The 115,486-nt window shown below is 31.5% G+C and overlaps 2 protein-coding genes across 5 annotated transcripts; one reads left to right on the forward strand and one right to left on the reverse strand.

The window, feature by feature from the left end:
- The first annotated feature begins 404 nt into the window (after positions 1 to 404).
- On the forward strand, positions 405 to 69,204 carry LOC118196395 (carnitine O-acetyltransferase-like). 3 transcript variants are annotated; one of them, XM_035367844.2, is made up of 14 exons: positions 405 to 548; positions 12,825 to 13,031; positions 21,505 to 21,591; positions 23,248 to 23,366; positions 35,810 to 35,863; positions 43,145 to 43,310; positions 45,415 to 45,586; positions 49,118 to 49,299; positions 50,475 to 50,575; positions 50,700 to 50,822; positions 52,930 to 53,052; positions 59,307 to 59,505; positions 59,981 to 60,118; positions 68,842 to 69,204. In XM_035367844.2, exons 1-14 carry the CDS (start codon positions 522 to 524, stop codon positions 69,055 to 69,057), a joined length of 1,914 nt encoding a protein of 637 aa, XP_035223735.1. In that variant the 5' UTR covers positions 405 to 521; the 3' UTR covers positions 69,058 to 69,204. The 3 variants fall into 3 exon arrangements, with proteins under 3 accessions (XP_035223735.1, XP_035223734.1, XP_085662835.1); XM_035367843.2 differs by lacking the exon at positions 405 to 548 and adding an exon at positions 557 to 700; XM_085806709.1 differs by lacking the exons at positions 405 to 548; positions 52,930 to 53,052 and adding an exon at positions 557 to 700.
- Positions 69,205 to 73,135: 3,931 nt separating this feature from the next.
- On the reverse strand, positions 73,136 to 103,715 carry LOC118196396 (dolichyldiphosphatase 1-like). Of its 2 annotated transcripts, XM_035367845.2 has the most exons (8): positions 103,370 to 103,714; positions 95,576 to 95,676; positions 87,863 to 87,947; positions 87,516 to 87,612; positions 87,213 to 87,311; positions 85,502 to 85,630; positions 75,275 to 75,364; positions 73,136 to 73,813 (listed from the first exon to the last, which is right to left on the reverse strand). In XM_035367845.2, the coding sequence occupies exons 1-8, from the start codon at positions 103,473 to 103,475 to the stop codon at positions 73,774 to 73,776; spliced, it is 747 nt and encodes a 248-aa protein (XP_035223736.1). In that variant the 5' UTR covers positions 103,476 to 103,714; the 3' UTR covers positions 73,136 to 73,773. The 2 variants fall into 2 exon arrangements, with proteins under 2 accessions (XP_035223736.1, XP_035223737.1); XM_035367846.2 differs by lacking the exon at positions 85,502 to 85,630 and having other exon boundaries at positions 103,370 to 103,715.
- Positions 103,716 to 115,486: the final 11,771 nt, after the last annotated feature.

The raw sequence follows: 115,486 nt of genomic DNA on the forward strand, positions 1-115,486 counted from the left end.
CAATACTTACGCGTGAAAAGTAATCCCAGGAATCTTTTTCGAAAATCTGTTTATGCATCCATATACAACACAAGCTGACATGCTTCAAAAAGAAAAGAAAAGAAATATTGCAATTACAGACTTCCTTGCACAAGTCACAGCGATAGCAGAAACATGGCCGCCAAGCTTCACAGTTTGAGTTGAACCTTCCCTCCTTCTATTCTAACCTCCTTGAGTAATACCGCCCCTTTACGAGTCTATGTGTTTTGCAGAATGTCAACTACTCGTAGGATGCGCTCATGGCACATTATACTGAATGCTGATATTTGTATTATTCTTGCATATGATAACTTATTTCACTAGTTATTCATTGGTCTTTAAGAATTTCATAAAATATTTTTATTACTATTTGAGTTATTATTTACCCTTTTATTTGTGTTTTAAAAATGGCAACGATAAGGAAGATGGTGTGAACAAGATATACTTTTAAACTAAAAATTCAGATTTTGGAAATATTAGGCTTTTGATTATTTCGTAAAAGAATGGCTTTGCGATTTTATAGATCTCTGGTAAATGATAATTTCTTGAACATCTTGCAATGACCTCATTTTACAAGATAACACAAGCTCCATTATTTCCTTTTTTACGTAATCCATTTCTTTCCCCCTATATTGCCGATGGACTGAACAGCGTTCATTTTTCTCGTTCTTTATCTATCAAAGTTTGTATTTTTTTTCTGCAGATATTTAATGTAGTTCCAGCCATGTGATTTTACTTTTAAAATGTTTGTCTACTTAGAATTTTCATTTTATATTTTATCTCAAACGATGGATCTTTATTTATTAATGAAATAGAATATTCCCAATCGGATTATAAATGGGAATATTTGGTTTTTTAATTAGATTTCATAAATGCGTTTTTTTCAAGGTATTTTGAGCTGAAATTACTGTTTGATTCAGCTCAAAATACCTTGAGTTAGGTTATGTTCCGGCAGAAGATGGACTCCCTTACCTACACCATCAATCGCAAAAATAAGAAATGTAACAAAATGTAAGTAATCGCTAGGCGTTACTTACGTATTAACGCAACCAGGCCAAAATTTGCATAAATTGCCAAATTTGGCGACCCTACTTACAGCAACCCTATGTGTTTAGACAAAAGTTTATTTGTAAAAAGAAAAAATAACACTGGGCGTGTACTGCCACAGCAATGGGTTTTCGGCGGAATTTGCCGAGAAAAGAAAGAGACTTTTTTGGTTACTGTACCTAACAGAAGCGCCGTTATTCTCATGGAAAAAATTTGCGAAAATATCAAGGAAGGAAGCATCATTTATTCGGATTGCTGGAAAGGATACAATACAAGTGAGTTCAAAAATGCTGGATTTCTGCATGGAACTGTTAATCACAAATATAACTTTGTGGATCCCAACACGGGCGTTTGCACACAACATGTAGAGCTCATGTGGGGCTCAGCCAAATGGTGCAACAAAAAACAGAGAGGAACTGCCCATCATCATCTTGACTCATACCTTATCGAATTTATATGGCGCCAAGCTCAAGCTGGTAATGGCGAAGACGGTTTTCAATCAGTGCTAAAAGCAATAGCCAAAAGATTTCCGCCGAAGAAATAATTCTGCAACTTATTCAAATTCGAAACCGGAAGGGTTTAATTGCTATTTTATATTTTAAAACAAAATTATATAAAAAACTGTAATAAAAATTTATCTGTAATTAATAAATGTACATTTTCTGTCTATTCATACTTTTTTACTCAAACTTACAAATTGCGCCAACCTGGTTGCGATAATATGTAAGTACCCGCTAGGCTCTCGGGCAATGTCGATATCGTCTGAGGCCCCTCATATGTTTAGACGGACTGGTCATTTTTGGTTTTCATTGTTTTATGTATGAATTGAGAGCAGATTCGGTATTAACCTAGATAATATTTCAATTTATATTAAATTTATTTGTAGTGTTTGCGCATTTAAAACTTCAGTCCTCCGTAAAAATTGCTTGAGAAGTTGAAATAAAGTCATGGCCATTTCTGTGATTCACAGTGGGTCAGTGAACGTGCTGATCATACTACAGTGTAAATTCCGAGATTCGGAATCATGGAACTTCGGCGATTCTGGGAATTTTTCAATTATAGATCATAGAAAGATGACATGTGAAAACTGAAAATATAAAATGGTTGTGAAATAATGAAAATTTATGACTTTAAGAGAACCAAAGTTTATATGAAAAAGCTCAATGTTAGCATTTATATTTGTTTTAAAGCTGTTTAAGGAATTTCATCTAATATGCCTACATGGCTCTAAATTTTTAGAGACATAATTTCTTATTTAGGTTCAAAATCCCACTGTCCTCCTCAATTTAATCAGGTGACATAATTTCTTGTTTAGGTACAAAGTTATTGACTTGTCTTAAAAGTCCTACAATTTCTGTGTAGAGAATTTCCATTAATTTGTCAACTGAAATTTTTATTCTCAACAAGCTCTTTATCATGTTCTTCACAAATAATGCTGATATACCATAGGTTTTTCAGTATTCGTTAATTGATTGCTAATAAGGACATTGACGCTGCAATGAAGACTTTAATTATATCATCTTTATTTAGATTATTTCTTTTCATTTCTTCACATATTCCCATTAGTAAAAAAAATTCTCATTTCTTTTCTGTCAAAGCTGCTTGTAGTTTTTGTTTGTTTGTTTGTGTATTTCCTCAGTGCCAGGTATCACCAGTTTAGTTTGACTTCTTTCCTGACATGAACACTTTTTCCTCTTTTATCTATCCTACTTCTTCAAGAAAGAATTATGCTGCACAAACAGTACTATTTGAATAATAACCTCATAAAACTTAAATGTGCTGGAAACTTCAATAGCAGTATTTTCTGCAGATATCCTTTGGCTGATTGATAGATATATGTTTTTCGAGAAATGAGTAGAACAGAGATGTTATCTCTTATTAAAAGTTTAATTTTGGGGAAATAACAATAATAATATCATGCAGAACAAAATAATAGGCTGGATGAAATCAGAAAGTTAAGAAGAAAGAGTGCAATTCACAGCGGTAGCTGAACTTTCGTTGAGATCTAATTCTTTCTCTTTGCTATGTCAATAAATGAAAAATAATATGCATAATGTATACCATTTCAAACAACTACTGGTCTTCTAGTTCCACTAACCATGTATAGGACTAATGAAATAGCAAAATGGGAATGATATAACTACTTGAGGACTGGGTAAGTTAAAATGTAGTTCATTAGCTGGCAGGCAAAGCAAGATCAAGATCATTCAATACTGTCATACATAATGATGCTTTTCACCAAAAGAAATATCTCAACTAATTGTGCAAAAATCAACTTATGCTTCTTTTTTATTACAATATGCAAGGGAAATGAATGATTTTATGGAAGATCTGGATAATAGATCATTCTGGCTGTTGGATGTCAAGATTTTGGACTTGTACTGTATAGAAATGACTCAGTGAAATTTGATTTTTTTTTTTTTCTTTCAGCATGGGTGCATTTAAAGTCTTTTACTTTGAATATCTGATACTTTTCTATTATGCACCTGCCATGCTTTTTGACTCCAGCGAAAGAAAAGCCAAAAACATTGCGAGAGCTATCAGTAGCATTCTCTGTGGACTATGTGTGTGTGTGTTAACAAGAATAATTAAATAAATGCACATATTATTACAGTAGTCCCACCAAAGTGCATGGCAAGTGCATAGTGGAAACTTATCGAATATCTTTTCAAGAGGTTGGGAAAAAGGATATACAGTCGTTATATTAAAAGAAATTCTATTAAGATGATATTCATTAAAATTGGGACAGAGCTGGGTAGGCAGTCTTCATTTATTTTGTCATAAAGAAGGAATCAGCTCTAGTTCTCTAAAATTAAATATGTGTGTTGTATAATGTTTTTTGGTGAAAGATTTCTAGCTCTCTAAAGAAAGTAAATTAAAAAAAACTATTGACATTGTGATGATGATACAGTCAAAAGTCGTTAATCCGGACTCGTCGGGACTTTGGCGATTCCGGATTATAGATCATTAGTTTAAGTCTGGTAAGATGGCATGCAGAAATTATAAAATTAAAAATATGAAACCATAATTTATGAAATAAAGAACAATTATGATGTAAAGGGTATCAAAATTTACAAAAAAAAAAAAAAAAAGAAGAGCTTAACATTTATTTGTTTACTTTATTAAATATTTCTTTTAATGTAAGTTGTTTGCTTCGTTTTATGTGATAATACTTTCTCTTTAATTCTATTAAACAGACATAATTTCTTGTTCAGTTACAAACTTCCACTGTTCAAATCCTGTAATTGCTGCGTCCAGAATACCGACTAACTTGTCAATCGAAATTTTTTCGTTTTCAATAACCTCTCTGTCACTTTCTTCACTATCGGAAGCAAATTATAATGACGAGGAATTTGATTTAAATCATATCAAAGACGGAATACATCGAGATGAAATACTACATTTAGTAAGGAATTATAAGCCAAATAAAATGAAAACATCTGCCCTGAAGATAAGGATAGTGCTGACAGATCAACTTCCAATTTATTTCGTGCCGCGGCATTGAAAACATCTGCTCTCAAGATACGGATAGTGCTGACAGATCAACTTCCAATTCATTGCTCACCGTCGTCCCCCATCCCCCGCCGCAGAACAGTGTGAAATTGATAAACAGATTTCGGAATGGTTAGGTCATTTTTTGAGCAATTCTACTTTTGTTTAATGGACTCGAAACATACCTTCGCTTTGGTAGATCCTTTACATATTAGTAAATATATATTGGAAATTCTATTTGACATAATCGAAAGTTCAAGCTTACTTTTATAAAATTGCTCTAACAGTCTGCAAAAAATAATAAGCCAGATCCAATTCAAAGATTAAGGAACAATGCAATCTGCAACATTAACTGAATTAGATAATTTTAGCTTAGCTTATACCGTCCGTTATACATTAAACGTGCATGCGTAAACATATTTTGCGCACGCATATTCGCAGCCGTAAAGGTCTTACGCGCATGCGCAGAAAGTTTGTAGCTTTGAGGTCAGGATTATAGATCATTCCGGATCATGGGTGTCCGAATTAACGACTTTTAACTGTATATATCTCCGACTTCAGTTGTAATGCGTCTGAGTGAAGCAAAAGTTCAGTCAATAACTGTGTAATATAAGTATGGCCATTGTGCACTTCTAGAGTTGCATATGTATGAGAGAAATAGACATTTTTTAGTCTGTATGGAATAAATGCTATTAATATATTTTAATAAAAGTCACGTATTTAAGAGGTTGGTTTGTATATATCATTGTGATATACACCATTTTACCCAGCCATTAGTTTTGCAACTGTTGGCTGTAGACATATACTTCTAATTACAAAAATATTTTAAATGATGCAACGATTCATGTTTTTGGTATTTTTGCATTTAAAGGAACCAATTTTGCAAAAATTATAAGACCTAAATATTCCTTCGCTCCTTATGCTTATATTTAGGATAATTTTGAGCTTATTGTAAAGAATAAAATGCAAAAAGTTTTAACTCCTTTACAACAAAAACTGACTCAAATATTTAATTTTAAAATTTGCTATTTTTGACATCTAATTAGATTTGCATTGAAGTTTGAGTTAATAAATAAATTAGAATAAGGTTGATTTCTTCTTCTTAAATTCTATTCAATGATATTGTTTTGTCATTTATTAGTATCTTTAATTTGTAATTCTGTTACGTTTAGTGCAACAAAAGAACTGTCGTCTAATCTTTGGAATATTGTAACAGGTAGTTGGGCGACATTTTGGTAAGGCGATAAAGATTACTAGCTAGGACTATAGCAGTGTACATGGATAAAGTCAAGAGTGTGCGCAATGCCATTTTTGTGCAATTCTGGGATGTTTTTTAAGTTAAAATAGGTCGACGTGTACATGGATACCGTGTATGTGCAATTCTTAAAAACACGGCAAGCAGTGGGTGATTCTGCACTTTCTCCCAATTTCGCACCTAATCTTCGTCATGATTAAACACTTTTGTTCCATAAAAGTTCTAGCATAAGTGTAATTCAGCTAGCAGATTGCGGGAAAAAAAATGTTGAGTAAAAAAAAACATGCCTTTACTTTGTGAAAACAAAATGGCGTCCAAAAAAAAAACAAAAAAACTAGCAGTTTGCTGTAGCAGGGTTGGTCGCCAAATTTTCGCAAAAAAAAATCTCCAAGTTACCATAATCCGAAGATTAACCGAACTGTCATGTAAGTTCTTTGTAAGTTTCCAAAGACTTAAAATACAGTCAAAAGTCGTTAATTCGGGCACCCATAATCTGGAATGATCTATAATTCGGACCTCAAAGCTAAAATCTTTCTGCGCATGCGCCGCGTTGAAGCATGAGCAGAATACGTTTTCGCGTGTGCGTTTAATGTATAACGGACGGTATAAGCTAAAATTATCTAATTATCTATTTCAGTTAATGTTGATGATTGCATTGTTCCTTAATCTTCGAATTGGATCCGGCTTATTATTTTTTGCAGACTGTAAGAGCAATTTTATAAAAGTAAGCTTGAACTTTTGATTATGTCAAATAGAATTTCCGATGCTGGAGCTCCCAAAAGATCTACAAAACAAAAGTATGTTTCAATGTCCATCAAACAAAAAGTAGAATTGTTACAAAAAATGCTGCGCGGGGGGGGGGGGGCGTAGCGGTGCGCAATGAACTGGAAGTTGATCTGTCAACACTATCGTTATCTTCAGAGCAGATGTTTCTATTTTATTCGGCTTATAATTCCTTACTAAATGTAGTATTTTATCTCGATGTACTCCGTCTTTGATATTATTTAAATCAAATTCCTCATCATTATAAATATCACGAATACAAATCAAATAGTTTTCTGGTTGCAATTTTCTAATTTTGGCTATGCGTAATGTATGCTTTACGCATGCGCACGTTGAAAGAAATGTTTAATAAAGTAAACAAATAAATATTAAGCTTCTTTTTTTGTTAATTTTGATACCCTTTAGATCATAATTACTCATTATTTTATAAATTACGGTTTCATATTTTAAATTTTATAATTTCTGCATGCCATCTTACCAGATTTAAACTGATGATCTATAATCCGGAAAAATCGATAATCCGGAATCGCCGATGTCCCGACGAGTCCGGATTAAAGACTTTTGACTGTTTATTATTAATATTCTTATGAAAGTTTATTACTTTCGAATCATAATCTGGTGATCATATAAAGAATTCATGAAACTACAAATATATTTCATTTTTTAATTAATAAAAATAATAGTTGTTGTCTGTGTGCTAATACTGAACCTTACTAGTGTTTCTAGAACACAAATTCTGTAAAATAACATCTCCATTTTGGAAAAAAATATATTGATCGATAATTTTCACAAAAATGCTCTCAACATTAGAAACTTTTTTTTTTAAATTGATATTTTAATTTTAGTTGCATACAAATGCATAAATTTTGGTCTTTGGTTTGTGTATGGCCTCTAAAAATCCCCCCCCCCCCGATATTAACATCAAATACCTCGGTAAATTTTTATCATACAGGAGTCAAACGTTTTTCTTCTATATCTTATAATGAGTATAAAATTTTCTTAAATATGAGTATAGGAATGAAAAATTTTAAGATTTTGAAATTTTTACAAAACTGATTTCTTTAAATTAAAAAATACAAATACTTTCCTCATTTGAAACATTTTTTTAAACTATGCCTACAACCAGTAGTTATGAAAATAAAGTTCAGATAAAGATTTTTGTGGCTATGATGCATAAAATCGCTGTGATAGGGAACATAGGTTATTGTATGATGCACACTTCTGTGGGTCTGTCTGGTTTAAACAGCTGAATACTGATCAGCAATACTAGTATCGTAATGTCATGAAGAATAGTCATAAGAATAGTTTCATATCTGGTGAGTAATTATAAAAAACACAGAATTATTGCATGAGTAATGATAGTTGCTGGAATACTGGTCGTTTCTTAAATCCTGCTTGGGAATTGATAACTGCTTTCATGAATGATGACATTTACTTAGCACAAAAATGGATAAATGTCTGTATTATTGCAGCAGTATCTAGAAACATTTATATGATGTATATTATCATACTATAGTAGTAAATACGAAATTGGATGTCTGATCTAAGTTACTAATACTATTATGATTATGGTTACTGCGATGTCATAAAGATTCCCACTTTCTTCTGCAGTATTGTATAGTAACATATACTCTTAACATTTTTTCACTTAAATTTTAGTACTGCCCAGGTGGCTAATCTTTAAGCTTTAGATAAAAGTTCAGTTCACCCCCCTTAAATATTAAAAGTTTTCCAAATGTATTTTATTTCTAAATCAGCAGAAGTCTAAAATGTTGTAACATACACTGGAATTCAAAATTAAGATAATTTTCACACTGGGTTGATCATCTATAGAACTCATAAACAGATTTTAATAAAATTTTATGTGGGCTTTGGTTGATGTAATACAAAAAATATACCACTCTGTAGTCGTGGACATGCATGATATCACATATGATTGTGCATAATATTCATTGGCACAGAAAAATCTAAAACAATGATTGCAGGACAAAAAAAAAAAAAAAAAAAAAAAAGGAAAGGAAAGGAAAGGGGGAAAACCTAATAAGCATATGGCCCCCTCTAACAATTACACAGCTGTCAAAATCAGACTTCATACTGGAGATGTAGCAGTTTATGAGTCCCTGTAGTAGTCTGCCTCACTCCTGCAGCATTGAGGTCCTAGTGAGTTTTACGAGGTGGAGTGTGAATCTGTGATTTAGGCAAATTTTTAGACAAATGTGTTAATTAATCTTAGGAATGTGTTTTTTAGACAAATATTACGAATGTGAATCCCTGTGGTGTCTAAATTTTGTAAACAAGGTTTGTGTAGGAAGACAAACCTTGTTTACAAAATTTAGACACCATAGGGATTGAAATTCCGTATTTTTCATTCCACGAGTATATAATATCACTAAAAATGCTGGCAACTTATTATTGGACAAATATTAATTATTATTTTACCTGCCTCAGTTTCCATATATTTTTTCTTAAAGTGATCCAAGGTAGATATATCAGTGAAAAGAAGGTATAAATTTGCTACACATTTACCAATATTTGTCCTTGCAAAGTTTGTGGAACCATTGTTTTCATGTAAAATATTTCTAACAGAAAATTTATTCCAAAGGAAATTCATGTTGTACTATTTCCATTCTGTGCCATTTTGAGCCTAGGTTTCCAGTTTTTTCAGACTTCTTTTTTCTGCATCTTTTATAAGTTGTAATATTTTTCTTATGTAGCAGATCAAACCGCCAGTTTTGCAAATAATTATTTTTACAAATAATTGTAAATGCTGTAACTTTTGTAGCATATGTATCTGTAAGTGTATTTACAATGGAAGAGCTAAAATATATTAAGGTTACTCCCTTCGCCCTTCCCCTCAAAAAGATTGAAGGTGACATTTATCTTATTGTTTGTGTTAAAATGGATCAGTAGCTTTTAGGATTGGGTTTGGGATCAAAAGATTTTGGGTAAAACTGGTTGTTAAATATTTGCAAATTAAGCTTCAGGATAAAAATTTTAGTACTACTATTCCATTAGAGCGGTGTGAATTAAAATTGTGCCCCCCCTTTTTTTTTTTTGGACGCCAACTGTTGCCAAATATAAAATTGTGAAATAATAAAAGACTAAAAAAACTTACTTCTATAAAAAGTAATTTTTTTAAATAATTTCATAATTTTTAAAGAAAGTAAATTTTCTTTTTAAGTTTTTAATCTAGCATATTCTACACATAAATAAAAAAATAACAAAAGAAAACAAAATTTAATCTAAACAGATGGCATAAAGAATATTCTATGTGTAAATGAAAAATAATAAAACAAAAAGAAATTCAATCTAAACAGGTGGCATAAAATTACAAATATCATTCAATATTATAGAAAAAATTTCAGTTTTTTAATATAACTGATACTACATAAATTCTATCAAATATGACTTTAAATGGTGGCGAGTACTGCCACGCTGAAATTTGTTTCTTCGTTTAGTACTGCCCCACAGTTTGGGTATGGCACCCGGTTTTGAGGTTTACAGAATGATAACTGTGATTCATAGTGAAATGTTCAGAAGTTCTTAATTCCGCTTTCTTATATCCTTTCCAGCAATCTGAAAATATTGTGATGCCATCTGCAATGTTTTCCTGAATGGAAATCATCAGTATTGTAGCACAATGGTTGGGAACGGCGACGAGAAAACATTCTTTGCTTTTCTGGCATAAATCCCTGAAGACCCATTGTTCCAGAAGAATATATCCAATGGTGCTTTTTCTTTTTGTGAAAAGACTTTGATCTGTTTCTACGATTTTGTTGGCTTAACCGATTTTATTTCTTTTACAAGACATCAAATTATTTGCACGTACCTCCCTCAAGTATTTCCAATCTACTGTCCTATTATGGCTGATTTCTAACTGAAGTTGGCAAAATTCAATCGATGTCAATTCCTAACACCGCATATAGATAAAAAAATGAACAACACTGAGGAAAGAAAGAAGCAAGCCTTCAAACCATGGTTTGTTTTCAATCCTTTTTTTCACAGCAAGAACGTACAATGCCATGTAGGAGCTTTGTTTGAGTCAGAAGTTAACTTCATTGAATGATTTTGAAAACAAAGTCAATTGCTATGAATTATTCCTTTTTCCTGAAGGAATCTTATGACAGTCACTTCGTCATTAGTAATATCCAAATTGTGTAGTTCATCATGCTAAACAAAATGGTGAAATATGGCCAAAAAAATAACATGTGATGATATTTCAAATGAAAACTGGAAGTCTTGAGCCACAATATTTGGCGTGTTGTTGTAGCATTGTTTTCTTCTAATTTTTCTTCATTTTTAACTGACGCGGCTCTAACAGAATAGTACCAGAATTTTAGTCGTGTTTTCCATTAGTAAGTTGAGGAAAACTCAGAAAAAATTATTAAAATTCAATAAAAAAGTGTAATATAAATGAAGTGATAAGCATGTTTTGGTGTAGAAATAAGTAGACATTCTAGTGTTAAGACCACTGATCACAATGTTATTTTGGTATTCTTCTGTTATCAGGACCTGATTTAGAAATCTAGTGTATGTATGTATGGATTCATGTGTTTATGTATGCATATGTACATATATATGTATGTGTCTCTACACATGCATATATATGCACATACATACATACGTACATTTCTGAATACGATCCCGATAACAGAAGAGTACCGTTTTTTCTCTGATAACTAGCTAGTGATCTTTAATTCTTTCAAATATTGAAGATGATAGTTGTCATACTGTCTTTGAATATTACCATATTTGTCATTAATAATGTTGCAAGTGCTTATCTGTACACTCTTACTTTCTTTATATGGACAATTATCATTGCAGTTTTCGAAATGCCCTTTAAATCAGTCAAGCTGTTTCATTACAAAGCTATGTATAATTTTGTGACTTGTCTTCAACTGTATAGCCAGTGAAATTGCCTTATAATCAGTCATGGTTAGGGTTGAAAATGCTTCTCATTGATATGTAATTATAGACACAAGTGCTAGCAAAACAACTTTATGTTTAGCTTTATTGAAATTTTTACTGAAACCTCCTGATGGTATGATCCAAAAGACATTTTTCATTTTCATCTGTCTCCCATATTTTTAGAAAACTTTAAGCTAAGTGGATTATAAGTGTTTTCAGGCCATAAAGACAGTGTATGGTTACAAATATCCATCCATATTTTTCACAAGTTCATATCACCACCATGCCATCTGTTGGCTGTCAACATGTAAATCTAGTAACTGTAATTTAGCTAACTTAAAAATGTATGAATTTTTGAAAAAGATGACTAATTATGGATAGTTTTTTTGGGGGGGGGTAATTGCATCTTATCCTATCAATGGTGAAATTTTCTCCAAGCAGTGCAATTAAGCGGCAGTTATGATATAAGCACGATGTAACAATATGCTCATAACATCTGCACTTTTGTTAAATATAACCACAATTGATTCTTAAAATGTCATGTTTTGTTTTTATGAACAAAATATAAAATAAACTGTTATTGCTGTTTTTTTTTATATTAATATATTTTGGAAAAATGATTAAAAATTTGGACTTCTCTTCTGCAGAACAGCAAGCAGTAAGTTATTTTTAAAAGTTATGGTATCTTACCACCAAAAAAGTGTAAAAATGAACATGATATTGTCAGCTGAGTATTGCTAACAAAACAGTAATAAATTGGAGCAATTAACTACTGGCAGGAAATTTGTTGTCATCCAGTATAATTAAACAGAGCTTACAGTAAAATCGGAGGCCCTAACAAAATAGTAGAAACTGACAAAAGCCCTTTTTTTGAAGCATAAAAATGAAGCAGGTCAAATACTGATTGTTTATTAAATAAAAACTTGTCAGTTCCTTCAAAATTCTGCAGAAACGATTTGTAAAACTGGTGGTATTTCCACCAATTTTCGTGATTTTATGGGAGCCCACTTTCATGGTCAATGGGATAATACTTAAGTACTGTTTTGTTTAACTGAAAATAATTAGATGTTGGAAAGTTATTTGCGGAAATATTTTCACCTTTTAAAGAAATTTATAATGTGTTAAATAAAAAGCAAATAATCAATCCCTTTGAAATTTAAAAAAGAAAAAAAGTTTATTTATAATTATCACTGAAATTAATTTTTTGTAAATATCTTAAATTGATACATGTTCACTCATTGTGCAGTAGCTGTATCTGTAGTAAAATATATTCATGATTTTTTTTCCTTTCTTTTAAAATTATTTATTTTTTTTCCATTAGTTCAGGCAAGCTGAAAATTTTGCAAACAGATACTTGTTTACAACATCTGCTGTGTCAGTGGCTCCTTTCAGAATGGGTGAAAAACTGCAGGCTCATCAGCAGTCTTTGCCTCGTTTACCTGTTCCACCTCTTCATCCTTCATTAGAAAAATACTTGTTATCTGTTCGTCCACTTCTTACTGAAGAAGAATACCACAACACAGAAAAAGTGAGTTACTTGATCATATCATTTTTTTGAAAATGAATGTATATTTACTAAATTTAAATCCATGTATTTTATTTATATATAAATTTATATTCACATATGTTTATTTTGTCGCAGTACCCATTTTATATATTGGGATGCTAAATATAAAAATTACACAGATAAATAATATTTCAATGTAATCTTTTTCTTTTCTTCCCTCTCTTTTAGAAGTTCAGAAGCATTCAAACATCTGTTAATAGATACAGTACAAAGTCCGTAATCTGGACGTCCATTATCCGAAATGATCTATAATCCGTACCTCGAAGCCACAAACTTACGTATGCGCGTTTGGTACGCGCGTCCATTACACATGCGCATAAAGCCAGTAAAGCGTTTACCCATGTGCGCTTCTAATAGTGAAGAAAGTAACAGAGAACGTTATTGAAAACGAAAAAATTTTGATTGACAAGTTAGTCGGTATTCTCGACACAGCAATTACAGGAATTGAACAGTGGAAATTTGTAACTGAACAAGGAATTATGTCTGTTTATAGAATTAAAGAGAAAGTATTAGCACAAAAAATAAAGTAACTTAAACAACTTACATTGTAAGAAATGTTTACTAAGTAAACAAATAAATGTTAAGCTTTTTTTTGTAAATTTTGATACCCTTTAGATCATAATTGCTCTTTATTTCATAAATTACGGTTTCATATTTTTAATTGTATAATTTCTGCATGCCATCTTACTAGATTTAAATTATGATCTATAATCCGGAAAAAACCCTAATCCGGAATTGTCCAAGTCCTGATGAGTCCGGATTACGGACTTTGTACTGTATTGCACTTTTGTTGATAGTGTTTTGATCCTGAATGCATGAACTAAAAGATTAGTTTATTCCCATTTAAAAGACACTTTGTGATAATGGATAAAAGCCTTGTAAATGTCCATTAATGGAATTCCATTAACATACATTATGCGTTATTTCCTATATTTTTAATCATTTTATAAAGATCAAAATATTTAAAAATCTTTAAACCTGTATTTAATCCTTTGGACTACTGCTCCTGATAGTTCAATGGAATAAATAAGCTACATTTTGCATTGTTATATTTATTACATAGTGGTGTTTCAAAAAATAATTTTCATTTACTCAAACTTTCTTGTTCATCATCACACCTCTTAACATGTTTACTCCCAAAGCTGAATTGATGCATTTATTCACTCATGCCAAGATCCTATCTGCATTCTTATGCTTATTGTAGTGTCACTTCAGTTCCGTTAAATTTCTAATTAAATTTAGTTAAAGCGGAATGGCAACACCTTCTAGTCTCCGCGAAGAACGAAGTAAACAAACTTCGAGTTTCTGTCACGTGATTCTACGTGCATGTAAAATGTAAATAAATCTTATGAATAAGAATCCATAACTTTGTAAGGAATAAAATATTGGTTCCATTGGAGTCAGAGAAGTGTTATTTTTCTATATTTGCACACCAGACACTTCACTGGTGTATCCCGGCGTGATCGAATTCTACAATGGCTGACGAAGACGAAACCGAAATTAAAGCAACAACTGCATCTGTTGCCAAGGTAAGCGTTAAAGTTCCTCCTTTTTGGAAGCTAGATCCTTAAATATGATTTATTCAACTAGAAGCACAATTTAGAAATGCAAAAATTAGTGCAGATCAAACAAAATATGATTATGTTATAAGTTCCATTGAACCCGATATTTTGTCACAGGTATCTGATATTTTGCTAAGTCCACCACAAGATAATAAATATGAGGCAATTAAAAATAGACTAATTTCATTATATGCTTATTCAGAGACTCAAAAAACCCCAAGATTACTGAGTGAGTTAGAACTGGGTGACAAAAAGCCATCTCAATTGCTATGTGAGATGCGTAATTTGGCGGGCGATAAAGTAACAGATACTTTCCTAAAAACATTGTGGCTACAACGTTTACCCATTAATATGCGTAGCATTATATCTGTTAGTAGTGAAGATTTGTCAAAAGTGGCTACAATGGCCGATAAGATTTGGGAATTAAACCCTGTTACTCCCCAAATAGCTGCTGCATCATCCATAACGGTAAAAACGGAAGTGATTGAAAGTTTACAAAAACAGGTTAGTGAACTTAGCTTACAAGTTTCTGCTTTAAACAAGCAACGCCACAGTCGTCCCTATTGTCGTAACCGATCCAAATCACGAGATAGGAGTTTCAGTGGTAACAGATCTAGTGATATTTGTTACTATCATAAAAAATTCGGTTATAAGTCATTTAAGTGTAAACAACCCTGCAACTACTTATCAACATCACAGACAAATATTCCGGAAAACCAGCTCCCCGTCTCTCATTGACGACAGAGGGATAAGGGGTGCAGCTGAGTCGTCTTTTCATCAGCTACCCAACCTGAGAATTGGCTACCCAATTTTTAATAGATACTGGGGCAGAAATTTCTGTCATTCCTCCCTTGCCTGCAGATAAAAAAAAATCTCAAAATTAGAACTCTTTGCTGCAAATGGTACGAAAATTAAAACATATGGCCAAAAATTACTCAAGCTTGATCTTGGACTCAGACAATCATTCACATGGCCTTTTGTAATTGCGGAGGTAAACAAACTGATAATAGCCATGAATTTTCTTGCAAAATTTAACCTTTTGGTAGATTCTAAAAATCGCAAGTATATTGATGGTACTACATTCTTAACAACCAATGGAACTCCTTGTTTTCAAGATAACAATAATAATATTCCGATTTTAAATGCCGTAAATGATCCATATAAACAAATCATTAACGATTTTCCGGATTTGTTAAAACTGAATGTAGTTAATAATAAAGTTAAAAATCATAACATCAAACATTATATCGAAACCAGAGGTCCACCAGTTTTCGCTAAAGCCAGGAGACTATCAGCTGAGAAACTTAAAGCGGCTAAAAAGGAGTTTGAATTTATGCTCCAAATGAGTTTATGCAGGCCATCCAAAAGTAACTGGTCGAGCCCACTACATCTCGCTATGAAGAAATCAGGTGATTGGAGACCTTGTGGAGACTATCGAGCGTTAAACAACGTCACGATTCCTGATAGATACCCTCTCCCATTTTTAACAGATTGCAGTTCCATTTTGGCTGGAAAAAAAGTTTTCTCATCCATAGACCTCATTAGAGCATACCAACAAATTCCAGTTCGCGAAGAAGATATACCGAAAGCGACCATTCTCACTCCCATTGGCTTATTCGAGTTCCCATTCATGACGTTCGGCCTACGAAATGCGGCCCAAACGTTCCAACGTTTCATGAACACTGTGTTGAATGGACTAGAATTCGTGTTTTGCTATTTGGATGACATTCTAATAGCCCCTCCAGATGAAGAAACTCGTCGAAAACATCTATGAGCAGTCCTCGCGAGACTAAACGAATATAGCCTGTGTATTAATGCGGCAAAGTGTAAATTTGGTCAAGCAAAACTTCCATTCCTGGGATACGAAGTGTCAGCTGAAGGACTTAAACCTCTTTCAACGAAAGTTGATGCCATCAAAAATTTCCCAGAACCAAAGTCATTTACTAGTTTAAAACGATTTTTAGGTATGGTGAATTTTTATCACAGATTCATACCAAATTGTGCGAAATTGCAACAACCTTTAACAACATTGCTCAGTGGTATTAAAAAGAACTGCAGAAAAGAAATAACCTGGACAGCAGAAACAAGAAAAGCCTTCCAGATCTTAAAAGATGCACTTATTCATGCCACAAACTTAACTCACCCATCCGGAAAGGCTGAAATATCGCTAACAACTGATGCTTCCGATAATGCCATTGGAGCCGCTTTACATCAGATTGTGAATAATGAAAAACAACCCTTAAGTTTCTTTTCCTGAAATTTGACATCAGCACAACAAAAATATAGTGCCTACGACAGAGAACTCTTAGCCATCTATACAGTAGTAAAACATCTCAAATACATCTTAGAAGGCGAACTTTTGCAATATACACGGATCAGAAACCACTAACATTTGCCTTCCAACAAAATTTGAAAAAGGCTTCGCCAAAACAAGCTAGACAACTGTCATATATTGGCCAGTTCTCAGCCGATATCCGATTCATACAAGAGCATGAAAATACCGTCGCTGACGCTTTCTTTCGCATAGACACCATTTCTGTACCATCTGCAATAGACTTACAAACTATAGTAGACTGTCAAGAAGATGACGATTTGGAGATACTAAAAAACAACCCAAACTTAAAAATCCTACAGATCCCTATACCGGACAGCGACAAGAAAATTTACTGTGATACTTCTACAAATTATAATCGACCATACATCCCTGCAAAGTTTCGGCAGAAAATATTTTCTTCAATCCATAATTTATCTCATCCTGAAATAAGATCCACGATAAAATTGATAACACGACGTTTCATATGGCCCAATATGAATGAAGACTGCCAACTATGGACTAGAGCATGTTTATCATGCCAAAGATCTAAAGTTCATAGACATACACAGTCATCTTTGGGAGAATTCAAAGTACCTCCACACAGATTCCAGCATTTAAACATAGATCTGGTGGGTCCGCTACATCCTTGCAAAGGATTCAAATATCTTCTAACCATCATCGATTGTTATACACGATGGATCGAAGCGGTACCGTTAGAAGATCAATCAGCAGAATCTATTGCTAAAGCTTTGATTTATACTTGGTTTTCACGCTTTGGAATTCCGAATCGCATAACATCTGACCAAGGTCGGCAATTTGATAGCCAACGTTTTCAAGCTTTAGGTAAATATCTTGGTTTTCATACAAACACTACAACTGCGTACCATCCACAGGCAAATGGCCTGATTGAAAGACAACACCGAAATTTAAAAGCAAGTCTCAAATGTCATCTACTCGAATCAAAATTATGGCTGGAAGCATTGCCTTTCGTTTAGGCATAAGATCTGCCATCAAGGAACACTTAGGCTGCTCATCCGCAGAACTTGTATATGGAACCCCTTTAGCATTACCTGGTGAATTCTTTTCAACAGTACCTCATATGAAACAGTCTGAATTTTCTCAAAACCTTCAGAAAATAATAAGAGCTATAAGAGCTATGAAGCCAAGTTCAACCACCACCCATGGAAATAGAACAGTCTTTGTTTCTAAACATCTTTCCAACTGTTCTCACGTATTCCTATACAACAACATTAATAATTCGTCGCTACAGCCTGTCTATCATGGACCGTATCCTGTAAGAGCAAGAAAGGATAAGTACTTCGACATTGAAATCCAAGGAAAAGTTAAAAGAGTTTCAATAGACAGACTAAAGCCATGTTTCCTAGTGCAAGATTCTGATATTCCTTTCCAAAACTCCCATTCCAAGAAAGCGGAACTTGGGGAAACACCTGCACTCAAGAACACTGAAGAAAATTCAGAAACTCATCATGAAACCAAGACTACTAGAACCGGAAGACATGTGAAGTTCCCCAGTCACTTTAAAGATTATCTTCCATAATCACTGTCACTAGGAAGGGGGTGTAGTGTCGCTTCAGTTCCGTTAAGTTTCTAATTAGATTTAGTTAAAGCGGAATGGCAACACCTTCTAGTCTCCGCGAAGAACGAAGTAAACAAACTTCGTGTTTCTGTCACGCGATTCTATGTGCATGTAAAATGTAAATAAATCTTATGAATAAGAATCTATAACTTTGCAAGGAATAAAATATTGGTTCCATTGGAATCAGAGAAGTGTTATTTTTGTATATTTGCACACCAGACACTTCACTTATAAATTAGTTTCTGTTATTTTATTATTTAAATGTAGATATAAGAGATTAGTTTTAGCAATAAAAAAATTCACCCAAGTATCTTCATAGATGACATATGAAATAATATTTTTGATCCTTAAATAATATTTAATTTATTAAATAATATTTTTCATCAAAAAATATTCAGATCTAAATAAAGAATTCTCACTTTTTCTGTGCATTCAGGCAAAACTCTGCAATACTACATTATTTTCCATTAGTCTTATATGAGTCATTCAACAAGAATTCAAGCAGTATGTTTATAACCAGCATCATTTCCTATATGATCGAACCAAAAAAATAAGTAAATAAATGTTTTGCTTTCTAAACATTTGGTTATTGTATCTACATTTTGGGAAACAAATGATCCATTTCAGTGTGCAAGTGAATTATTTAGTCCCTTTCTGTGTGCTAAACACCTAAATATTGCATGTATTTTCTGTGGCAGTACTGATAATCAGGGATTTAGGTAAGTGATCAATATCTACTAGCTGGCAAGTAAACTCAGTTTGCCAACTGTTGTCTTATGATGACATTGAACATGTTTACCTTATGGTTTTCAACATGTTTTGATCAATACACATCTTTCACCATTGCTAGATCATCATTCCCCCTTTTCAAAACTCGAAAAATTAAACAACAAAAAGTATACAAAATGTTGATAAATAGCAAAACTTGAATAAAAGTACTTTTTTCCAATATTCATTAACTAAAACAAAATATTTAACAGTCAAATAAAAGACTGACTGCTTTCCCCTTTGAAACTATGAAATTTCCTTCCATGGAAGAATTCCTGTCTAGTTGAAAACCCTTGCCTTAACCTATACTTTTACTGTTACATATATGTAGTTTTAGAGTTATTACATGTTATTACATTTAGAGTTATTACAATAGAATTATTTCTGTGATTTTTAAAAGACACCTGTTTTTATTTATTAATGTCATCAATTGGTCTATTGAAATAAATACAAAATTACTCTTGTAACAAGTTAAAATTCTAATATTTAGCTATTACATATGTATGCAACAGGTGTGCCAATGAGTTTTTGAATGTATTATATATATCCACATTTATTCTCTGCCATGAGCAAAAAAGAAATTGAAATGAAAAAGAATTTCTAGACTGAACTCTTTGCTGCCAGTTCAGATAAAATAAAATCACTTACAGATGAATCAGGAAGTTACTCACTTTGGTGAAGGCGAAATGAATGCAACTGAGAGTGTAAATGTTCTACTTTATGCTCTAAATTTTTTATAAGTTTTTAAAATTCTGTATGCCTTGAATTAACTTTCTGACAGGAATATCAATTGTGACTTCTTATAGAAAATGTGCAGCTCTTATATGCATATAACAAAAATGAGATATGCAAAGCTAAAAATAACATGCTGAGGACTGCAGTCAGCAGAAGGTAGTAATGATTTTAAATTGCATATAATTTCATGCAGATTTAATTTTTCAGGAATATAAAAAATTCCGGAGTCCTTAAGCCTAAAAAAATTTTTAAGATTATTACCGAATTGTTGCCGGTTGTTAAAGCATTAGTCTGAAGAAACAGATTATTCTTTATAGTTAAATGATTTAAAATTGCTCTTTATTTAATGAGATAATCAGTAGATGCCAGTTACAGGTATAGCATATAAAATATTTATATAAATAGGAGCTAAAGCTTTAAGATTATGTGACAGATAAAGTCATTAAAATTAATGGCTATAATTCTGGTAGCCAGAAATCCCAAATGACATTAAAATAGCAAGAGAAAAGCTACTTCTTTGTGAACTAGGAACTACATAAATTCTCTTAAATACAAATCTAAGTGATGTTACCTAGTTGTGTTGTGTTTTTGATCATGACATTTTGCTGAACCTCAGAATCTCTCAGTATTTTGAGTATGCACAGCTGTGTAACTGGTCCTTTAATTTTGAAAATATTTCACTGGTTGTTTGTCTGTCAAAGACAGGTTGAAAATTTTAGAAATTGTTTTAATAATGCAAGGGGGAACAGAGAAACATCACTTAACTTATAGTCTGTTTCACAAAAACTAATCTAGCTTATTGAGTATCGAGGTTATGCGAAACTAAAGTGAAAGTCTTATGAATGTGATGTGATGTCATGCTTATCCATTATTGGTGCTAAATTGCGCTGTTTGGTGGCAATTGCCCGCCCCCAAATGATCAATTGGAAAATGTGTAAGTATTAATTATGGTTATGATTAGAAACACCTTTCATCCTGTAGTGTTTGTTATAATAAAATTTATCTATATTTCTAATATATTAAGTTTAGCAAGTTGGGCTGCAAAAATATTACCTAAGATAAAATTTGGATAATAAATATTTAATTTACATTGATCATAGGAATTCTTGAAAACATTTATATTTTTTCTATTAAATCACTAAATGGTTTCTTGTCTGCATCCTCTTTTCTGTATTTGAAATCAAATTAATTGAAACCATTTCTAGATCAACTTCTGTGAAACTAAAATTTTGGTTGTTTCCTTTTCCAGTAACAAAATGAGTTGATTGAGTGGATGTATTTAATGTTTTGACTAATCATGTTAGAAATTGATTAATTAAACAACAAAAAGTATACAAAATGTTGATAACTAGCAAAACTTGAATAAAAGTACTTTTTTCCAATATTCATTAACTAAAACAAAATATTTAACAGTCAAATAAAAGACTATAAATAAAATAAATAATAAAAAATTAATAGGTTGTAAAAGAATTTGGTGCTCCTGGTGGCTTGGGAGTCAAACTGCATACCATGTTGAAAGAAAGGGCAAAAGTTACTGAAAACTGGGTGAGTAATATTTTTAGTTTTAAATAAAATGCCATAAATTAAGTGTGATGGTTCTTAATGAAATGGTTATATGACTTTTATCTAATCTTTCCATAATAATATGCAAGAAGGTTAAAATAGAAAAAAATAGAAATTGAACCATTTTTTTCTAAAAATGAAACCACAGTAATGAATGCAAGCTATTACTTAAAATATTAAATAAAATGAAAAATATAAATTATAAAATTAGTATCAGTATTGTGATAACCATTATAAATTATATATATATAAAAAAAAATTAAAATCTGAAAGCTTTAAGATTTTACATTATACCCAAAGAGACTTTTTTTATTTTTTTATTTACACATTCATACATGTTTCAAGAGCATTTGCTAAAAAACAGTATATCTTTAGAATTTCTGATAGATGGCCTCGTGTGCTGGAGATAAAAGTATTTTGTTCTACACCGTGTGTTGCTACTTATCGCTTTAGATAATTGAGTTTCTGAATCAAAAATTCGTTAAAGTTTAAAAAATATGCAATCGATAATAAAACAAATTCGAAATTCAAGATTTGGGCTTCCCGTGATCGGTTGAAGTACTCCATTATTAAAAATTTGATGGCTGTAGGTATCGTTGATTTTACATAATGTGAGAAACATGCATACATTCATGCAGATACTCCATTATTTATTTTTTTTAATGTAATACAGGGTGATAATATTTGGTGGTAATGATTTTAAAAATGATAGTTTATAGTGATTTGACGCAATATTGAAGGAATAAAAAATATTGAAGGAACGGCTTAGGTATCAAGAATTGTAACGCCGGGATGTGAAATTAATTTAAAATGAAAGATCATTTTAAAGGAAAACACGGAGAGTTATTTTAACCTGTTGGCAAATTATAATCCTTAAAATATTTAAACTGTTAGAATAAAATGCAAGTAAAATTAAATTTGAAATAAATTTCTTTAAACACTCCTGATTGGTTACAACTGAAAATTATAACACAAATTAAACCGTTGCCTTATTGTATAAAATTAATAAAAAATTAAAGCTGATTGCCTTATAACTTAAGCTCAGATTTTTGCAAAACAAAGTTAACAAGCAGTACAGCTGCTATCTTTTTCTAGCCTTCCAAGTTTTCAGCCAATTATGTATCTCACTGAGACAATGTGGCGAACTTTTTAATAGGACAAAATTAAGATAAGTTACTACTTCTAGAGTTTTAAAAACATTCTTCAAGCCTTTAAATTTTCAGAGTTTTCTCGTTTCATCGAAAATTTTGATATAAGCCAAGTAAGACAGGATAGTATGTAACTCAAATCTAATTGTTAAAAAGCTTAAGAATACTTGTTCCAGAGTGAGTACAATAAATGTCGATTTTTTGGCCATTTTCATGAAAACAAATTAACGATTTTATTTTAATGCCGTTTCAAAAAATACCTAGTAACCCTTCTGGGTTAACTCCCCTTTGGAAAGCTAAGAATCATTTTAAATTAAGATATCTACGTTTCTGTATTATTTAATTATTTATAGTTATTATGCTGCTATATAACAGTAATCCCAAAATGATGAAATGATGAATGCAGTTTTACATCATAATGTTTTATAAGTTTTTTTCATAAATATTTTATGTTAAAAATTACCTGTTTAAGGTAATCTTTCATTCATAGTTGGATGAATGGTGGCTAAATTCTGCATATTTAGAATTCCGCATGCCTCTTGTTCTCTATTCAAGCCCTGGCTTAGTTTTTCCTCTTAAAGATTTTAACACAGTTGAAAGACAATTGAGGTAAGTGAAAAGAAAATAATAATATCAATACTACTAATATAAACATCAGTTTGTAATAAAACTAAGTAAAAATCCAAGTATAGATTGCCACTAAGTTTGTGGAAAGCTCTATTGATTTCTAGGGAAACAAAGTACTTTTGCTCCTTGAAAAAGAAGTCTGCTTGCTTGACTGTTTTGGAAGTGATACGGCTTTCTATAGAATAACACCAACCAGTATTTGGATTTTTGCCTAATTTTGTACCTAACTTTAGTGCATGTGTCTTCTATGTACAGATTCCTTATCTTAAAAAGATGGAAAAAGAATGCTACATTTTTTAATCTTTTAAGTATGATTGGCCAATTTCTCTTAAAATAGTAAAAACTAGTGGTACCACCACCAGTTAAAATCGAGTTTTTGCAATACTGTAAAGTGTTTTATGTTAAAATTACTTCTTTTAAGATAATCTTTCATTCATAGTTAGATGAATGGTAACTATATATATTTTAAAATTAAACAGGAAACACTTAGTAGAGTATTAAATAGAAATGTATTTTAAATCGAAACAAGTTTAATTACAATGTTTATATTTATTCAAATTTACATAACCACAGCACGGTAACCATTCAAGTTCATTCTGACCATTTCTAGGAAATAACTTATAGTAGAAAACCAATTTGAGTATTGTTCCAAAACCCAAAGAATTATTTTAATTTTTTTAGAATAAATGAAAAATTGGAGAATATTCTTTGAAATCTAATAGTATGTTCAATCATTGTGCAAATAAGATTTATAAAATTTTCATTTATAATAGGATGAAGCATATAATGTTTATTTATTGCCTGACTGAAACTACTTTCAACCTATTTTTCAAAAATAACCATGCGATTATGATCATGTCATAAAATCTGCTCAACGTAAAGGGCATACCAGATTTTACTAATATAATGGTATAATTCAGGTTTTAAGATTATATCCATTTTAATAGTAATAGGTTTTAACAGCTACAACAACTGTTTTTCTTTTTTACTTCTTTGTGTGAAGTAAAAAAGGAAGTATTGTAATCACAAAAAGTTTCAGGCAGCATATTTCAACGAGTAGCCTCAGAACATCGAAATTTTGTATATAGGACTGCTATTATATGTAGATGTGGACCTCGTATTTTGGTTGCAATCGGCTGCACCAAACGTGTATAAATATTTTATATATCCACTCTGTTACCCGGCTCAGTGATCACAGTTTCTCTACTCTTATATGTTTGTAAATTGAGCATTTTTTGCTTTAAAAATGATTATGTTCTTGTTATCTTCTGGTTAAGGTTTTTATGCCTTTAGGAAATATGTTTGGAATTGTTTCTTTTTTGTTTTGTTTGGTTAATTTCTTTTATACATCCTTTTAGATTTATTACAGTATAGAAAATGTGGCAACGATTAGATGATTCTTCAAATGATATAAATTTTGTGCATTCTGAATTACAGTATGAACGAAATATAACACTGTTAAGTGAACTTAGCACCAGAGTGTCGCTATGGTAAATAGTGAATTTTAAAGAGTGCATTTATTCTATTTTAGTCTATGCGCTATCGATGAAGTAGATTTAATTCAATCCAATAAGTTTAAATGAAATGCAAGATAAAATGTGTATAATTTAATATTTCGTACAAGGAAGTCATGTGGTGTACACATCAGATTTTTTTTAATGATTATATTATGTAGCACTTGGACAATTTTTGGTCTTTATTTTGTGATTTTCAAGTATTTTTAAGAATATGGAAAATTTGTCTTGAATGATTTGAGTAATTTGTCAGGTTTTTCTGTATGCTTTTTATATAGCTTTTTCCCCTTTCCTCTGAACCTTCTCAATATCATTATTAATTCAGGTGATTGAGGGACAAAACTCAATGGACTATGGGATTATCTGTCAAATATTTTTAGTCATCACAAAATCAACAATGCCGAATGAAAATATTGGCATAACAAAGGACTTCATTGCTGTAGGCAGTTTTCAACATTTAAATGATTTCTGAAGGGGTTTTATGGAAACTTTAATTGCTGCTCTTGTTCTGCTTTCAAATTTACCATGCATGTAAAACTGTTGCTCATTCAGTATTGTACCAAAACAGACACTAGTATCATTTTACACTCACCATATGTGACATTGCATAATATGGTAAAGCAAGCATGGATTTTCGGAACATGGTTTTGGCTATATGTGTTATCTTAATCATTTCCATTTAATTTATCCAGTGCTAGAATTTCATTCTTTTGCGATTTAACGTCCATTCATCAATAATGAATGTTTTCTGGTATCAGCTCTGTACAAAACTAATCAACAACAACTGAAGGATTGTCATTTATTGAGAATGAAGCCAAAGAAATCATACAAATTTCAAAAACATTGAAAGATTTTCAGATATGAAAAAAGGAGAGATCAAAGCATTAATCAAGAAATGATGAATGGAGAATGGGAGGATTTTATAATACCAAACAACAGTAAAATCAATGATAATGAAGAAGATGAAATCCCTTTAGTTTTAAAGTTAAGTAAATTTTTTAAAAAGGGCACAGGAACCGTCTGATTTTACAATGGAAGTTCCCCAGATGATGAAAGAAGACAGTTTATGAAAAATATCGAAAAACTCTTTGTTCCCTAGCATGAGAGTTTTAAAGAGTTGTGTTGCTTGTTGTCCCTAACAAAAAAGGATCAGCTTTTTAAAAAAACACCTTATTTGACGGCATATAAGACACACTTTTTTTCCTAAATTTGGTCTCGAAAATGTTACCTGTGTCTTATACTTGAAGGACACAGGTTAACTTTCAATACTGAATGTTATTTTTAGCCCGGATAAAGGTCTAGACACACATAACTTTTTCTACATCTGCCATAATTATTTTGCGCATGCATGAAATATCTGTCGCCAAAAAGCGCCAAAGCTCGAAGCCGATGTCAAAGTTCGAACAGGTTCGATGGTCACATTACGTCTATGGAGCCTTTCTTTTACTCACTCGACACATGTGTCGGTATCGGTGATACTCTGTATAAACGTGTAGTATCGGTGCTTAAAACTATTTTTTTTAAAAAAATACCTTGGAATTTATGACTACAGGAAACAAGAGATTAAGCTATACAATTCAGTATAAACTAGGAGTGTTAAACTACGCCAAAGTGCATGGAAACAGAGCAGCAGCAAGGCATTTCGGTCCACCACCTACCGAAAAAATGATATGTACTTGGCGACTGCAGGAAGATCAACTGAAGACTGCTAAAAAACAAAAATATAACCTTTGATGCCTAGCTCCATCTTGGCCTGAACTTGAAAATACCATAAAAATGTGGGTGATAGATAAGAGGAAATCTGGGATAAGTGTTTCAACGAAAATGATAATCAATGAGGCCAAAGGATTTGCAGAAAAACAGGGGAATCAGAACTTTTCAGGGTCTGAGGGCTGGTGCTACAGGTTCATGAAAAGGCAAGGCTTATCAATGCGCACAAAAACAACTATTTCACAGAAAATGGCAGCAGATTATGAAGAAAAAATACTAGCATTTCATAGGCTTGTTATAAATGCACGCAAGAAAACTTCTTTTAAGCTCGGTCAAATAGGAAATATGGATGAAATTTCATTCACATTTGATGTACCATCCAACAAGACTGTGAGTATTAAAGGGTCTAAATCAATAACAATAAAAACCACAGGTCATGAAAAAACCCGATATATGGTAGTTCTAACATGTTGTGCTGATGGCACAAAACTACCGCCATTTTTTATATTCAAAAGAAAAACTCATCTGAAAGAAAATCTTCCAATGGGTGTAATTGTTCATGTTCATCCGAAAGGCTGGATGGACGAAGCTGGAATGTAACTGTGGTTACAGAACGTATGGGTGAGGCGACCTGGTGGACTCTTTAAGAAAACCCTCTCTTTTGGTTTTGGATCAGTTTAGCGCCCATAGAACTGAAACCATAAAGAATAAGGCGAGAGAATTAAAAACCCAGATAGCTGTCATTCCTGACGGACTGACTAGCCAATTGCAGCCTTTAGATGTATCGGTGAGTAAACCATTTAAGGAAAAAGTGCGAGAACGATGGAATAAGGTGATAGGAGAGCCACATCATGCCCTCACACCATCAGGTAGAATGAAGCTGCCCTCTTTCACAAGTGTGCGAGTGGGTAAAAAGATTTTGGGAGGACGTAAAGGCTGACGTAATTGTTAAGTCCTTTAAAAAGTGCAGAATCAGTAATGCTCTTGACAGAACAGAAGACGACGCATTATTCGAAGAAGGTGATACTAGCGATGACAGAAACAGTAGTGATGACGATATTCTCGTTTTCGATGATGATGATAGTGAAAAGGATTTTTATGGTTTTGAAAGTGATTAAAGTCTAATTTCATGATAGGCAACGTTTTCCTTGAATATGTGTTTTTTGTTGTTTCTGCTTTATTTTGTATTATGTTTGATTGCTTGCTGTTCATTCATTTATTCATTATTGAAATTTACATATCATGTTCAAAATAGCTTGCCGTTTGTTAATTTTCCTTAATAAAAATATGTTTGGTAATTGCATTCAATGATTGTTTATTTGGCTTTTACGAAAAGTGAGAACTAAAAGAAACCACATTTTAAGTTATTGTGGTACCACACTGTCGTGCGGACTATTGAAACTTTTTTCCCTTGTGTGTGGCCTTCTAAACAATGGTGCGTCTTATATGGCGTCAAATACGGTAATTGCATCACATACTTATTAAGCAGTAAAAAATTATTTTCACTTAATAGTATTTGTTTGTTTGTTTCTCTTTTAATTACAGTAAATTACCTTTTAATTAAAGGTTTGTTTAAATTATAAATACTTTTTTTAATCTGCATTGTACCTAACGCATTTTTTCTGTTGAAGGCTAACTTTGCAGAGTGCGATTTTGCTGTATGTACATTGTATCAATGACATAACAAGGATTTACTGTATATGTACCATGCACCCCAAAATTACGGTTAACTGGAATATCTATAAAAACGAGCTTCTCAACATGCCGAGCAGAGTCATCGTTAGCCACACTGAAGAAATTGAGCAAGAGACCCAAAAATTTAATGTTAAAATTCAAAAAGCTATGCCAACGGCTTCCTATGGTCCAGAAGAATGTTAATAATCAAGATCTTCCTAAAAATATTCCAAATTTAATCCAAGAAAGAAATAGATGTAGGAAAAATTGGCAATTAACCAGAGATCCAAATGACAAGACCCATGTTAATTACTTAATGAGAAAAATCTCTAAAGAAATTATAACTTATTGCTCTAATAAATGGGACACACTCCTTGAAAATATTGACTCACAACCCAACACTATTTGGAAAATTGCAAGCTTAATCACATCAGAATGCTCTAACCAACTTCACCCTATTATGCAGAGGGGGCTTACTCATAATTCGGAACAGGAAATCACAGAAGTAATGGCGAATAGTTTAGAAGAAATTTTCGAACCACACTCAGAAGACAGCTCTTTTGATTATACATTTAATAATGATCTTGAAGAAATCAGACTAAGAAAAAACAGAGATTTTATTAATTTTACCTTCCCCAGACAAGTGCGTGAAATTATAAAGAAACTCAAGAAAAAGAAAGCTCAAGGTTATGATAAAATTAATAACGAAGCCCTACAAGCCCTCCCAAGAATTGTATCGTTCTTCTCTGCAATATTTTTAATGCATGCATTAGACTCTCTTATTTCCCAAGAAATTGGAAACACTCTATTGTCATTTTGCTCTTAAAGCCTGGAAAAAATCCTCATGATGTTACAAGTTTTCGCCCTAATTAGTGTGCTCCCTGCTATTAGTAAAGTTTTTGAATGCATCATCGCAGCAAGACTCAGCACTTTTACTGATAAATTAAAAGATGCTGATGACCAACAATTCGGTTTTTAAAGAGCTACTACACATCAAATTCTAAATTTAATCAAGTTCATCGCCTTAGAATTTCAAAAGAAGAATGGAATCGCGGCATGGTATCTCGATTTCAAAAGAGCGGGGCATGCTTTGATCGAGTGTGGCATGCTGGTCTCATTTATAAATTATCAAAACTCAACCCTCCCGACAGCTTCCTTAATCTAATAATTTCCTATTTAGAAGATCACACATTTCAAGTCCGATGCAGAGATGCCTTTCAAATAAGAAAAATATCTTTAGAGGCCTTTCTCAAGGATCAGTTATCTCTCCGGCAAATTTTAATCTGTATGCAAGTGACATGCCTAAACTCCTGAATGCTAAAATTCTGAAATATGCCGATGACATGGTTATTTTATCTAATTCAATGAACCCTCAACATGCAATAAGTAAACTTGAAAATCAAGTTAAAATCATTGAATTATGGTGCAAAAGATGGAAAATTAACCTTAATCCTGGAAAATGCTGCATTGTACTGTACAGAATATACAGGAAATACTTCCCCGTCACTATTGACATTAGAATAGATAATGCTCTTATTTCCACCGCAAGTTCATACAAATATTTAGGAGTTTTCACTGACTCACAGCTTACCTTTGTAGAGCACATTAACTATGTGACTAATAAAGCTAACACCACTTTTATGGCTTTGTATCCACTCCTCGGAAGAAAATCTAAATTAAATTTACAGACTAAATGGACCCTGTACTTGACATGAAATTGCCCAATACTTCTCAACGCTGTGCCTCCTTGGGCTACTGCCTATAAGACTCACAGGAAGAAATTAAGTGTCATGCAAAACAAAATACTTCGTTCTATGACCAACACAAGATGGTTTATCAGAAATATCCACATTTATCAGGAATTAAAGATCCCAGAAATACAAGAACAAATTTTAATATTCTCGCACAAATTTTTCAACAACATCATTAATTCGCCGCACAATGCTATCAAAAATTTAGCGAACTATGACTCAGCAGAGGGAAATACGGTTAAACGACCACAATCTATTCACCACAATCCAAAGTGGTGATTATGTAAATACTGTGTAAATATTTCTTCAAATTTCTTGCATTTACCCGCATTTAATCGCATTTATTCATCTAACCAAGTATCAACTTTGTTTTGTGTTTGTATGTTTATCATCTTATTTGCTTTTGGCAAAGCATCGGACTATTGTGAATTTAAAAGACTTTTTAGCCGATTATGGACTTTGCATTATTTTCTTAAAAACTGTGTTATCAAATGTTTCAGTGTATCGTTAACCGATCCTGCTTAAAAATGTGTATCTGCGATTGGCTCACATGACCATCACGCCCACTTCTAATAGTTCTGATTACTTACTAATTTTATAAAGTATTTTCAACTTTATATAGTGTTTAAACTCAAGAAATGCTTCCCATTAGTGACTCCTGCACATAATTAATTGCTATCAAAGGATTATGGACTCACTTGAATTGATTAAAAATGAATTACTACTTTTGTATGATCGACCATTCAGATTGTGACTTTCAGTCACATGTACTTTAGCTACTCTCACGTATCCATGCTCTTTTTCAGTCGACAAAGTTCCTCGGTATGATAAACTGCTCCAGCACCTTCGTATAAATTTTACGACCATTTACTGATGTTTTACTGTGAATTAATTCAACTATTATGAATATTTTCTTCGTATGACTTGCCACCTCTTCAATTTAGGCTGCGGGCACAGTGCTATGGCACCCTAACTGAATTTAATTAAAAAAGTGAGTGGCCTCTGGCCTTACTTGAACTATAGGCTAAAACTCTTACGTAGTTGTAACCTAGATTATGAAAGGGATGATTTTCATTTTCTCACTGCTTTTTGAGGACTAGTAATAAAAAACATATAATTAATCAAGAAATATTTCAGAATGATTGATTTCATTACTGACTTTTTTTTAGTCCAAAGGGGCTTTGTCCCTGAGGGACTATAGTTTTCATTTTGCAATTTCGCATCAAGTCATGCTGAATGTCCGTTTTACTTTTCAAGCTGTTGCTACCAAATATTATCACAATGAATTGTATTTGAAGAAATTAAATAATGAAGAATCTGCATAAATGTATGTATATTTCTCGCATTGTGATAAAACAACGGTACCCAGAACTATCACATTTTGAATGATGGAATCCTGCTGCGAATATGGGCATTTGGAAGCCCAAATTTGGAATTTGTTTTATTATCATTTTCATATTTTGTAAAACTTTTACGAATTTTTTATTAACAAACTCGGGGATTTAAAAGCGAACAATGACAACGTTATTTTTATCTTCTGTGTATGAATGAGACTCTGTATCGGAAATTCTTATGCTCAATTTAAATTTGTTTTGCGATATTGCTGTTGAACTGAATTTTATGGTTTAAGTACGAAGAACATGATACTTAATAACTAAAGGTAACACATAAAATGTTTTAAAAAATGCCCCTTCGGGCGTAATTTAAAATCAGAAACCTTTCAGATTTTCTTTTTTTTTAATCAAATCTTCTAATGCTAATTAATAGTAAATGTTTATGCGATGGTAATAATTTATAAAGTTATGGAATGGTAAATTTCAGTGTTAAGAAATTTTTGTTGAAGTCTGATTGTGACTGCCTACCCCCCCTCCCCCATAACATTACACTAGGTCCATTGGAATAAAATGCAATTAAATGGTTTTTAATGTACTTTTCAGAAAATCCATATGAATTTAAAGCTTTGCCTTACAGACCTTTATATATTCAGTGGTAGTTTTTTTTTTTTTTTTAGCTCAAAACTTCTCTTTTGAGAACAAGGCACCCATAAATTAGAGATAAATTTAACAAAGGTCTCATACAAGCTCCTGTGAGCCTATTAATGTTGCCCACTGTTTATATGTGCTTTCTTAATTTTTTTCAGAAAATGTAACTTAAAATTAGCTAGAGGATCGGCAAAAGGAGCTGATAACATGTCTGTTAAAACTAATTGAAGATTTATGTGGTTTAGAATATACTGCTGTGCTATGAAAGTTATTTGTTTATTGCAAACGTTTCAAAATAGCTTCGGTTTTTTTCACCATTTCTTCTACTAAATTTTGATGCATCTGAATCAGTTATAATTTTTAGCCCAAAAGAGACATTAGCCCCGATTAGGATATTAGTGTCAAAACGACATTTTTCATTAAATGGCATATCACTTTTCAAATTGTTGCCACCAAATATTATCATCCTAATAATGAAGATTCTGCATTGCATGTGTGTATATTTCTTGTATTGCAAAAAAGGTACCTAGAACCATCAAATTTTGAATAACATAGTCCTGTGCCCGAATGTTGAATTTCAAATTTGCGTTATTAGTATCATATTTTGTAAAACTTTAATGAATTTTTTATAATTAAACTCAACAACTTCAAAGCTAGGAGTAGCATACTGTACAGGAAAAAAAAAAAAAAAAAAAAAAACCTTTTTATGTCTAGCACACAAGACTGTCTTTTGTAAATTCTAAAAATATGTTGTTTTTAAATATTTTGTGATTTTTCTGTTGAATTGAATTTTATGTAGCTAAAGTGCCAAGAACGTGACATTTAATAAATAAACACACTTCTATGCTGCTTTTAAAATTTTTGTAAATTTGCTGTTGAATTGTATGGCATAACTGTGAAGAAAATGATGCTTAGTAATAAAGACCAAAAAAAAAAAAAAAAAAAAGGATTAGTAGGAGTGAGTGCAATAGTAGAAGCTCATCTGAGCTCAGCGAGAAAGTAAAAAATCTTAACATAACCATTTGGGCGGCCGTTAAAATCTGAAACTTTTAGATTTTTTTAAATTAATATTCTTTATAAATTTAAAAGCATGCTTTTATTATTAGCTGAAAAGGGACATCACTCTTGAATGGGATATCAGTCTCAAAACAACATTTTGTGTCGAAACACTTAAATGCATTGTATCACTTTTCAAGTAGTTGCCACCAAATATTATCAACCTGTATTATATTTAAAGAAATTGAATAATGAATAATATGAATGTATATATGTTTTTTACATTGTGAAAAAACAGCAGTACATAGGGCCATCAAATTTTGAATAACATAGTCCTCTACCTGAACATATGCCTGAATTTTGAATTTCAAATTTAATTTATTATCTATTTAATATTTTGTAAAACTTTAATGAATTTTTTATCAACAAACTAAACAATTTCAAAACGAGCAGTGGCAATACTATATGTAATAAAACGTTTTTTATCTCCAGCCTGTGACATTGTCTTTTGGAAATTCTGAAAGTATGCTGTTTTTAAATATTTTGTGATTTTACTGTTGAAGGGAAGTTTATGTGATATAAGTGCCAAGAAAATAGTATTTAATAAGTAAAATAAACACACGAAATGTTAATAATATAAAGACAGAAAAAAAAAAAAAAAAGCTTGGTAAAGCCATCTTAGTAAGAAAACTAAACCTTGATGTGATAAACTGTGAAAAGACTGAAAAAACAGAAAAATGTATGCTAACATTTAATGCTGCATCACGAATTCTAAATGCTGCTGTTAAAATTTTTGTAATTTTGCTGTTGAATTGTATATGGCATAAGTGCGAAGAAAATGATGCTTAATAATAAAGCTAAAAGACAAAAAAAAAAAATAAAAAATAAAAAAAAAAATAGATTAGTAGGAGTGAGTGTAACAGCAGAGTGGTAGTCTGTGAACTCAGCAAGAGCGTAAAAAACCTTAACAAACCCTCCTGAGCGACATTAAAATCTAAAACCTTTCAGGTTTTCTTTTTCTTTTCTTCTTCCCTTCCCCCAACTGTTGACTGGACAGATCACATGCTATTTTACTTCAAGCCACTATGTACAGCCTGCAGAAATCTTATCTACTACCTAGCCAACTACAACCCAAAGGCAGGGTAATCGTGTTTTTCTTTCTGTGTATTAGAATTACAATAATAGTTTGCAGATGCAGTTTCGCATACATTATGTGGACCTGGATTCTATTGACACTGGAGTTTTGCAAATCTTGAAAGCAGAATTTTACGGCTATTTACAGTGATGCTTTGTAGTTCCGGAAGCCAAAATTTGAAGCTGTGTCTTTACATATGAATTTTGAACAGAACTCAGAAGTGGCATTAGGTGTTACAGTTATTAAAATGCATTTTACTGTTATTACAGAATTTGTATTTTCAGTGTTAAATGTTTATAGTCTTTTCAGTCTTGACAGGTGTTACAACTCATCAGAGTTATCATTTATATGACAAGTGACTTTTCTGACTGCAGATGGAGTTAATGTTCTTTGCACCAGTTTCCCAGTGATTGAAGAGCCTTGTTGATGTTTCCATGTAATTATTTCCTTGATTTCCCACTTGAAATAATCAAGAAGTCATCAGCAAAAACTTAGTCTTTTACATCTTGAAAGATGTGTTTGATTAGTCTCAATGCATTTGTTAAATGTATTGAGATGTGTTTGATTAGTCTCATGGTTACAACATTTCAGAGGATTGGACCCAAACAGCTGCCTTGTAGACACCTTTGGCTATTGATTTCCTGTAAGTGCTTGCATCTGCAGATATCTTTACAGAGTAATTATCCAGGTAACTTATGAGTATCTGAATGATGTTTTTATATATACTTGTATGTTCCAACAAAACGGTGATGTCAGGCTTCCAGGTCCTCTTTTAAATAAAATCGTTGTTTAAAGATCGTCATGATTTTAATAATTTCATTGATTTTACTTCTTCTTCCTTACATTTTTTGCTAATCAACCCATTTACATTGCCAGACATTTCCTTTATTATTGTTTTTTTAATTATTAGCTACATTTAACAAAAAGTGTTATTATTATTAATTTATATATGTAAACAGCATACTGTGTTGCATAGATTTGGCTTCTTTTATGGAAATGGAGATTTGAATGGATCTCAGTTTGAAACTGGAGATAGTGATGTTCCTTTTTGTGCACAAAATAATACATTTTCACAAAAAATTTTAACATATTCATCTTGTAACATTTTATATGAATGCAGATTGTGAATTTTAAATTAATACTTATTTTAAGAAGGAGAATTTGCTGACAAATTTCTATATGTGTAATTTAATGAAATAGTTAACTGGTTGAATTGTTCATTGAAAAGTAATCATGTGAAAAAAATTTTGCCTTGATTTAGGTGTTTAGTTAATTTTTTTTTTTTTTCAAAATGTTTTAATGTTTATATTAGAATAAAGAATTAAAAGGATTTTATGTAATTAATAGTTCAGAAATTTAATGCTCAAATTTTAAATTTTTAAAAATTGTGAGATAGTCATTTTCTTTTTTGTAAGTGAACTATTATATATGACACAACAAAATTATATCAATTTAAGCAAATATGAAAAAAAAGGGGGGCTTTAAAAGTTAAATATTTTCAAGGAAATGTTCAAATTCAAAATACACAATGGAGCAAAGTTCTGAACAACTATTATTTTGAAAATAAATCTCACTATTTTGGTATTATTTACTGCTGAAATTCCTTTTATTATTGTAAAAATCCATTTATATTTTAATAAATTTTTATGTTTTAAAATTTTAGGTATGCTGCTCGCTTAGTAGCTGGAGCTTTAGATTTTAAAAAGCTTGTAGACAGGTAAGAAATACATCCTTTTCACAAATTTTAAGCCACTATTTTAAAAATGAAAATTCACAATTGTAATAAATTCCTATATTTTTCAATATTTAACTTTTTATACGAGATGTTGTTCAGGTTTGTCAAGTCAGTAATTACACTGGTCAATGCACAAACTGATTCTTAAAAATTATATGTATTTTCATGCATATTCATGATAATGATTTCAAAACTGGGAACAATTTTGCCCTTTCAGTTACAGTTTTAGCAATATAGCATAGTCAGTTCATATGCTGAATAAACTGAAAATAAGGGTTGGAGGGGAAGTTCTGTCTGGAGGGAAATTTCTGTCCTATTTTAAATAGGCAGGTGATTTTTCTTGTAAAAAAAAAAAAAAAAAAAAAATCACCCTAGTGAGTCATTTGGATCCCCCCCCTCATCTGTTGTATAATATAAAAGGAGTCCTTTTTTACAGTTCATCATTTACTTGTAACATTTAAAGTGAAAAACATGTCAGTAAATAAAGTGCATTTTGTATGAATTCTAAAAAGGGAGCAACACATTGGTTGCATGTAAAAATTTATGCGCGGTATTTGGAAAAGATATTGTAAATGTTCATACTTGTCAAAGATGGTTTAGCAAATTTTGTTCCGGGGATCTGAGCCTCCAAGAAAGTGATCGATCTGGACGACCATTCAAGATCGATAATGATGTTTTGCAATCCATGTTGGAAAGTAATCCACGTTTAACAAGTCGAGAAATTGCAGAAGAGTTTGGCGTTCATCATACAACTGTTGGAGATCACATTAAATCTCTTGGGTTTGTGTTAAAGCAAAGTGTTTGGGTTCCACATGAATTAACGGAAAAGAATTTGTCTGATCTTCTAAGAATATGTTCATCACATCTGATTAGACACAATGTGGAGCCGTTTTTAGAAAGGCTGGTTACTGGAGATGAAAAGTGGATTCTTTATGAGAATATTAAGAGAAAAAAATCTTACTGGGAACCAGGAACATCATCAGCAACAGTTCCAAAGCCAAGTATCCATCGACGAAAAGTACTGCTTTGTTTGTGGTGGGACAGGAAACGTCCAGTGTACTACGAGTTGCTGAAACAGGGAAAAACTATTAATGTGGATCTGTACTGCAATCAGCTGGATAAATTAAATGCAGCTATCAAAGAAAAAAGGCCAGCATTAGCATCCAGAAAAGGAATGCTCGACCGCATACTGCAATGATGACACAACAAAAACTTGAATGCATTAGGATGGGAAGTCCTTAGTCACTCACCGTATTCACCTGACATTGCACCATCTGATTATTACCTGTTCATATATCTACAAAATTATCTAATGGGAAAAAAACTCAAGTCTTTTGAAAGTGTTTCTAAGACAGTTGCTGACTATTTTAACTCCAGTGACGAGAACTTCTACAAAACAGGAATTTACAGGTTACCTGAAAGATGGCAACAGGTTGTAACAAATAACAGAGCATATATAATTGAATAATATTAAACACATATTTTTATAAATGAATTCAAATATTTTCTTTAAAATACGACAGAGCTTTCCCTCCAACTCAATATATACATAGAATATTAGTAATGGTATTATGTAATGTGGGTGGAGTTGAAGATGATATCCTCAAATAAATAAGACTTCCACACCACAAAACATTTAATGAATTATAATTGATAGTAGAATAGCTACAGATTAAAATAACAGTACAATTGAGCGTTCTCGTACTTGTTACCACAGCTTGGTGATATTGACTGTTTTTGGCCTCGAAAACATGGATCACGGACACTTGTTCATATGATTTCTAGCTGCAATGCTTCGGGTACCAAAAGTAACTCGCAACCACTGTCAAACTTGTATAATACACCATTCTTCACTAAGAAATCTTTCTTTAGTCCTTGCTCGACTGAGGATTTTAACAAATGGAAATGCTCGTCACTTCTTTGCGCAACTGTAATTTTGGCTGTAACTTCTCCCTGAGAATAGGTAACCATCATGATAGCGTTTCTACTTTATGAATCCACAAGCTTCATTTGCTGCCCAGATGTGTGAACAATTTCATAGTCAAATTCTTCTAGACGTAACGCCCATCTCGCCACTTTAGGGGTTAAATCTTTCTTGAACATAGTCTGCTATGATTATTTTCAAGTCTTGTTTTCTGATATTATTTAATACACTCATGATTATTATAGTAAATTCGTATCAAATACTACTTTACCTTGCTTGTTTCTTGGTCGGAGCCCCCAGATTTTGTGGGTGGGGAGTTGAAAATGATATCCTTAACTAAATAACACTTCCACACCACAAAACATTTAATGAATTATAATTTATAATAGTATAGCCACAGATTTGAATTAAAATAAGAGTACCATTGCGTGTTCTTGCGCTTGTTAGATACAAATACAGTTCTGCATGACTTTAAGTATTTAAAATAGCTACACAGCGCCTACTCGCACTTGCTATTTCAACAGGGTTCTTTTGTTACCACCTTCACGGGGAATCAATATCTATCTAACTTTTACTCTCACTGTGGGCGCATACGTGATGCCCTCTGATGGCTGTTACCACATTAATATATTAAAATAACTATAATTGGGTAGTGTTCCATTAATACTGCCCCAACTGTAATCAAGTTTAAATGGTACCACTATTCCAAAATGGAATATTGAAACGAACAAAAGATTTTTCATAAACTATTATTTTATTACGTCCATACTAATTATTCAAAATAAAAGACAACTATGAAGAAAAGAAGAAAGAAAATAATTGAATAATAAAGAAATAAAAGATTGATTTAAAAAGCAGATATGAAATTATGAATAACTTTTAAGTATAGCTAAAATATTTTCATTTTAGGATGCAAAAATTACTGCATAAACTCAGTCATATATGCGTATAAATGGAGGTAGGTAGTTCTATGCTGATATTTATTATGCCATTCTGCATTGCCTTACAGCTGCTATATTGTTTAGGTGTAAATCCAGTGTCAAGGTCAGTAACAGTATAAGTGTGATTTATAATGAAGTTTTCAAAGCATTTTGTAATCAATTAGTTTTTCTACACCCTCTAACCACCCAGAAAAAATTACACTTCTATCTGCAATGTTTGCTTTTATCATGGGTTTTAAGATTTTTGTTGAATGATTGGGAAAGACAAGAATTGTTGTCCTCAGTCTAAGCCACTGAAAAGGAAGAACATGGCCACCACATTTGTTTTTTCATCAGGTGAAGAAAACCTTTATCTATTTCAATAGTTTTATTTGCACTCCCAATATTTTTTTTTTTTCTCATAATAACAAACCATTGGCACAAATTTCTCTCATATAATTATTCCAGTCCACACTCATAGTATGGTTCGTTTGAAACTGGATTTGGCAAAATTGCAAAATTCAACTGGTGTCAACTGTTGACACTGTGAGTATATAAATCATAAAGAAAAAGGATACACCATCTATCGGACTGTGTTTATATTTACAATTGTTTGTTTTATCGGTATAGTTAGTATCCCGTTTCAGTACTGAATTAAAACTGGGATAGAACTTCATAGGATGATTATTGGAACAAAGTCTTTCTTTGTGAATAATTCCATTATCTTGGAGCAATCTGAGGAAGACTCTTTCATCATTAGATAATTCCTAAATTATAAAGTTTGTCCTAACCTTTGCATTAAGAAAATAATAATAATAAGCTAACAATCAAAAAATGTTATTGAATGTAAATGTGCTGAAACAATTTTTCACATATGCTGTTGAAAACGTGAATAAAAAAATTCTTTAAGTGTTGCCAATTTAAGTGAGTTGTAGGTGAGATTTAGCAGGTCTTTGTCTGGGGTCCTATGAATGGAGTTGTGCCCATACTTTAATTCCATTAAAATTTAATGTAATAATATAATTAAGTTAATAAAACTTTAAATATTAATACGTTTAATCAAGCTTAGAAGCATTTAAAATCAGTGGGTTAGTTACAGCATATTGTTCTTGCCGAAGATAGCTCGAACTTATTTAATGATACTTAACTTCAGTAAGTGGACTGTAATATTAACAATAACAAATTTATTTTAACAAAAACAACTTTATTGAATACTAGCACACGCATGTGCTTATAGTTACCTATGTAACTTAGCTAAGAGCGAGCAACCATATGCTCTTACATCAAGTCAGAAATCATTCATATTAATAAAGCAAAAACAAAATAACTTTAGGGTTACACTAAAGCCAAACTCTGCTTGGCGTAAAACAATGCTGCCAAGCAATACTCTTTCAGACACCGAACACATATTATTCCAATTATTTTTTTTTAAATTTATTTAAACTCCTATAAATTTACTGCAATATCAAGTTTAGTCTTGCATGAGATTAATCAGTCATTAACATTCATGACAAGCTTCATTTATGACCTATCCTAGAATGCAATAAACTATAACAGTCTTACTAAGGTTTTTTTTTAAAAGCAATGAAAGTTGATATGTTGGTAATAAACTTTATCACAGCAAGTGAAAATTTGGAAATTGGAAAATTATTATTTATTGAAAGTTGTGCCCCAACTTGTGTTTGTAAAGAATAGGTTTACAAATAAAATAAACAAGAACCAGACATGTGACTTGTAAAATAAAATTATATTTATTGGATTTATGAAACATGAACTTCTTACAAGTTATCTCATCTGATGACTATTAAAAGTTCTCTTTGTTAGCTTTCCATGTTGAAGGCAGAGCACTTAACCTGATCAATAATTACAAGGTAACTGTCACATTCTTGCCACTAGGTGGCGGGCATCTCTTCCTTTACTTTTGCTGTAATTAAGTTCCGAGACCAGTGGAGATTGGAACTGCTCTGAGGAGCGTAAAGACTCAGAATTAAAATGTACTGTCTTAAAATAATTATCACCTACCTTGTAAATAGTGTATATTAGCTTTTTATTTCAATAAATAATTAAAAGACAAGATGGCTTGTTAGCAGTAATAGAAACTCTTACTGAAAACGTGATTATTAGAAGCCTGGCGTCGTGAACACTGAAGATGCAGCAGGTAAGAAATTTTACATTTTATTGTAAATAGAAGAACCTGATGCAACAGTAACCTTCTTTATTCTTTATTTTATACCACGAACATGGCCACCACGTTTGTTTTTTCATCAGGTGAAAAAAACCTTTATCTATTTCAATAGTTTTATTTGCACTCCCAATATATATATATATATATATATATATAATATATATATATATATATATATTTTTACTAATGATAACAAACCATTGGCACAAATTTCTCTCATATAATTATTCCAGTCCACACTCATATTATGGTTCGTTTGAAGCTGGATTTGGCAAAATTGCAAAATTCAACTGGTGTCAACTGTTGACACTGTGAGTATATAAATCATAAAGAAAAGGGATACACCATCTATCGGACTGTGTTTATATTTACAATTGTTCTATATTCTTCTTTATTTTATTTATATATTAAGTTATGACAGACTGCCAATCCTAATTTTATATGTAATGATGGTAAAATGATTTCATCTCTGTCAAAAAAAAAAAGTGTCTTAAATGCATTTTATTTAACTGCAAACTGTCATTTTTTCCCCAAAAAAGCTAAGCTTTACAAACTATTTGTTGCTGTATTATTCCTAAGGAGTATGGATATTTCATATATACAGTCTGATGACAAGGAGAAGTCTACATAAATCACATATTGATGATTGCATGAAATCATTGGTAATTTTTGCTCTGCTTTCTCAAAATTATAAGAAGCATGTATATTTTGTTTATCCATTTCATTCAACAAGGAGAAAATCCCATCATTTTTATGTCTACAGTCAAAAGTCGTTCATCCGGACTCGTCGGGACTTCGGCGATTCCGGATTATTGATTTTTCCGGATTATAGATCATCAGTTTATTAAATCTGGTAAGATGGCATGCAGAAATTACAAAATTCAAAATATGAAACCGTAATTTATGAAATAAAGAACAATTATGATCTAAAGGGTATCAAAATTTACAAAAAGAAAAAGCTTAATATTTATTTACTTTATTAAACATTTCTTTCAATGTAAGTTGCTTCGTTTCATGTGATAATACTTTCTCTTTAATTCTATTAAACAGACATAATTTCTTGTTTAGTTACAAAGTTCCGCTGTTCAAGTCCTATAATTGTTGTGTTGAGAATACCGACTAATTTGTCAATCGAAATGTTTTCGTTTTCAATAACCTCTGGGTCACTTTCTTCACTATCAGAAGCGAATTATAATGACATAATGACAAGGAACTTGATTTAAATCATATCAAAGACCGAGTACATCGAGATGAAATACTACACTTAGTAAGGAATTATAAGCCAAATAAAATAAAAACATCTGCCCTGAAGATAAGGATAGTGCTGACAGATCAACTTCCAATCTGCAGCGTGAAATTGATAAACAGATTTCGGATTTCAAAACATACTTTCGCTTTGTAGATACAAATTACATAACAGTAAATATATATCAGAAATTCTATTGGACATAATCGAAAGTTCAAGCTTACTTTTATGAAATTGCTCTAACAGTCTGCAAAAAATAATATCCCGGATCCAATTCGAAGATTAAGGAACAACGCAATCTGCAACATTAACTGAATTAAATAATTTTAGCTTAGCTTATACCGTCCGTTACATATTAAACGATCATGCGCACAAACATATTCGCAGCCATAAAGGTCTTACGTGCAATTGTAAACGCCTGTGCATGCATGCGCAGAAAGTTTGTAGCTTTGAGGTCCAGATTATAGATCATTCCGGATTATGGGTGTCCGAATTAACGACTTTTGACTGTATAAAGTTTACCCATTGATGAATTGGATACTTCATTCGTTTTTTTCTTTTTCTTTTTTTTTTTTTTTTTTCCCCTCTCCCAGGATGAAATTAAATTGTCTCATACATTCATACTGGCTGACTTTTTGAGTAAGCCTAATTTGCTTTGTGGGGGGGGGGGCATTTAAAACTCTGTTTGGAGCTTAACGATTTCAGGTTGCCTACACTTATAAGCATCTTATACTGGTGTACCAGATTTCCAAAGCTAATACCAAAACATTGTTTCATCTGTTCAGTTTTGTAACTTTACTTTTAATTGTTACTATATATTAAACAAACAAGTAATAAAACTTAATAATTTCATTAAACTGCTAAATGAAGAAACACATTTATGTGTATTTTGTGCATGGAATTAATATTTTCACAGTGATCTAAAATTGCAGTTTAATTAATATTGATTTAAATATTAACATTTAATAATAATATTTTTATATTTTAGTTATTCATTGCCTCTTGATATGATGGGTGGCCAACCTCTTGATATGTCTCAATACTATAAAATTTTTTCCACCTGCCGAATACCTGGTTACCCAAAAGACAGTTTGGCTTTATATGGAATGGATGCTGAGAAACCTAGACATATAGTGGTGGCTCATAATAATCATGTAAATATTACGTTTTAATAATATTTTTAATTTCATTGTAATGTGTATACTTTTCATAATAGCATTTTTAAATGTTTGTTACATGTTAATTAGATGTCTGAAATTTTATATTTGCAGTAAATATATTATGACTGTTATTTTCAAGCTACGAACACTGAGACTACCGAAATATTTCTGTTAATTATCCCTATGTTTGCTTTGAATAAGTATGCAGTTCAAATATAAATATTATCAACATATTATGAGTATTTTGAATAAATATTCTGAAAGAATTTTATTTTATAATTTTTTAATATTTTCTTTCTTTTGTTATTTTTGAATCAATGATCAATTGATCTCTACTATTATTTAATAATGAAAATTCTTGTATATGTATGTTTGCATGTTCCTTGCATTGTAGAAATACATCAGCACATGTGGTCACCAAATTTTGAATATAATAATCCTCCACCTGAGAGGTTCGAATCCCACGAACGGGCCGGCTGCATGGGTGTTTTCGTGGTTTTCCCCATGTATAACTTGTATACGAGCCAGTTTTTCTTAGAAAGTCTTTCACGATGGCATCCCTCCCCTTAGGCAAATAGCCCTTGTGTGCTTTGCCATAATTAAATACACCACACCACCTCCACCTGAACATGTGCACCATGAAGCCTGAATTTTGAATTTATTTTTCATTTATTTTTTATATTTGAATATGAGAATTTTGTGTTGCCACTCAGCAAAAAGATATTTCTGTTCCAAATTTAATTTGAAAACTCAGTGATATAACAGATGTATGCTGCCTCTTGATGATTATTTTTCTTTCAAGTTTGATAAAAAAATGCTGAACTTTAAAAAAGCATGTGTTGTGACTGTTCAACATAAAATATTTTTATTTTCCATGGGCTAGTTTTTTACCATTTGATGAAGTGTAAGATATTTCATTTTTCTTTCAAATTTTTTGTTATTTACTAATAAACTAAGCAAATTAAAAGTGGTAAGCATAGATTCATTTTAGTTATTGCTAATTACTAACTGAACCCATGAAATTCCATTACTAGATTATTTAAAATCATATAGTGTTTTTTTTCGTCCTTTTATAATAACTATTTTAGGTGTCTGGCCATGCCAGCAGCTAATGTTGTTATAATTCTTCCTTCCCGATTTTAAGGATTATACATTTGAAACTCGGTTACTTTTCACTGTGTTTTGAAATACCAGCTGAATATATTTTTCTGCCCTTTTTAATTATGGACTTGTAAAAGAAGGTGATTAAAATTAATGTCAAAATTTAAAATACGGTAAAAATACTTCTTATAGCATTTAAAAACGGAGCTTAAGAAATTTTACTTTGCTTTGAACTTTCTATTAAACCAGTTATCTTCAAACGTGGTGACTGAGGGAACTTACAAAACCCTAAACTTACAAACCCTTATTAATTACTTTTTAAATGGAGACCCTGTATGAACACTGATTAATCTTTATATGCAATCAAGAAATGAAAATCAATATTTTATCCCAATTTTACTTACAAAAGCAGATTTATTTAATACAATTTTAGGTAATAACAATAGTAGAAATAAGAAGATTCTAATTAGTTAATTATTTTTTATATTTAATTTTACTGTCTACATGGTATTAAAAATTCTTTCAAATTGTTATTTTTATTTGTGGAATCCCTGCATGAGTTTCATAGATCCCCAGACTTTAACAGAATATAGATTGAACATTATTATGCTAAACCATTTGATGAAACAAAGAGCTTTTCTTGCATACAACCACTGAAAGTTTTATTTAAGTCTGATGCATAAGAGAGAAAACAATAAGTAAAAATGATTCTACTTTCAATGTTAAAATCTTGCTGATACATGAAGTAAAAAATAATAATTCAGTGTTTCACGTTTTAGGTGCTAAATATTATTTCAAATAATGTATAGATTTTTTTTTATACTTTAGTTCTTTTTGTTGTATTTATTTGCATGTTCGAGATCAATATTTTATGGAATATAGTTTGTAGGCATTGTTTTCAAATACACTGTATGTATATATAACACCTGTTATAGATGTTTAACTGAGATTTGAAGAGTAAATATAATTAAAGGAATAAATAATCCTTTTTTCTTAGTATTTTAGTGTCGATGTCTATGGTGATGATGGTGCCCCTCTGAATGAAAGTCAATTGTTAGGGCAATTCTTGGAAATAGTCAAACAGTCTCAGTATCAGAAAAGTCCAATTGGTGTGTTGACAACGCTTCATAGAGATGCCTGGGCTAAGGCTTACAAAAGGTTACGTAAATGTAAGTATTTTTTTATGAAAATATGCAGTGTTTCTCTTTTCATTTGAATCCATCGCCATTTGGCATAATCTAAGGTAGTTATCTTTTTAATTTAGTCTATCTAGTATTGATTAACAAATTAAGCTATTCAAAAGTAATAGATGCAGTTCTTGAGAATATTATTTTTTTACTTTTTAATCTGACCGATTTAAATAAAAATGGATTTAATTCATGATTATTTCCTTTTTATCTCCAGCATGTGGAAATGTGTATCAGAAATTGTAAAGATATGCTCATTTAAAAATTATTTTGCAATATTGCTGTTGAATTGAATTTTATGGTTTAAGTGGGAAGAACATGATATTTAATAAATAAAGGTAACACACACAAAACATTAAAAAAATGCCCCTTTGGACGTAATTTAAAATCTGAAACCTTTTTCTTTTTTTTGGTTGTTGTTGTTTGTGTATGCTTGTATATATAAAATTTCAACTAGTGTAGCTATTTTATCTGTTAAAAATTTATAAGTGTTTTACTCGTGTTTGAAAATTAAGGTGAGAAAGTAGAAAGCAGTAATTTGTGACTGTCATTATTCTTTTCCAATAGCTTAGCTCTTGTACCTACAACATGTGTAGTGTAAAATGTATGATGCCATTTGCTGCTTTTTTAAATCATTTCAGATTTTGTTAAATGTTCATTAAAGACTGTTCTTAATCTCTTAATAAACTAATTATGAATGTATTGCATTTTTTGACAATTTACATATTTCTTTAAGTGCAAAAAAAATCATCTTGTCAAAATTAATGACAAAAGTTTAATACCATGCTCTTAGAGTAAAACTAACACACTGAATGTAGAGCCATTCACTGTATGAAATTTCTCTTCTTTGTATCTATAGAGGGTGTTCACATTTTCAGAATGATTTCAATAAGGAGTCTTATTGATATAACATTAACAAAAAAAAAAAGTTTTGGAATAAAAATTTCTGGCAACAGCTTATTGTTTGAAATGGGGAGTATCATATAGCGTCACTGACTGCTGTGCCAGAGGAGCCCGCATTTGAACCCCAGAGAAGGCGTGGATGTTTGTAAATGTATAGTGTCAGTGCAGCATTGCAAAGTCCTCATATGTCCTAAGGATTATACCTATGACTTATGGATTATAGTGCCTTTGGTGTCTTGAAAGAGCTCTTTTTAAGCATTAACCCACAGTGATTGATGGATTTGGAAAAGTAGTGGAAGAGAAATGGAAATCACTATCCCTAGAAATTTTAATGAATGTAAGTCTAATTTGAAGTCATTCTATCATGGAAATCATGATGCAGACTTATAATCCAGAAAACGACTATCAGATCAAGTATTTAAAAAAAAATATGCTTTCCATTTTAAACATTAATTAAATAGCCTCAAATTTGTTCTAAGATTGTGTAAACACAAAACCTTTCTTTTAATTTCAGATTTCTACTATTTTCAGTTGAAATCAGTGTTTAAAAAATTGCATAAGAATAAATCTTCATATTGAGCATTACACATACCATATTTTCTGGTGCAATCTTAAATGTGTATATTCAGCTCTTTACCTACTCCAGATTTGCTTTCAGTTACTGTTCTCTTCTAAACTAAAACTGCCTTAATAAGTTTTTCTGACATTTATGTAATCTAAAAATTTGTGGTATCAGTTGTTAAATCTATTTCAAAAACAGACCCCCTTTTTCCTTTATTTCCTTTTTCCTTGATGCCCAAAATACCAGTTTCTTTTATTTGATAATTAAGTAATTACATTTATAAATAAATTCATAATAAATTGTACACTTGCTTTAAAAACATGCTTCCCAGCAGTATGCAAGGATGTTTCTGGCAGAGTTCTTCACAAATAAATGATTAAAAAAATTCAAATATCATGAAGCATGAAAGTCATATTTATCATATGATGTATTCAGAAACATGTCTAGTAAAGCATAACTTGGTTGCAGTACAAAGTAATGCGTAGAAAAAATTGCAACTAAGATTTGCTCAAGCCTAGCATTTTAGAGTGATGATACTATGCCCAATACATTCTGAAGCAAAACAGTTAGGAAGTTAATACAGGAGTTTCATAATTGGAGCAGATTATATGAGCGTAAATATTAAAGTTTTTTATTTATTTTAATTTGGGGGCTGTCTTATTATTTGGCTGTGTTCCTATATATTTTGATATTAAGTTTAAAGAAGTAAATAAATGAGCAATCTTACATTTTTAATTAAAAAATCTGATGTGTACACCACATGACAGGAAAATTTAAATTAAAAATTATACGCATTTATTTTAAATTATACGCATTTTTTCTTGCATTTCGTTTAAACTTATTGGATTGAATTAAATCTACTTTGCCAACAGCGCATAAACCACAATAGAATAAATGTATTCTTTAAAATTCACTCTATTTGTTTACCATAGCGACACTCTGGTGCTAGGTTCACTTAACAGTATTATATTTCGTTCATATTATGACTCAGAATGCACAAAATTTATATCATTTAAAGAATTATCTAATCGTTGCCACATGTTCTATTCAAATGCTATAATAAAGCTAGAATGATGTATAAAAGAAATTAAGCAAACAAAACAAAAATGAAACAGTTTTTCACAGACGATTGAGTATTTCACATTCAATTAATTCAGTTCTCACTTCGCGACAAGGCAAAAATACATAAAAACTCAAAATATCTGTATTAAAAATTACTAAGTAAATCTTAAACACTTATTTTCTCGAAAAATTTCCAGGAAGGATTAAGCATGATTTAATTCGCAGTAATAAATGAAGGCGTTATTTTTGTTGTTGCAAAGCTATGTTTCTCTACATTGGCAACAAATCCACTACTCTGCTGTTTCAAATGTAAACAAGCAATGGCAGCCATCAAAAAAAATTATTAGGCTTAGTGGCACTTAAACAACTTTAAAACTGTTGATAATTTTAAAAATATTGCATACAGATTTACTAAAGGCATAAAAACCTTAATCGGAAGATAAGAACAACATAATTCAACCATTTTTAAAGCAAAAAATATACAATTTACAAACATATAAGAGTAAAGAAACTGAGATCACTGAGCCGGGTAACAGAGTGGATATATATATAAATATATTTATATATGTTTGGCACAGCGGATTGCAACCAAAATACAAGGTGCACATCTACATCTTATTCTAGTCCTATATACAAAATTTCAACGCTCTGAGGCTGCTAGTTTTTGAGTTATGCGAGATATGTACATACTTACATACGTTCATACAGACGCCACAAAAAATTCTCTTCAGAATTCATTTTAAAGTAGTTTTATAATTGTTTTGGAGGAAAAAAGTCTTTTATTCTGTCCTTACGTAGAGTTATCATGCAAAAAAATCGTTAAATTGCATTCGAAAGTGGTTAAAATGAATATTTTTGTTGAAATATGCTGCCTGAAACTTTTCGTGATGATTACAATACTTCCTTTTTAGTTCGTACAAGGAAGTAAAAATTTTAAAAGCATTTAATAATAACTTTTTAATTAAATTTTATTATTATTTTTTAAGACGATGCTTTGAATAAGGAGTCCATTCAAGCAATACAGAAAGCAATATTTTTATTGTGCCTTGACAAAAAAGTACCTGATACAGGTTGCCTTAACAGGAAAACACATGTTGCCTTACAGACTATCCATGGTGGGGGTGCTAAATGGAATGCAGGCAACAGATGGTATGATAAAACTATACAGGTAATTTTTTTTCCCTCATGTTAGCATTTACTTGAATGCCATCGATTTTTTATTTAATGTTTCAAATGTGAAATGTATTTTTAAATTACACTTTAATGCTTATTTTGAAAATGATATTCTGGAGATAATAATTTGTACCTTTAGTATGAATGTTCGATTGAATAATGAAAATTAAAAACACATGCTTAAAAATGCATTAATTATATAGTTCTATCAAAGCTTTTCTAAGCTTGTATAAAATTCTGCTAACTTTTTCAGCCTGAATTAAGCTCTAAGTGACATGATGGCTTTTATCCATGCATGAAATTTGCCAGTTAATGTACATTGTTGTCACATGAACCAAGCAAAACAAAATATTTAAATATGCTTTAGTGTTTAAAATATTTTGTTTTCTTATTTTTTATCATTTAGATACCTCTGTGTTACATGAATGTAGTGTAATAAAAACGAAAAGGGAAAAACTTATTAATAAAAATATGGTTAATATAATGCTGTCTGAGAGTAGGTCTAAAATGCCTTACTGCTTGAAGAGAAATGTATCATATTTCTTTCTTTATCTAAGCAATTGTAAGGTATGAATGAGGATTAATATCATACTCATGTCTCCATTGTTTCTAAAACTAAATCTGAAAGATATTCTTGTATTTTCATTACCACTTCAGTAGCATCTCGCATTTTTTGAAGGTCAGTTATGGTTCTCGTTAACCACTTAATGACACTAGCATTTAGATACATATCTGTTAATTGATCATCAGAACTATTATACTTTTCTTCCATCTTCAGTTTCAATAATAATTATATCATCACTTCAAAAATGTGACGTAGCTGAAGAAGGAAAGCATTAATTAAATGCATTATTTTAAACTTAAGCAATTGCTGTTATTTTTCATGTTATATTCTGAATTTTTTTAGAATTAAAAAAATATTAAAAATTCTACTAAGCTTTCAATTGTAAAAGAGAAATGTGAAAAATTTGTGCGGTATTTAAACACACAAATTCATAAACTGTCATATTAGAATGTACACCTTACACATACACAACAGAATAACAAAAGTAACACATTAGTGAAGGTTATATATCTTATAATTTTTCATTTTATATGTAAATGTTTTCCATTGTAACTTTTTTAGGCTTTTCATGAACTGATTTTGATTTCAATTTTTTTAATATTTAGTTTATCGTAGGTGAAGATGGTGTAGTTGGTTTAACTTATGAGCATAGCCCTGCTGAAGGTCCCCCTATAACTAGCATGATGGATCACATTGTGCAGTATCTGTGAGTATTTTAAAAGATTAAATATAAAAGTCTTTTATGAGAAATACCTTCTGAAATCTTATAATTAATATGAAAAACTAATATGCAGAATAATATATGCTTAAAAATTACTTTTCATTTCTAGTGAAAAAACTCGTGGAAATAAGTGGCTTCCTTCAAGTGCTATTACCCAGCCTAAGAAGCTGAGATTTAAGCTCTCTGATGATACAATGAAAGATATTGCTGAAGCAGAGCAAGATCTTGAAAAGTAATGTGACTCATGAAATTTGAAATTATTTAAGCTTCTTTAAATATTATGTAAAAAATATCATTATAAGAAATTAAGAATTCAAAGTTTTATTTTAAGTTTCATAATATACCCTACCTTTTTAATTTAGAAGTCAGCTGAGGATGATGGTTCGGTAAAACCATCGAAACTAGTCCTGTGAAAATTGGAAAATATAATGCTGATTTTTGTTGTTTGAGTTCTAAATTAATATTTGTTTGGCATGTTATTGTATCTTAATTAAACCCTACCTTTTGTTAAAATTTTAAAATATTTCCTGTGGGCAAATTAGAATCATGTGTTAAGAAAATTAAGACAATTGCTTTAATTTCCAGCATATGCCAACACCCAAAATTAAACATTACCTTTTTACCTCAATATTAAGCACTGCCTTTGATCATTAACCCCTTAACTGCTATGGAAAATTTACAAGATTCACTCCCCAGTGGCACCCCTTTTTTTACACAGGTTGCTCGTAGTTATGTGATGTTTTGGGGAAAACAAGGGCAAGTTTTGCAGTCTAAAAAGTGTTTATTTTTACAAAATAAAGAATAAAAGAAAATACAAAATTTAATTTTTAGAGTAAAAGTATAATAAAAATGATATTTGTGTAATAAAAAGATCCCAAAAAATGTAGTTTTGATCAGTTTATTTTGAGATTATTAAATATCAGGGTTCAGTGTTACACCTTGTAAAATCTGATTACCTAAAAAACATAAATTTCTTCTAATTGTTTGGATGCTATAGGCAAGTTTTTTATATCAAGTTGTAACCAACATCAAGCATCTTTTAGAGTATAATCACAATCCTCTTCATCTGACATACTATTATATTCTGAGGTGTCCGATCCTGAAGATGATGGTAAGTACTAATCTATTAAACGAAAATGGAACACACAGAATAAAAAAAAGACGTTTTACTAAAACAGAAACATGAGCAATAGCCATACAGTCATTACTTTCACATTTAAGAAACATCCCCCTCTCCAGTTCCTCCCCCCTTCTCTGAAATAGTATCCTCTTTCGCATACCCTGTCAAGGTCATTGTGGTCTTGCATTCCAAAGCTTTGTGAATAATTTTACTGGTAGCAGTGCAAAACAAATAAAATTATTTCAGAAGGGCATACATATTATACACCTGGGGCAGTTAACGCATCAGCTGAGCAAGGTGTATATGTATGCCTGCGGCAGTTAAGAGGTTAAAGCATACTGGAAGATATCTCTACAGCACTTTGTTGTAGTGAAGATGTTTACAATGAAATGGTGCAACAATATGTGACTCTAAATGAGTTTTGAAAAGTGGAACAGGGTCACTAAATCTTCAAGAATGAATCGTAATTAAAATATAATAAAAAGGTACCCAAAATACAGCAATGCTACAGCTTATTTGTATGCAGTGTTGTTGTAGATTAATTTAGGATGCAAATAATAGGTAGTGAGGATGAAAATAATCTTTTTTTCTAAACAAAAGATAATAGTCTATTTGCAGTTTTTTAACACAGTATTGTGTACTTAATATGACTAGACACAAAATGACTAAAAGCATTTATCTTGTAATAAAATAAAGAATGCAAATACAGCCTCTTGAAGGCATTGGTGTATGGTCAAAATCCATCAGTAATTTAGCCATCTCTTCAAAAATGTAGCCTGGTGGAGGTGACCAATATTATACCTGTAGGTGGGGATATGTATAACTATTAATACCCATGCATTCTGTGAAATTTAAACCTATGCCCAACTATATGGTAATTAGTTTTCCTAGTCATCACTCTTGAACAGGGCAGCAAATAATAATAATTAAAAATGTTAGCATAAACATTCTTGAATTGCTATGCAAAAGTACTTGTATAAAAAGGAAAGTAAAATAATAGTTGACAACATAATATTGTGTCTTTATGGTTAATTAAAATCCTACATATTTAAAAAGATAAAATTGCTTTTGCATTTTTTTTATTTGCAAAAATTGAATGTAAGTGATATTTCATATATCTAGGAATGTAGCTTGAGTGAATATAAGTTGTTTATTAAGTTAAATGAACTTTTAAATTTTATTATTAATTCAAAACTAATGAATGTGTACAATTTTTTAGTCTTGTATCTGATTTGGAAATGTCATGCTTTACTTATGAGCCTTATGGTAAAGAATTTATTAAATCACAAAAGTTAAGTCCTGATAGTTACATACAAATGGCCATTCAGCTGGCATTCTACAAGTAAGTAAATATTGTTTATACTTTCTTTACCTTTTTAAAAGATAATTCTTAATGTTATTTTTTAAAATTTTCATTTATCTTTTTCATGTTGTTTATTTTGTTGAATATGCAAATGTGATTTTTCTAATACTTTTCGGCTTTTTTATGTTTTGGCTAAGCATCATTTTTTTTTATAATGATTAACTGTATTTGGTTTTCAATGATAAACAAATATAATTAAATCACGAATTAAAAATCAAGAAAAAGGTCAACTGTCTAACCAGAAGTGCACACATCAAAATTGAAACAAAAACAATTCAATAAATTATCATAATAAATTTAATGTAAAAAGTGGTGATGAAAATTCCTTGGTCTTTTTTAAGGAGCCTTTGAAGAATTTTCAACATAGCCACATTTCTGAATTATATCTATATGATTGTGAATACTAATTAAAAGAAAGTTATAAAATAAAAAATTAATTTAATTTAAATTCTTAAATTAAAAGTCCTGTAAAAGAATATAATTTTTTTATTTTAATTAATCATCAAGATAAAGTCTGCTCTGTCATAACCCCAAAATAAATAATATATGAAGGATTGGGTAAAAAACTAGAGCAATCATTGGGTAAAACAAAGGCAATGTGCTTAACACTCTCAGCATTATGGACAGAAAATTCCGTATAGAAGGGCGGCTTTCGTATTCATTACACATGTATCAAGTTTTGGTTTGTATGTATATTGGAAGAAAAGGAATCAAGGTACAAAGTGAGAGAGTAATTTTATAATTATAATCAAGAAAATGCCATTTTTTCATGACATTTTGAGAAACTTTGAGATTTCAGGTCTAAACCCATAACACTCGGATTAACAAATATTTATTAAATTCAAGACAAAGAAAAAGAAGAATTGCTAAAAAAATCTTTACAGAACAAAAGGTAAGAATTATAAAACAAAAGCAAAAATAATTCCATTTAAAGTTTTGTGGAAACAAATTTATGTAGAAGAAATTAATCAAAAGTAAAATAAATAAAGAATTTGAAATAATAAATAATGCAGAAAAGTTTCAAAATGGAAGGGTATATGGAAAAATGAAAGGCTTATAGCCTGAAATGAAAAAAAAATAAATAATAATAATAATAATAATAATAATTTAAAATTAAAAAAGCAATCTACCTAAAATTGGATTTAGAATTAGGTATCCTTAGATTGCCAATAGATGGCGGTAGTGTTTGTAAAAAGAAACTGTGATGTCATAATTATGTATATATATCAGTTCGTCTTTGGTGTTCGTCAATAAACATTGTGTGGAATAACACTGTCTGTTTATTACTTTTATCCAGTCTCTATCCAGGTCTATCCAGTCTGATTTATTAAAGACTTACATATATTTTGTTTAATATGGCAGTACTTTTGTTTTTATTTTATTTTATTTTATTTTATTTATTATTATTTTTTATATTTATTTATTTATTTTAAGCTCTATTAATAAAGCAGCTGTATTGCAATACTGTTAATTTTTAGAATTTTTATTTTCCAAACTCCAGGAAAATGGAAATAAATTATTAAATTTGCAGTTTGTTAATATGCTGTACAAAATGAAATCTGCAAAAAATTCAGCACAAAAGTCTAATATCTGGAATGATCTAATACTCAGCCTTTGAGACCACTAGCAAAAAGAAAGAAAAAAATCAGAATTCTTCCCCCACTTATGAAATCTAGAAATGGAGAACATAATAGTCAGGAAAAAGCAGGTGTGATGTAAAAATGATTTTTTTAAACTGGCTAATTGAGATTCTATGTCACACCATGGCTAATGACAATGCATTGATGCTTTAAGCCTTTGAATATTGGGGGCTATAGTATTTTCCTATCTGATCTAACAAAAAGTAAAGTTTCAAGACATATTTTTATTTGAATGTTGCTCATACTCTTTTTCGTGTATCAGTAAGCAGCAGGGAAGAGATAAAGAATTAGATTCCATGGAACCTCAGTTAACATAACAAATTGCATTCTTCTCTAACTTTTTGATTTGAAGCAGCTTATTATTTTATTCCATCTACTATTAATGTTATCAAAATTACACTTGTAAGTAGCTTTTTATAAGCCAGTGCTGAAGTAATCAGTTCTAGAGGGAAGTCCCAGATTTTAATATAAAATGTGATGTGTGAGGCATTGTAAGATCAAGAGAGGGCATGTCTGCAAATTTTTTTTAAATACTTTGTGTAATATAGCCAGCTACCATATTTCATGATGATGACAGCCATGTATCTGAAGGTTTTCGGTTATCACAAGAAAAAGCAAAATACTCTGATTAATGGAATATCAGAAGAAATACTGAAGTCTTACATTACACTGACAATACCTCAATCATCAAATCTATGGAATGGCAAATATTGGTAGTATGGTTTTAAATCTAAAAAATACTGCCATTTTGGCTTCAAGTCACATTTTAATTTCATATGGTTATTATTCAAAAAAAAAAAAAAAATCTGTATACAAAATACCACTTTCGTGAAGAAGTATTAATAAAAGATATTCATTTTATAATTTCTGGGTATCATTTTACTGAATTTAAACTTATGATCTGAAATCCAGAATTGCCAAAGAGTTCTAAAGATTCTGGATGTTGAACTTTGTACTGTAATAACAGATACTTTAGTAAGAAAATTTTCTTCAGCTCTTCTGTGTCACGTTACTCCTGCTTTGCCAGCCGAAAGAGACTGGTCACGTGATTTACTGATCGCTTCGATTTGTTTCTCGGAGTGAAAATAGGGAAGATGAGTTCTGTTGTGCAATACAAAGAGTCTCTTGCTTAAATGCCGACAAGAATAAATAAAAACAAACAACGTATAAAGGAGATATGCACAAATGGAAAATTACTGAACAAAAATCAGTTTAAAATTTTCACGAGAATAACATACACACACACAGAATGAAAAACACATCTATAATAAACTTTTAGAATTTATTTTAACGATTGTAAGCTAAAATAATTGCTGTAAACATGTCTGAAAAATTAATTACACTAATTATTTACATTAAAAATTAATTATTTGCATTGAAGTCTTTAAAATAGTGCAAAATTAAAGAATTTCTTACTTTGGGTTTCATTAAGCAATTATGCAAAAACAATAATAAAAATATTTCAGTTGGAAATTTAACCTCTGTCGAATCGTCCGAAAAACATTCTGAATCGTCATCATCGTCCAAGGAAATAAATAAAGAGTCGCACATTTCTTCAAGTATACCATCTTTTTCCCAGTAAGCGTTTTCCAAGCTTTCTGCGTGTGCACAATAGTTCTTCCATTTTTCAATTGTAACATTTTCTATAGCGTGTTCAGTAAGCTTTAAGAGTTTTTCCATGTTTATATCTGCCGTTATGTTTTGTGCACGAATAAAATGTTTGTTATCTGCCCAAACATACTCTATAGCATTTATGTCACAGTGATATGGTGGCAGTCTCAATGCTGTGAATCCATGTTCTTCTAACATGACATCAAATTTATATGATTTTTTCAGTGGCAAATGTTCTTTAACAATGTTCTTTTGCATATTTGGTGAGTACACAATATTGTTTGAAGTAAGCCAATCCATTATACTCTGCTTATTATGAGATGAATTTGGGGACTTGTTCAGTTGCACTGAATGGTAGGTAGCATTGTCTATTACAACAATGGAATCCTTTAGTAAATTCGGAATAAATTTTTCTGTTGCCCATTTCTCAAATATATTCAAATTCATTTGCCCGTGGTAATCTCCTGTGCTACAATTAGCTTTATAAATTAAGTTTGTGTTTGGAATTTGGAATAAATCCCATTTCCCTACCTGCGCATAAAATGATGATTCGCCTTGATGCTGCTCTCGTCTTCACAGCTCTGAATACTTCCTCCGACTGCCAACATTTTCCAACCGTCAAATTACTATCGATCCAAGTTTCATCTACGAAAATAAGAGGCCTTTTCTCTTTTCTGAATCTGTGAATATTTCTCAAATATCTCGTTCGCGAAAGTACTATATCATTTCGTTCTATGATGACTTTTCTTTTATTTTTACAATTTTTCCAACGTAATCCGATTTCATGAAGTATCTTTCGTAGGGTTTCTTTCTCTCTTGGAAAATTTATTTTTTCCTTTATCAGTAATTTTGGAACAGTTGGTACCTTTTTCTCCATCACATAAAACTCGTGGACAGTTCTCCTTATTACATCAAGATCAAATCCGTCTAAAGCCACATTTTCTATCGTTTTCTTTACAGTATATTTCTTAGGCGAAGGAAATCTGGGGGGATCATTTCGGTTGCCTTCTTCACGAATTCTTCTGATGGTGCTCTCCGATACACCGGCGATAGCAGAAGCTCGTTTAGTAGCATGCGATAATGGGATGCATACAGAACCCCTTATCTGCTTCATTATCACAAAATGTAACAACATTGTGCAAAATTCCTTTGGTCGAGCTTCGAAAGTGCTTGCCTTTTGAATTCGATGATGCTTTGGAATCCATGAGCAAAAATATCAAACAAAAAAAAAAAAAAAAAACACAAAAGTATTAGACAATAATTAATTGTGACTGATATATCGATCTTGAGATGGAAAAAATTGAATTTAAACAAGCACAAAAGGGAGAAGCTAAGAACACTCTGAGATCACTGAAGTAATTTCCAAGCAAGTATATTTTTCCGTCCCTCCAGACCTTCCTTTCTCCCCCCTGACTTGTTCCATTTTCTTGGCAGCGCGTCAAACCCAGTCTCTCTCGCTTGGACAAGCAGTAGCTCAATATTTATGTCTTCCAAATCAGAATGAAGATTCCTGGCTGTATTATGTGTTATTTTGGTTCTTTCTTTGAAACTGGTTTTTTGCTTCAATATGTCATTGCTTGTAGGTATTACTGTATTATATTATTACTTTTTGGGCCAAAAAAGCTAAGGTTAAAAAGGTTATTAAAAATCATAATAATGCCATTTTGTTTCATAATTATCTAAAATGAAAATTCCAGGTGCTGAGAACAATAAATTGCACTCTGAGTACTACAAGGATAATTCAAAAAATGAGGTAATAACTGCTGTTACTGTGTAATAATCCTCCAGTTATATAAATTCCCTTCTTGGGGAACAGCTAAACCTCAGCATTTAAACACTGCTTGTAAATGGTTTTAAATTAACTGGTTAGAATGTTGAAATGTGAAAGTCAGCTTGAAAGTTAAATGTTGAAATGTGAAAGTCAGCTTGAAAGTTAAATGTTGAAATGTGAAAGCTGGTAAAAGTCAGTAAGGCTAAAGTTGAACCGCAGCAGAAATATATCATGAGCTTATTGAAGTATCCAGTGCTGTCATTAACATAACACAAATTTATTTCTGGCACTCTGATTTTGATAAAAGCATGCAAGATGAGCAACAATGTGCTCAAATCAGCACATTTGTCATGAACGTCATTGTTTGATTTGTTGAAGCATTGATTCAAGACTGAGTCATAATAACCTTCCTGAACAACTGAACTACCTGAAGACATATTTACAATGAACTTGACAATATCCTCTCTGAGCTACAGACCATAAAGCCACAAGGATGGGATTATTTTTTATGCAGTTTATGGTGAAGGTGTTTCGTTCTCGCAGCATATTGTAGCAGAAAACATTTGAGTGTCTTATGTAAACATTGAAATGATGCAAAAATTCCATGTCATGAAAATGTGGAGTTGATGTTGATTTCTTCTGTGTCTGCATCAATGCTTTATTATACCAATTGGAACAAACGTTTGAACAAGCATAGACCATGTTGAAAAATAATGTTTTCCTGGTTTGTTATCTGCCTTCTTAATTGTCTTCTTATAAATGCAGTTTTGACTCTTCCCTAAGAATTATTGATGCATTAATTTCAAAAATACATTTATCTCTTCATAACAAGAAATTACAAATGAAGGACTACCTTTCAGTTGGACTGTATGCTTTGCAAGCATATTTTTTTTCTCTCTAAAATTTACTGATGTACTATTTATTTATCCTGTGAATTATGGGGGCGGGGAGAGAATTCATAGAACAATAACTAATGAGTAGAGATAAATGCATTAGTGTTGATCTCATACCCATAGTGACAGCCTGACATGCATACTTGTATTTACAAATTTGTAGGCAATGAAATACCCCTGATATTTTTAGTGCCCATTAAAATAGTTTCTCTCTTACATTTTAATAATGTATGTTGTTTATCAAACTTTATCTCTATATAGATTAATATACTAAATTAAGTTATATAATAAAATTAAATTACATTTCATATTTAACAGGATACATAATCAGATAGCTGCTACATATGAATCAGCTTCATCTCGTAAATTTCTGCATGGACGAACGGAAACTATACGCTCAGCTTCAATGGAAGCTTTGGACTACTGCAAAATAATGACCGATAAATCCTCTCCTGTGCATACAAAGGCTGCAGCATTACGTTCAGCTGTAGATGCTCACAAAGAATACACTCTACAGGCATGAAAATTTTGCATTATTAATCAGTTTTGATAGTTTTTATGACTTCTAGTTATTTAATATAGCATCCTTTTATTCACATGCATTTAAATGATATAATTTAACAAATAAAACACTCAGGTAATCTGTTATATGTTTGAATTAAGGCACTTTATTCATAGAATGTGATTATTATCACATTCTATGAATGTGAGTATTTCAGCTATTTTCTAGAGCTTCATGACTACATCTAACCAGTTGACCAAAAAATCAATGTTGGCTTGTTTTCTGTTGTTAATAATATTTAAATTTGCTTTGAGAGTGATATTCATCATCTTATTTTAAATGTTTTTATAGGGCAGTAGTAATGATCAAAGCTGGTATATTAACCATTAATTTACCATTCTGCTAAAATAACATTCTCAAGACAAATTCACACACAAATTCTAAAGTTTGCTATGAATGTGTTTTTATTAATTTTTCTTTTCTACTCTAGGCTGTAAATGGTTTGGGAATTGACAGATTATTGCTGGGATTGAAGAAAATTGCTCTAGAATGTGGCATGAATATACCTGAATTATTTCTTGATGCAGGTTATACAACAAGTACTCATTTCAAACTCTCAACAAGTCAGGTAATACATTTTTTATAATTTTTTCCCCCAATGGCAGATTGTGAACAGTTACAGTGTAACACAGTCTATTAATCTATACAAGGCCAGATGTGGTGGTCTCTTTATTATGGAGGCACCTAATAGATGGGCCACCATCACCTCCTATGAAGGGACGGACAGTTACAACCATGCCTTCTCAAGGATTCGAACCCAGGCCCTTCGGTATCGCAGTCAGCTTCCCTAACCACTATACCGACTGTGCAGCTTTTTTATAAATATAAATATATAGTACTTAATTTTAAATTCTTTGTATAACAAAATGACTTTTTACATAACTTATGAATGTTATTAAAAGAATGATCAAAGCCAATTTAACTTCATTTGAAAAAATTTAAATAAAACAGAACATAGTGAGAGGAATTTCTAATCCAGTATCATGTACAGCAGAACTATTGATTAGCATTAGTTTTGTATGTCACAGATAAGGGTTACATTAAAAGAACTGAGTGAAAAAGACTATCAATTGTTAAGTTAAATTATTTTCGAAAGTGATATTTTGCATACCAAACATTGTCTGGATCAATACCGAATATCAATGTACTGTATCATCTGGGATCATACTTGATGAACTGGAATCACTCATTCTGTCATATTCAATGCAGTTTTAAACAATTTTATATAAAAAGAATGAAATATATAAATAGGTTCTAAAACTTCAAGGAACTACATCCACCCAAAACAGTGTCTAGTTAAGCATTATGTGATCAGAAATGCATCTCATCATCCAAAGGTATTCATTATAGGAAATCAGAAATAAGCCACATTGCTATTAGTAGCTGACTTCCCTCTCCCACACACTATACACATACACAGTCTGGGTCTTATTCATTTGATGAAGAGACAGTCAAAACATTTAAAATTCATGCTGTGAGATTTATATATATTACCTGAAAATTTGTACCCTTGTTGTAATTAATTAAAACTTTCATCTATAGTACACATTTAATATACAAATAGTAAATAATAATGTAAATATATGTTTTTATCAGACTTAAAATATAATTCATTTTGTATTAAGTTTTACTGATGAAATATACAAAACTGTGTACTATATTTAAGCAAGTTTATTTAGAAAGAAAAAGTTTATATTATCAGCAGGTAAAAGATTTTTTGTTGGGATAAATCTTTTTGGTCAAGCATGAGGGTTGATTCTTGAGTTGCTTACTTACATTTGCATCAACAGATAGCAATAAATATTTTGTTTCTTATTATCAAGCTGCTATCTTTTGTAAAACTCGTGAATGTCATCTGTGCTGCAGTTTTATTTTTTGGGTGATCTCAATCTCACTCAGCAGCGGCTGAAACATGTGTGCAAGCAAAATGTTCAGAATACATAGGGACAATTATATAAATAATAGGCTAATCCTTGCACTTACATTAGAATTAAGAAAGATTTCCTTCTTTAATATTTGATATTAGGTAATAATAATAATTTTTCTCTTGTATGATGTGCAATCAAATTTAAAAGTTTTAACACTTATTTTCAAATTTTATTTTTATGAAATAAAACTTTTGTGAGTTTACACATCAAACAGTTATGTAATATGCAATAGCGTTTCATGATATAATTTTGTAATCTTTAAAAAGAACCTGGTTTGGTCCTTTCCTTGTGTACTGTGTAAATGATTTGCTACTGCATGTAAGTACTTCTAGGAGAAGGAGTTTATTCAAAGGCGAATCGGGATCAGTTAGTAATGCAGGATCGAAAATACAGTCATAATACAACAAAGGAAATTGTTGGGAAACTGATAAAACATCCTCACAGGAAATGCATCATTCAATAATTTCCTGCAGAAGTAGGATGGAAAGTTTCACAAATGTAAAATTAACAGATATGCATCTAGCATATGAAGCTACTGATTGTTATGGGGACGAACTATCATGCACCTGTACGAGAAGTGTATTCTGAACTACCAGATATTTGCATGATTATGAGAATGGGTTCCTTGCAGAGATGTGCCATGAATTGGGGATGAATGGCATGGAGCTGTGTAATCAAAAAGCTGGTGCTTTGTCTTGCAAAAGACACTCCACATGCAAGCACACAAACAGTTGCTACTCCCTTTGGTCTTCTACAAACTATTGTCTGGAGTATCCTGAACTTGAACCAATTTCATCCATATCATGAGCAGCATATATAGCTACCTCAGCCAAATGACTACACAAAGAAAATTGTTTTTTCTCAAGGGTATCTGCAGAAGAGTTTGGCTTGGTGGGGAAGTTTTCGTCTTATTCACAGTTGGGGCATAATTCACCAAAGAATGTTGCTACAATTCACATAATTTCTTGTATGGCCAGTTTGGAATTCTCATCTTTTACGAACAAGTGTAGCACAACACCAGTTGACTGTCAATGTTTAGTCCAACAGTGTTAAAGAAACACACTCCTTAAATAACCCTTTATTTTTCAGTTTCCATGAAAAAGTTATCTGTTATTTTACTACATGCTTTTAATTAGTCAAACAAAACACAAAGAATTCTGCGAATATTTTTCTAAAAATTTTGTATTTTTTAATATTTTTCTGACACAAAATAAATGGTAAATAATTACCGCAAGTGAACTTGGTGTATTTTTTTTTTAATGAAGGAACACCAAAAATAATTTGAAAATAATTGAATTTTATTAATTATAAACTGAATATTTATCTGTATAGGATGTGAAATGTGAAAGGGATTACTGAAAAAGAAATAAAATGTGAAAACTACAGAAAAGTTTTGGTTCAAATTAGAAAAATGTGGTAGACCTTCAAACATGGCATTACGCATAAAGTTGCATTATAAGCTGACCAAAATTAATGTGTTTACAAATGTACTTAAGAGGCATGGCATAAAACTCACATATTCTCATAACAAAACTTTGTGAAAGTCAGCAGCATAGCCACAAAACACACTGCAAGTTTATTCAGAATAAATAAAGTTCTGTCCACGAACCCGAAGAAGTCCATCATGAACTATGAATTAACTCATCATAATTATTTTTGATGATTGAGTAAACCCTTAATAACTAGGCGAGTGATTAATAGGCCTATTTCTCTTATCTGCATATTTAGACAGAAAGTGCTATAAGATTTTTTGGGGGTCTTTTCTGAACTGTGGAATAACCGACAGTTCCGGCAGTTGCTGCACCACAATATGTGGTTCTGATATGAGAAGGCCCAGTCTATTTCTGCCATGATGTTGAAAAACACCTAAATGTGAATATTTGGATAACAATAGATCAGACATGATGGTTGCATTCATTGAACTCCATAATCATTGGGCATGGTTACCATAGAATAATTTTTTAATGGGGGTCACGTGAAAGATCTGGTCTACAATACCTGGACAGTAAAAAGAATTTTCTTGCACACATTTAAGACACTGCTCTGGCTGCCCAGAATTTTTCTACTCATCCATGATTTCATACGGTGCAGATATTGGTAGTTGGCTTGTGTTGCATTGGTAGTTGAAAGTTCAGACATCTTCCATGACCTCTCTTAATATTACAATTGTTACATTGCTTTATTTGTGTGCTGCTGTTTTATTTTCTATGGTCTCTGCACGGGCTTTGCATTTTTTTCATGGTCTTTCATTTGCACTTGATCTCAACTCTCCATTGTTACTTGATCCCATTTTATCTTCGAATAACTACCCCTCTCAGAAGTTTGTACACGTGGTAGGGAAGAGTTTTGCTTAAATAATCTTTCAGGATTAGTTCTAGTACATACATTTCAGGATTAGTTTTAGTACATATTTTGTTAAATTTATGGTCTTTGCCTTTAAGATAATACAGATAAATAGCAAATGTGTAAAATAAAGTAACAATTCCACTTTTAACTTATTCTTTAAAATAATTAATTTGTTGTGTATAATAAACAATCAGAAGTGCTAGATTTTATTCTGACAGAACTCGTATTGATAACTTTCACAGTAAAAGCATTCAAGTCTCTTAACCTCTTGCCGTACAATGTCCTGTAAGAAATGTGATACGACGGTGGGTCAAAGGTAAATACAACGTGGGAGAGACACAGTTCATTGTTTGGGCTACAGTTGACAAATACTTAATTTTCCTGTCACATTCAGATGTGCAGATATATTTCCTTTATTTAGATAGCCTTGAAGATGTCTTCAAAAAGAATATTAAGCTTTGATGAAGCCAGTGAAAGTTTGGCTAACATCGTAAACGATTGTTTGATGGATATTTCAAATAGTAACAGTAGTGATAATTTATTTCCTGCATGAAAACATTGTAAGCAAATGATCAATGAAGATGATATTGATGAAAAAGAACACAATAATGATCAATCAGAGCTATCGATTTGCAAAGAAAAACTAATGAACCAAAAATCTACATAGAGATTCCAAGAATAAAAATGGCAACCTTTAAATCATTTAGGTGGAAAAAAAAAAAAGAATTATACATTTGAAATATAATATTTGACAAAAAGTGTTGTCAAGGAGAGGAATTAATACACAAACCACATAATAAGCAATTTAAATAAAAGATGAAAAATTGATGAGACTTGGTTCTTGTAAACTGTGAAGAAATGAAAATACATTTTGCACTATATATAATAATGGCTGAAGTTAAGAAATCAGCAGTTCAAATGAATTTGTCAAAAAGGACAGAGAAACTTCAATAACGATGCCATTCAACAGATTTTTTCAAGTAACAATATAGATAAAGTAATGTAAAATAAAACTTTTGATAAATTTTAGATCAAGATAATAAATATTTTTTGTTTAATGATCAAATATTAGTAATTTTTGTCAAATAGCTTTCACTTGTAGTTTTCAAATGGTCAAAGTACATTTAAAAACTAACCAATTAATAATATTCCCTTACATGATAAAGAAACTTCTTAGTGTGTTATAGCTCAGAAATGAACACAAAGATGTAATATTAACAGTAAAACTGTCCATTTGATTACTTTAGGCGAGATAGCAGTCAATTCTTTGACTATTTAGCAATATAACTAGCAGTTTAGTAATATAGCTTTAACATTTGGCAGTTCTCTTAATATAGCCAGTTACCATAAATCTTTCAGAAAAGTGTGCAGTACTTTCACATAACTGACAATGGAGTTGTTTCCACTTTAAATGAACCATGAAATCGCTTCATATGGCTGACCTTATACATGTGTGTGGCACATGCTCTTGCAATTCAAATCATAAGGCAAGGGGTTATTACAGGGTGGTCATAGAAAAACTTTTCCAATATGTGAATGCCAGGTAGCCTATCTGCTCAATCAATCGAAATGAAATGTCGGATATTGTTATTTGAGGATATGCGCTTGAGATTGTGATAAATTTAAAAAACAACAGAGGTCTCACGATTACAGTACAAATATCTTTAAATTTTCTAATGGGAAAACCCACTCTTTTTCCTAAGCAAATTAATCACCATATTGAACAATCATAAACGACATTGGAACATCTGACGAAAACTGCCAACGTAAAACATTTGCAAAGAGCATTGTCAGGGTTTGTAGCGGTCCTTACAAGTGCTTATAAGTCCTTATATTTGAAAATAAAATATAAAGGCCCTTATAGGTGCTTACTTTTTCTTTAAAGCCCTTATTTTTTTGCTTTTAGTGCTTTTTTTTAATCCTTTTTTTAATGAACGCGCATTTTTCCCCCTTACCAAAGCCGAAACTAAATAAACAACTTTTCTTCCTTATATGCAACATCAGATGGTGAATCATACTCCCGGAAATTCCTTTCCCCCTCTTCATTAATGTAACCTATGGTACGCGAGAGAGTACAGACAGGTGCACATCGTTCTATTGATCAAAGAAGTGCGAAAACGGTAGAAAATTCCGGTACATTCGGTATTCTTTTCCTCCCACCCAAATACTACACGTGTTTGAATTTCTATCAAGATTTTAATAATTTGCATTCTCGTTCTGCATGGTCAGTTCATATTCGTGTTTATTATGAGCATATGTATGAATATTTATAATAATATAGTTGCAGTAACTGCAGAAGTATAGGTAAACTTCCAAAAATGGGTGTGTTTTTACACAGATTAGCTTTCTAATGAATAATATTCGGAATGGCTTAAATAAAAGGAAAGTAATCGAATAGTCAAAATAATTTCCTTCCCCCCCTCCAATACATTATACAGTATGGAAGATGAGGGTTCTCTCCTTTCTCCGCAAAATCTCGAATATTGAAACCGTTGCAGTTCGCAGCAAAGCAAGCAACGAACTTTTTTTTGGCCACTTTCCAACCTGGATTGAATAGGACTGAAAGTTCTGCGGTCTGCCAACCCAAGCGAAGAATAATTCTATTCCAGAAATTTAATGCAGTCTATTCAAAATTAGAATGAAAAACACCCTAGATTGGTAAATCTCTTTATTAATCAATATGAGTATGGCAGGGATATTGTGTGGAGCACGACGTGTCTTGCTCAACGATAAATGTGCCACATGACTGCATGACTGTGAAAAACCAAATGAAGCAAAGGCGCGTTTTCCTTTATTTAAATATTTATTCTCTGAATACTGGCAGCTGTTGATTCCGATTGCGTAATATCACATGCGGAAGAATAAAGGTGTACATATTGCGCAATAACGTTTGCGATATTTTGCAGAGATAAAAGATTTTTACTGTGCTTTCAGTTCCATTGGGCTATTTTTTATATGATACACATATCGAAATATCAAAAGCATTATTTAGCTGAAAAATCTAAAGAGCGGCTAAAATTTCCCCCACTCCTCTTTTTCCAGTTACTATCTGGAATATTCGGCATTTTCCGAGTATGCGGGTTAGTTAAGCTTTTACTCTTAAAGGATGACAAGCATTTTTCCGTCTTCTGATTTTAGAAATGTGCCGCTTTTTTACTTAAATTACTTTGCTTGGAATATATGTTAAGGGAAAATTGTTATGCAATGAAAATTTAGAAAATGTTCAGAATTTTGATTTAAGTTAAATTATTTAAATATTAGTATGAGTGGAAAAATAAATTGTATTTATTATTAGGTGCCAAACGAATACAATTAATGTGGCTTATTATTATTTATTTTCTATATTTTAAACTGAAATTTCATCATTAAATCTTGCAATATAGTTTAGTTCTGCATAGTTTTTTTTCTCTCTCATTTTAAACTAATTCTGTAAATTGAACTGTCATTTAAAATTTAAAAAAAAAAAAAAAGTTAATTGTTTTCCATGGTTGAGGTAATGCTCATTCTCTTAATAAATATTGCATTGCTCACATTTTAAATTACGAGTCTAATTTTTCTTTTAAGGTTATGCTGTTGTGTTTAATGTAATTAGACAGATGCTTATTTTTTCTTTAAAATTTGCTTGAAAAGTGTTTATAAGTGCTTATTTTTTTAACTAAAATGTGGCTATGAACCCTGATTGTGAAGGACTAACAACAACACTTGAGAGGAAAGGGGGAAAATCTTTTGGAGGATTACAAGTTTTCAATATGCCCACCTTCGCAGACGATAACACATTGCATGCATGAAATTGTTGACGACAATGACAAATATAACATTGCAAGAGAAATGTGTATAATTTCACATTTTATGGCATCTTTCAATTTTGACAAATCTCATGGATTTGATGTATACACCTTAGATTTCAGATGACTCCAGAAGCAGAAATCTGTCATAGTGGGATCATGGTGGCCATGAAACTGCAAAGTTATGGGAAATGACTTATCTCTGCTGCAGCACTTGTCGAACATGTGTGGAGGAGCACAATCTTGTTTCTGCACACATTGACAACATTCTGCTACTGCTTCTGGAATTACATATTTCTGCAACACTGTTATATGAGCATGTCTTCATACCTGTAGAAGTGACATCTTCGAAGAAGTATGGACTGAGGACAAATCTGCTTGCGATTCTGCACCACAGTCATTTTTAGCTTCATGTAAAAGTACTGTCACCACATCATGAGGATTTTTGTTAGCCTAATGAACACCGATTTTTGGAGTTTATGTTCTCAATTCAGGACAAATGCACCTTATCAGTGTATAATATCTGCTGCAGCTACCTGCTGTCTTCATTATATCTGATGAGGAATTATGACGGTCTCTTTGCAAATGTTTTATGCCAGCAACTTTCGTCCTGTGTACATCTTTCCATTGCCATTTATGTTTTTTTTCACAATGATCAATTTACACATGAAAAAAGTAGGTGTTACCATTAGAAAATTTTGAAATTTTTAACTGCAACTGCAGTTGTGACAATCTTAAGTGCATACCTTCAAATAACAACATTTGCAATTTCATTTTGATTAGTTCAGTGGCTATGTCACTAAGGGTTTATATAGAGGGGAAGTTCTTTTTATGACCATGCTGTATATCTTATTCATATGCAACCAGCTGCCGAATGGCTGAAGTTGTAAAATACCAATGGTTGAACACAATGGTGACATGAAGTTATGTTCTTTCCTGGGTATAAAACATCTTTACTCCTAGATAAGTCTTCACATACTCTACCATAATTAACTGATAAGCATTGATTTGAAATTATTTCCCAATAAAAATATTCAATTATTTTAACTAAGATAAATTTAGGTAAAGGGCATCTGGAAGATATTAACTAATGAAAAGTGAGAAAAGGTAATTCATAATGAGAAATCAAAATTATGCAATTATTTACTTAAATCAGCAAAGCATTAATATTTTCTGAATCCTTGTTATTTAAGATTTATTCAAGTTCTGCAAATTTTCAAAAATTTTTATAGGTTCCATCAAAAGTTGATGCATTTATGTGCTATGGACCACTAGTACCAGATGGCTATGCATGCTGTTATAATCCACGACCATCTTCAATAAACTTTGGGCTCTCTGCATGTAACAGTAGCCCTGAGACACACTCAAGCAAATTTATGAATCACTTAACTGAAAGCTTAACTGAAATGCATGATGTTATTATCCAGTCACAGAAAGCAAAATTATAAATTAAAACCTTTCATTTTTTATTGAAGTTGATTCATTTCTTGAAATTTCTTATATTACATGTTGTTATATATATATATACTTGTTTCTTTACATTAAAATTGAATGTTTGTAAATTCTTAAGTAAAATTGTTGTTAATCTTTAGAAATGTCTTTCATTTTATGAGTTCAAAATGCTAATAATTCATATTTAAATACAATTTGAAGGTTATTTTAAAGTTCACATATTCAGTATGCATACTTGCCAACCTATGACACTCAAAAATCAGGAGATTTTTCACAATATTAAAAAGACTTTTTAAATGATAAAAATAGTTTTTAATAATGAATTAACTTTAAATGGTAACTAATTCTTAAATGCAAGCAACACAAAAATACCTTACACATACAAAACATTTTTATTACTTGCATCGTTTAAGAAAGAAAAAAAAAAAAAAAAACACTTTAATCAGTTTTCGTACAAATGTTATAAACAGTGGCAGATTTTGCTTTCTTTAAGAAACTTCATAATTTTGTTTACAGCAATTGCCACGTATTTCTGCTTTTGCTAATAAAGTTTTTCTAATGTGTCATCACTAATATTAGATCTAAATTTAGTCCTCGTTTACAACAACACTGAGAATCTTCTCAAACTCTGCATTACTATGAGTAACTGACAAGATGGCCAACACAATTCTAGACAGTTCACTATATTTTAAAATTCCATTAGCACCTTTCAGTTTTCCAATTAAACTCCACTGAGTGTTAATCCTAGCTGATTTTATAACTTCATCCAAGTTTTCTAATTGTAAACTGCTGTTATGCAGCTGTTGGAACTGTTTCAATTTTCCCTTCCTTATAGAACTCCTTTCAAGATAATAATAAATATCAACAATATGTTCATCTACATTTATTGGTAAAGAAGCTGCCCCTTTTTCAGCTGCTAAATTTAAGAGGCGACAGGTGTACCTCATAATCTGCAAATCTGAATTTTCCTTTTTTAAGATGCCTGCAACACCAGTCTTCCAAGCCTACCAATACTGATGCATTATCAGCACCAAGTGCTAAGCAATTATCCAGAGGGCCTGCATTTTCTTTTAAAGTTTTAATAATTAACTGTGCTATATTAAAGTCTGTCAAATGTCCTTCTAAAGTGGGAACAGAAAGTAAACTGCACTCAGTTTCTGAAGACTCTGGATTAAAAAAAGAAACAACAATTGGACACAGTTTTGAATCGGTATTATTGCTTCCATCCTTAGAGAGGCAGAACAGAGCTGTTTTAATGCAATCAATAACTGAAGATTTATTTTTCAAACCCATTTCTTTAACAATTGCACCTGTTTTGATTCTTGCACTTGAGTATTTCTTAGCGATTTCACTATCGGGACACATTTTTCTAAATAAAGCTGCAGCGTGATCCGATGCATTCAGTGGCAGGTTGTGCTCCAGTATAAAGGAAGAGAACAGACATTCTGCATTAATAACTTTTTGGTCCTTTGTTTCCGAAGAAAAATTTAATTTTTCGTTTTTTTAAAAACAACTCATGTTATCCTTGTGTTTTTGTGTATGCACATGTTTGAGAACATCCGCCTTTCCACCATGCAAAATCAAAAAATCGCAACGACAGGTGGTATACATCGCAACTTTATTGCATTTCCTTGACGAAATAATGGAAGAAAAGTCAACTGTGCATGATTTTTGAAACGTACACGAGTATTTCACCTTTCTCGCAAACATAACAAAAGATGATAATTTCTAAAACTATTTCCCTAAGGTACGTATACTCGCACAACTCAGGACAGAATGAACGAAATAACTAAAGAACATCCAAATAACAACTTGCTTCGTCCTCATTGGCTAATATATGCCAGCTGGCACGCAGTGGAGCTCGATGCCTATTGGAGAACTGGAGAACGTTTCTGGATATGTATAATGCTCTCACTCACAAAGCAGAAGTTATCTGATTTGCAAGGTTTTTTTTTTTTTAGATATAATGTAGAGAAAATTCAATTGCTTTCACACGTCCAAAAGCTTTTTTTTTTTTTTTTTTTTTTTTTTTTGTTTGTTTGTTTGTTTGTTTGTTCATATAACAAAGTATTAAGCCAAGTTGCATAAAAATCATGAGAAATTTTAAGAATAAGAAAATGTCGGGAGAAATATATTGTAAATCGGGTTGGCGGGAGAGCAGTCAAAAATCGGGAAAGTTGGCAACTCTGAGTATGTATTCTCTATGTTTCTTTCCTTCAAAATGAGTGCTAATTATACTAGCATTTGAAGCTCCTACACATTTTTAATGAAATAAGTCCTACATATAACAGAAAAGTAAAGCAAACACATCAAATTATTTTACTGTAGAATAACTCAGCTAAATTTATAGTTTAAACATTAAAATTCTAAATATTTAGTTATGCAGGTTATTTTGTGATACAGGAAAATTGCATTATGAAACACACACAGCCTACACCTTATATTGTGTATATGCTACACATGTGAAATTAAATTTGGTTTAGTTTCTGTTTAGACAGCATACAAACACAGAAAATGCAACTGTTCATAAACAAAGACAAGATGGCATATAAACATAAGCAGAGAAGATGCCATATAAACATACTTCTTAGAATTGCATTACCAATGGAGATAACCAAATCAACAGAAATATGAAGAAGCCCAGTGTGAAATTTTTCGTGGTGAGAAGGAAGAATACAAAAGGTCTATACCAGCTGATGGAAGTGAGAAGAGATTGAAACCACATCGAATTAGTGGCAACCCAAGTGAAGCAGAAATACACAGTAGCAGATCTAGACAGTGACAATGCTATGCTCCACAATCTTGAAAAGAAAAAAAAGGAACCACATATATATACACCTTGAGATCTGAACTTTCTAAATGTTCCAAAAGCAGATATGCAAGATAAAAGACAATGGAATTGTTACCAATTTCACTTGTCTAACAGTGGTCAGCAGAAGCCCATGACATTCATCATGGCAAGGAGTCAAATGTGCCTAACAAGAGCCTTTAGCACCGTATAGGTGACAGACCAACTTTAGCTCAGACATTGGAATCTTCCTACTCTAATGTATACTAATCTAAATATGTCAGACTCACATAATGAATGCTGACTGGAAAAGACTCACATAATAACTGGAAAAGATTGCATTTGAATCGATGTACCGACTATACACAGTAGTTTCACATTACTTGGAAAATCAAATATTATTAATACCATAAATTTAACAGATTAAGGCCTAAAATTGCTATGATATTCAATCTAATGATTTGATTTTGGAAGTGTGCAATCCTTGAATGTCACACTTGTTAAATGGGTCTTATGATGTTTAGATACATCATGTGAAGTTTATGGTACATTAAAAAAATTTCTTTGCAATAAAATATGTTTGCCCATTTATATATTTCGAATTGTTTCTCTGCAGTATAGTTTCTCAACCATTTGGGATCATCACTTCCCTTTTTGACTTTATTTAGTACCTCTTACATTTACAAATGTGATATACTGGGATGTCATATAAATGCGATCCATGGCTACCGTTTTGAATATGCACTGACCTCTGTGCAGTGCACTTACATTTCATCAAACTAGAATTTTAGTTCATCATTCAGTACACAAATAGATTATTAATCATTACAAATTTCTCGAAATGTTTATAGTACTAACAAAGAATGCACAACTGGCATGTATTAAAAGAATACATTACTTGTATGTATTAAATATCGGTGGTTCTTGTATACATATTTGTATACCTATTTTTAGAATTATAGATTGATAATTTGTAACTTGTCTTTCCTTGGAATAAAAAATTACTATACAACTTGGATCAATATGTATGAACAATTGGCTGATCTAAAACTTTAGTTGGAGATGCATGACTGCAATATTTGTAAAGTCAAGTGAATCACTAAATATATACGTTTAAAAAATATTTAGTAACCAAATTTTACAAGAATATTGCATAAAGCACAGTTAAAAATTAGATATAATGCATTGCATATTTTCAGTATTAAGCGATGAATTTTAATGTCTGGGAGTACTTTTGAGTTTCCCAATCACATATGTATCTATGTTTTGCTTTGAAAACAAACTAATTCCAATAAAAAATGAATTTATTTGAAAATACAGTTAATAGCAATTTGTTAACTAATCAATCTAGAGGGCATCTCTTTACAAATTCAGCTAATATTTCAGACACACTGAAAGAAAAATACAATCTCTTCATCTTAATAATGAACAATTAACTTTTAAGACATCATAATGAACGTTTTATAATAATTAATGCATATTTTGAAGAATGATGCTGTATGAAGCAAACTGGGGGGAAGACATAGATAGCATATTTAAAAATATGTTTACTCTTATGCATAGAAAACAAGTTGTTCAAATTTGACATGAGTGACAACACTTAAATTTTAGGCTCAAATATATGCAGTTTAAGCATTTATTGCTCCCATTTTATAAAATGTAACGTTATAAATATAAATGCAATGAGTTTATTAAATTGTATCAACAATATACAGTTAACAATGAGCGACAGGCCTCTAAAAACCTCAGGTATTAAACATGACCAGATATACAACCAAGAATCACAGATAAAATTAAATGAAATCTGAAACCTAAAGCAGCATATTAAAGTGAAAATTAAAGGTACAAGATTTATAATAATATAAAAAAATTAAGTGATATTTCAAACATTAAAAAATACAGAATAACATTTGAGCTAAAATGGTTATTGAGATTTCATGGACACAAGCTTTCGCTGTCTTGTTCTGAAAGAGAAAAAAAAAAGTTTTAAAATATTATATACATAAATCACCTTTTCCCCTAATAAAAATATTATAAAGAACTACAGGTTAATTTTTAAAACAAATTAGTAATCTTAACTACAATTCTCAAAACAATGATAAATCAGCTACATTTCACATAACTAACATAATCATGAATAAAGTTCATATGGCCATATAAGTGGCACTTTTTTGCTGCAATGCAGCTAATGAAAATTCAGGTAACTTAACATTTTGTCCCACCTGCCATAATGTGCTAATACCTCAGCTACCAAGATATGTGACCCAAAATCACAACTTGGCAGAAATTCTCATAAATATATTCCTTTCTTATATCATACGTGAAGGATATATTAAAATTTTAGGGCATGAAAAATTATGCTATGTGAAATTATAAAGCATTTTTACCGATTTTTAATAATCGAATGACAGATTTAAATTTTGCAATTAGGTTTCAGTTACATGATACAGTTTTGCAATCATAAAAAGATTTCTAATTCATATATTTTATTAAAAGAGATAGAATTATTAAAAATCAAAGAAAATTATTTTCTTTAAAAATTAAATCCTCTGGAGTTTAAAATATTTGTCAATTAAATCATCTAAAGTGGTATAGGTGCAAGTTTTATTGAAGATGTTTTAATATTAGATATAAGTAGATATTAAGAAATTGTCTGTAAGCTGTCACACTCCTGAACATGGTAGAATGATTTATTTTCTTTCCAATATATGATAATGAGCACTATGCAAGAACTTTTTATCTTACATATGTCAGTTTTTAGTTGAAGTTTTGTATTATACAATTTTTTAACAATAATAATGCTGTTTTTTAAATATCTTAAAATTAAATGTCTTAATAAAGTTTATGTAGTAATTAATACATACATTTATTTTCCTTTACATGACCAGTTACGTAAATTCAAACATCTTAATTTGTATTCAGGGTTCTTTTTTAATTCTTTCAGCAGTGATTGGCTCAATTCTTATTTATACAAGATTTTAAAAAGCTTTGAGCATATTCCTTCAATATGCATAAGTCATGTATATTTAACTAAATAATCAATTTCAGAACTGAAATCAAGTTACGATAAAACAAACTGCTATTTTTGATTTATAAGTAAAATAATAATTTCTTTCCATGAGTGCGATCATCAAATCATGGTAAAAAATTTAACAATTAACTCTCTTACAGGCATATTTTCCTATAGACCTCCTCTTCCGTTTCCTATTTATTGAATTTTCAAATAAAAATATGCAAAAAGTCTTATTACAAATATACAAGATTTAACAGATGGCTCTATATTTAAATACATTAAATAATTAATTCATTTTAGCATAAGCATATAACTAACAGTTAATGATATATATTCCATGTTAATTTCTTAGTGGAGTTAAAGGAACATGTATTAAAATAAAAATACAAAAATTTAAGAAAAAAGTGTTCACCTGGATTCAGTTCGATGGGACGTATATTCAAACCACATAACATTTGGAATGAGTGTTGTGTCTCGTAACATCAGGAACTCGCTAATGGGCCTAAAGTATAAACAGAATGTATCTTTACTAGTCATTCTAACAACACTGCAGTCAAATCTCAATATTTCATTAAAAAAATTTTCATTTATTTTATATGCTGTTCATAAATATTACAGTCAAAAGTCGTTAATCTGGACTCGTCGGGACTTCAGCGATTCCGGATTATCGATTTTTCCGGATTACAGATCATCAGTTTAAATCTCGTAAGATGGCATGCAGAAATTATAAAATTAAAAATATGAAACCTTAATTTATGAAATAAAGAGCAAGTATGATCTAAAGGGTATCAAAATTTAAAAAAAAAAGCTTAATATTTATTTGTTTACTTTATTAAACATTTCTTTCAATGTAAGTTGTTTTAAGTTGCTTCGTTTTATGTGATAATACTTTCTCTTTAATTCTATAAACAGACACAATTTCTTGTTCAGTTACAAAGTTCCGCTGTTCAAGTCCCGTTAATTGTTGTGCCGAGAATACCGACTAACTTGTCAATTGAAATTTTTTCGTTTTCACTAACCTCTCTGTCACATTCTTCATGTCTTTATCTATTTTTTGCAGCAATTCCACTTTTTGTTTGATGGACATCGAAACATACTTTCGTTTTGTACGATCCTTTGGGAGCTCCAGAAACGGAAATTCTATTTGACATAATCGAAAGTTCAAGTTTACTTTTATAAAATTGCTTTTACAGTCTGCAAAAAATAATAAACCGGATCCAATTCGAAGATTAAGGAACAAGACGATCATCAACATTAACTGAAATAGATAATTTTAGATTATACCGTCCGTTATACATAAAACGCGCACGCGAAAACGTATTCTGTGCTTGCGCAAACACATATGCGCAGTGGTAAAAGGTCTTACGCGCACGTGTAAACGCCTATGCACATGTGTCAACGCGGCGCATGCGCAGAAAGTTTTTAGCTTTGAGGTCCTGATTATGGGTGTCCGAATTAACGACTTTTGACTGTATATTCTAAATTTCTAAAACAATTTAAAATTTTAACAGTTGATATATATCTAATACAGTTTCAAAGATTAATAAGTCCAAAATTTTTATTCTGTATAGAAGACCTAAAATCCAGCTTGGCCAAATTGGTGATTGAAAAAAATACTAAAGTAATAATAAATAGAAAGTAAGAATGAGTAAAATACCATCATAGGCTATGAAGTGTTGGAAGTAATATTGATTGTATCAACTGACAATGAAACATTCCTTATTATATATATCATCTTTACTGTTATGCTCCTGTTTATATATAAAGTAAACAACACGGCATAATGGATATGCCCTTAGCAACAATGACTTATTTCAGAAACATCAGCATAACCTTTTACATACTTTGAGCATCATCCTTGAGGGGCATGTAATCCAAAATGAAATTTATTGAATTAATGAAACTTAAATTGTTTGAATTGCCCCCACTCCTAATGAATTTTAACATTTTATTTAATTTGAATTGAGTTAACCAGCAGTGGACAATTGCAGAACTTTGTATGAAGAACCAACCAATGTTTAATCAGTTACTTATTTGCACATTATTTGTTTTATTGTTAATATAGGGTATATTACTAAATTTAGCCACACGATAGCATGGTACATTAACCACTTCATTTTCCCCAAGACAGACTTGTCCATTTGGAAAGTGTCATCAGCAGCTTTGAAAGATTTTAATTATTTAAATAATCTCAAAAGACCAATGACCATCTTAAATACCCAAATAATTGTCTAAAAGGTGTGTATATATATATATGTATGTGATATTTTGGCAGTCGAGCACATGAGTGACGAAGCTTGCCATCAGAGCACGGCCATTGTTTGTCTAAGTGGAGTACAGCAGAAATGATGAAACAGAAGGATTTCACTCTCAATTTTCACCACATTTTTACTTTAGATGAAATTCTCCAAATTACATAAGCAATCTGATATAAAATGGCACAACTTCGTTATTTATAGAAGCAGTTACATAACAGGCTCGAATGTTCTTGAAAATACTGGTCTAAGGGGAAGATCCTGAAATTGCAGAAAGTTAATTGGAGGTTGCTTGTTCGCGTAGCAAAGCCATCGTATTTTTTACGTTACATCTTCCCACCCACCCCCCTCAAAATAAGAGGCCGGATGAACAAAGCATTAGTAGATTAGTGAGGCAAGAAGTATGAGGAAAGATATGAAGAAACATCCAGGACATAGCTTACAGGCTTTAACTATGTCCTATCATAAATCATGATCTTTCTCATATGAAGTTTTTGAATTATACAATTTTACAATGGTTTATAAATAAACATATAACTAAATTTAGAACTATAAGACAATAATATATGGAAGAAGAAGAATAAATAAATTAATAAAGCATAAAAGTCCTCAAAATGTGCATTGAAAAGTGAAATTTTTGTTTTAAAGTCCTTTTCATAAAAATAGTGGAATGAAAATATTGGTTGAAGTCTCTTGATGCTAATAAGGGAAAAATCAAGTCTATATTTATTGCCCAATCAATAAGAAATATGATTTATTGCCCAAGTCAATAATAATCATATTTCCACCTGAACATGGGCAACTTAAAGCTTGAATATGTTTACAATTTATTTCATATTTTGTACGAATTTAACGAATTTTTATTTAACAAACACTGCGACTGGAAAGCAAGTGGCAACTGTTCGAAATAAAGATTTTTTATCTCCAGTGGGCCAGACTATTCCATTTGGCAATTTTATCTTTCAGTTTTCATCTACAAATTTGGCTATTGAAAGCAATGCCTTGCAACCGTCTCTAATAGAATACTTATTATCTCCATGCACTAGCATGTGTCCACTCAATGACGCATAAAGTATTAGGTTGTCCGGAAAATAATGCAGGTTTTTAACCTATATCTTTAATCATATTAAGTATCATTACTCAAAAAAAAATTTATTAATCAAAATAAGCACCAGCCAAATCAATGCATTTTTGCCAGCAAGATATAAGTTTATTTAGGCCGGTAGAATAAAATTCTGGAGTTCCAAATGCGATAAAGGTATCAAATGCGTGTCTGACCTCATCTTGGCTTCTGAAGCATTTCTTCTGCAGAATGTTATCCAGATGTTTGAAAAAGTGGTAATCGGTCAGCAAGAAGTCAGGTGAATATGAGGGAAGAGGAAGAGTCTCATATCCCAATTCATTCAATTTCTGTACGGTCAGTAACACGACGTGTGGCCGAGCATAGTCATGGAGAATAATTGCCTGCTTTCTATTGACCAATGCCGAGCACATGCATTGCAATTTTTGGTGCAGTTCGTTGATTTGCTGACAATACTTATCTACTGTAATCATTTCACTCAGATTTAGGAAGCTGTGGTGGATGAGACCGGCCGCAGAGCACCAAAAAGTCACCATAATTTTCTTTTAGTGCAAATTTGGCTTTGGAAAGTGTTTTGGTGTCTGACTGCGGTCCAAACACTGAGCCGAATGTTGCCAGTTGTTGGAGAGAATCCACTTTTCATTGCACATAACAATTTGATCAAGAAAAGGATCATTTTTGTTGCAGAGAAGATGAGAAGACAACACTTCAAAACCGATTTTTTTTATTTTCGCTCAATTCGTGAAGCACCCACTTATTGAGCTTCTTTGACTTTCCTATACGATTCAAGTGATCAGAAATCATTGTTTTGCTTACGCCAAGCTCCTCTGCAAGCTCTTGAACAGTTGTGCACGGGTTTGTTTCAACTTAGGTCTTCAAATCATCGTCATGAACAGCTGCAGAGTGACCACAACGCTCTTGATCTTCCAGGTCAAATTCTCCACGATGAAACTTTTGGTACCATCATTGAAATGTAGATTCATTAACACTTTTCTCGCCCCATACTTCATTGACATTTCGAGCCGTTTGTGCTGCACTGTGGCCTAGCTTGTACTCATAAAAGCAAATTTGCAGAAAATCCCATTTTGACATCTAAACAAAAACACCTAGTAAATATTTTTTAATAATTTTGGAATAAAATGATTATTATAGAAATATAGAACGAAAATAGAGCTTCAAAATGATATATAAACCAATGTAATTCAAAATATTTTTTGTATCTAAAAAAGTACAGGAAAGATAAACAATTGCAAAAACCTGTATTATTTTCCGGACAACCCAATATTTAACTCAAATTTATTATTTCTGTGACTGAGTAGCAAACCAAGAAACTTAAATTCTTAATAACCGCAGTTCTTAAGAATACTTTTTCTACTTTTTGATTGAATTTAAATTATGAGATGTCCAATTAAAAATATTGAATATTTTTATGAAATGATACTAACTGGACTCATTAAAATTACTATATACTTTTTCTTTTTTATGATACCTTTTTTACATGGCTCGTTTTTAAAGCAATTATGAATATAAAAATATATACAGCAACCAATACTGTATTGGGAATTCTAAATATATGCTGTTTTTAAATATTTTGTGATTTTGCTCTTCAATGTTATGTGGCATAAGGGTTGAAGAGAGTAATGCTTAATAATAAAACTAAAATGGCCAAAAAATTTATTAGCAGGAGTGAGCCTAAGAACAGAAAACATTAACAAAGACTCTAGAGTGACATTAAAATATGAATCCTTTCTTTCTTCTTAATATGAATTTGTATTTATTTATTGTGGCTGAAACTGAATCCTTTTAGCATATACATACTTGCCAACCTATGACACTCAAAAATCAGGAGATTTTTTTTAAGAAATCAGGAGATTTTTCACAAAATGATAAAAATATAGTTTTTAATAATGAATTAACTTTAAATAGTTACTAATTCTAAAATGCAAAAATACCTTACACATAAAAAACATTTTTATTACTTGCATCATTAAAAAAACAAAAAAAAAGACACTTTAATCAGTTTTCGTACAAATCTTATGAACAGTGACAGATTTTGCTTTCATATTCAGAATGTTATGAACAGTGGCAGATTCGTGCTTAGCTAAACTTACAATAATCGGAAAATTTTTCGTGTGTTGAGCAATTTTTTTTTTTTATTTTGAGAGAAATTTGTATCAGCTTTACGCTTATATTTTGAGAACTGTCAGTTGAATTGCTGAATGGTGAAGAAATTATTTTTCTCAAACCTATTTTTAACAATGGAAATAGTAACTACACCTCCATTTACTTTAGATATTTTATAACTTTCAATAGAGCCTTTTATCTTAACTCTCGAAGCATTTACTTCTTCTTTAAAAAATGCAAGAAGGTTCCACTGATCGAGGATTCTAGATAAGCATTTCTTTAAAAACAGCCAGCGATTACACACATATTTCAAAATTTTTCTCATTTCAGTATTATGCAGCTGTTGGAACTATTTCAATTTTTTCTTCCTTTTAGAACTCCTTTCAAGATAATAATAAATATCAACACTGTGTTCATCCACAATTATTGGAAAAGAAGCTGCCCCTTTTTCAGCTGCTAAATTTAAGAAGCGACACAGGTGCACCTCATAATCTGCAAATCTGAATTTTCCTTTCTTAAGATGCCTGCAACACCAGTCTTCAAGCCTACCATGACTGGTGTATTATCAGCACCAAGTGCTAAGCAATTATCCAGAGGGACTGCATTTTCTTTTAAAATTTTAATAATTAGCTGTGCTATATTAAAGCATGTTGAATGCCCTTCTAGAGTGGGGACAGAAAGTACGCACTCAATTTCTGAAGACTCTGGATTAAAAAAAGAAACAATTGGATACAGTTTTGAATCAGTATTATTGCTTCCATCCGTAGATACGCAGAACAGAGCTGTTTTAATGCAATCAATAACTGAAGATTTATTTTTCAAACCCATTTCTTTAACAATTGTACCTGTTGCAATTGAGTATTTCTTAGCGATTTCACGGTTGGGAAACATTTATCTAAATACAGCTGCATGCATATTTTCTAAATAAAGCTAAATAAAACTGTGATCCTATGCATTCAATGGCAGGTTGTGCTCCAGTAAAAAGGCAGAGAACAGACATTCTGCATTAATAACTTTTTGGTCCTTTGTTTCCGAAGAAAATTTAATTTTTAGTTTTTTTCAAAACAACTCGCGTTGTCCTTGTGTTTTTGTGTACAAAGGATTGAGAACATCCGCCCTTCCACCATGTGAAATCACAATGACAAACGGTACACATCACAAATTTATTACATTTCCTTGAGGAAATAATGGAAGGAAAGTCAAATGTGTACTATTTTTGAAACGTACAGCAGTATTTCACCTTTCTCGCAGACATAACAAAAGACGATAATTTCTAAAAATATTTCCCGAAGGCATGCTTACTCACACAACTCGGAACAAGATGAATGAAATAATTAAAGAACATCCAAATAACAGCCTTGAGCTTGCTTTGTGCTCATTGGCTAATATATGTCAGATGACACGCATTGGAGCTCGATGCCCATTGGAGAATGATGTTTCTGAATATGTATGCTCTCACTCACAAAGCAGAAATTCTCATCTGATTCACAAGGTTTTGTTTTAGATATAATCTAGAGAAAATTCATTTGCTTTCAGACATCCAAAATCACTTTTTTTTTTTTTTTTTTTCATATAACGAAGTATTAAGCCAAGTTTCATAAAAATCGTGATAAATTTTAAGAATAAGAAAAAGTCGGGAGAAATATACTGTAAATCGAGTTGGCGAGAGAGAGATCGAAAATCGGAAGTCTCACGCTTAAATCGGGAGAGTTGGCAACTCTGCATATATTTCATAAGGTAAAAAATTTCTACAAAAACTTTAATAAAAATACAAGAAATCACTAAAATGTTCATTATACTACTCATCTAGATACTCTAGACTAGCAGTTCTCAACCTTTTAACCAATGTGTACCATCTGAATAAAAATGAAAAAAACTTTAGTACCACCACTACATTTTACAATGATTATTTTTCAGTAGAAATATTTTTAAAATATATATTTTGCTATTTGCACAACCTTTTAGCTATTTGTATTAAAGATGCACACAAAAAATATTAGATAAAAAAATGGTTACCATTTAATTATCTTTAAAAGTTTAATTTCAGTTAAAATACTTTAATACAAAAATTTAGTGCAAAATTTGGGCCTGTTTACAAGAGAGAAATTTCTTTATGGCTGCTCTTATTTCACTTAGTTTTAACCATAAATTAGGATCCACTTTTAATTTTGTTCTGTATTTATTTTTTAAATACGACATGAAAGATAACCCTTGTTCACACAAATAGGTTGTGCAAAAAGGATATAAAATTTAATAGCTTTATTTGAAATGCTTTTTTTTTTTTTTTTTTTTTTTTTTTTTTGGTTGAGCCGAAAGTTTGCAAGGGTGTTATTTTTGAAATTTTTAGCTCAATCTTAGTTTAATTAGAAATCACTGTTCAATCACACGAAAATTTCTTCACGAGATGAAATTTCAGGCATATTTGAACAAAATGGATTTCTAATCCAATTTTCTTTTTCATTATCCTTGGGAAAGTATACGTTGAAATTATTTATCAATGAAAAATAATGATTTTTAATGTGGGATGCTAATTCTTCTTTTTCTTTCAAATTATTTTCTGTCAGAAAACTTAAAAAAGGTGAAAAGCTTAAAATATTATTATCCAATTCTTTGACTTGAGTTGTTTAAACTTGAGTTTTTTCTTAAACTTGAGTTGTTTTATATATATATATAATTGCATTCATTATCTAATGGTAAACAAATTAACAATTTATCCCTGTAATCCTAAATTTATTTCATTTTATGTTCCATAAATATGAGCTAAATATGATAAATGCACTAACCATAACTCCCTGAATAAACATTTTTGCAACTGGAATATTTAATCACAGAGGAAAATTTGAATTTCTGATCGACGTTCAAAAAGACAATTTAAAATTTTGCCTTTGATAACCACAATACTTCAGAATGTAACGAAAGCGTTTCATGTTCACTACCCATCTCTTGGCATAAAATCATAAATGTTCTTGAAGCTTGGCTTTTAATAAAATGAACAATTTTCACAATTTAATTCAAAACGATTTTCAGATTTCCAGGGATTGTTTTGGTTACCAAAGCTTCATGATGAATGGGGCAGTGAATAAATTTGTTGAGAAATAACACTGGAATGTTTTCTTGTTAAAGGCCCAGGCTACGTCACTGTATACAGCAATGAACTTATTCTAAGGAGTATCATTCTCAGACAAAAAAATTGTCAATTAGTTTGAAAATTTAATTTGCAGTTTCTCTATCATGAAGAGATCACAAAATATTCTTTGGCAATTTGTTTATCTTCTTCGAAAGATATGTAAACTAATAATTGAACAAAGTTCATTATATTAGTGTTTTCATCCAAATGAAATGCGAAATACTGTGTTTATTTTTTGAATAAGTGTCTCTTTTATGGAATTTGCCATTTCATGAATTTGTCGACTTACTGTATCATTTGATAACAGAATATTCTTAAGTTCATCAGCCACTTTTTCATTGAATAATGATTAAATGATATCTTTAGCTGCTGGTAATGCAAGGTTTCCTTCTATAGTATGAGCCTGCCCAGTCTTGGCAATTCTTGGGCTTTCTAGGTAACTAGCTTCCAAAGCTTTTTCACTTGAAGTAACAAAACCTTTCATTAATTGTTTACTATTTTTGAACTCTGCTGATTTATCCTTTAAATTGGCATGCTTAGATTCAAGATGTCTTTTAAGAAACAATGGTTTCATATTTTGATATTTGATATTTGATTAAAAATGTTCTCAAGGTTAAAAATATATATTGCAAATATATGCTTTTATTTATTTATTATTTTGGTAGTTTCTAACTATCCACAACCCTCTAAAAAATATTCATGAGGCAACGAACTTTCGCCAAAATGTATTTATGCAACACCCCAGGTAAATCAGCCATAAAAAAATGTCTCTCTTGTAAACAGGCCCAAATTTTGCACTAAATTTTAGTATTAAAGTATTTTAACTGAAATTAAACTTTTAAAGATAATTAAATGGTAACCAATTTTTTATCTAATATTTTTTTGTGTGCATCTTTAATACAAATAGCTAAAAGGTTGTGCAAATAGCAAAATATATATTTTAAAAATATTTCTACTGTAAAATGACAGTTAACTGCAAACAACACATTGAGGTTGAGGGTCCACATTTCGCATCCATTCCAAGAAAACGCAAATGATAAAATAACTTCATTAAACTTTCTATAAACATTTTTTCTTTTCAATATTTTAGTACATTGTCCTGGATCCATCACCTGTGAATGACCACTTTTCCGCTTTGTCTATCCTAGCCATTTTTCCATTTTTAAAATCTAGATTTGACCTTTTTTTTTTTTTTTTTTTTTTTCTACAAGTATTTAAATGTATATATATATTGCTGGTTCTCTAAAAACAAATGATGATATTCTCAAATCGTGTAGAAGAATAAGGAATGCAAAGCAACAAGAAGACAAAATACCTGCTTTTGCTTCTAATTGAAAACAGAGCAACGGAGCCTGGAAATGGTGGCGACAAACAGTAGACATTCTAATAAATCAATCAACTCTAAAAGAATTAATGAGATACTATTATCTTTTTATAAGATACCTCTATATTTTTGTACTATTAATATTTTTTTTAATTTCCTATTAAATACAACATCCGTTTCTACTACTCCTTTTAAAAACATTTATGACAAATTTTGTTATATTTATGACTAAAATAATGTGAAAATATTTTTCTAAAGTCCTTGAACAAAGCTCAGTTCACATAAATTTACGAGTGTTGGAGAAAAAACTTTACCGGGATGTTGGAGTATTTAATTTTTGAATTTAACAATTAAAAATACTTTGTTCCTTTGCACACCACCTATTTTTCTCTTTTTCTCTTGCGAACCACCGGTTGAGAACTGCTGCTCTGGACAACTTATGATAGTCATAGTTAAGGATACAAAAATATGTTTTCAGGTACTTCATTCACATTAGAATATGCACAATAGGGTATGATAACATTTAATAACATTACAAAAAAAAAAATTAGAGAACAGAATTAAAAAATAAAATTTATTTTTATTCTACAGCATTTATACTATTAAACTGATATGCAAATTAAAAAGAAATTAAAATTTGGATGCCAAATAATATATCCACAAAATTAAAATATAAAAAATAGATCCATACAGGTACACACAAACACAGAATCATTAAAAAAAATTACCATGCTGCAATAATGGGAAACAAAGGTGTTAGAGTGAATTGTGTGATGGCAAACCATATACATGCTAAGAATATACCCAAGCAAGCACCACATAACACTTGGGTCCATGTATGGTATTGGAGGTAAATTCTAAAAATAAAATATTTATGAATAAATACATACATGGTAGAAAATACGTGCTGTGCAAAAACATTAACAGCTTATTTAAGATCATTTAAGTAGAAAAATTTCATAGAAAATAAAATTTTTAAAATATTGATTTAAGTTATGCATTAAAATTTAATTACTTGAAATTAGCTTCGAATTATACAGAAGAAAAAATTAATATAAAAATTTGCTAGTCAACTATTCCATAAGTGAATGTATGATTTATGACAATTTTTTTCCCCATATTCTCTGCAGACTAGTAATGCCATTAGGACAATGCACAAAAATTTAAATATGAGATACTTAATGTGTACAATATTTAACTTAGCTTAGTAAATACATATTGAAAGAATCTTAATGTGATGAATTTGCATAATTTATATATAAATAGGTATATGTAATATTACTTGCTGAACAAAACTAAAGAATGTAGACATCAAGAACTTTGCTAGCCATGACATGCAACATGCTTTACCTTACATTTCAACAGATATTGCTATGCTAATATTATGTATACAATCCTGAATAACAGTAAGCTATTATGTAATGTTTTCATCCCTGCAGAAAAACTTCAAGATTTTAAAATTAGATTTTTAAATTATATACTGAAAACCAAAAATTGTACAAGGACTATGGAAGCAATTAATGATATACAGTGTAAAAGAAAAATTATAGAGTTAAATTTATAAAAATTAAAGTACTTCTGTAAACAATGATAATAAAAATGGTATTATATAAAGTAAAGATATTTCAAATAGGGAGGAAAAAGATTATTAAAATTCATTCAACTTAAAAATGTTCTCAAGGTTAAAAATATATATTGCAAATATATGCTTTTATTTATTTATTATTTTGGTAGTTTAACTATCCACAACCCTCTAAAAAATATTCATGAGGCAACGAACTTTCGCCAAAATGTATTTATGCAACACCCCAGGTAAATTTCTTGAAAAAGTTAAGTGTTTTATTACAGTTTCTTGCCTATTTAATTTTTATTGATTCATGTGGAAATGGAATTCTTAATGTGCCGCCATTTTCAGAATGGCTGATACCTTTCATACATTAGCTTGCTCAATTTAGTAAAACTGCAGTCTTTTTTAATACACACATAATAACGACTAAGATATGATTTCTTTTCAACATTATTTATCACTGGGAAAAGGAATACATGGCTAAAATGTAAATATTGGCAATACAGTTTTTTCTTTATTTTCTAATAAAATTTCTTATTTAAAAAAAATGCTTTTGTTTATTACTATTTATGAGCAAAAGAGTACCTAAGAGCAATAAAGACAGCCTAATATGTTTTTCCAATGCGTTGTCACTCTTTCAGAAGGATGTGAATAATCAGAAAGTACCTAAAATTTGCCCTCAAAAAAAATATACTATACATATTGTGAAATTGTTAATCTTTCACGATTAAAAACATATTAGACATGAGAAGAAGTAAAAGTAAGACATGCAAAAAATTAGACATGAATCTTTATATACTGTTAATGGTGAAGAAAATATTATCAACATAATTTTATTTATAAGATACTTAAAAAAAATTAAAACTTCTTACCTACTATATGAAACAATAGCAGCAACACAAATAATAAATACAGTTACAATGTATTTCCATGCATTTTCTAGTGGGTATGTACTATTACCATGATGCAATCTAAAAAAATTGAAACATTATTATATTAAAGGAAAATCATATTAAGGTACTTTACATTCTGGTAATGCCAGATTAGGCAAAAGTTAAATCTTAAATATTTATAATATTAACAATTATTTAAGAGTTACTGCTGAATATTAACAGAATAACCCTTAAATTTTGGAGTGTTTTCTCCACAAAAGAAAATTAAAACATTAAACTTACCTTATTAACAAAAAAAATGCCATGTAAGTAGCAAAAAACCACATAAACTGTGCATGATTCGATGGCATACCATATTCAGAATACAATATTTCTCGACCTAAAACAAATTTATATCTTAAACTAATAGTTACATTTCATAATGTTTAAACTATTTTCTTACATCCAAAAATAAAACATTACATTTCCCAAAGTGTTATAATTGCTTAATAATAAAATCACAACAAAAAGCTTCAATCAAAATCTATGTTTCATTATTAGATATAATCTGTAATAATCCATTAAAGTCATTTTAATTGAACAAATTAAAATTTTTGATATATAGAAAAAGTTGACAGTCACCAACTTACCACGACAAGGACGTAATTCTTTAATTAGATGCTTTAGTATCCAATTAATTGCTTCATTCAGAGCAGTTCCACATAAAAATGTTATCTAAAATAAAATATGTTAATATGAAATCAATTATACCCTTACAGATAAATCCCAGTTTTTATGCATTTACATTTTTGTTACTTCAGCTAAAACATCCGACAATTAGATATTCAGTGAGCAGCAAAATGCTATTACTAAAGAATACTATACTCTTTTGTTTCATAATTAATTTTTAACTTGTATTTTAGAAGCTATTTATAACTAACCATATTATAATTAACTTATAATGATTTATAAATTGAAGGTACTCGTGGGTTATCGCAACAACCTTTGTAGAAATTACCAAAGCATCAGAATACACCAAACTCAGGTAACCACATGCATAACAATTATTCAAGCAAACATGCATATGACAAATATTCAGTTTCCAATGTAACCATTTTCATACATGTTCTTTTTGTTTATTTTCAATTCCAATGGCTTTTATAGAAAAATTTTGATTACTTTTTATCTCAAACACAATTTTAAAATTTGCACTTGTAAGATTTTCCTAAGAAAGAGGTAAAATTTCTGCAGGAATACATTATTTTGCCACAAAATTGCTAAAGCAACAGTGCTTTGAATTTTTTCTCAAAGGCATCACTACAAAGTTTCTACCACAACAAAAACCCATTTGTAACTAGGTTTACCAACTGTCTTTTGGAACAAATATATAGTTAAATTGCAGAATATGTATGTATCTTATATGTAAATTTTTACAATAAAATTATTATCTTTTCTCATAAAATTTGCCAAACTGTGTCAAGGTGGTTGCGATAATATAAAAGTACCAAACTGAATTATTACACTGCTATTAATATACATAAATATTATATGCATCTTTCTGCAGGCAATAACTATCCAAAAAGGGAAAGCAGATTTGGAAATGATTCTAAATTTTCATCACTACAATTTGAAGCAATCATTGTCAAAGGTGATAGGTAACTGAAAAAAACATGCAATGGTACGTTATAGGGGACTAGCGTGAGCCCTTTGTTAAATTAGTCTCTAATCTGCAAGCTTTTGTACTTCTTGTTTGTTAAATTATACACATATTGTGTATCATAACTTGCAAGAAAGGGCTTACATACCTGATATCTCAATTTCTTTCAAAAACATATACACGCATTTGCTAAACAACTCGAAGCACCATGAAGGAAGTGGTTGTTTTTGATGAAATTGAACATGTGTATAGCTCATATACAAATAATAAAATAATTAAAAAATCAAAGTCATAGTACTTGTTCCCGGCTCACAATCACCCAATGAGTGTTCAAATTAGTAGTTGGTCGAACCACCCCTAGTGACAATGCATTCTTGAATTTGCCGAGGCAAGGAGTGGTAGAGGTTCCTAATGTCATCCTGTGACACATTCTGCCATGAGATATGCGAGCGATATGTGGCCTGGCATTATCTTGTTGGAAAATGGCCCCAGGATGACGTGCCATGAAGGGTAATGCAACTGGCCAAGGATGGTATTCAACATATCGTTGAGCTGTTAAGATGTACGGAGGATGACTAAAGATGACCTGCTGCCATAAAAAATAGCACCCCACACCATCACACCAGGGGTTATGGCTGTATGCCTTTGTAAAATAAAGGGATTGAGACTGCCGGCTCCATCCTCTCCAGACACGAACACGGTGGTCATCTCTTCCAAAAGTGAAGCGGGATTCTTCACCGAACACTATATGATGCCAGTCTGATGGCAGCCATGATGATCGGCTGCGACACCACTCCAGATGACTTCATCGATGTTGTGGAGTCAAAGGCAAATATCTTAAAGGCCTCTGTGAGCATAACCCCACCTCAAACAAGTGCCGTGAGATGGTGAGCGGTACCATGGGAGGTATAGATGTGGCTGTAGTGCATTGCATATTCGACAATGATACCGTTGGAGCGGTTCGGGCCTGGCAAACAATCATCCTATCTTGCCTCGCATTTGTGCTCCTTGGCCTTCCAGAGCCTTCATTTCGTCGGCAATTTCCTTGTAGCAACCGTTGCTGCCAACATTTTTGCACATCAGTGTCTGTATGCTGCAGGCGGCGGCTTATTGCTTGGTATGACTGCCCAGCTTCACGCAACCCTACAATGCGATCACGTTCAAAGTCGTTTAGCTGTTTGCAAGGTCTTTGATATTGTCGTAATTGTATCTTTAGTTGCTTCTTTACGGAATTACAATGGCAGCAAAAAAATAAATAAATTTCCTCCTCTGTTACTGGTTTTATACTTTGCAAATTGTGCACTAGAAATGTGCGCTATGATCGTAATTCCTGTTCATTTGCCTCGAAACTTTGATCATTTGAATGTTTGATTAAGATGTTTTTGCATACCAAATTTCATCACGATTGCAAAAGTCCTTCTTGGTGCTTTGATTTTTTTTTTTCAAAACAGTGTATATACAGTACAAATCCAGACAGCTAATATCTGCAATGAACTAAAATCCAGACCTCTGGACCATCAGCAACCTTTTTCTGTTTATTACAAAAATTTTTGTATACTTTATGCATGCGCATTTGATATTTTATCATGGAGAGTCTTGATTCCTAATTTCACTTCGGCACTAAACAAAATACTTCCATATTGAAGAAACAGGGATTTATTAACATAAATCTGTACGAACAATAATTTAACTCTATAGCCACCTCTTTGCTTGGCCAGAGAATATAAAGTTTGGCATACATTTCAAATTAAACATTCTACATGGAAAAATCGTCAATTTTACACTTACCAAAATAACTTATATATTTGACGAATCGTTTATTATTTTTTGCTTTCTCCATACTATCAACACGACAGCTTGAAAAATGATTCACGCAGCAATATCTAAATATTTTTTTAATACAATGGCGATTATCACACACTTCAGCACACTGCACTGCGAAATATTAAGTGTGTTAAAGAGGAGAAATTTAACATACATTTTTTTCACATGCAAAAAATAGATTTTGTAAATGATATTCATAGGCCCAAATATTACATTTTATGCTGTTTGAATAACTAAACACTGATTTGTTGTTCAGATAAGTATAAAGTATATGTGGAAATTTATTTATTCCGCACTCAGATAAGCATATGAGGGAAACAGACAGAAGTATATTAAATAACCAACATAATTTTGGCTTTACTTCCTCTGCATGTGATAGAAGGAAGAGGAAATTTAGCAACACGTGTTTACTTGCCAATCTCATTATACACTGCCATTAGTGTGTAACAAATACTAGTTAAGCTTTATGATGATAGTTGTAAATTTTTAAGGTTTTCAGAGGTAGCAAACAAAAGATGAAATTTTAATTAAATAAAAGCCAATTACTGGAATTTTGGTTAGAGTAGACTTTAAGGTACCCATGGCATTATGGCGAAGTTGTTATTTCATTTAAGGTAGCCTGAGTAGTTGAATGTTACGGTAACCCTATTGTGACGTAATCGGGAGCATGATTCTGGGAAATTTTGAATTATGGGATGTTTGTAAGAATTTTCGTGGTGTGTGTTGGTTTTATTGTTTAGATGGTAGAATGGCTGAATGTAGTAAGATTAATTTGAAGTTTCTGTGCTATTTGGTACAAAAGGGGAAAAGAGCGTTAATTGACTGGTGTGGTAAATGAAGGTTTACTTAGTAGCCATTATAAGTGTCCTGTATGTTTTATAAGGATATGCGTCTAGTCGAATGTAAAAACTGTTTAGATGGATTTGAATGGGTTTGTAGGAAGAAAGGTTCAGATATGGCAATGCCAATATACGGATTCGAGTTCAGATAATTTTTGGAAGTTTTTGGATGCTGTTAAGGAATTTTGTGTGCCACAGACTAAAGACGAAGAACCTCTAAATAGGGTAAGTGGATATTTGCTTTTTCTAGTGTTTAAATGTATAACATGTTTTTCCTTTTTATGTTATTTTATTGTTTGGTTTAAAATGTAGTTTACTGAGATTATGTATTTTTTATTTGCCTGTACTGTAGAATTGGGTGCTTCTTTGACTTTTTAAGTGAAAATATATCAATGTGTACATGGACAAAGTGAAGGGAGTGCGCAATGCAAGTTTTTGCAATTCTTGGATTTTTTTAAGGAAAAATAGGTTGACGTGTACATGGATAAAGTCAAGGGAGTGTGCAATGCCATTTTTTGTGCAATTCAGGGATTTTGTTTCAAGTGATAATAGGTCAACGAGTACATGGATACCAAGTTTGTGCAATTCTTTGTCTTGTTATTTTGGCTTTGTGTAGCAGTGATTTTTAGCGCAAAAATCACCGTTATGCAAATCAAAATAATAAGTCAAAGAACTGCACAAACTCAGTATCCATGTACCGCCAAAAATCGCCAAGGGGTACCCTAAAATATACTTTTACCAGAATTTCTGAAGAAGTGTGGAGAAGTGGTAACAAATGAAATGATTTAACAGAAGTTTTTCATTATGATGACAATGCCATAATCATCAATTAACTTACAGATAGCAAAATCTGTTACAGTCAAAAGTCGCTAATTCGGACTCGTCGCGACTTCGGCGATTCCGGATTATAGATCATCAGTTTAAATCTGGTAAGATGGCATGCAGAAATTACAAAATTAAAAATATGAAGCTGTAATTTATGAAATAAAGAACAATTATGATCTAAAGGGTATCAAAATTTACAAAAGAAAAAGCTTAATATTTATTTGTTTACTTTATTAAACATTTCTTTCAATGTAAGTTGTTTAAGTTACTTTGTTTCATGTGATAATACTTTCTCTTTAATTCTATTAAACAGACAATTTCTTGTTTAGTTACAAAGTTCCGCTGTTCAAGTCCTATAATTGCTGTGTTGAGAATACTGACTAATTTGTCAATCGAAATTTTTTTGTTTTCAATAACCTCCGTTACTTTCTTCACTATCGGAAGCGAATTATAATGACGAAGAACTTGTTTTAAATCCTATCAAAGACGGAGCATATCGAGATGAAATACTACATTTGGTAAGGAATTATAAGCCAAATAAAATAAAAACATCTGCGCTGAAGATAAGGATAGTGCTGACAGATCAACTTCCAATTCATTACGCGCCTGCCGCGGCATTCCCCCCCGCGGAGCAGCGTGAAATTGATAAACAGATTTCGGATTTCAAAACATACTTTCGCTTTAGATCCTTTAACATATTAACAAATATATATTGGAAATTCTATTTGATATAATCGAAAGTTTAAGCTTACTTTTATAAAATTGCTCTTACAGTCTGCAAAAAATAATAAGCCGGATCCAATTCGAAAATTAAGGAACAACACAATTATCAACATTAACTGAAATAGATAATTAGATAATTTTAGCTTATACGCCCATTATACATAAAACGCGCACGCGAAAACGTATTCTGCACTTGCGCACACTCATATGCGCAGTCGTAAAAGGTCTTACGCACACGCGTAAACGCCTATGCGCATGTGTCAACGCGGCCTATGCGCATGTGTCAACGCGGCCTATGCGCATGTGTCAACGCGGCGCATGCGCAGAAAGTTTTTAGTTTTGAGGTCCGGATTATAGATCATTCCGAATTATGGGTGTCCGAATTAACGACTTTTGACTGTAGTTGTGTGCTATTTTATTTAATTTTACCCCACTGATAATTTAATTCTTAAGAGTTTTTATTTTTAATCTCGTAATTTTATTCTTCTTGCTCATGACATTATAATATATATGGTTCTAAATCCAGACAATATTACTGCCGATAGTGAAGAAAGTGGCAGAGAATTTGTTGAGAACAAAAAAAGTTTCAACTGATAAATTGGTACATATTCTCGACATGGCATTTACAGGACTTTAACTAAGGACCTTTAAACCTGAACAAGAAATTATACCTATCTTTAGAATTAAAGAGAATATATCAGCACGAAAAAAATGAAGCAACATAAATAACTTGCATTGAAAGAAATAAAGGTTTAACAATGCAAACAAATAAATATTGAGCTTTTTTGCAAACTTTGATTCCTTTACTGTCATAAATGCTTCTTTATTCCATAAACAACTATTTCATATTTTTAATTTTATAATTTCTACATGTCATCTTACTAGATTTAAACTGATGACCTAATACCTGGAAAAATCCCAATTTTGATGACTCTAGATTCCAGACTTTGTACTGTATATGAATCTATTTATCTAGAAATAAACAATAAAAAAATTACCTGCTAATATTCTATAATCAAGAAAGAAATGTTGAAAATGTAGTTTTTAATTATCGATGGCAAACATTCCGACATATTCGATTAGCAATGGCAAATTTTCAGAGGAATTTTGTGATATTTCCAAAACAATGCTGCATCACTAAATATACCAAAGGTTAAAGTATATTTAAGGGTGCCCCTTGGATTACTGCCAAGTTGTTGTTTCATTTATGGTAACCTGAGTAGTTTAATTTTATGGAAACCCTATTAAGGCATGATTGGTTACGTGACTGCAATGAATTTGAATGACGGGAAAATATTTGTTGCATGCCAGTTAGGAAGTATGTCGTATATTGTGTACTGTGCATTGTAAAATGGCTGCCGGTGGTATAGTTGGTGTTTGGTGGTATAGAACATTAGAGTGGAAGTTTTTTTGGAAATGGTTTAAACTTTGTTGGATGTAATTCAACGGAATTAGAAATGTCCTCTTTGTACAAAGGAAATGTGTACGGTCGAACATAAAGATTGTTCAGATGGGTTTGTCGGTTCAATCGGAATCAGTTTGTCAGAAAGGTTCAAATGTTCACCACATAAAATATTCCATTAGAAAGGGAACATGGTTTAAGGAAAGTTTTTGGATGCTGTTAAGGAATTTCGTGTGTCATGGACTGAAGACATTGAAATTTCTAAATAAGGTAAGAGGATATTTCCTTTGTGTAGTGCTTAAATGATACAAGATGAATTTCCCTTTATGTTATTTCAGTGCTTGATTTAAAACTTAGTTTATTGAGATTACATATTTTTTGTTTGGCTCTGGTATAGAATTGGGTGCTTTTTTGACTTTTTAAATGAAAATAGATTAATGTGTACAAGGACAAAGTCAAGGCCTAGATTGTGCAATTCTGATTTTTTTTTTTTTTTTTTTTTTTTTTTTTTTAAGTGAAACTAAGTCGATGTGCACATTACCGAGTTTGTGCAATTCTTCAATTTGTTATTTTGGTTATAACAAATCAAAGACGTGTATAAACTCGATGCCCATGTACTACCAAAAACCACCAATTTTTGGCAAGGGGCACCCATAAATATATTTTTATAATACAAAATACAGTAAACTGGCATATTTTCAATTTTCTATTCACATTGATTTAACAGTTAATCTTTTATAGCACAATTTTTTTTTTTTTTTCAATGACGCCACCAGAACCGGGTACTGTTGTAGTATATATGGCTGAAAATTTGCAAGAAACACAGGTAAAATCTGGAATTGCTTGGTCCACACAAGATATTGAATTTAATTTGCCTGATCTACGTCACACAGTGCCTTTTTTACATTAATAGAATATGCACCATCCTGATGATAAAATAATACATTTATGAAAAATCAGTATTTCCATACTTATTAGTAATATAAACCATATATTAACATAAAAACACATTTTTATAATACTGTACATGAAAAAAGCATAATTCATACAGATTTTGTAACATATATAATACAGAGAAATAAAGAAAACTCACGGTGTGCAGATCTCTTCGAAATAATATGAGAGTAACAAATGCAATAACTAGTGCTAGAGGACACAAACTTGTAAGTGCCAAAAATTTTCCAAGCCAATCACCTGAAAAATTAAAAACTTGCTTTAAAAAACACAAAAGCATATACAAATATTAAAATATATGATCCCCACAGAAGAAATCTAGGTAGAAAGAGGGCTAATATTCAATACAGACAAGTTTTATGAGGAAAGGTACTTGAATTTTGACAAGATTTCTTAATTACACATAAAATTCAAAGAAATATTTTTCCAAGGGTTGATTTCTTCAAAAAAACATGGATTTTTTTTTTTTTTTTTTTTTTTTTTTTTTTTTTTTTTTTTAATGCTCGTATTACTAATAGCAATGTGATAATGTCATTTTTATTTTCATGCCAGCATACAGCATGTGAGAATGATTCTGATTTAGAAAGCAATAATGTAGGTCATTTACTATTTTCCTCATGCCGATATTTCATGCTTTTGATGCGAATGATAAAATAAATTTCAGATTCACTCATCTTAACACTGGCTTTCATACCAAGGTTAAAGAACCTCAAAAAGAAAATTTTTTTCAACTTCTAAAAGTAATACAGAGAATTTAATCATGTTCTTTAATAGTTCATTTTTAATATGATCTCCTTGTACCTCTATACACTTTTCACATCATTTAATAAGCAACTTTATGCTCCAGAAAATAGTCGACTCAATTTTTATGGCCCTCGACTCACACAAAGAAAATATATTAATAAAAATTGAAATTTCATTAAAAAACTGAAAACTTGGCACAATTCTCAACTTATATTAAAACAAGTTCAAGGGAGCCCTTTTGTACAAAATGTTTGCTGAGAAGCTTCAGCATGTGAAGACTGAATTCGAAGAATTTGAAATATAATCTGAAGGTTTTTCCTCAAAATATTTCATTACTGCTCTTTTCATGTTATCATTATTAAATCTCTTTTCATAAAGGTCAAATATTAGTTTGGAAAACAGATAATTACCATATTGAACTACCGTATTTGTCAGCATAAAAGATGCACCTCCTTTTTTATACACATTTTTGAAGAATAAAACTTTATTACTGATCATTATAATTCCGCCAAGTTCTTACCATTTTCTCATTTGGAGGTGCCTCTCTGCAGCCCTGTTTCCATGGTCTTTAGCATATGCAATCACACGTAGATTGTATGCTATGCTATAGCAATGCCGACGTAGGTTTTGAGCCATAACTTGTCAACAAATTTACTGAAGAGTAGAAATTTCACACACTTAAAAGTCGTTAAAAAAATTGGTAAGTTTAAACGAACCCACCTGTGATCATCGATGATAGCGCATTGCACATTCACCAAGCTCTATGCAACAGTAATATTCACACACTCCGCAAGGAAACAAGAAAAAACAAAAATCGGTACTTTTCTGTTTTCCGGCACAAAGGATAAAGTTGCCAATAATGGTATAACTGATGCCAAACAGAATATCTTCGCTGGTAGCCTTTTACACTTCATTTTCAAAACAAGTCGCAGCCATTTCTTATCAGATTGTTTCTTTCAATACTGGCATACAATTACATAGAATTTTTACCCAAATAGTTCAGTTTTATGCCCTAGGGCCATTTGCAGTAATTAAGTCGATTGGGATGCAATCACACCACTCACCCAAAGGTGAAAATACAGAAAAGGCAAAGTCAAGGGTCAAATTCATAAATTCTATTAAGAATGCACTAGCGAAGTACAACACTGCGGTTTTACATAATTTCTGAGTAAGCTATTTGTACAAATTAATTCCTGCATTTAAACTTGTATTCCAAATTAAGATTTAACTTGAAATTAATGTAGATAATTATTGAGAGAATTAGATTTTTCATTTTGTGTCACATGATACGAACCAACGAATCAGGATGTTGAACCATGAAAGCATAGTAAATTCTTAAATTAATGTCTTTTTACAAATTTATTGGCTTTTTACAAAATTTTAAACCATATTAAAATGTTTATGGCTTCAAAATAAAAAATTCTTAGAACTAACATTTGTTAACATTTTTTATGTGCATACTGTATGCTGTCACCAACAAAGTCTGTTTGGCGAGATTTGCGTCGGCGAAACGGAAAAGTACCCAAAAATCGCATGATCGAACAGCGGAAATTTCTGGAAATGAATGTAATACAAAACTGAGTATCAAAGCATAAGACGCACCTCATTTTTCAGACCTATTTTCAAAGAAAAAAATGCGTCTCATACGCTGGCAAATATGCTAAATCTGGATTGTAAGAGTAGATAGTAAAACTCCATAAATCCACATTGCTGTTTTTGAATTGCTGAAAAAAGTTGGGGTACACATTTTGCCGAGATTAGAAAATGTTCATGCAGAATGAGCAAAATGGTATAATAATGGCTAAATATATGCAATCTCCTTGACTTTTAATCTCCTGTCACTCAATACTTTGCAAGGTTTTCTGATATCAGTGCATCAAATGGTTGATCATTTAGGAGCATCATCTACAGATTCCGAGCCCATGTAAAAACATATTTTACCCAGTCTTTCACTGCAGAACAGGAAACAGATTAGTCACAAGCATTGTTTTATTTTTTGGAGATTAACACACAAGAAGCAAAATTGACAAGCATCTGCAAATATTAAAAAACATGATACAAATAGATCTAGAAGAACTTTATGCATTGAAAAACATGACTCGTAGAGCAGTGCTCAATTTGAAACATTTCAAAACAAACTAACACATTGCTTCATTTAGTAAACAATCAAAGAAAACATGCACAATTTCTGTAACAAAATGAAATTTATTCATTTAATATTATATGTCTGCAAGACTAATTTATACTCAAACAACATTTATATAAAAGGCTGAAAATTTTTGGATTTGCCTATATAAACAGCAAAAATATATGCTTAACATATAGTGTTTTCTGTTTATTTCAAAAGTGATCAAAGGCATCACTTGATCTCAGAAAATTTCAATCTTACTGTAGATACAGAAGTTAAATTTAACAGTACTATATACTTCTGCTTATGAGCCTCAATTTTTGGAACTTTTTATAAAGCTAAATTATGGGGTTCAGCTTATACACAGATCTGCTTATCTCGCCAAAAACATAGGTAATTTTCCATTAGCCGGACGCAAGCAATAAATTACCGAATACCAGCAGTTTAGATTTCTTAAGTTTTTAGAAAAAATTAATTTTAAATGGAATGAATTATTCATTTTGAGAAGATGAACTGTTTTATTTTCAAAACTGTTCACACTACCGGTTTGTTGTGTCATCAAATCCTTGAATGTACAGTCAAAAGTCGTTAATTTGGACACCCATAATCCGGAATGATATATAATCAGGACTCAAAGCTACAAACTTTCTGCGCATGCGTCATTGACGCTGTTGATGCATGCGCTTAAGACATTAACGGCTGCGAATATGCTTGTGCGTGTGCGCAAAATCGTTTAGGAATGCACGTTTAATGTATAATGGACGGTATAAGCTAAGCTAAAATTATCTAATTCAGTTAACGTTGCAGATTGCGTTGTTCCTTAATCTTCGAATTGGATTCGGCATATTATTTTTTTCAGACTGTTACAGCAATTTTATAAAAGTAAGCTTGAACTTTCGATTATGTCAAATAGAATTTCTGATATATATTTACTAATATGTAAAGGATCTACAAAGCGAAAGTATGCTTTGAAGTCTATTAAACAAAAAGTGGAATTGCTGCAAAAAATGGATAAAGGCACATCCTTTGTTTACCTAAACTTTGTTTATCTTTAACACCGCAGCACCCAATGAATTGGAAGTTGATCTGTCAGCACTATCCTTATCTTCAGGGCAGATGTTTTTATTTTATTTGGCTTATAATTTCTTATTAAATGTAGTATTTCATCTTGATGTACTCCGTCTTTGATATGATTAAAATCAAATTCCTCGTCATTATAATTCGCTTCCGATAGCAAAGAAGTAACAGAGGTTATTGAAAACGAAAAAATTTTGATTGACAAATTAATCGCTATTCTCGACACAGCAATTATAGGACTTGAACAGCGGAACTTTGTAACTGAACAAGAAATTATGTCTGTTTATAGAATTAAAGAGAATGTATTATCACATAAAAAACGAAGCAACTTAAACAACTTACATTGAAAGAAATGTTTAATAAAATAATCAAATAAATATTAAGCTTTTTTTTTTTTTTTTGTAAATTTTGATACCCTTTAGATCATAATTGTTCTTTATTTCATAAATTACGGTTTCATATTTTTAATTTTATAATTCTTTATGCCATCTTACCAGATTTAAGACGATGATCTATAATCCGGAATCGCCCGAAGTCCCGACGAGTCCGGATTAACGATTTTTGACTGTAAAATAAAAAACCGCAATCTGGTGAAATTTGTGTCTGGCTAATGGAAAACAACTATGTACTACCTTTTTGAAATCTCTACTAACAAAAGACATTTTTTTCTTCATTCTCAATTTCCTTTTTTAGTTTAGAGAAATGCCATGAAGCCATTTTTTTACTGTTATTAGAACTAACAGCAAACATGATCATCTGTAGTTTCAAACTTGTCATATAAGAAATTCGGCTAATCTTTGGAATATGGTAACAGGTAGTTTGGCGACATTTTGTAAGGCGATAAAGGTTACTAGCTAGGATTTTAGCAGTATACATGGATAAAGTCAAGTGTGTGCACAATGCCATTTTTGTGCAATTCTGAAATGTTTTTTTAAGTGAAAATAGGTCGACGTGTACATGGATGATACCGTGTATGTGCAATTCTTAAAAATGCAGCAAGCAGTGGGCAATTCTGCACTTTCTCCCAATTTCACACCTAATCTTCGTCATGATTAAGCACTTTTGTTCCATAAAAGTTCTAGCATAAGCGTAATTCGGCTAGCAGATTGTGGGAAAAAAATGTTGAGTTAAAAAAAAAAAAAAAATGCCTTTACTTCGTGAAAACAAAATGGCATCCAAAACAAAACTAGCATGTTGCTGTAGCAGGGTTGGTCGCCAAATTTTCGCCAAAAAATCACAAAGTTACCATAATCCGAAGATTAACCAGAAATTCTTCTCTTGCTCATCCTTCGGACAAAATGAAAAATAACACAGATACTACAAACTGAATATAAATAAGACAACAAATGAATGAGAAAAATGTCCTAGCTTCAAATAAGGTTATCAAAGTTAAAAACTTAAATCGTCATTAGCATTTTACTTTACAGTGACTGGATTAGATAATATTCCATCCCTTTTACCTGCTCAACAGTATTTGTGCCCTCATTACGACACATTTGAACATTACACGATTTTATTTTTTTTAACTTTGAACTTTGGTTAAATTTTTAAAGAAAAAATGCACTCAGCTTATACACACATTGCTTTATATTCAGAAATATTCAGCACATCTTAAAATTTGACTAACATTAGATTTATCACATTGTTAATTTCTGCAATTGATAAAAGGTGGCCAAAAATGTATGGTTAGAGATTTGTGTGTAATGATATAGCTTGCAATCTACCACTTTTAGTTATCTCAGACGGAGCTACTAAAAATGCTTGTACAGACGTACCAGACACACCGGCCACAATTTGTTTGCGGAATGTTGTGCATATGTTATGTAGGATCTTAACTCTCTGTGTTACGGCCGGAAAATTCCGCATAGAAGGCTGCCTTTTATATCATTACATATGAATATTTTTGCAAGTTTTTAATGTATCTGATTTCGGTTTGGATGTATATTGGGAGAAAAGGAATCAACATACAAACTGAAAGAGTCACTTTTTATTCAAAATCAAGAAAATACCACTTATTCATGACATTTTGAGGAACTTTGAAATTTCAGGGCTAAACTCAACGCTCAGAGGGTTAAAATCCTCCAGTATAATTCATCAATCCTACAGGATGGTACTAACAGTTCTAAAAGAAATTATTAAAATAACAGCCAATTTCAGTGCTGCCATTTAAAAAAAGATAAAAAAGTGGCAGATTGCATACATCATTACTGATTAGTGATGTACCATCAATGGACTAGATAGACTAGGCTTGTCCCATAACATTTTAGGTAATAAAATTGCAATTATAATGTATTCAAGATATTTGTATGAAGTTTTCCTTTCTTATGCATTTTATATGGGAAAAAATTGTTTTAAAAAACACATGCTTTCAAAAAGAAAATTTTCTTCTGATAAGTACCAATATAAAAGACACTTAAGGTTTGTTGCTGTGTATCTGAATGTATATATCTTTCTTTGGTAATTTTAGAGGTATGTTCGATTCAGCTGAGAATGAAATAATAAATTCACTGATATGAAGCTGGCATTTTTTATCAAAGTTTTATAATAAAAAGGCCAATGCCACGTAAAATACTTATGTATTACCGACTGCTGGCGGAAATTTCGGCAATTGCCAGTTATTACTGTGAAATTCTAAAGGAAATTTATCCTCCATAACTGGCACTAAATTGTGCTACTTGGATGGTCGATGAGATAATACGTTAAATACCCCATATAATTTTCACTGTTTACATGAACTGAGTTTCAGAATAAATTGATTCAATTGTTTAATTATTTCTGACAAGTCTGCATTCTTTCCACAGGAAAGTTTTGATGGTCTCCCAAGAATTTCATTCTGGGTTTAATCCTAGTATCCGGTGTACATGGGATTTGGCTACTTTTGGCGACTTTATGATGAGCAGTAAAAATGAGACATATACAATGAGTAGTAAACGGGTCATTCAAAGAATATATATAGTTATATATAGTATATATTATGTATATACACACATAGTGTACAGTATATAGACATTCTTTGGATCATTTTTGGTGTTGGCAATAATTTTCAAAATAGCGCCAAGGCTGCACTGTATACTAGGATTTTACCCTGAAGTGTGTCCATGCTTTGAATTATATTTTATATTAAAAACTTATAATATTTAACAAATTCAGCAAGTGTACTTTTCTTAGTCAAAAAATGTTAAGACTTTCTAACTGCATATGCTGTTTTGAAGCAGTGGTGATAATAAAATATACATATAACTGTATTTTATTAAATGCTTCTAGGAAAGGATTTTTTAAATATTGGTTTAATACATCATAATGCCAAAATTTTACATACATTATGTGCTATTATTACATAATTACTGTATTTTACTTATCATACAAGATTTTATTTCCAATCTTATTAGTATCTCTTGTGACAGGATATTTCCCTCTTTTCCAGCAATCAGAATACACTACTCATTCTTTAATTTTTGGAAAATATACTACTTGAAATTCTAATTATAAATTTATTCTTTACTGCTTAAAAGTAGAATTTTATTTTAAAAACGACATTTCATAATTTTAGCCCCCCGCAATTAGTATTATTTTTGGAAACTAAAAGCATGCAATTTCTAAGCGGCAAAAAGCATATTTCTGCGGGATACTATGTATACTTTCAGTTCTTTATTTTTTTTAATTTAATGTGGAAAGTTTTTTCTTCATTATTTCATTCAAAAAATGAGATAGTTTTGATCTACCAGTCTGCAGGATAGTTCTTAACTCCAAAAATAAATTTCTAAAAAAAAGTCTAAAATTATTAATCGAAGTTGATAATACGTTTTAAACTATACTATGCTGACGTGATATATTTTATGATTAGTAGTTGAAAAACACTTTAGCTTTTGAAAATACATCCAATTTTTCGTGCATGTAAAAACCTGACAACACACTTAAAACATGTTAGAAGTGCAAGATGAAGTTCACTTCCTCGAAAATTTATTCTCAATAACAGTTTCTTACCAGTTTGATATTCCACGTGGCTAATGGCAAGTGACGTCCATTGCATGTGCCTTTCTTTATCAGCTAAATCATCAACTAATTCCATTTTATATAAAGTATTGCTCATATTTTTCTACGCATGGTTTCAATTCTTGGATCAGAAGCATGTATTACATATAGTTTCTGAAGCAAAGAATTTCGTTCATCTTTTAAAACTGAAACTCCATGCAACTAGTCTTTCTTCTAACACGTACGTAAAACAAAATTTAATTTAATATTACAAAAGTTTTCTAGTAACACCTCGCGCACTTCTCCGACACCCACCAGATTAGACTGATGCGTTGCCGATGTTGTTCTGTTTTGTTTCTGTTTCTTGTTTTTCGTCTTCTCCTAGTGAGTGTTTTAAAAACTACTCTTCAAAACAGGGCAAGTTGCCTTACTGCATGAAGCTTAAATATTAGTATAATTCAAATGAAAATATTATTTTTAAAATACGTATTAGGTATTAATTGAGCAGCAGTTGATATATATTTAAAAGCAATGAAGGAAAGCTTTGAATGTCAGTGTCGAATATTTGGAGGCTGTGCAGTGTTAACTGAGCGGCAAATTCGAATGTAGGTCAAAAATTAAAACAAAATGTGTGCCACTGCAAGTAATTCAGCGCATTTTGGTCTGGTGCAGAGCAATGTCTAATAAAATCTTCCATCCGGCTCTTCTAAAATGTTGTGATTGCTCCAGTCAGAATCGAATTGAGACTTTTAGAGCCTCTAAGCACTTGAAAAGCTCTGGGGGCCCACCATAAATCTTTTTATACTTTTTTTTTTTTTCAATGTTTCTCTCTCGGTCTTGATTAAGCTCCACAATACACTCCATAATAAAATAAGCATTAGGAAATTGTTGTGGTGTCTTTCCTTGAATTCTTGAGCACATTTTTATGGTGCTACCTTTCTTTGTACATGGTTATTTCTCTTAATGGTTAATCCAGCTATGGCTTCAATTGCATAGACTCTTGTGCCAACCTAATATACACTTTGAAAACCTTTTCATTGAAGATTTACAAAACGCCTTATACATGCAAAATTTGTTCTTGTTCTTTCAGACCGAGCGAAGTACTTTTTATTCCAAATGTCTAATGTTAAAATCTTTTCAAAATCCATTCATTGTTTTCCTATGCCCGAAAGCAAACCAAAACTGAAAGCGCGAAAGTCCATGGGAGTAGCGTCAGGTAATTTTACATTCATTTCATTAAATTAGATATATTTTATTCGTGTTTCTTATCCTTCATTTGCTAAATAAGCGGCAGTAGGCTTAGGCGTGTGACTAGAAGCTCTATTCACATAAAGTTGATATATATTGACGTCTATTGGTTTGCTGATTAAGAATAAAGGTATTACGAATCAATTTTTCAAAGTGAGAACAGAAGTAAAACAAATGATAACGAATTTCTTTTTTTGAAAACAAATTCTAATGCTTCTTTTTTAATCCCGATTCTTTTTTAATCTTTTTTAATTTCCTTTTACTGAAGAAGAAAAAGAAAACCGCAACATGAAGAGCTTAATAGATGACATTTCAATATTACAAACGATGTCGCACAATGTTGTTTCCTGCAAGGCTGCAATTTCTTATTCAAAAATTGGTTCTAAAATATTCCGCTGATAGTACAGTGAATTATTTTTAGCTATATTTGAGACATTTTTGAGTTTTAAAATAACATTGTAACAAAATTCTGCAACTAAGAATATATAGTGAATTTGAGTTTCAGAAAGCAGAGCCTCCTTTTACTCAGTATCACGTGAAGAACATCAGTAAAACAAAAAGACGAAAGTAAAAGTCATGTGGCCGCCATCAGTCGACGAAAAAGGTGAGTGTCTGGTCGAAGGTCCAAATCAGTGAACTGAAGAATCTAGTATAAGTAAAAAATTTTAAGGATGAAGAATGTCAGATGGATATTTGCGCTTTTCTCTCGAAATAGAGAACATCTAAGAGAGTTGATGCAGTTGTTAGGATGAGTGAGAACTGAATATAAGAAATTTCTGGCAAGTTTTTTAATATAATCTTTAATTGTATCTACTTTGAGATCACGGTAGATATACGAATTTGGAATGAACCATGGCGCGTTGATGATCTCTATGAGTGCTTTGTTTTGAAGAACTTGGATGTGTTGAAGGTGAGTTTTGACAGCGTGGCCCCAGACAGGACTAGCATAGAGTAATGCTGGTCGAAGTATAGATTTATATAAGAGGAGTTTATTAGAAACGGACATATGACTTCTTCTGCCAAGAAGTGGGCGTATAGTTGCAAGCGTGATATTGATTTTTTTCACAGTTTCCCTGAGAGGATACTGAAAAGTCAATTTTTGATCAAGAATGACTCCTAGATATTTAATTTCGTCAACCTAATCAATTTCTTAATCAAACAGAAGAGGTCTAGGTGGAGTGAAATTTGTTTGGCCTTTGCAAGAAAATATTGCTTTTTATTTTTCGGTATTAACTGCAGTCCTCCAAAGAGTGAGCCAATTTTTTAGATGATTGAGGTAATGTTCAAGAAGGAGCTGGACATCAGTAACAGTAGAAGCTTGGGTCATCAGCGAAATGATCAGCGAAAAGAGCAATGGTAATTTGTGGGTCCTTAGGAACATCGTAAATGTTATATAAATAGGGAGAAAGTACAGATATAAATAAGAAAGTACAGATATAAAAAAGAAAGTACAGATATAAATAAGAAAGTACAGATAATAGGGAGAAAGTACAAACTTTAGGCACTCCAGCGAAAATTTTTCTCGTGGAAGAAACAGAACTGCCAATTTTCACTGCAAAGATTCTGTCTTGGAGATAGGAAGCAATAAGTCTAATACAATGATCGGGAAAGTTTATAATTTGTATATAAGTCCCCGGTGCGATACCCTATCAAAAGCTTTCGCAATATCAAGGAAAATAGCTCCGGTAAGGAACTCACAATTGAAACCCTCAATAATATAGTTGATGACACGAAGCAGCTGGTGATTAGTACTGTGAAGATGACGGGAGCCAAACTGTTCTTCTGGAATGTAGGAGCTTTGTGGAATAATTTAATTAAGATGACAAAGAATAACTTTTTCAGCTATTTTAGAAAGTTGACTGAGAAGGCTGATCGGGCGGTAGTTCTGGGGAAACGTTGAATTTTGATGCGGTTTTGGGAAGACGACAATGATGGCATGTTTTCATATATTAGGAAAGTAAGAAAATTTGATGATAGAGTTGATTATCTTAGTAAGACAAATGATGGCATTTATAGGATGATATTTCAACGCTTTTGTAGAAATACTATCAACACCAGGAGCTTTTCTTTTTCTGGGTTTAAAGGAGCTAATATAATCGGCAACCAGCTTAGGCATGGCAAGGAATGTAAAGTTCAAAGGACCTGGGATTTTTTGGAAGGTATTAACAGTATCATTAACTTTGGAGATATGATTGTTGTCGTAGGGGGTAGTATTGGGAGTAAACGTTTCTTCTAGTACATCTGTAAAGGTGTTAGCTTTATCTTCATTGAATAAATCATTCCGTTGGTACCATGAAGTGGCGGAATTTGCTTGAAGGGTTTCTTAAATTTCTTTGCAATGTCAAAAAGAGAACTATCTTCAGTTGCGAGAGAGTTGAGGAAGTTTCGCCAGCATTGCGTCTTGAAGTTACTTATGTCCTCACATTGAAGAGCGTTCAGTTGAGTTTTTAGCCTCGGGTATCTTGTATTTTGCAGTTTTTCCTAATGCGATTTTTGCATTTAATATTTTGTCTTATGCTGGCTGGAAGAGGAAGAAAAGAATGGGAATTGATAAATTTATTGGTTGAAAAATTGATAGCATGTTGAATAAAGGTGGTAAACTTCTTGATTTCAGACTCAATATCGTCTTCATTGGTAATTTTGGGATTTCCAGGAATGGTATCTGAAGTGATTTTTGAGAACTTTTTCCAGTTTGTAACGCCAAAACTCTTGCCCAGTGAAGGTAACTATTTATGCTGATTTCAAGAAGAATGTGATTATGGTCAGATGAGAGAGCTGGAACAACAGAAATCTGGCAATTATAGTCGAGGTTGTTAGATAGAAAAAAGTCAATAATAGAAGAACTATTATAGCCGTAATGCGTAGGTTCATCAGAGGCATGAATGGTATAACTTTTATTTTGAATCATGCAAAAAATTTCTCGTCCTTTTCTATTGCTGGCTCCTTGGTTCCAGCATTGATGCTTAGCGTTAAAATCTCCTCCAATTAAAGCAGGAGAGTTAAAATCCAGTAGCTGTTCAATTTCAGAAATGATTGGACTATTATTAGAAGATATATAGATATTAGAGATAATGAATTTTTTGTGCTCAATTTGAATTTCTACAGTATTGCTTTCAAAAGAGGTAGAAAATTTTTGTTTTGGATGCTCCTTTTAACAAAAGTTATAATTCCGCCTCCGCGTCCGGTTGCTCGACTCGTAAGGTAAATAGAATAATTTGCGTAAAGCACTTTTAGCGCAGATTGCAAATGTGTTTCCTGTATAAGAATTACATCAGGTTCTAGTTCCCGGTCGAAAAGTTATTTGTACTAATCTCAACTTTTGAAGGCATTCTTAGTGGAATTGCCTTTTAGTATGTTAATTAAATTTTGTATATACAGTGTAAATATAGTTTTCTTGAAGGTTTATCTGAACTTTTGATTTTTCCAATTTTTCGATGCATAAATTATGTGTGTACTTGGTGTTTTGTATTTTCTATAAGCATGATTTTTTATTTTGTAAAGTTACGTTTTTTCTATTACTTTCACCTTGTGCCCTTTTGATTTTCCCCACCTTAACAAGTTCCTATTGCCGGCTTTAATCAACACCTCCTAGAACTAACTCAAGGCCACGGCGCGCAGTTCGTGACGTCACTGCAGTAGGGATACTTTCGTCCTCGCCAACTTTAAGGGCGCCTTCTTAAATGTCCATTTGACAGGCTTATAATTAAACTGAAATTTTTATATTTAATTCTCATCGTTTATAAATCTGGAAAATACCTTGCATTCATTAGAATGTGAAGAACCGAGATTTTTATTTTTAGAATGTTTTCGATACGAATAACTAGAATTTTTAATTCCATTAAAAGTTATTACTGATTTTACCAAATTTAATCGCTGAGTAACTCTTGTTAACGAAAGAAACTTCACACTTAATGAATCGGAATTTTATTTGTACGCAATAATTAAACAGAAAGACAATTTAAGACATGAAGGCAGGATATAGATCCTAAAAAATTGAGATAAATTCTAACTGATTTAAATTATGAAGCTATTTTACCTGGAATCATGTAGAAAACATAAAATCATTAGTTGAAAACAAATATAATTAATCAGAGATGTTTATTGGTCAAGAGTCGTATTAATTATACTTACAACAATTTATGCCTTGACTAATAAACATCTTTGATAAGTATAAGTAATATATCTTATTTTTAACATATGTTGCCGAATAATAATAAATACTCACGTTTGAAAAAAATAACGCTAAGCTTGCAACGATTTAAATAAGTTTTCATAATTATTTGAGACATTAGGTGCACAGAGAGAATTAAATATTATTTTGCATTTTAAATGGCAAATATCAAACCTCTGATAGAGGTCTGATATAGATATAAATAGCTAACCTCTGATCTTTACAGGAAAATTTTATAACATGGTTTAGCAGTATTATGTGGAAGGCAAATGTAACAAATCCTAAACTGGGATATTGAACACAACAAAGGAAAAACACAATTATCATTGCATTATTACTGCCGAATAAAATGACTAAAATATAATGCCCTTAGGATGCACTAAATTATACATTACAATTCAAAATAATATATACAATTCGAAATTGTAATTCGAGGACTACCTATCGACATGGACACCCCCACAAATTAGTGAAATTTTAAGAGACCTAGGATATACAGTTCACAATGTAGTACAAATGACACGCCAACCCATGCCCCTTTTTCAAGCATAACTTCTTCCTACATCCAACATTGACACAATTTATAACATCACACATTTCTCACTATTCGCAGTTCAACTCCAAAAATACATAAACAAAAATCTCATCCCATAGTGCCACAACTGCCAAAAATGGCATCACTCCCGAAAATTATTTTGTAGCATCACGCTGCGTTAAATGCGCAGAACACAAAACTTCACTCTGCCTCAAAAAAGGTTTTTTTAGAAAACGCAATCTGTGTAAATTGTAATAATTCTCATCCCGCGTCTTATCGTGGTTGTTTAAAATTCCACAAACCTAAAACAACTAATGCAAATCAACCCAAAAATCATATTCTGAAGCAATTCTAAATAAACCACAAGAAACCAAAATTTCAGAAGCCAGAAATTAACTTAAATCAGTCTAACCCTATCGCCAGCACATCCAAACCTAATCATACTCAAAAATTTCCAAACAACTCTCCGTCAGCCTTCCTAGAATTTTTCAACGCAATTAAAGAACTTGAATCAATTTTCGGCATTCAACCTTCCAAATTAACACTACTTATCAACCAAAAACTAAATGAGTTAAGAAATGCAAATACAATTATGGAAAAATATATATATATGTAGAATTTGACTTAATTCACAGCATGAGAGCACGAAGTAATATTTAAATGGTTTATTTAATAGGAAGAAATAAAAGTAATTAAGAAAAGTATATAAAGATGAAGTTAACGGTATGCAGGATTAACATAATGATGCAAAGGCATAACATCGAAAGCACAATCTAAGTTCATAAACTCTTGAAGACGTGTGAGCCGTCTGCTCACGTCTGCCCTCCACTCTCGACCAGGTCTCAGCGCTGTCTGGGATGATTCTTACTGCGCTGGGTGATGCTATACTGATGACGTCATAATCCTGGTATTCTAATTCAGCATTGGACGTTGATGACTCCCACAGCTTCGGCCAGCCTGAAGAGGCATCGTCCTCGATGTCTGTTGAATGGACATCACCATCATGTACCTGCAAAGATAATAATAAAAAAAAAGAGTATCAGGTCCTTAGGTTTTGAGCTGATACACACATCAAATCAATTTGACCATGGCTTCATATGGTCAGCCGCAGTAGATGTCAAATTTGGTCCTTCATGGCATCCTACTTTCTCGACTTTCATATCTGTCATTTGATCGAACAGCTATGATTTTATACGGTCCATGAAACTTAGGTCGTAGTTTCAAACCAGTCCCATATTGAGTTCTCTGAATGGCTACCAAGTCACCAATCTTGTATAGTTTCGGTTTCTTACGTTTCTTGTTGAATTGTTTACGATTCTCTTCTTGAATCCTCAAAATGTTGTTTTTCGCATCTTCTCTCATTTCATCACGTTGTTGCATCAGTTGTTTTAGATACTCTTCATTCAATATCTCACTAATTCTCAAATCTTCTTTATTCTTCATTTTCGTGCCTATGAGAAGCTCAAACAGTGAATATTTCGTACTTCTCGTAGTTGTACTGTTGATTATTCTCTGAACATCTGGAACATACTTAAACCATTTCGTTGAATCTTCATGTGATAATTTTGACAAAACAGGAATCAAAATTCTATGAATTCGCTCAATTTGTCCGTTACCTCTTGGAATACCGGTAGTAATTTTGACATGTTCTATACCTTCTTCAGTACAATAAGCTAAAAATTCTTTCGATGTAAAGGCACTACCTCGATCTGAAATCATTCTGGCTGGATTTCCAAATACAGTCTGTTGTTGCTTCAATTCTTAAATAACTTCTTGCGTAGTTGGTGATTTCACTGGATAGAACCAAGTAAATTTCGTAAAAGCGTCGACAACAGTTAGAATGTGTTGTATCTCTTGTTCGTTGATGGAAGAGGTCCAATAAAGTCGATATGATACGTACTCAAGGGAACGTTTTCTTTCGGTACAGGATGAAGAAATCCTTCTGCTTTTCCTTGCTTCTTGTTGTACAGTATACATTCTATACAGTTAGCAATTACCTTTTCAACTTTACATTTCAGTCTGGGAATATAGAATTCTTGCTCTACAGCATTCACAGTTTTATCTACAGAAAAGTGACCTTTTTTATGTACCTTCTGTATGATTTCATTCTGTAGGGATTCTGGCACTACTAGAAGATCTTTACCATTTTCAAATTTGTACAAAATATCATTTCTCACGAAGAATCCATTTTTTTCTCCCTTCTCAACTAAATTCTTTATCAATTTCACATGTTCATCTTCATTCTGTTGTTGTGCTAACCGAATCTTCTCAGTTACATCGGATGTGTATGATGTTAAAATTAGAGCATTTCTACTTAGAGCATCAGCATGTTTCATTTGGCTTCCTGAACGATGTACAATTTCGTAATCGAATTCTTCAATAAACATTGCCCATCTTGCAATTTTAGGAGTTAAATCTTTCTTATCTAAAGTTTTCTGAAAAGCACTACAATCAGTTACAATTTTGAATTTAGCCCCTAACAAATAGTTTCGAAATTTCTTCAGAGCTTCTATTACTGCAAGGGCTTCTAATTCGTAACTACAGAGTTTCTCTTGCTGCGGTGAAGTCTTCTTACTCATATACTGGATTGGGTGATAATTACCATCATCAGACAATTGGAGTAATACCGCACCAAAGCCTTGACTACTAGCATCAGTATGAAGTTCTAATGGATATCCTTGCCTAAATATGTGTAGAACAGGTGCCTGAGAGAGAATTTCTTTTAATCTGCAAAACGCTTCATGTTGTTCGGAATCGAACTTAAAACCAATACGTTTTCTAAGCAAGTCACTAAGAGGTTTAGCTATTTTAGCATACTGAGGAATGAATTTACGAAAATATCCCGTTAGTCCTAAAAAGCTTTGTAGTTGTTTACAGTTACGCGGTTGTGGAAAGTTTCGAACAGCAACAGTTTTGGAAGGCGATGGTCGAATAGTTCCGTTTTCAATTACATGTCCCAAAAATTCAATTTTACGTTTTAAGAATTGGCACTTTTTGAAATTTATTTGTAATCCATACTCCGAAGCAGTTTTGAATACTCTTTCTAATTTGTCTAAACACTCAACTTCATCATTAGCCGGTATAACTATATCATCCATATAAATAATTAGTACACCTTCATTTAACAAGTCACGAAATACTGAATAAATATACCTTTGAAAAACATTTGGACTAATACATAAACCAAAAGGAGCTTTAAGAAATTCGTAGATACCATTATGTGTTACAAATGCGGTATACTTGGTGCAATTTTCATCTATGTCTACATGGAAAAAGCCAGTTTTCAAATCTAGTGTCGTGAAGACCTTTGACTGTTCTAGACGATCTAGTACTTCCGAAATTAAAGGCAGTGGAAATTTGTCTTTAATAATCTTCTTATTTAATTTCCGCTAGTCTATACATAAACGTTTCGAATTATTACGCTTGTTACACAAAACAATAGGCGCCGAATAATTAGAATTGCTAGGCTTTATTATGCCCTCTTTCAACCATTCCTTAATTTGATCGTCAACAAATTTTTGTTCCGCAAAAGACATGTATCTTCTATTTTGACAGACAGGAATATCATCGCATAAATTTATTTGCATCTTGAAGTCAGATTGTCTATTTTTCCGAGGCTGGTACGAATTAATTAAATTACACAGTCTTTCTTTATGTTCTACATTCGAAATATGCGATAAATGAATCTCGTTGACAGAAATAGCATTCACCAGATGTGAAAGGTAATTAAACGTCGCGCTACTTCCGCTTTCGGGACTTTTGTTTACATTAACAGAGACGCCAGACGATTGCGAAGGATCATAAACATTCTTCAATGAGATAGCAATATTCAAATTTCCCATAACGCAACGAACGTTAGAATTTCGATATGACTCAGCAGTTATCAGGTTTACATTACTTTTATTCCGATGAGAAATTATTTGAAGGCCATTCTCGGTAAAAGAGAAGTTAAACTGACTCAATACATCCAAACCTAATACAATTTGATTACATAATGACTTAACAACATAAATTTTCGTACGCAGTGAAAAACTATCAATTGAAATATCAGAAATGAAAAAGCCGATGGGGTACGTTTGCTTTGATTCAATTCCGTTTAAAGTGATATCGCTACAATTTAAATTAGGAGAACCAATCTGCTTGTGTAACTCTACGCTGCATATCGTTACATCTGAACCAGTGTCAACTATTAACTAAATGATTATTTATTTCTACAGTCTTCATAATTCCATCCTTGTCGGAAATTCGTTGTAATAAAGCTGCTTGTTGTGTCTCGGGGGTCTGCTCTGGACAGTTTGTTGAATAATGCCCGAACTTCTTACATTTTATACATTTTGCACCCTTCGATTTGTTTACACAATGCTTTGAATAATGCCCAAATTCCTAGCAATTAAAACATTTGACCTTATTAACGTTAGATTGATTTCGGTTAGATGAGGCAGGCTTACTTCTATCTTTAACTTGAGTGTCTACTTTCGGTTTCGGATTTTTAAACTTATCATTGTCCGATCTCATTTTATCATAAATTTTAAGCCTTTGTTTAAATTCAGTTATTGTTTCGCAACCATATAGTATAGTTTTTCTGACCACAGAATCGGGAATACCATCAATAATATATTTAATTAATGAAGCATCTTCAATGTTACCTCGCGAACACATTTCTTTCATTTTCAAAAAATACTCATCTAAAGATTCATTAGGCATTAATTTACGTTTACATAACATTTCATGCAACTCAGCAGAATTAAAAGCTTTACCATATTCAGATTTCAAAAGCTTTTTTAACTTACACCAATCATTAACTTTAGGTTCACTCTGAATAAATAGTTTCGCTTTACCTTTTAATGATCTTTTAGCAAAAACTAATTTATGCAAATCACTTAATTTCAAAGAATTTATAACATCTTCAAATTCATCAATCCATTTATCAACATTTTCATATGCATTACCAGAAAAAGGATTAACAATACTTTCAATATCAGAAAAACTAAGATGAGGTTTAAAATGATCTTGAATTGGAAGCTGCATACTGTTACTTACTTGAGATTCGTTAAAACCAGGATTGTCTCTTTGATTATCATCAAGCATTACTTCAGAAATTTTATTAATAGTTTCATCTTCAATATCACTAATTTCTTCATGCAAAATATTTTCAAATAATACAGATAAATCACATAGGTAAGAGACAATTCGGGTTACGACTTCCGTTTTTAAACCTTCTGAATTTATGCACAGTACATTGCAAATTTTAATTAACTCATTCAAAGTAAAACTATTCTGCACTGTATCTATTTTCTTATTAAATTCTTCAGAATCTGGTTTAAATATAAAGCCAGAAAATTCACGTAATCGTTTCCGGTTATTTCGATCTCCATCAGTATTAAAAATAAGCTTATGCAAACTTTTGATTTCAGAACTTTTACGGTTCTTTAAAGCTGCTTCCAATTCTGGAATTTCTACTAACTTCATATTGGAAAGAAAGTTTTGTACTCACCCGACAGATGATCGTCGTAAATTGGGTAATCCACACTTTATACGAGTAATCCAATAAATCGAATAACTTTCACTCAGTAGTTCAAAGGACAGTTCTACTACTCGAACATTTTGGAATTCGAGGCCGCACGGTTGGTCGCCATATTTTTTTGTAGAATTTGACTTAATTCACAGCATGAGAGCACGAAGTAATATTTAAATGGTTTATTTAATAGGAAGAAATAAAAGTAATTAAGAAAAGTATATAAAGATGAAGTTAACGGTATGCAGGATTAACATAATGATGTAAAGGCATAACATCGAAAGCACAATCTAAGTTCATAAACTCTTGAAGACGTCTGCCCTCCACTCTCGACCAGGTCTCAGCGCTGTCTGGGATGATTCTTACTGCGCTGGGTGATGCTATACTGATGACGTCATAATCCTGGTATTCTAATTCAGCATTGGACGTTGATGACTCCCACATATATTATTTCTCTTGAAGAGTTAAGTAACTCAAATACTAATTAATTAGATATTTCAATCAATAGTTAATTCGTCAATCATCTCTTATTTGTAATTCTTCAACAATTGTCTTAAATCTATAAAAACTCTCATCTAGCAGGTTAACTCCTCCCTCTCCCCTCCCCTTACTTTCGGCTACCCATTCAAAATTGTATGGCATTCAAAATGAAAAGAGCGG

This window comes from Stegodyphus dumicola, chromosome 12, assembly GCF_044657685.1.
Source record: "Stegodyphus dumicola isolate Sdum_Otavi_A_Nest chromosome 12, ASM4465768v1".
In the NCBI taxonomy this organism is placed as follows: Eukaryota; Metazoa; Arthropoda; class Arachnida; order Araneae; family Eresidae; genus Stegodyphus; species Stegodyphus dumicola.

Coding starts and splice junctions, on each gene's coding strand:
- LOC118196396 (XM_035367845.2), bottom strand. CDS start 103,475: ATGAGCAATACTTTATATAAAATGGAATTAGTTGATGATTTAGCTGAT. Junction 95,677..103,369: donor CCACGTGGAATATCAAACTG/GTAAGAAACTGT, acceptor TTAATTTTTCAG/GTGATTGGCTTGGAAAATTT. Junction 73,814..75,274: donor TCCCATCGAACTGAATCCAG/GTGAACACTTTT, acceptor TTTCTCTTTCAG/AACAAGACAGCGAAAGCTTG.
- LOC118196395 (XM_035367843.2), top strand. CDS start 578: ATGACCTCATTTTACAAGATAACACAAGCTCCATTATTTCCTTTTTTA. Junction 45,587..49,117: donor TTACAAAAGGTTACGTAAAT/GTAAGTATTTTT, acceptor TTATTTTTTAAG/ACGATGCTTTGAATAAGGAG. Junction 50,823..52,929: donor GCAGAGCAAGATCTTGAAAA/GTAATGTGACTC, acceptor ACAATTTTTTAG/TCTTGTATCTGATTTGGAAA.